Source organism: Lynx canadensis, chromosome D1, assembly GCF_007474595.2.
Source record: "Lynx canadensis isolate LIC74 chromosome D1, mLynCan4.pri.v2, whole genome shotgun sequence".
NCBI classification, from domain to species: Eukaryota; Metazoa; Chordata; class Mammalia; order Carnivora; family Felidae; genus Lynx; species Lynx canadensis.
In genome coordinates, this window is record NC_044312.2 from 104,908,918 (window position 1) to 105,035,835 (window position 126,918).

Here is a 126,918-nt window from a genome sequence, read left to right on the forward strand (position 1 = left end):
AAATAAGGCCTCTCTCTTAATATGGACCGACACCATTCCTACGGTGTTATCTCTCTAAGAGTTTTACATTACTTATTGATTGATGGATAGTAACATGGTGCACACATTTCCACAAGACAACTGAACTGATCATTTCTCTCTTCTCTGAGCAGTTTGCCATTACTGGATCCCTCTCGATCATTTCTGGGAAAAAGGCAACTATGCCCTTTGTAAGTATGAGAGCCGTCGAATCTCAGCTCGCCGGAATAAAAAGAACTTCAGAGGCAATAACTCTAGTTCAAAGTGTCCATTTGACAGCTTAGGGAAATAGGGCTCTGAGCAGGGGAGAGAGTTCTCACTGCTGGTCCGGTGACAGAACTGGGTGTAAACGCCAAATTCCCTCTTTCCTAGACCAGTACTCTTCCCCTATGCAATGTGCTCCTGGGTCATATTTCAAGGTTTACTTCAGTTGCTTGAATGGTAGACAATTTTAAATAAACCATGGAGTCTTTGCAGTTTGTTAGCTTGGCCCTGAACAGGGTAGATGACCTTCGAGAACCTAGACTTCCTTTTCCGGAAAAACCTGTCTCAGAATGAGCCAATTTCCCTAAACGGCAAGATCAGAGGCAGAGGTGTGTGGGCTTAGATGCTGTGGCTAGTTCCCCCACCCCCTCAGAAAACAAGGAATTAACAGACTGTAGCCACTTTCCTGACAAAAGTCAGGAGTGTGTGGGTGGGGTCTTTGATACTCTAGCAACCTTTCCCTCTGCCTTGCCACACACTCACAAAGATGACCTAGGGAAGGGCCACATCCTGACTCAGGAAGATCCAAGATCTAGTTAACTACGGTTGAGGGCACAGAAGATGGTGTTCTGAGGCTGGTATATGTTCCTTATACTTGAAGCTAGAATCTAAACCCCAGAACCAGGGGACAGAGTTCACCCCACTGGATGGAGTCAGAGTTCTGGACCCAGCACCAGGAAACTCTCGTCTCAGATCTGTCACTGACCCACGTGTGTGCCTGAAAAAGTTCCTTCCTTTTCCGGGCTTCAGTTTTCTCATTTATAAAATGGGGAAGAGGGACATGTGGCTGTGGCTCTCACAGGTGGCTTCCCAAGCGTCCTGAATACCCTGAAAGGGAAAACCATACTTGGGATGACCCAGCATGATGTGGGCTCCGCACGCAGGACACAAGACAGTACGTGGGCTCCAGTGCGCACGTGGCAGCTCTGGGCAAAGGCGCCGCCCATTCCATCGGCACTTCCTTTGGGAACTCAGCACTTGAAGCCACATGGCTCCCAGGCCAAGGGAGAAGGAAGGGCAGAGCAGTCATCCCCCAGACACACAGTATCTCTGAATGACGTTCAAAGAGAAATGAGCACATGCTGGGAACCTGGCACAGAGTCCGGCACCTCAGTGTCTTTGCAGAGGCATCATATTCTGCGAGAACCCTTTGCCCCAAAATATAGAATATGACCCAAATCAGAATGTGGTGAACGTGGTTCTTGGGCCTGATCCACCTATAGGTAGGTATTCTAGCTTCTCCAGTTCTCCCTTTCATGGAAATAAAAGCCATAGACTGGTGTAGGAGGGACCAAAGGTCCTATTCTAGAAGGGCTGAAAGCAATAGAACGACGCTAAGGCTGTTGGGGAAGTCAGCAAGCCATCTCTGTCTTCAGTGCTGCAGACAGCCAAGGATCCAGAACTCCTATACCGGAGGAGGAGTTACGTGTGCATTCTCTCACTCGACAAACATTTACTTATTGTATCAGGTGATAAACCAGGTAGTGAAGAGGGATACAGAGGTGAATGAAACATAGTCTGTGCCCCCTACGAGTGCACAGATTACAAGGGAAACAGACTCAGGGACGCAACGATGTAGTACAATGGACGGAGGGTTAATAGCATCACATGCTGCTCCTGTTGTGACATCCCAATGCAAATTTTCTTTCTCAGGCCATGAGCACCCTGACCGCAAGTGCAGCGAGTTCTCTAGCTGCTGGAGCAGGCCTCTTCCTCCTTGCTGACAGCCTGGTAGCCTTGGAGACGGCCTCTCGACCGTGTGACTCAGAAAGGGAATACCTATCCTCACTGCCTTATTCGGGGTACTATTATTCAACTTATGAATTCAAGGACTGTCTCCTGGCTAGTGTCAGTCTGACGGTAAGTAGTTTCAGACTGAATATCTTGCCCGTGAAATTCTTAGTTTCTCTCCTTTGCATAATCTCTGCTTTTTCAGCAGTCTGTGCCTTGTTGATCTGAATGGCTGGAAGCAGACCAAAAAAAAAAAACCCCAAACTGTGGTTGAGTCCTGTCGGCAGACTGCAAAATATAGGGGATGCATTGTGCCAAGTCAGAAAAGGAAATAAAGAAGACATGTGGGTTCTAGACATGTCTCCTCTGGCATGAGAACTAAGCAAAAATAAACTACTGGGGCTACACCAAAATAAAAAGCTTCTGCACAACAAAGGAAAACATAAACAGAAAGACAACTTATATTTGTAAATGATAAATCCTACGAGGGGTTAATGTCCAAAATATATAAAAACTTATACATCCCAACACTAATAAAACAAATAATCCAATTAAAAAATGGGCAGAGGACTTGAATAGACATTATCCCACATATGACATACAGATGGCCAACAGACACATGAAATGATGGTCAACCTCACTAAGCAGCAGGGACATGCAAACCCAAACCACAGTGAGTTATTACTTCACACCTATCAGAATGACTAGTATCAAAAAAATAAGAAATAACAAGTGTCGGAGAGGGTGTGGAGAAACGGGAAAACTTGTGCACTGTTGGGTGGGAATGTATAATGGTGCAGCCACTGTAGTAAACAGTATGGAAGTCCCTCATAAAATTAAAAATAAAAATACCATACGATCCAGCAATTCCATTACTGGGAATTGACTCAAAGAAAACAAAAATTCTAGTTTGAAAAGATATATGCACCCATGTATTTACCGCAGCATTATTTACAATAGCCAAGATACGGAAGCAACCTGAGAGTCCACGGATAGATAAGTGGATAAAGAAGATAAGGTCAGCAGTCTTTCTTGCATAGAAAACATCCCATTCTCAATAGGTTTAGCTCTCGGAGTGCCTCCTTTGTTGAAAAGGCATTTTCTCCCCCCTCGACGCAGGCAGAAATAGCCCTCTTTATTTGAATTTTATCCACATTGTTAGCTACAGAATTTGGACTTTTTAAGCCCAAACACATAATTATACTTTGGCCCAGCTGGGCTGGCAGAGTGAGAAGGGGCTGGGAGATGAGCCTCCAACGGATTCAAATCCTAGCAGAAATGCCATCATCTCTGCAACATTTTCTTGCCACTTTTCCCCCCACACTGGATGGTCACCAGTGGTTGACGATAAAAATATTGGCTTCGTCAATTCTCTATATACAGGCTCATAGTTTTAAAACCATAAACTTTGGCCTTTTAGGGAGAAAATTTTCTTCCTTTGTGACTCCTCTAGCAGGAGCCAGGGAGATAGATGAAATCTCTCCTATTCCCTTGGACGTGTCTCAGGAATCCCAGAACGTGTGTGCAACTTTCCAGACTCACAGACTTCTGTGAGTCTGCCTGTGTGACCCAGAGGTTGCCAAAAGCAACCTCCCTGATGCAGGAGCTTGAGGAAGTGGAAGGGCACAGAAATGCATCTGGTTAGAAATCAGTGCGAGGAAGCCCAGGATATGGCATCAGCCTGGTGCAGAGCAAAGCCAGGAGGGTGAGGGAGACATCTTCCCTGCTGGGGCATGAGGGTTTAACTCAATGGAAACTAAACTCAATACATCAAACTGACTCCTACTCTCAGACAACCAGAGAACTTCCTGCAGAATCGGAGAAGTTGCAGTAGGACTTGACTCCAAATGTCCGCTCTTTATTAACACAAAGATAACCTGAGCAAAGTAACACATCAAAAGAGTCAAGATATATATCTGAGGTTGGAAGAAGGAAGGAAGAGAGGGTGGGAGGCAGAAAAAGATCAAGGAAGAAAGGCATCGTTGGTTCCAGGAGCTAAGAAGGATCCTGCAGCCGGGCAACCAAGTAAGAGCTGAGACCAGAAAACCAGGGAGGCCTGGATGGGAATATAGGTGTTACAAGCTGGGATAATGGCATTTTAATGTCCATGACAAATCTGAAGCTCTTCAAGCCCGCACTGAGTGTCCTGCAAAAATGTTAGAAGCAGAGACTGAATATGTACCTTATTTATGAAAATAAGACAAGGAAAACTCTGCCCAACATCCCAAGGAGCTTAAAGAAACTCCACCATAAAAGTTTCTAGGATGAAATCATCTCACCAAGCCATGTGCAGGGATGGACAGTACCCAAATCCAAATTCCATATAAAACAAACGAACCTCAAATACAGGGATTCACTTAAAAACTGTTCCTGGGTCTGGATCTCCTGAGGTTCTATCAGAATCAAACCTAAAGTTTCCATCTAGGGAGTCATCCATAAACCCAACCAGTGGGTCTGTCCTACATATCAAAAAATCCTCCCCCATCTCTCTCTGCTCCTCCCCTGTTCATGCTCTGTCTCTCTCTGTCTCAAAAATAAATAAACGTTAAAAAAAAATTAAAAAAAAAAAACAACTTGGTCGGTTAAGCATCCAACTTTGGCTCAGGTCATGATCTCACGGTCCATGAGTCCCAAAAATATTTTGGGTCCTTTGTCCCAAAAATAAATAAAAACGTTGAAAAAAAAATAAAAAAATAAAATAAAAAAAAAAAAACTTTTGAAAAAGCTACTTTGGACCCCTTGGCCCATCTAGTCATTGAGCCATCCCCCACTTCTCCATAGTCAAATCCCTTTAAAACACGATCTTCCAAAAACCTTGGGGTCATCTTTGGCTCTTCTGTTTTTTTCACACACCGCATCCAGTCTAGCATTAAAACTTGCTAGTTTTAACTTCAAAATATATTGAGTCTGATTGCTTCTCACCATCTCATGAGCACTCTGGTTCATCATCTCCCATTGGCATTATTGCAATGAGCCAACTAGTGGGGCACCTACACCACTCAGTCTGTTCTCTGCATGGCAGAGAGCGAATTTTGTTTTTCCCATCTCAAATCAGATCATATCATTTCTCTGCTCAAACGCACTCCATTTCATTCCAAATAAAAGCCAGAGTCCTTAAATACCCTTATAGGATCTGAACTCTCATTTCTGCTCTGACCTCTAACTATTCCCCTTTGCTCTCTCTACTCCAGTCACTTGACATATTCTTTCTTTAGAAATTTTACATCAGGGGGCGCCTGGGTGGCTCAGTCGGTTAAGTGTCCGACTCTTTATTTCAGCTCAGGTCATGATCTCACGGTTTGTGAGTTTGAGCCCTTCATCAGGCTCTGTGCTGATTCTCTCTTTCTCTCTCTGCCCCTCCCTCTCTCTCTCTCTCTCAAATATAATAAACATTTTTAAAAAGTTATTAAAAATAATATTAAAAAATAAATTTTACATTGGTCGGCCCTCTGGCTGGAATACTTTTCCTACAATTATTTCCATGGCTTCCTTTCTCACTTCTTTTGGGTCTTTCTTCAAATAGCTTAGCTTCAGTAAAACTTCCTCCACCAACCTACATAAAATTACAGCTCTCTCTCCCTATCACTTGCTTATTTTTTCCTCAAATCACAATGATCTGACATACTATGTATTTTATTTGTTTGTTAATTGTATGTCAACCCCCACTAATCTAGAAGCGAGGGCACTCACTTACTAGTCTCTTCTGAGGTTTTCAACCCCTATTTGTGTGTTTTCAAACGTGTGTGTATTAGTATTTTTACATTGGGGGTGGAGGGCCTTGGAGAATCTTCCTTGTTCTGTAAGCCAAGCAACACAATAAAATATTTTTCTAATTTATTTTTAATGTTTATTTATTTCTGAGACAGAGCATGAGTGGGGGAGGGGCAGAGAGAGAGGGAGACACAGAATCTGAAGCAGGCTCCAGGCTCTGAGCCGTCAGCATAGAGTCCGACACAGGGCTCAAACTCACAAACTGTGAGATCATGACCTGAGCCGAAGTCGGTCGCTCAACCGACTGAGCCACCCAGGAGCCCCTAAAATATTTAATCCAGGATCCATTTCTTATTTGTTTGTTTCTCTGGCAACAGAAAGGTTCTTAAGAATATCTAGAGAACTATATTTAGAATTATCTGGAATAAGATTTCAGTAAGATTTCAAATAATACTATCTGGCATATATTCAGAATTATCTGGGATAATATTCCAAACTGACAGCAGGTGCAGTCAAGACATTGTGTGTTTCATTTGCAACTTCCCTCCACTCCCCCCACCTGGTCGTCTTTCATAAATGGCGTGCCCATCTGTTCAATCTCTAAAGCTAGGGATTTGGGCGTCTTTTTTTTTACTCCCTCTTTTGTCTCACTACTGTATTCACTTTGGGAACTCAATCAGGCAAGAACCACTACCAAGAAGGTCTAATAAATTCTCGGCAAGAAAAGGAGTGAACGCTTTCGACCAAGTCTAAGCAGACATTGCACATATTTAACATACATATTAGAACTCTGTGTTCTCTCCACTTTTTAGAATAAAATTGCAGGTTCCCCAAAAGGTAACTCACAATTACTGGCTGAGCCACACATACTCAAATCCATACCACGAGTTCTTTATCCTTCTTCCCATCTTAACCAGCATGGGTGAAGATACTCCCTGGTGGCCTGATGGGAGCGGTCATGTTGAGAAAGCAGGGAACTGAGGGCAGCCAACCAGCAAAACCCAGGGCCCTGAGTCATACAACCACAAGGAAATAAATTCTGTCAATAACCTGACTGTGCTTGGAAGTAGGTTTTGCCCACTTGAGACTATAGATGAAAATACGGCCTGTCTGACACCTTGATGATAGGTATCCATGTGAGACCCTGAACAAAGCCTCTCAGCTAGGCCCTGCTGATCCATGAAAATGGTAAGATAACACATTTGTGTGTTGTTTTGAGCCACTATATTTGTGGTAGTTGATAGTAATTAAAAAAAAAAAAAAACCGAATACAGGGGCATCTGGGTGGCTCAGTTAAGCGTCTGACTCTCGATTTTGGCTCAAGCCTCGCATCGGGCTCTATACCGACAGCTCGGAGCCTGCTTGAGATTCTCTCTTTCTGCCCCTCCCCTGCTCACATTTTTTCTCTCTCCCCCCTCTCTCTCCCTGCACCCCTCTCTCTCAAAATAAATAAACTTAAAAAAAAAAAAAAAAAAAAAAGAACACACACACTAGATTGTTGCATGGAAGATGTAAGGGAAAGCCAAGCTCAAATTTCGGCCTCAACCCTTACCAGCATTAACGTTGGACCTGTTTCCTCCTCTTTAAAATGGGTGTGATAGGGGCGCCTGGGTGGCGCGGTCGGTTAAGCGTCCGACTTCGGCTCAGGTCACGATCTCGCGGTCCGTGAGTTCGAGCCCCGCGTCGGGCTCTGGGCTGACGGCTCGGAGCCTGGAGCCTGCTTCCGATTCTGTGTCTCCTTCTCTCTCTGCCCCTCCCCCCTTCATGCTCTGTGTCTGTCTCAAAAATAAATAAACGAAAAAAAAAAAATAAGATAAAATAAAATGGGTGTGACAATAAAACCTACCACCCAAAGTTGTTGCGAGAGTGACATGGTAGCACGTGCACAAGGGTGACTCTAGGGAGGGAGTATCTCATGTTATTTAAAGCAGCATTGGCACATGCTAAGTGCTAAATGTTTCCTGCCAAATGCTAAGAGTGGTCTTCTGCAGGTTGAAAGCAAGAGGGAATAGAGGGAATACCATTTCCACCCAAAGAATATCATCCTGTTGGCAGCTGTCCCACAGAGATCCTCTCACCTCGCCTCTCCGTGGAATAGGCTAGTTTCTGCCTTCTGGTCTGAATTCATAGACTGAAATATTATCAAAGGACCCATCTTTAAGAAGAAGCAGGGGGAAAAGGCAGAGGCTGACAACTATAACCTGCTCAAAACTATAAAAGGAGATGTGTTTTTTTGAAAGGACCAAGGCAGATAAAATTGTAAGTGTCTCCTGTGTATCATCAGTTATTCTTTCCTAAAAATCAGGTATTCTTCATGAAGACGCTTCTTTCGCATCATTTTACAGGAAAAACCATATGCTATTAGTCAGCCCAAGCTCCCATACAATTTCCCCAAATGTTAAATAAAAGGCAATAAAATATCTATGTGTGAATGGCAAACCAACACGTCAGGTTACGAAATGCTTAATCTATTGTAATTCCTTGATCGCCAAATAATCACAATGGTTGGTAACAGGTGCTTTTCTTGCTGAGTGTGGCTGCAGTGTGAGTCAGCACTGCCCTGGGTCCACCTCCCTTTTATTGCCACGGCATGCTTTTCACGACTTCTCCACGTGATTCTGGTGATCTGTCACTTCTGGTTAGAATTTTTTTTTTTTAATTTTTTTTTTCTGGTTAGAATTTAAGTACAGACCTGTCCCACACTTTGTTTCGTTTAAAATGTTGCCTTGCCAAAAGACATGAATAGACACTTCTCCAAAGAAGACATCCAGATGGCCAACCGACACATGAAAAAATGCTCCACATCACTCATCATCAGGGAAATACAAATCAAAACCACCATGAGATACCACCTTACACCTGTCAGAATGGCTAACACGAACAACTCAGGCAACAACAGACGTTGGCGAGGATGCGGAGAGAGGATCTCTTTTGCATTGTTGGTGGGAATGCAAGCTGGTGCAGCTACTCTGGAAAACAGGATGGAGGTTCCTCAAAAAACTAAAAATAGAACTACCCTATGACCCAGCAATTGCACTACTAGGCATTTATCCAAGGGATATAGGTGTGTTGTTTTGAAGGGACACATGCACCCCCATGTTTATAGCAGCACTATCAACAATAGCCAAAGTATAGAAAGAGCCCAAATGTCCATCGATGGATGAATTGATAAAGAAGATGTGCTTATATTATATATATAATTACATATATATTATATATTATATTATATACTATATTATAATATATATTATATTATTATATTACATATAATTATATTATATAATTATATATAAATATATATTATTCTATTATTATATAATTACATTATATAATAATATATTATACATAATTATGTTATATATATATCTCATATACTCATATACTCATATAATGGAGTATTACTCAGCAATCCAAAGAATGAAATCTTGCCATTTGCAACTACATGGATGGAACTGGAGGGTATTATGCTAAGTGAAATTAGTCAGTCAGAGAAAGACAAAAATCACATGACTTCACTCATATGAGGACTTTAAGACACAGAACAGATGAACACAAGGGAAGGGAAGCAAAAAGAATATAAAAACAGGGAGGGGGACAAAACAGAAGAGACTCCTAAATATGGAGAACAAACTGAGGGTTACTGGAGGGGTTGTGGGAGGGGGAATGGGCTAAATGGGTAAGAGGCACTAAGGAATCTACTCCTGAAATCATTGTTGCACTATATGCTAACTAACTTGGATGTAAATTTGAAAAATAATAAAATAAAATAAAATAAAATAAAATAAAATAAAATAAAATAAAATAAAATGTTGCGTTGCACTTTGGGCGCCTAAATTAAAATGTATCTGAATAAATGTTGGCAGAAAAATGCTGTATTGAGAAACACATACTCTCTGGAGTCTGGATGTGAAAAGGAGTCATTTTAACAGGAAAAAAAAACAGAGAACACAGTCTGCAATTATTTCTCTACATCAGTGGTTCTCACCCTGAAATGATTTTGTTCCCCACCCCCAAAGGACATCTGGCAATGTCCGGAGACAATCTGGGTTGTCATAGCTGGGACGTGGGACCGGCATCTAATGAGCAGGGGCCACAGACGCTGCCAAGTGTCCTACAGTGCACAGGACAGGTCACCACAACCAAGAATTATCAGGCCCCAAATGCCAGCAGTGCCGAGGTTGAGAGACCCTGCTGGCCATGGTTGCCACCAACTAGGAAATACTCAAGATGACATTTGTACATACATGGTTTTTGAGTTTGTGAAACCATTCGCCTTTATGGTTTAATACTTAAAATCATAACAAATACAGGACTACAAAGAATTAAACATGAAAAGCAAAATTCCAAAAGGCACTTTATGTTCCTTTCATCATACTTGTATTGTTTAAACCAGAAAGGCCTTGAGTAGGATGAGCTTTAGGCCTTTCGGAAGAGGGTGGAAAAAACACAAATTTTAGAGACAGACAAGTGGAGTCTGGCTCCTTTCCCTACCCATTAGTATGTTACTTTGGGCAATGTAATCTTCTGTACCTCAGTTTCAGCACTATAGAACTGTTAAAAGACTAAACGTTAACAGATACCAAAACAAAACACTATCTACAGAATCTAGAACAGAATAGACATTCCGTAAGTTTTAGTTCCTTTATATCTCATGAGCATAGGTACTGGGATTTGTTTTCACGTACACCATCTATTTGTGTGTGTGTGTTTGCCACCTGTTTATACACAAACTGACAAGAAAGTAGGTCTTCTGGACAAGGGGATCCCAGGGGCTGGATGTGCTCTAGAATTCTAAGACTCTATGACTCAATGACTGTGATTCTGTGGTGGTAGGAGTGAGTAGGGCAACTGCTAAGGCTCATTGCTAAGGACTCCATGGGAGGCTAATGGAAGACCATGACTCTAGCTGTGCTTTTTAATCACTTACTCTTCTAATAGAGCTCTGCCATTGAATCATGGAGTCTTCATCTGAGGACGAAAGATCATCCCACATCATGATACAACCAAATGAAACAGTACTGACTGCCCTTCCCTATGAGCCTCAGAGCTCTCTGCTGGATTTCCTGAAGGGAGAGCCAAAAGTCTTGGGGGTAAGTGCTCTCCTGTCCACGGGTTTTCCTCAGAAGGGAGAAAAGAAGCTATTTTTCCAGGTGTGTCTGAATAGACACAGGAAGGGACTTGATTCCTTTTCAGGAAGGGACTTGATTCCCCTTCTTTTCCCTCACGTTTTGCCTACAATGTTTCCTTCTTCATTAATCATAAAAACCCCTAAGTTATTTGCTTGTACAAATAAGCAGATCTTCAGCAGAAGAGCCAATATGTAGCCAATAATACCATTTTCCTAGATTTTGATGAACAAGAGAAATAAAAATTCTGTTTAGAAATGCATGCAGAGTGCCTTAGAAATGTCTTATTTATGAACATGTCTTAGAAATGTTTCTTGGTGGGGGGGGGGCTCATTTAACCCTGCAATTAATAACTTCCCTAACCCTGAGGAAATCCTAGGGCTGTTTCATGTGGAGTTAATACTGTTCTTTGAATCCTGGCAGAGAGAAAGGCAGGAAACTGGTATAATTTCCCCAAATGTTTTATTGAGGAGGTGACCTCAGAGCGTGGTGGCATGTCCCTTGGAGCTAAAAGCCATGTGAGGAGAGGTTAAACTTCCCCTTTGTGCTGTTCCAGGCGTTGGGGGTTCTTTGAAAACTCTCTCCAAAGCTTCACCATGAGCCACAATGTAGACATACAGACAAAACATTTTTCAGTCATGCATGTACCGAGGGGAGGGCTATGTATACAGCCTCTATCTTTAGTACAAGAGTAAAAGTACCACTTTGGGTGATGCCATAGAGGTGTGGGCTGGGGGAAAAACCCAGAATGCTGGAGGAGAAGCTGTATCCTGAGAAGAGCCACCAGCCCTGCCAGACCACCAATGGTGCAGATTGCTCACAGGCCCGTGAGCCCACTGGGTTACTCTCACCTCTGGACAGGCCCTTGCCGGAAGAGCAGACGAGACATAAACCTCACCCCAGCCCCTCCACTCTAGATCAGCAAACTTCACAGATTTTAGAGAACGGGGCTGAGCCGTAATTCCAAAAGCACAGACTGGATATGGAAACATGTACTCCTATCTGTCCGGCGCAAGGTAAACTGGTAATACAGGGGGTATAATAAGCAGTGAAGGGTGAAAGTGAAAGACGTGAACCTGTAGGACCCAGGTAAGTGAGAAGAAGAAAGAGACACCGGACTTTCTGAAGCTCTGAGGGCAGTGGGCAAACGGAAGAGGAAGGCATTCGTGTCGAGGGAGGCGTGACATAAGCATAGTGGGATGTCCCAGGGGCCCGGGAGAGTCCCAAGAGGCTGGGGCACCAGTGACCTCATGTACCCATTTCTCTCCTCCCAGGCTCTCCAGATCCTGCTTGCTCTGATCATTGCGGGTGTTGGAACCATATTTGCATTCAATTACTTCCATTTCTCCCAGAGATTTCCCCTCGTTTTCCTCACGGGATATCCATTCTGGGGAGCATTTATTGTGAGTACTACCAGTTAGGAGCTTTTGCGAAATTACTATCAAGACTGGTTTGAACTGCGTCAAGTCAGGTCCCAGGGTGAAGAATCCCATGAATATGGTCCCCAAGGAGACCAGATAGTCCCTTCTGTGGCAAGAGAAGCAACTCCATTTGGTCATTGCATCTACCATCATCACAGTAATAACTGCTCTTAGGCGTACAGTGTTTAAAAGTTTCCAGAGCCCTGTGTGTAGAGTAAGTCATCTGCTCCTTACTACCAACCTGGGAGATCAGATGGGTAAATATCCTACTTTCTCTTTTGCAAATATGGAAATGGAGGTTGAGAGTAGACAATCTTTATTTGAGTATAGCCAGCAAAAAATGTTCCATTAGTTTCAGGTGTACAATATAGTGATTTGACAAGTTTATACATGATGCTGTGCTCACCCAAGTGTAGCTAGCATTTGTCAACATACAACACTATTACAGTGTCACTGACTGAATGCCTTATGCTGTGCCTTTTATTCCTGTGATTTATTCATTCCCCAACTGGAAGCCTGTATGTCCCTCTTCTCTTAACCCATTTCTCCATTCCCCCTACTGCTCCCCTCTGGCAACTGTCAGTATGTTCTCTGTATTTATGGGTCTGGATCTGTTTTTTGTGTTGCTTTTTTTTTTTTCAGATTCCACATATAGGTGAAATCATATGGTATCTGTCTTTTTCAGTGTGACTTATTTCACTAAGCATAATATCTTCTAGTTCCGTCCACACTGTCTCAAATAGCACAATCTCATCTTTTTTATAGTTGTGTAATATTCCATTGTATATATACTGCGTCTTCCTTTTCTTTTTGTCTATTGATGCACACTTAGGTTACTTTCATATCTTGGCTATTGCAAATAATGCTGCAATAAACACAGGGGTACATTTATCTTTTTGAATTAGTGTTTTTGTTTTCTTTCAGTAAATAACCAGTTGTGGAATTGCTGGATCATATGGTGTTTCTCTTTTTAATTTTTTGAAGAAACTCCATACTATTTTTCACAGTAGCTATACCAATTTACATCCCCACCAACAGTGTACAAGCATTCCTTTTTCTCCACATCCTTGTCAACACTTGTTATTTCTTGTCTTATTTTAGTCATTTTAACAGGTGTAAGGTGATATTGCATTGTGGTTTTGATTTCCCTGGTGATTAGTAACGTTGAGTATCTTTTCATGTGTCTATTGACCATGTATATGTCTTCTTTGGGAAAATGTCTATTCAAGTCCTTTGCCCATTTTTAAATCATATTGTTTGCTTTATTTGGTGTTGAGTTGTAGAAGTTCTTTATATATTTCAGTTATTAACACCTCATTGGATATATCATTTACAAATGCCTTCTCCTATCCAGAAGGTTGTCTCTTAAATTTTTGTTGATGGTTTCCTTCACTGTGCAAAAGCTTTTATTTTGATGCAATCCCACTAATTTATTTTTGCTTTTGTTTCCCTTGCCTTAGGACACATGTCCAGAAAAATGCTTCTATGGCTGATGTGAAAGAAATTACTGCCTATGCTCTCTTCTAGGATTTTTATGGTTTCAGGTCTCACATTTAGATATTTAATACATTTTAAGTTTATTTTTGTGTATGGTGTTAGAGTCCAGTTTCATTCATTCTTTTTTTTTACATATAGCTGTCCAGTTTTCCCAGCATCATTCATTGAAGAGACTGTCTTTTTCCCACTGTATATTCTTATCTCCTTTGTCACAGATTAATTGACCATATAATTATGGATTTATTTCTGGGGTCTCCATTCTGTTCTATTGAGCTATGTGTCCACTTTTGTGCCAGTGCCATACTGTTTTGATTACTATAACTTTGTAGTGTATCTTCAAATCTGAAATTGTGATACCTCCAGCTTTGTTTTTCTTAAGATGCTTTGGTTATTCAGGGTCTTTTGTGATTCCACACAAATTTAGTGCTTTAGTATTATTTGTTCTGGTTCTGTGAAAAATGCCGTTGGTATTTTGATAGGGATTGCATTGAATCTGTAGATGGCTTTGGGCACTGTTATTAGTGTATAAAAACACTGTTGATTTGGGGGTATTAATTTTGTATCCTGAAACTTTACTGAATTCATGTATTACTTCTGGTTGTTTTTGTTTTGTTTTTTTGTTTTTTGTTTTTGGTGGAGTTGGTGGAGTCTTTAGTATTTTCTACATGTAGTATCAGGTCATCTGCAAATAGTGAACATTTAACTTCTTCTTTACCAATACGGATGCTTTTCTTACCTGATTGCTTTTTCTTACCTGATTGCTCTGACTAGGACCTCCAATATTATGTTGAATAAAAGTGGAGAGAGTAGACATCCTTGTCTTGTTCCTGATTGTAGCAGAAAAGCTCTCAGTTTTTCACCACTGAGTACGATGTTAGCTATGGGTTTTTCTTACATGGCCTTGATTATGTTGAGGTATGTTCCTCTAAACCCACTTTGTTGAGTGTTTTTATTATGAATGGGTATTGAATTTTTTCAAATGCTTTTTCTGCATCTATTGAGATAATCATATAATTTTTATCCTTCATTTTGTTGATGTGGTGTATCATGTTGATTGATTTGCAAATATTGAACGATCCTTGCATCCCTGTATTAAATCTCACTTGATCACAGTGAATGATCCTTTCACTGTATTATTGAATGTGGCTTACTAATATTTTGTTGAGGATTTTTTAAATAATTTTTTAGAGTTTATTTATTTATTTATTTTGAGAGAGAGAGAGAGAGAGAGAATGGAGGAGGGGCAGAGAGAGACAGAGGGAAAGAGAGAGAATCCCAAGCAGGCTCCACACTGTCAGTGCAGAGCCCAACATGGGACTTGAACTCACAAACCATAGGAGCATGACTTGAGCTGAAGACAAGAGTTGGATGCTCAACTGACTGAGCCACCCAGGCACCTTTTTTATTGAGGATTTTTGAATCTATATTCCTCAGGGATGTTGGCCTGTAGTCTTCCTTTTTTTTTGGTGTCTTTGTCTGGCTTTGGTATCAAGGTAATTCTGTCCTCATCAAATGTATTTGGAAGCTTTCTTTCCTCTTCTATTCTTTGGAATAGTTTGAGAAAAAGAAATACTAACTCTTCTTTAAATGTTTGGTAGAATTCACCTGTAAATCCATCTGGTCCTGGACTTTCACTTTTATTTTTATTATTATTATTATTATTATTATTATTACTGACTCAATTTCATTACTGTTAATCAGCCTGTTCAGATTTTCCATTTCTTCCTGATTCTGTTTTGGAAGATTGTGTGCTTTTAGAAATTTACCCATTTCTTCTAGGTTGTCCAATTTCTTGGTGTATAGTTTTTCATGGTATTCTCTTATAATCCTTTGTATTTCTGTGGTGTTAGTTGTTACTTCTCCTCTCTCATTTCTGATTTTATTTATTTGTATCCTTCCCCTTTTTTTCTTGATGAGTCTGGCTAAAGGTTTAGCAATGTTGTTTATCTTTTCCAAGAACCAGCTCTTGGTTTCACTGATTTTTCCTATTGTGTTTTTTAGTCTCTATGTCATTTATTTCTGCTCTGATCTTTATTATTTACTTCTTCTACTCACCTTGGACTTTGTTTTCTTTTTCTAGTTCCTTTAGGTGTAAAGTTAAGTTAGATTATTTATTTGAGCTTTTCCTTGCTTCTTGACGTAGGCCTGTATCACCATATATTTCCCTCTTAGAACTGCTTTCACTGCATCCCAAAGATTTTGGACCACTGTATTTTCATTTTTATTTGTCTCCGTGGATTTTTAAAAGCTTATTCTTTGACTGCTTCATTGACCCATTAGTTGTTTAGTACCATGTTGTTTAATCTCAAGAACAGATAATAATTTAAACATATCTAGCTAGCACTCATAGAATCATATACTCTCATAGCTTAAGGAGAATTTTAAAGATGACTATTGTTCTTTAGTCCCCTTATTATTCCCAGAGACAATTTTATGAGTGTCACTCATCTAGTTATTTATAGAGCCATAATTATAATTCTTAGTGTACTGCTAGTTCCATTCAATCCCAACAGCTCTGGTTCCTAATCTTGTGCCACAATATTTAAGGGTACACTCAACACAGCTTTCCTCACTAGAACATACCCTCCCAAGATGGCAAAAGTATTATCTATTTTAGTTTCTGTTACATTCTCAGAAGCTAGAACCATGCTGCATAGTAGACATAACTCAATGAACAAAGGAATTAAATAATAATTCATTAAATAATTAAATGAGACTATTGTCTCTATTAAAAACCTGCTCTTTTGACAAACATAAATATTCCATGCTTTTTCTATAATCTCCAGGTCAAACACAACTAGTAGTACTTCCATTTTCCAAATAGAAATACTGTAATATGAACTATAATCTTCAAACTACACATGCCACACTGTAGAGAAACAAAAAGACCAACTCCCCACCTCCTTATTTCACAACAGAATTTCCCCAGTGTGACTCAGTGTGACCTGCACCGATGGATTCTAGCGAGGTTCTGGCATGCTGCTCTTTAAAACTCCACTCTTCACTGAGAAGATATTTACTGAGCACATAGTCTATCTTTGGCAGTGTTGTAGGTGCTGAGAGGCAAACAAGGCCCTCTTAGGGAGGTGGTGAATTGCTCCTCTTAGAAACAGATGGGGTTTGCCATATGATAGGGAAGCTGGAAGTGGAAAAGTAAAATTGACTCCACAGATACGTTATTTCACTTGCACTAAGTACTCTAAGAGACAAGTTCCAGATGCCTGTGAAGATTTACTGGGGCATTCACCTGGCATGGAGGTCAGCGAAGTGCTTTGCACATAGGTGTTCACTGGGTGAAGTGCAAGGAAAGCCTCCCCTGGCAAAGGCAAAGCATGAGTGAGAAGCTTGATATGGGAAAGAACAGCAGAAAGAAGACCAATGAGTCTATGGCACTGGCACAAAATGAGGCCAAAACTGTAGGATGGAACCAGGTTGTGCCAGCCCTTGTGGTCATATTAAGAATGTGGCCACTCTAGGGGCGCCTGGGTGGCGCAGTCGGTTGGGCGTCCGACTTCAGCCAGGTCACGATCTCGCGGTCCGGGAGTTCGAGCCCCGCGTCAGGCTCTGGGCTGATGGCTCAGAGCCTGGAGCCTGTTTCCGATTCTGTGTCTCCCTCTTTCTCTGCCCCTTCCCCGTTCATGCTCTGTCTCTCTCTGTCCCAAGAATAAATAAAACGTTGGAAAAGAAAAAAAAAAAAAATTAAAAAAAAAAAAAGAATGTGGCCACTCTAATATGAGAGCAAGGGGAACCCACTGATAATCTTTAAACAGGAGAGTGACATTTGAAGACTTGTTATTTTTAAAACATCATTGGGTTTTCTGAGCTGTAAACGAATTCAAGGATGGTAACAGCAAACCTGGGACAATCAGTTGAAAGGAGGCTGCAAGAATCCAGGGGATTCCCTGACCTAGATGGGCCACAGTGGAGATAGAAAGAGATGGGAAGCTTTGAGAGCGCTTTGGAGGTAGAACTGATCCAGTGGTGATCTGTTGTGGGCAGTGAAGTGGAGGGAGGAATCAAAGGTAACTTTCTGATCTCCGTGTGTCACCTTGAGGTCCCAAACACTGAGACCCAGATGTCCTCAAGGTCCAACACCAATTCCGACAGAAGTTCTCATTCCCAGAATATTCAAATGAGTAAGGGGCTCCACTTTGGGTGACAGAGTTCTCTGTTTTCCTTGGGTTGTACAAGACTCTATGTTCCAGATACAAGAAGTGGCTGAGATAACTATACTAGATTCTAGCCCTGATATCAGCCGTTAGAGAGTTCTGCCCTGAACGTCTTCCTCCATCTGCTGAGAGCAGACACAGCTCACCATTCCCTCTTCCAGGCCCAGAGTCCAGGATTACCTTTCTGTGTAGAGCCCAGCTGGGCCAAACATCTGGGTGGTATTTTGTGGACCTTAAAGAAGGGCCTGCCTCTCCCAACTGACCCTGGCAAAGGGGTGTTGTTCAGTGCTGGGCATATCCAACATAGTATTTCTTCTTACATCAGTGCCTGCCCTCCTTCCTCCCTGATGCTCAGGGGGAAAGACCATATAGTTGGGGAGATTCACAGACATAGAGATTACAATATAGTCTCTGAAGGAATTTATACTGTAAGAGAGTCAAACACACTACCTGTTAACTTTTATCTCTTTTCTTCTTAATAGTTTGTTATTACGGGATACATCACAGGAATCAATGAGAAGAAAAAATGTATGGTAAGTTACTTTCATGACTTCTATGTAGTTTAAAACCTTCTGCTTGCTTTGCATCATCTTTCTATATAAAGCCTTTAAAACAAAGGATCTCTCAAGAAAATCTTTAGACATCAAATTTGCAGTTCAGGTCATCCCTACCTGCCAACATCACCATTAGCTCTCACCCCCACCAACAGAAGTTTTTCTTGGGGACCTGCCCAGGGTCTGAAAGAAAGAGTCTGACATTGATAGCAGATCATTCTGGGATAGAATCAAGGCTATCACTCATTGCTGTGTCAACTTGAAGAGTAAAGTACCTTCTTCAAAAGGTTATTCTGAGAATTTAATAAGATATTACATAGAAAAGACACTTAAAAGTCTGTACTACCTTCCAATGACTCATGTTTTTTTTAAGGCTATGGATATGTGAGCCTTCTCTTAAAGCCATTCTAACACTGTTTTTTATGGTCCTCTGCCACTTCCCTCTAAGAATAGCTACAGACTATAGGAAAGTTCTGGGGGAACTATGGGAAAGCCCCCATCTTTCTCCACCCATAGAAATAAGTACAGACACTACAGATAATGACCCAATGCTGTTCTTTTCTCTGTATTGGTTCCCTTAAGAGCTGAGGAATAAACTAAGGACAGGCAGACCTAACCCTGACTCACTGAGAGCTACGTAGACAGAGGCAGGCAGGATGCCTTGAATATATATATTCAAGTTATAAAGGAACATATATATATGGAGTGAGTAGGAATATATATATATATATATATATATATATATATATATATATTCCCTTTACTCACTCCATACACACACACACACACACACACACACACACATATATATATATATATGTGTGTGTGTGTGTGTGTGTGTGTATATGGAGTGAGTAAAGGGAATTTGGTAGGGCAATTTGGACTTTTAATACCTTCCATGTTGGGACACTGAAATCAAGAAAGGAAATCATTAAACCCCAGTCCAAATTTGTAGCAATCTGTAAATATGTTAGTGATTTGGTTGGTTATTGTTTGAATCCTTGGGGGGAATGAATATAAGCCACAGGAAGGCAGGACCTCATCTACTGTGTTTATTTTTGTCTCCCAGGGGCCTAATTCAGTGCTGGACACATAGTTGGGGTACAGTAAACATTTATTAAAATAAATAAATAAATGGATACTGCCCTAAAATTAGGTGACATTATTCTCATTTCTCGAGGTAGAAATTGAGCTTCCCAGAGATTAGTTACCTTGTGCAAGGTCCTAGTTCACTAGGACTCAAAATTAGGTCTGATTATAAGGCCAAGATATCTTCTAACACACCATTTTGCTTGTAGATTATGAAAGATGGTGCATTAGGATAAAATGAATGTCTTCTTTAGCATTAACCATACAGCACTCCTTCTCTACCCGTTCCCTTTCGTGGCTTCCTGGCTCATTCTAAAACGTAGTTTGTCTTCCGACTTTGATGAATCAGAATTTGAGTTGTCTTGCCTTTTAAGTATACTGACCTGATGGAACAGTTCATCCTTGAGGCGTATTTGGAAAGACAAATGCACTAAGAATTTCTTACAAGGAATTTTTAAAAATTTTTTTAAGCACATGTTTTTTTAAATTATTTTGTTATTTTGTTATTTTAGAGAGAGAGAGAGAGTGCAAGCAGGGGAGGGGGCGGAGTGGGGGGGAGAGACAGAGAGAGACAGAGAGAGACAGAGAGATAATCTTTAAGCAGGTTCCATGCTCAGCACAGAGCCCAGTGAGGGGCTCAATGCCATGACCTTGGAATCATGGACCTGAGCAGAAATCAAGAGTTGGATGTTAAGCCAACTGAGCCACCCAGGCACCTCTTACAAGAAATTTTTTATTTGGTTTGGTTTTTATTTAATATTATTTTAAAACCTATTTTCTAGGGACAAGGTGTCACAGCCATGAATGTCATCAGTTCCTTGGTTGCGGTGGCTGGGATTACTCTAACCATTATCAGCTACAGGTACCAGCACAAGTACTGCCAGATGCCTTCCCTCGAAGGAATATGTGTTATAGGTAGAAACCTGTTCAATGTAAGTGGTCCTACTCCATACGGTGACTCTGTATGATCTTATCTGAGCTATGTTCACGATGCATCAAGTCATTAATTTTGATTCTACTAATGGAAGTCGAGTCAGCATTTGAACAGACTCTTGAGAAGACACTGTGATTCAGGATCTGAACCCTGCTTGTGTGACTTACACACTTGTGACCTTGGCCTAATACTGTAACTTGCCTAAGCCCCAGTTTTCTTTGTGTGGAAAATGAAGATAATAAGAATATCTCCCTCATTGGGCTGTTCTGAGGGTTACTTAAATTAGAACACTGCCTGGCACAGTGTAAACAGTCAAATAGGTTTTGGCTATTACTATTAGTACGGACGTAGATTAGATTAAATTTTACCTTTCTAGAATTAAAGAGGAACAAAATGATCTAAAGAGTTTACTCAACTAATACTAAAAACAAAATACAGTGGGAGAAGGTGTTTAAGCCACTTAATATGTATTCTAATAATTTTAGAACATAAACTATTTTACATAAATGTAGCAATGTTACTCACTACAGCAGATGAGATGTATCTTTGCCAGGAAATGCAACTGTAGGTGTAATTTTCAATATTTATCTAGTAAGTATTCAGTGACATTATTTTTATGCATGTCAGTGATTCCCAGAGGCCTCTCCCTTTACTTCCCCAAGTACATACTAGGCTTTCACTCTACTTCCGTCAGCCACATCTTAAAGGCTTTGGTCCCAGGATGTTAGTGAGACTTGACCTTTTGGATTGAAATGAAATAGAATCATGGGAAATTGTATCCCCAAATGAAGAGGAAAGAGAAAAGAACTACCAGTCACTGCATATGAGATCTTTTTAGTCCTCATAATCACCTGTAAAAGCGAACCTAAGAACAATCCCATATATTCTGAGGTCAACTCCAGAATTAGACTCAAAAAAAAAACTTACTAAGGAAAGCCAGAACACTACGTAAGGAACACAATCCTGTCCTGATTGGGCCAAGAATACAATATATTATAATTCCTTACTCTTTTTCCTAGCGGACAGGAGACCACTACTGTTCATTATGTTGGTATGAATCAGGGAGAAACCGTGTACCAAAAGGGTTAAATCTCCAGATTTATAAAACTCTGCTGTCTATTTTCAGCTCTGCACAGTTAGGGATTTTGCAGGATTAGTGCCTACATGCAGAATCATGAACAATCCGTTCCAAGACCTCATGTGTATACAACTCCACAATTCCTTAGTGTAATTCAAACATCACAATAAGCTTTAAAACACACACACACACACACACACACACACACACACACACACACAAGCCAGAACAGTGGGCTCTAGACGTCTCCTGAATGGATATCTTCTGTCTCAAAGACAAATCTACTTGTCTACACTGTGGCCGGAGTCGTCATTTAAAAATGCAGATCTGAGCACATTACTAAAGGGCTTCTTGTGAAATACAGAATTAAGACCCAAATCTTAAAAGGCTTACAAGACCCTGTAACACCTACCTTGCCTACCTTTCCAACATTATTCCGCGCCATTACCCTTCCCACTCCACACTTCTGGCACTTCCCCAAATTCCTTAATGTGTTAAATACCTACTGTCCCAGGACCATAAGACGAGCCTTCCCCTGCTTCCAATGTTCCCCAGCCCAGTGCCTACCCTCTTCCACCTACCCAATTAAAATTCCCCCTCATTCTTTAACCTCGGTTTAAATTTCACTTCATTAAGGAGGTCCATCCTGATCCCGCTTCTACCCTTCCCAGGGCTCACCTGTTCAGATCTCCCATTATAGTAGTGCATGGCTCCCAATACTTTCTCATGGCAGATAATGCAACGTAGTTAAAAATAACCGTCTAATTACTTGTCACTCTTTGCCCCCCTTATTTGATGCAAATCCCACAATGACCAGGAGCAGGTCTGTCTTGTTCAACAGCAAATTTACAGTAGGCACTTCATATATTTCAGTTTTACCAACAAATGGGGGGAAATCCAGGCTTCTGAATGGGTTATAGGGAAACCAAGAATTAGAGACACAGTCACGCGACCAAGTTAAGTTTGGCCCGACTGCACCCAGCTCTTTCAGTCTTCACAGTCTAAGCTTTTGGACACCATGCTATTTCACATGCTGCTTCTTCATCTATTACCTTGAAGCAGAGTGTGCAAAACAGCAGTCTGTGAGCGGCATCCAGCCTGCAGATAGGCTCTATTTGCTTCCCACAAGTGAAGGAAAAGCTGGAGATTTTCACATTAAAAATCTGTATATCCAGCTTCCTTAGGAAAGAAGAAAGACCTCATGGGGTCCTTGTTCCCACACGGTAACTATTGCTCAGAACTGGGAAATGGACACATCCTAGGAATATCTTTATTCTCTACTGTCTCCCCTTCCATTTCACTTATTTGGGATGGTTGCCTGGCCCCTAGAGGCATTAGGGTTTGTTATCTCTGCTTGTCAAAAAGACAGAAGATGAAAATTGTTCAGTCACTGATGGCTGTGGGGGCATCTAAAATATGGGTTTTCCCTTCCTTACTTGGTCATACAATGTAAATAGTCCTTGGCTTTTACCTTTAAAATGATACAGCTTTCATTCCAAATGCCATATATCTATCCTCACTATTTGCAGGGAATTTTGTCAGTCTTACTGGTCACCAGCATAGTAGAGCTCGGCATCTCTGTGACTATCTCCTCCTTCAGAAGCAAGTGCTGGACAACCTCCGATGAGGTGCGTTGGATATTACTGCAAGAATGGGTTCCTGTAGGGACACTGCAAGGTGACCCCCAGCCTATTAGTGGGCAGAGAAGTATTCTCAGATGTTGAACTACAACTTCTGAGGTGAGGCAGGTCAAGGAGAGACAAGCTTAACTAACAGCGATGGCTGGCTCACTCCACCCTTTGAGGCAGCCATCCTGCCCTCTTTGCTATCCAGTCATCTCTGTTCAGACATAGCTCCTTCTCTCCCTGCCAGAGTATACGAAGAGAAACAGACTTAATGGGAACCTATATTACTGTGACACGGAGAGCTTCTCCCTGGGCCACAAGGCTGTGTGAGTCAATCCCCTCACTAGAGGAGAGGCAGAGAAGAAAAATATTTAAGAGCCATGCTCCTGTTATTTATAATTGTTACAGCTTACACTTACCAAATGTTTACTCTGTCAGTCACTGTTATAATCACTTAGCACCAAATTAATCCTAACAAAACCATCAAGACTCCCTTCCTTTACATATGAAAAACTAAAACACAAAGAGTAACCTCTCCAGGTTCACAGAACATCAGGATTCTGACTCAAATAATGTGGTTCCAGGGATGCCTGGGTGGCTCAGTCGGTTGAGCCTCCGACTTCAGCTCGGGTCATGATCTCACAGTTTGTGGGTTCAAGACTTGCATTGGGCTCTGTGCTGATGGCTCAGAGCCTGAAGCCTGCTTCAGATTCTGTGTCTCCCTCTCCCTGCCCCTCCCCCTGCTCGTGCCACCTTTCTCTCTCTGTCGGTCTCTCTCTCTCTCTCTCAAAAGTAAGTGATCATTAAAAAATATTTTTTTAAATAATGTGGTTCCTGAGCCTGCTCTCTAAATCCCAAAAAACAATTCCAGGACCCGTGTTAAGTGGGGTTTTTCCCCCACTTTTCTTTTACATCAACTTTGTAGAAGTATAATTTACTAACAATAAAATGCACCCATTTTAAATGTATGTAATTCAAGGGGTTTTGACAAATTGTACACCCCTGTTTAGCTACCATTATAATCAAGATATAGTGAATTCCTATCACACCAAAGGAGTCTCTGGAACCTCTTTGCAATCAGTATCTCTATCACCTCGATTAGTTTTTATGTTTTCAAACTTCACATATGTGGATCATAAATAAGTACATTTTGTGTCTAGGCTTCTTTCACTAAGCAGCATATTCATGAGATTCATCCATGCTGTCTCACGTATCAATACTTTGTTCCTTTTACGTGAGGGCACACCACAATTTGCTCATCCGTGTACTTCCTGATGGGCATGTGGTTGCAATGAACATTTGAGTTCACATCTTTGGGTAGACATATGGTGTCATTTCTCTTTTGCATTTCTCAAATCCATGACCTCGTTGCTAGATGGGATGGAAAATGGATGCTTAACTTTGTAAGAAAATATCAAATGGTTCTCCAAAATGGCTGTATCACTTTGCATTCTTATAAGTAATATGAGAGGTATGGCTGCTCTCTATAACCAGCAACACTTGGAACTGCCAGTTGTATTGATAATTTTGTTATTCTAGTGTGTATGTAGTAGAATTTCATTGTAGTTTTAATTTGCATTTCCCTGATGGCAAATGATGATGAGATTCTATGTGTTTATTGTCCTCTTTTTTTTTTTTTTTTGAGATGTGTCTCTTTAAATTGTTAGCCAACTTTTATTGCATTACCTTATTGAATTACAAGAGCTTAAATGATTCTTAACACAAGTCCTCTTTTGAGATATATGTATTGCTACTATTCTTCCCAGCCTTGGCTTGCCTTTTCATTTTCTTAATAGTTTCTTTCACATAACAACTTGTGATTTATTTTCTTTTATGGTTAGTCCTTTTTGTGTCCCAACAAGGCTTTGCCTACAAGACTGTAAGGATTTTTTTCTCTATTTTCTTGTGGAAATTTTATAGCTTTAGTTTTTGTGTTTAGATCTTTAATAGATGTCAAGTAAACTTTTACACATTATACAGCTCTGAGGTGAGAAGTTCACGCACCCCTGCCACGGAGATATATAGCTATGCCAACGTTATTTGTCAAAAATGCAATGTCTTCCCCTATCACCTTGGCACCTTGGTTGAAAATCAATTGACCTCACATAAATATTTATATTTATATGAGGTCTCATATGACCTCATATTTATACGAGGTCTTTTTAGATGCTCTGCTGTGTCCCACTGATCTGCATGTCGATCCTTTCACATATTCCATGCTGTCTTCATTTCTGTAGCTTTCAGGTAGTAATCCTTTTTTAGTGGCAAAATATACATAATATACTATTTATCATTTTAGCTACTTACAAGTATACAATTCAATGGCATTAAATTAATTCATAATGATGTGTAACCATCAGCACTATCTATGTCCAAAACTCTTTCATCATCCCCATACAAACTGCGCCATAAAACATAACTCCCCCTTTCCTCCTCCTTCCAGCCCCTCATACCTTCTAGTTTATGTCTCTACATCTACTTTCCATTATCTACTGATGATTCACATTTCGTGAGACCACAAAACGTACGATCATAACCTGAGCTGAAATCAAGAGTCGGATGCTTAACCAACTGAGCCAGCCAGGCGCCCCCATGAAAGGGTTATTTTTTAGTGGCATGGCAATGTGAAAAGTACAAAGAGAATGCAAAGATGTTATGTAATATGCACCCTGATCCCAAGAAGAGGAAAGAGTTATTTATCAAACAACTTCTCTGTGCAAACCACCATGCCTGAAACATTATTTTATATAGTCTTCAGTAATAGCCACCCTAGAGTAAGGTGTAACTGAAGTGGTTATTATAAAGCATATATCAGAGATGAGAGGGGAGGGGAGGGGAGGGGAGGGGAGAAGAGGAGAGGAGAGGAGAGGAGAGGAGAGGAGAGGAGAGGAGAGGAGAGGAGAGAGAAAAGTGCAGGACCTAGAATTCAACTGCAGTGTATGACTCCTAGCCTCACCAGTTAATAGTTCTGTGACACTGGTCAGGTTACTTAACATCTCTGAATCTCAGCTCTCTCAGTTATAAAACAAGGAAAATAATCTCATATGAATGTCATAATAATTACTTGAGATGACTTTGGAAGTCTGTCCAGCACCTGGCAATCACTGTTACCATTAGAGAGGAGTATATTTAAAATCATACACTTAAAATCTTGAATAAAGTTAAAGAAATTCCAATTCATGCCTCCAAATCTTTCTTTTAACAAATGAAAAAAAATTACAATTCAAATGAAACAAAAGTTTTAGGGTAAGTGAGAATGCATAAATCTCCCCTAAAGTACTATTTATCCTCACACAAATATCCCTCCAATGGTGATAAAATATGGATGTGAAAACAAATTAGAAGGTGGGGAATGACAATGATCATACAAGAGAATGTGCTAGGCATTTTATTTTAGGCCTGCCATCAATCAGAGAGGTAACCATCATTAGGTCATTTAACCACTCAGAGTTCCAATCACTTCATCAAACAGAACAAGTAGTCTATTCTGACTCTATGGATGACCTTAGAAAGGACACAGGATGGGGGCGCCTGGGTGGCGCAGTCGGTTAAGCGTCCGACTTCAGCCAGGTCACGATCTCACAGTCCGTGAGTTCGAGCCCCGCGTCAGGCTCTGGGCTGATGGCTCGGAGCCTGGAGCCTGTTTCCGATTCTGTGTCTCCCTCTCTCTCTGCCCCTCCCCCGTTCATGCTCTGTCTCTCTCTGTCCCAAAATAAATAAAAGCGTTGAAAAAAAAAATTTTTTTTAAAAATAAAAAAAATAAAAAAAAAAAGAAAGGACACAGGATGGCAAAACTCAGCAGACTGAGGCTGTAATGACAGCCCCTTTCAAAAAAAAAAAAAAAAGTAAAGACTGGGAAGCACTGGCTAAAGGTTGCATCAGATGCTGTCACTTAGTTGTTTAAAAAAACTTCAATAGATCTCATTTACCTGTAAAGGAAGGTCCAAATTTCCTGGCCTAGTGTCTTGGTACCTTCAGGCTGCTATAACAAAAATATCATGGACTGGGTGGCTCGAACAAGAAAAAGTTCTCAGAGTTCTCAGAGTCTCTGGTACCTTCAGGCTGCTATAACAAAAATATCATGGACTGGGTGGCTCGAACAAGAAAAAGTTCTCAGAGTTCTGGTGGCTGGAAGTCCAAGATCAAGAGGCCAGTAGATTCAGGCCTGGTGGATGCCAGATGGTTCACAGATGCCATCTTCTCACTGTGTGCTCACCTGGTGGGAAAGACAAAGGCGCTCTCTGGGTTTCTTTTATAAAAGCACTAATCCCATTCATATAGGCTTCACCCTCATGATTTAATTGCCTCCCAAAGGCCCCAACTCCAAACACCTTCGTGCTGTGGATTAAGTTTCCACTTATAAATTTGGAAGGGGCACACTCAATCTATAGTATTCCATCCCTGCCTGTCCCCCAAATTCATGCCCTTTCACATGAAAAATATATTATTTCCACCCCAACAGCACCAGAAGTCTTTACCTTGTTTCAGCATGAACTTCAAAGGCTAAGTCCAAAGTCTCCTCTAAGTATCATCTAAATCAGATAGGAGTGAGACTCAATGTAAGATCCATCCTGAGGCAAATTCCTCTCTAGCTGTGAGCCTGTGCAACCAAATGTGTTATGACACCAACCTTCCAAAATACGGTGTTGTGACGGGCATAGGATGGGCATTCCCATTCCAGAAGGGATAAATAAGGGGGGAAAAGGTCAGGTTCCAAGTAAGTCCAAAACCTAACAGGACAAACAGACCTTAAGGCTCAAGAGTGACCCCCTTTGGCTGGATGCTCTGGCTTCCAACCACACGTGGCTCAGCAGGAAGGCCCCGCAGGAACTCTCTGCCTGAGCTCTGCCCCTGCAGCAGCTCTCTGCCTGGGCCCTTTGACTCTTCCAGGCTGGAGTCCCATGCCTGTGGCTCTGCTGGGGTGGGGCCCCAAGCCCGTGCTCCGTCACATGGCAGATTCTGAAACCTCAGTGGGGGTGGTCACACTCCCACGGCTCAGCTGGTTGCAGCCCATGCGGTGGCGCCCACCTCTGAGACGCTGGGAGGGGGCATTCTGGCTTGGCTTGAACCAGAGGGATGGTCCTAGCCTTTGAAATCATTCTTCTTCCAGGGCTCTTACACTGTCAGCCCCTGGTAGGAGTGGCAGCCCCTGAAGCTCTCAGAATCACCTTAGGTGTCATTCTTCCATTGCTTGGAGAATAGGTTCTGGCTATTGTTGAGATGGCTGATCTATACCGATTTCCTTATCAAACAAGTCACGGCCATACTCTTAGTGTTCTCATTTTCTTTGCAGAATGGATGGACTTGGTCCTGCTTTCTTTTTGCTTAACAATTCCATTTTTAAGTAATGTCTCTCTTCTCATATTTTACCATTAGCTAGCTATCTGAAGGATTCAAGCTTCACTTTCAACACCTCTTAGGAATAGCTTAGCTAGGGGTGCCTGGATGGCTCAGTTGGTTAAGCATCTGACTCTTGGTTTTGGCTCAGGTCATGATCTCATAGTTCATGGGTTCGAGCCCCATATCAGGCTCACAGAGCCTGACCGTGATTCTCTCTGCCCCTCCCCCACTTGTGTTCTCTGTGTCTTTCTCAAAAAAGAAAGAAAAACTTAAAAAAAATAGCTTCAGCTAAATTTCATTATTACATAAAATATTTATCATTCATTATTAATAATTACTACATGAAATTCCATCATTTCCTTCACTATTGCAAGTTCTACCTCCCACAAAACATTAGGACACAAACAATTCAGCCATGTTCTTTGCAACTTTATAGCCAAGATCACCTTTCTTCCGGTTTCCAACAACATATTTCTCATTTCTGTCTGACACCTCATCAGGATGACCTTTATTGTCCATATTTCCACGAACATCTCGTTCAGGATTACTTAGGTATTCTCTAAGAAGACTAAGGCTTTATCTACAGCTCTCCTTTTTTTCTTCCTGGGCTCTCACCAGAATTGCCCTTAATGGTTCACTCATAGCAATATAAGTTTTTTCTAGTATGTAGAACTCAAAACTCCTCCAGCCTCCAAACATTACCCATTTCCAAATATACGTCCACACTTTTAGACATTTGTTACAGCAGCACTCCCATTTCCTGGCATCAATTTCTATCTTAGTCCATTTGGGCTGCTATACCAAAGACAGAGTGGCTTAAACAACAAAAATTTATTATTCATAGTTTTGAAAGCTGGGAAGACCAAGATCAAGGTACTGGTAGATTCAGAGTCTGGTGAGAAGCTGTTTCCTGGTTCATAGCTGGTAGTCTCACTGTGTCCTTACACGGAGGGAAGGGCACGGGAGCTCTTTGGGGTTCCCTTTTATAAAAGCACTAATTCCATTTACGAGGGCCCCACCCCTGAACTAATACCTCTCCCAAACATTCTACCTTTAAATACCATCACACTGGAGATTAGGTTTCAACGTAGAAGTTTGAAGGGACACAAACATTCAACTTATAGCAGCTAGCATACCACCCAACAATATCTGTTTATCATCTGCCTTCACACTATGCTGCATCATAGCCTTGTTTTTCTACCCACTGCCTCTTCTACCTGCATTTTGACTCCTATCTTACTTCATCTTACCTTTTTGCCCGAGGAATTCCTGTCCACCCATCAAGACATTGATCAAACATTCCTCAATGAAGCAATTTCCTGGCCCTCAGAATTAGGTCATGACTTCTACATTCCCATAAAGCACTTAGCACCTATTTCTATAATAGCATTTGCTAAACTGTATTACTGTCTATTTATATCTTGGTATACCTATAATTGTGAGCACCTTATAGACAACGCCCACATCCAATTAGTTTTGATCTCCAGTATCTAGTTCACCTAGCAGGTGAACAGTAAATCATTATAAAACTGAATATATGAATGCTGAGAAGATTATTTTAAATTTCTTAGAAGCTTTATAATATTAAGTATGGGAAGAATATTTCAGACAATCTTAACCAAATTCCCCTTTTTGATATTTGAGGTAATAGTGATAAATAGTGATAAAACCAGTGAGTCGATGGTAAAGACAATGTTAGTACTGGTATTTGTTTTCTAACTCCTTGTGTAGATGTTGTGTCCTCCCTACTGTCTTAAGGCAGAGGCGAAAAATAATTTGGGAATACAAGAAGAAAAGAACATCCAAGGTGATTGATTATTCCATTAATGTTTTCTATACCCCTTGGTTTTATAGATTGTATTTTTCTTGCCTTCGGATGTTACTCAAGAGAGTGAACTCTCTGTCCCTGAAGAAAATACTGCAGTACAATTTGAGCTTCAAGAACAGTCCTCCACTACTGATTCAACAACAAACATACAACCTGTTTTCATTGGAGGCTATACTTTCTTCAAGTTAAGAGTCACAAGAAATCCTTTAGCCTTCAGACATTCAAGGAGGAGAAGCAGTAAAACTTACTACACATCTTCTGTGTCTATGCTAGATGAACAACAGAAAAGTATTTCTCCACCTTCACAAGTTTATGAGGAAAGACCTAAGCTGAAACCTTTGCTTCCCACATTGCTGGAAAGGTCCACAGAAAAGATCCCATGTGCCAAACAACTGAAAGATGAAGACCTAAAATCTGCTATTGCACAACGCCCAGAAAATCAAACCCAACTTCTGCAGTCCCGCGCTTTGCCACTCCAAGTTTTCCCATCCAGTTACATAAAAAAACTCCAAATGTTACCACCCCAGGCTCTGCCAGTCCTGGCATCTCAAGCCCCAACATACCAGGACACACAGTCTCAAGGCCTGACATCAGAAGACATGCCATACCAAGACATATCATCCCAAGAATCACAATACCAGAGCACGCCATCCCAAGATACACAAGCCCTAGACATGCCATATCAATATGCACCATCCCAAAACACACCATCCCAGAACACATTAGCCCAAGACATGCCATCTAAAAATATATTATCCCAAGACATGATATCCCAAAAGCCGCCATCTGAAGGCATACTTTACCAAGATCTGCATTCCCAACTACAAGCTCTGCCAGCACAATCCATGGTACTTGCAGCCCCAGCATTTCATGCAGCCCAGTCCTCTAATATACAACGCCTAGATCAGCAAGCCCTAGATCTTCAACATCGAGACCAGCAACTTGCACGTGTATCATACCAAGACATGCAATCAGAAGTCATGTTACTGACCCAAGAATGGAAATCTCAGGAGGAATTCCAGAGCAGGAAATCCACAAAGTGGCAATCCCTAGACTGGCAAAATGAAAACCTGCAATCCCGAAAGTCACATGATTTATACAGGCAAAACAAAGGCTGGCAAACTCCAAAACAGAAATCCCAGGACTTGCAAATGCAAGGCCAGCAATCCCCAAGAAAGAAATCCCTAGACCAGCACATCAAGGACTGGCTATCCCCAAAGAGGCACTCCATAGATAAGCAAACCCAAGTTAAGCAAACCAGACAGAAGTCCTCAGATCAGCGAACTAAAGACCAGCTGCTGGTCTTAGAGGAACAATCCCTAAGGCAGCGATCCCCAAGTGGACAACGTAAATATCAAGAGGACAAAGAGGAAAAATCCCCAAAGGAACAGCCCAAAGACAGACAAGATAAAGCTCAACAGACTGATATGGAGAAATCCCCCAAGAAGCAAACCCAACAGGAGCACACTAAAGATCTGCAAGTCCGAGAGGAGAAATCCCCAAAGGAACAACCCAAAGACAGAAAAGATAAAGCTCAACAGACTGATATGGAGACATCCCCCAAGAAACAACCCCAGTATGAGGAGGTTGAAAACCTGCAGGCCCAAGAGGAGAAATCCCTGAAGCAGCTACATCAAAACTGGCAATCCCAAATCCAGGAATACCAAGCTTGGCAATCTTCAAGCCAACAATTCCAAGACCGGAGAATTCAAGGCTGGAGAAACAAAGAGTGGAAAGCACAAGAATTGGCACTTGAAATGCCACATTCCCTGAGGTGGGAATCCCAAGCCTGGCAAACCCAAGATCTACTAGAGAAAGAGTCCCTAAAGCAGAAAGCTCTATACCAAGAAGCCCAAAATGTGCACGTCATAACTCGACGTCAGCAATTACAAAGCATTCCATTCAACGACAGTCAGTATCAAGATGTGGAACAAGACCTTAAATCCACAGATATCCAAAAAGAAGGTATGCAAACAGAAACCGTGCAAATAAGAGACAACAAACCAGAAAGCATGAAATACCAAAACCTACACAACCAGCAGTCAGAAGACAAAAATCCAGATTGTTGTTTCTCCTGCCAAAGCTCAGTACAAGACACAAATTTGGCCTATCTGTCTGATATAAATTCAGAACAAGATGTGCAAAAAAACATTTCAATTTGCTCAGCTTCATACCAAGATGATATGACTTTAACTTCTACCTCATGTTCCCCAAAAGACCAACAGCAATCTGAGGACTCTGACTAACATGGAAAATCTACCCAAATGCCACAGTGCTCCCAAGCATGCAACCAAAATAAGGAAAAACAATATAGTCTCCTCCAACCTATGTTCTCAAGTATGGTTGCTACCTATTCACTCGCCAGAAAACAAAGGGCCTGCAAAACACTCAAAAGGATTTGCCCTTAACTAAAATAAAATGACAACAAACATTAACACCATAGTAGAATTTTCTGGGTTTGAAGGAGTAACTCACATTTAAACTTTGTTGTCGGTGTTAGTCTTTCAACTTATGATCGCCAACTCATTTTACAGCTTAATACATTTTTACCGAAGTATAGTTGACATACAATACTGGCTGCGGGTGTACATCATAGTGATCTGACAATTCTATACATTATGAAATGCTCACCACAGCCAAATGTGGTCACCACCTATCACCATGCAAAGTTATTACAATATTATTGACTATATTCCCTCTGCTGTACTTTTCACCCCCACGTCTTATTTATTTCAAAACCAGAAGTTTGTACCTCTTAATCCCCTTCACCTATTTCTCACACCACCCACCTCAACCACGGTTTCTTCTCTATGAGTCTATTTCTGTTTTACACCTTAATACTTAATGGACCTGCTTTTCTATGGCGCTAATATTCCTCACCTCTCACTCTGTGTATTACAGGGGCTCAGTAAGTCAACCAGAAAGAAGTCTGTGTAGGCTCTCAAAAGGTGCAAAACCAAAAGAGTCTGTGGGAAATAAAAATCAATCCCACCACTCCCCTGGTTTGCCGATTCCAATCACCCACTTTACTCCCTGCTCTGCAAATCTACGTGGAGGATATATACTCTAAGTTTGCCCAGTTATTAACGAGGTATAATGTGGCAATGAGTACAGAAGTAGTGGACAGGGAGAGAACAAAACATACTTAGAGACAGGGAAGTAGGAGGCAGGGGAGGGCAGGGATGCAGAAAGTAGGACAGACTGTGATACACTGAGCAAACTTCTACTCCCCTCCATATGCTTACACTCACTTCTAACTCACTACACTCACACATCTAATTTCATCCTCAATGGTCAAAGAAAATTGACCTTTGATGGTCAAATTTTCTGGTGAAAAGCCATCAGTTACCCTGTATCCTCCAAGCTTAATAACATTTTTTCAATCCTCTTTCTCCTCAACTTCTCTGATACATTTGGACCTGTAACCCTCCTTTCTCTTCATCTCGCTTGTTGGCTTCTGCATTTTTCTTCCCATTTCAAAAAGTCTAAGATAAGTATTTCCAGGGATCTCTCTCCAACCTCCTTCTTTTTTGAAATCTCACACTCTTTTAGTTCTCTCACATCCTTGTGAGTCACCCCATACTGGGTCATATCTGTGTCTTCAGAAGAATCCCACACAAAAACTTGTTTTCAAGTCTTTTTCAAAGGCATTCAGTCATTTTTAAAAACATAAACTCTCCACTTAGAGGTGAGTGAAGTTATGTGCAGTAGAATAATGAGGCATAGAGCCAGAGACACTGGTAATCTGCTCCTTGTTGCCTCTGCCTCTGTAGTAAGGATTAGCCTCCTGAGCTTCCCAAGTTGGTTCAACCTTGGTTAGGTCCCTACATGAGTTGGCCTCCAGTTCCTAAATGGTTGCCACTTTGTATTCAACTGGCTCTGGAGAAGAATCCAACATGGCAGAGAAGTAGGGGGACCTGAACTCATCCCTCAAACACAGCCAGAGGATTTGTAATTCCAAGAGTCTGGGCTGCAGAGTGACAGAGACGTCTCCAGGGGCCCACAGGGACAACCTGGTGGGCCACAGGTGCATGATTGTGAACTGGGGGAGATAAAACGGGCAGCGTAGGCACAGAGGGGAGTGATCCCCTTCTGTGGAGAGACAAAGAGAAGAGAAAAAGAGGCTGTGGAAGGGTAGGATTGTATTCAACTGACTCTGAGTAATAAATCTCCCTTTTGCTTCAGCTAGATTAGCACATGTTTACATGGTGCTTATGTGATGTGTTTCAGTCCACAAACTTGGGTGTGGACTGAAATATTTGTAATTCTTCATCATATTCTTTAAGAATCCAACCCATGCAGTCAGTTCTGCCCATTTTCCTCCATACCCATCCAACAAACTCACACACACACATTGATGCACCATGTACCATAAGGTCTTGGGGTCTTAAAATAGTGCAAGTCCTTGGAGAGGTGATTCCTGTGGTTAGTCCACACCACTTACCACCGAGAAACTCAATGCTTTGGTTCATATTGACCCTAAGTGTCCTGTGAATTTGATGCTTCTGTACCACACTTGGGATACAGGATCTTTTTCCAAAATTGCAAAAATACAGTGTCTAGGGTCTGGACTTACAATGTAAAAATGTAAGAAAGATAAAAACCATCTTCTGAGAGGTTTTTCCGTCCCACTGAGAATGATTCTAGGGAGTAAGTCAGAGGCCCCTAAAGCCCCCTGGGGCCCACAGCAACTTTCCAATCTGCAAGAATTCCACTTTTCTCTGCTTTTCAAAGGCAATCTCTCCCTCAGCTCCCCTTTTTGAGGTACCTTGTACTGTCCCATCAATGAGTTTGAGTCTAGAGCTGACAAAATCAAATGTGTTTAGGAGCCAATAAAGGAATATAAATGTGTGAAGGAGCTGTTTATAAGACCAGGTGAAAAGGCTATAGGGAGCCAGAGCACTGATGGTTTACTTAAAGGAAATCTAATTGTTGTTTTTTTTTTTTTTAACTGTCTTACTAAACCTAAACCTTACTAAACCTAACCTAGGTTAGGTTTTCATAAAATTGGAAGAGTTGATTTTCTTTTCAATATGAAATTTATTGTCAAATTGGTTTCATACAACACCCAGCGCTCATCCCAACAGGTGCCCTCCTCAATACCCATCATCCACCCCCCCTCCCCCCCCCACCAACCCTCAGTTTATTCTCAGTTTTTAAGAGTCTCTTATGGTTTGGTTCTCTCCCTAACTTTTTTTTCCCTCTTCCCCTCCCCCATGGTTTTCTGTTAAGTTTCTCAGGATCCACGTAAGAGTGAAAACATATGGTATCTGCCTTTCTCTGTATGACTTATTTCACTTAGCATAACACTCTCCAGTTCCATCCATGTTGCTACAAAAGGCCATATTTCATTCTTTCCCATTGCCAAGTAGTATTCCATTGCCAAGTAGTATTCCATGGTGTATATAAACCACAATTTCTTTATCCATTCACCAGTTGATGGACACTTAGGCCCTTTCCATAATTTGGCTATTGTTGAAAGTGCTGCTATAAACATTGGGGTACAAGTGCCCCTATGCATCAGTACTCCTGTATCCCTTGGGTAAATTCCTAGCAGTGCTATTCCTGGGTCATAGGGTAGATCTATCCTTAATATTTTGAGGAACCTCCACACTGTTTTCCAGAATGGCTGCACCAGTTTGTATTCCCACCAATGGTGCAAGAGGGTTCCCGTTTCTCCACATCCTCGCTAGCATCTATAGTCTCCTGATTTGTTCATTTTAGCCACTCTGACTGGAGTGAGGTGATATTTGAGTGTGGTTTTGATTTGTATTTCCCTGATGAGGAGTGACGATCATCTTTTCATGTGCCTGTTGGCCATCTGGATGTCTTCTTTAGAGAAGTGTCTATTTATGTCTTCTGCCCACTTCTTCACTGGATTATTTGTTTTTCGGGTGTGGAGTTTGGTGAGTTCTTTATAGATTTTGGATACTAGCCCTTTGTCCGATTTGTCATTTGAAAATATCCTTTCCCATTCCCTTGGTTGCGTTTTAGTTTTGTTGATTGTTTCCTTTGTTGTGCAGAAGCTTTTTATCTTCATGAGGTCCCAGTAGTTCATTTTTGCTTTTAATTCCCTTGCCTTTGGGGATGTGTCAAGTAAGAAATTGCTGCGGCTGAGGTCAGAGAGGTCTTTTCCTGCTTTCTCCTCTAGGGTTTTGATGGTTCTTGTCTCACATTCAGGTCCTTCACCCATTTTGAGTTTATTTTTGTGAATGGTATAAGAAAGTGGTCTAGTTTTATTCTTCTGCATGTTGCTGTCCAGTTCTCCCAGCACCATTTGTTAAAGAAACCGTCTTTTTTCCATTGGATATTCTTTCTTGCTTTGTCAAAGATTAGTTGGCCATACTTTTGTGGGTCTAATTCTGGGGTTTCTATTCTATTCCATTGGTCTATGTGTCTGTTTTTGTGCCAATACCATGCTGTCTTGATGATTACAGCTTTGTAGTAGAGGCTAAAGTCTGGGATTGTGATGCCTCCTGCTTTGGTGTTTTTTCAAAATTACTTTGGCTATTCGGGGTCTTTTGTGGTTCCATACAGATTTTAGGACTGTTTGTTCTAGCTTTGAGAAGAATGCTGGTGCAATTTTGATTGGGATTACATTGAATGTGTAGATTGCTTTAGATAGTATTGACACTTTAACAATATTTATTCTTCCAATCCATGAGCACGGAATGTTTTTCCATTTCTTTGTATCTTTTTCAATTTTCTTCATAAGCTTTCTATAGTTTTCAACATACAGATCTTTTACATCTTTAGTTAGGTTTATTGCTAGGTATTTTATGATTCTTGGTGCAATTGTGAATGGTATCAGTTTCTTTATTTGTCTTTCTGTTGCTTCATTATTTGTGTATAAGAATGCAACTGACTTCCGTACATTAATTTTGTATCCTGCGACTTTGCTGAATTCATGTATCAGTTCTAGCAGACTTTTGGTGGAGTCTGTCGGGTTTTCCATGTAGAATATCATGTCATCTGCAAAAAGTGAAAGCTCGACTTCATCTTTGCCAATTTTGATGCCTTTGATTTCCTTATTTCCTTTTGTTGTCTGATTGCTGATGCTAGCACTTCCAACACTATGTTAAACAACAGCGGTGACAGTGGACATCCCTGTCGTGTTCCTGATCTCAGGGGGAAAGCTCTCAGTTTTTCCCCATTGAGGATGGTATTAGCTGTGGGCTCTTCATAAATGGCTTTTATGATGTTTAAGTATGTTTCTTCTATCCTGACTTTCTTGAGGGTTTTTATTAAGAAAGGATGCTGAATTTTGTCAAATGCTTTTTCTGCATCGATTGACAGGATCATAGGGCTCTTATCTTTTCTTTTATTAATTCGATGTATCACATTTATTGATTTGTGAATGAATGTTGAACCAGCCCTGCAGCCCAGGAATGAATTCCACTTGATCATGGTGAATAATTCTTTTTATATCCTGTTGAATTCGATTTGCTAGTATCTTGTTGGGAATTTTTGCATCCATATTCATCAGGGATATTGGCCTGTAGTTCTCTTTTTTTTGTTGTTGGGTCACTGTCTGGTTTGGGAATCAAAGTAATGCTGGCTTCAGAGAATGAGTCTGGAAGTTTTCCTTCCCTTTCTATTTTTTGGAAAAGCTTGAGAAGGATAGGTTTTATCTCTGCTTTAAATGTCTGGTAGAATTCCACAGGGAAGCCATCTGGTCCTGGACTCTTACTGGTTGGGAGATTTTTGATAACTGATTCAATTTCTTCGCTGGTTATGGGTCTGTTCAAGTTTTCTATTTCTTCCTGTTTGAGTTCTGGAAGTGTGTGGGTGCTTAGGAATTTGTCCATTTCTTCCAGGTTGTCCAGTTTTCTGGCATATAATTTTTCATAGTATTCTCTGATAATTGCTTGTATTTCTGAGGTATTTGTTGTAATAACTCCAATTTCATTCATGATTTTATCTATTTGGGTCATCTCCCTTTTCTTTTTGAGAAGCCTGGCTAGAGGTTTATCAATTTTGTTTATTTTTTCAAAAAACCAACTCTTGGTTTCATTGATCTGCTCTACAGTTTTTTTAGATTCTATGTTGTTTATTTCTGCTCTGATCTTTATTATTTCTCTTCTTCTGCTGGATTTGGGGTGTCTTTGCTGTTCTGCTTCTATTTCCTTTAGGTGTGCTGTTAGATTTTATATTTGGGATTTTTCTTGTTTCTGGAGATAGGCCTGGATTGCCCTGTATTTTCCTCTCAGGACTGCCTTCGCTGCGTCCCAAAGCGTTTGGATTGTTGTATTTTCATTTTCGTTTGTTTCCATATATTTTTTAATTTCTTCTCTAATTGCCTGGTTGACCCATTCATTCTTTAGTAGGGTGTTCTTTAACCTCCATGCTTTTGGAGGTTTTCCAGACTTTTTCCTGTGGTTGATTTCAAGCTTCATTGCATTGTGGTCCGAAAGTATGCATGGTATGATCTCAATTATTGTATGCTTATGAAGGGCTGTTTTGTGACCCAGTATGTGATCTATCTTGGAGAATGTTCCATGTGCACTCGAGAAGAAAGTATATTCTGTTGCTTTGGGATGCAGAGTTCTAAATATATCTGTCAAGTCCATCTGATCCAATGTCTCATTCAGGGCCCTTGTTTCTTTATTGATACTGTGTCTAGATGATCTATCTATTGTTGTAAGTGGGGTATTAAAGTCCCCTGCAATTACCACATTCTTATCAATAAGTTTGCTTATGTTTGTGATTAATTGTTTTATATATTTTGGGGCTCCCATATTCGGTGCAGAGACATTTATAATTGTTAGCTGTCATGATGGATAGACCCTGTAATTATTATATAATGCCCTTCTTCATCTCTTGTTACAGCCTTTAATTTAAAGTCTAGTTTGTCTGGTATAAGTATGGATACACCAGCTTTCTTTTGACTTCCAGTAGCATGATAGATAGTTCTCCATCCCCTCACTTTCAATCTGAAGGTGTCCTCAGTTCTAAAATGAGTCTCTTGTAGACAGCAATTAGATGGGTCTTGTTTTTTTTATCCATTCTGACACCCTATGTCTTTTGGTTGGAGCATTTAGTCCATTTAAATTCAGTGTTATTGAAAGATATGGGTTTAGTCATTGTGATGTCTGTAGGTTTCATGCTGGTAGTGATGTCTCTGCTACTTTGTGGTCCTTGCAACATTTCACTCACAGAATCCCCCTTAGGATCTCTTGTAGGGCTGGTTTAGTGGTGATGAATTCCTTCAGTTTTTGTTTGTTTGGAAAAGGTTTATCTCTCCTTCTATTCTGAATGACAGACTTGCTTGATAAAGGATTCTTGGCTGCATATTTTTTTCTGCTCATCACATTGAAGATTTCCTGCCATTCCTTTCTGGCCTGCCAAGTTTCAGTAGATAGGTCTGCCACTAGTCTTATGGATCTACATTTATAAGTTAGAGCCTGTTTATCCCTAGCTGCTTTCAGAATTTTCTCTTTATCCTTGTATTTTGCCAGTTTCACTTTGGTATGTCATGCACAAGATCAGTTCAAGTTATGTCTGAAGGGAGTTCTCTGTGCCTTTTGGATTTCAATGCCTTTTTCCTTCCCCAGATCAGGGAAGTTCTCAGCTATGATTTGTTCAAGTACACCTTTAGCTCCTTTCTCTCTCTTCTTCTTCTGGAATTCCTATGATACGGATATTGTTCTCTTTGATTGCATCACTTACTTCTCTAATTCTCCCCTCATACTCCTGGATTTTTTAATCTTTTTCTCAGCTTCCCCTTTTTCCATAATTTTATCTTCTAATTCACCTATTCTCTCCTCTGCCTCTTCAATCCGTGCTATGGCCACCTCCATTTTATTCTGCACCTCATTTACAGCATTTTTTACTTCCTCATGACTATTTCTTAGTCACTTGATCTCTGTAGCAATAGATTCTCTGCTGCCCTCTATGCTTTTTTGAAGCCCAGCAATAAATTTTATGACTATTATTCTAAATTCTTGTTTTGTTATATTGCTTAAATCGGTTCTGATCAATTCGTTAGCTGTCTCTACTTCCTGGAGTTTCTTTTGAGGAGAATTCTTCCGTTTCGTCATTTTGGGTAGTCCCTGTGGTAGCTCCAAACTGCAGGGTACTTCCCCTGTGCTGTCCAGAGTAACTTATGTTGGTGGGCGAGGCCGCAGTCAGACTGGTGTGTACCTTATCTTCCCCTCTCCCAGGGCAGGACTCACTGTGGTGTGGTGTGGCCCCTGTCTGGGCTACTTGCACAATGCCAGGCTTGTGGTGCTGCTTCCATGGGATCTGGCCAAGGGCGTATTAGCCGGGGTGGACCCGCAAGGTGCACAGGGGCAGGAGGGGCAGGCTTAGCTCGCTTTGCCATCAGAGGTCCCCTGTGGTAGGGGCCCTGCAGCACTGGGAGGGAGGCAGGCCCGTAGGAGGGACGGATCCACAGAAGCACAGTGTTGGGTGTTTGCATGGTGCAAGCAAGTTTGGTGACGGGCACTGGTTCCCTTTGGAATTTCGGCTGGGGGATGGGAGAGGGAGATGGCACTTGACAGGGGAAGAGTTGATTTTCAAATACTACCTTATACCTACAGTTCCCAAGACCCTGGAGGAAAAATGAGCTGACTGTTCACAAGTACACTTTCATTTGCTAGATTAAATTTCCCACTTACAGATGACGGCAGGTGAGAGGGATCTGAGTGGGTGAGAAGGTAACCACCAGTGGAATGTCGGTGAGGCAATGCTCACCACTCCTAGGCTTGGCTCCTCAAATCCCCTGTATTTTTCTCATAATCTCTTTTCCCTCCTGTACTGGCCAGATGCAGAGAATCCAGGACCCAGAAGATGCTAAGATGTATGGAGAACTGACCCAGTTCATAAATAACTGCATACATTAAATCCATTGCTGAACATTCAGTTGGCTTGTGACCTAAAACAGAAAACTTTTATGGTACTAGGCCAAGAAAAGCATGGAATTATTTGTCAGAGAGGTTAGCCTCCTCAGAGTAATAGAACTGCTAAGACAAAAAACCTTGTTCAAAATGGTTAACAGCCTTACCTTTTCCCCCTTGTATTAGCTATTGATGTGTGACACATTAACAGACATGCAGCTTCTTAAAACAGCACAAGTTTATTATCTCTGTTTCTGTGTGTCAGAAGTCCTAAACAGCCTGGTTAGATTATTTGCTCAGAGCGTCACTTGGCTAAAATTTGAGTACTGGCCAGGTTTGTGGTCCTCTTCCAAGTTGGAAGACTTCTTATTGGAAGAACACAGCTCCTCACATCTGAGGTCAGAGGACCCTGCTTCCTGGCTGAATGCCACCTGGGGGCTTCTCTCTGCTCCTAGAAGCCACTTCCATTTCTTCTCATGTGGCCCTCTCCATCTTCAACACAACCATGACTTGTCAAATCCTTCTCAAACTTCTCCTGCTTCTAGTTCTAAGGGGTCCCAGGATTACATGGGACCCACTCAGATAATCTAGGATGATCTCCTATTTAAAAGTAAACACAGTAAAATTCCTTTTGCCATTCAAGGTAACCTATTTTTGGGTGTGATATCCTGTCACATTCACAGTCCTGGGAATTAGGGCATGGAATTTTCTTGGGTGCCATAATTCTTCTGATCACATCCCTGATGCACAATAAAGAAAGAAGAAAGATGATTCAATATATCTTGATGCATTATTTTTCCTTTTGCTACATGAACTTGACTTGTCACACATGCAACCAAAGCAGTCATTTTCTAGGGTTCCAATAACCACAGTTCTATATTCACATGATTTTAAAGATAACTAGTCATACGACATTATCTTGAGTAACAAGTAGCTCCACGTGGAACTCTAAACACCTCTAATTCAGCCACACACCAGACAAATATCATTTTATATGAATGCCTTTATGTGAAGAAAGTGAAGAAGCACGGATCTCCTCATTGTTGGAGATCAGAATTTAACTCCCTTTCCTCTTTCCAGCCCCCAACATGATGACACAAATAAATGTTCCTCATCCTCCATTCTCTCTATAAACTCATAGTTTAGACAGAGAGACATGTGTTTTCTAATCTCTTTATATATGCCACCAGAACTGAGCCACTTAATAAACTATTCTTTCTCTTGCAGTGTTTTTTCCTCTGGAATGGTGTTTTTCTTTACCCGCTTGCTTGCTTTTTCTTTTTTCTTTCCTTTTCAACTTCGAACTCTCCAGCTTTCTAAATTTCTTAACACATTGATTCATATCACAAATCATATCCATTTTTTCATTTTGAAGGAGTTTCTCCTGGAGAAACTTCTCCTGGAGAAGCCTACCCACCTTCTATTGCTGGTACACAGCTGTCATCCCCAAATCTCTTTTCCATTATCCCTGGATTTTTTTCACAGCCTTTTTTAAAATTTCACTGATTTCTCGCTTATCCTCCCTTGTTATGAAAAATAAAACAAAATGCAAACAAAAGAAAGTACAGTAGACTTTTGCATCCTTTTGCCACATATGGGTATAACACATTTACTGATTTAAAATTTTTTTATTTGAGTATAGTTGATACACCATGTTACATTACTTTCAGGCATACAACATAGTGATTCAACTTCTCTGTATGTTACACTGTGCTCCCCACAAGTACAGCTAACATCTGTCACCACACAACACCATTACAGCATCACTGACTATGTTCCTTATGCTGTGCCTTCTATTCCCGTGACTTACTCATGCCATCTGGAAGCCTGTATCTCTCACTCCCTTTCACTCATTTCCCATCCCCCTCTCCCTCTTCCTTTTGGCAACCATCAGTTTGTTCTCTGTATTTATGGGTCTGATTCTGCTTTGTATTTGTTCATACATTTCTTTTGTATTTTAGATTCCATATATGAGTGAAATCGTATGGTATTTGTCTTTCTCACTCTTGTTTCACTTGGCATAATTAGACCTTCTAGGTCCATCCATGTTGTTGCAAATGGAAAGATCTCATCTCACTTTTTATGGCTTTATAATGTGTGTGTGTGTGTGTGTGTGTGTGTGTACACATACACCATATCTTCTTTACCCATTTATCTATGGATCCTTAGGTCACTTCCATATCTAGGCTCAATGTAATCCCTATCAAAATACCAACAGCACCTTTCGTAGAAGTAGAACAAATAATACTAAAATTTGTATGGAACTGTAAGAGACCGTGAGTAGACAAAGCAATCATGAGAAAGAAGAACAAAGCTTGGAGGTATCACAATCCTAAATTTCAAGATACACTATAAAGCTGTAGCAATCAGACAGTATGGTACTGGCACAAAAACAGACACATAAGAGACTCTTAAAAACTGAGAACAAACTGAGGGTTGACGGGGGGTGGGTGATGGGCATTGAGGAGGGCACCTGTTGGGATGAGCACTGGGTGTTGTATGGAAACCAATTTGACAATAAATTTCATATAAAAAAAACAGACACATAGATCAATAGAACAGAATACAGAACCCAGAAATAAACCCACACTTACATGGCCAATTAATCTTTGACAAAAGAGGTGAGAATATACAAAGGGGGAAAGACAGTCTCTTCAACAAATGATGTTGGGAAAACTGGACACTATACAAAAGAATGAAGTCAGTTTCTGACACCATACACAAAAATAAACCCAAAACAGACTAAATGCCTAAGTTGAGACCTAAAACCATAAAAATCCTGGAAGAGAACACAGGTAGTAATTTCACTGACATTGGTCACAGAAACATTTTTCTAGATACATCACCTAAGGCAAGGGAAATGGAAACAAAACAAAATAAAGTAAAAACTACTGGGACTACCTCAAAGTGAAAAGCTTTTGCACAGCAAAGGAAACCATCAACAGAATAGAAAGGCAACTGGCTGAAGGGGAGAAGATATTTGCAAATGATATATCTGACACAGGGTTAATATCTGAAATATGTAAAGAATTTATAGAAGTCAACACCAAAAAGCCCCAAACAACCTGATTTTTAAAAATGGGCAGAAGACCTGAAGAGACATTTTCCCAAAGAAAACATACAGATGACCAACAGACGGAGGAGAAGATGCTCAACATCTCTAATCACCAGGGAAATGCAAATCAAATACACAGTGAGGTATCATCTTACACATGTCCGAATGGCTAAAATAAAAAAGACAAGAAATAACAAGTGTTGGCAAGGATGTGGAGAAAAAGGAATCCTTGTGTCCTGCAGGTGGGAATGTAAACTGGTACGGCCACTGTGGAAGAGTATGGAGGTCCCTCAAAAAAATAAAAATGGAAATACCATATGCTCTAGTAATCCCACTACTGGTTATTTAGCCAAAGAAAACAAGAACACTAATTTGAAAATATATATGCACTCACACGCATATCGCAGCATTATTTACAATAGCCAAGATATGGAAGCACATTGATTTTAATGTTCCTAAGAACTGTTTTCTGGATCATTTTCTAACATAAAAATAAAAATTAATACCCACATATACTTTATTTTGGTACATACCTCAATAATATATATTTTTTTACTTTTCAAAGTCTGTGAAGTTTTTTTAACTTTACATTTTGAAATATTTTTAGGCTCATTCAAAATTCTTTGAAACTGCAAAGATAAGTATCTGATGTATCCCTTCACCTACCTTCCCCCATTGGTTATATCTTATATATCTGTAACACGATATCAAAACCAGGAAATTGACACTGGTACATTTACATTTAATTAAAATTATTCAGTTTCTGACATCTTTTGTCATCCATTTGTGTGTACGTGCATGTGTTTAGCTGTGTTTAGCTCCATACGATTTTATCTTATGTATATATTTCCATAACCATCACAACAGTCAAGATACAGAACTGTTTCATACCCACAAAACAACTCCTTTTTGATTCCTCCTTGTATTATCACCTCACCACCAACCCTACCTCTGTCTCCTGGCAACCACTATTTTTCCTTCCAATTACTTTGCTATTTCAAGAATGTTACCTAAATAAAATTATACAACATTCAAGCTCTTGAGAGCTTTTTTTTTCACTAAGCATAATTCTCTTGAGGCCCATTCATGTTGCTGTGTGTATCAGTAGTCTATGCTTTTTATAGCATTCCATTCATTGTATGCTCCCACCAGATTTTAAGCATTCATCGACTAAAGGACATTTGGTTGCTTCCTGTACTTTTCCATTATGAAGAAAGTTGTTAGAATCATTCCCGTACAGGTTTTTGTGTTAACGTGAAGTTTCATTTCTCTGGGATAAATGTCCAAGAGTGCAATTCCTGAGTTACAAAACCTGCCAAACTATTTTCCAAAGTGACTTTACAATTTTTACATTTCCATCAGCAACATATGAGAGATCCAATTTCTCTGCATCCACACTAGCATTTGGTATTATCACTTTTCTATTTTAACTGTTCTAATGAGTTTGTAGTGATATATTATTGTGGCTTTAATTTACATTTTCCTTAATGGCTGATGAGTTTGAATACCCTTCCATGTCTCCAGTGGCCCTGTGAAGAAAAGCACATGGAAAGTAACATTTGGAAAATGTGTATGTCTGAAAATGTTTTAATCTAGATATCTTCAAAAGTTTGATGGGTTGTCTTGGCTATAAATTATAGATTAGAACAGCTTTTTCTTCTGAATGTTTAAGGCTTCACTGCCTCCTCAATTCTACTATTGCTGTTTGAAAAGTCCAAAGCCATTCTGGTTTCTAGTCCTTTAGGTGTGACTCAATTTTTTCCCCTCTTGGAATCTTAAAGGATGTTTTTGTTTGTACCAATTATACTGAAATTTATTCATGTGGGTCTATTTTCATCAATTCTTCTGAGAATTGAATTGCAAAATTTTAAATGATTTTCTCCTCTGTTTTTTCTCTTTTCTCTTTCTGTAACTGCTATTGAATGTCCTGAATTAGCCAGTTTATTGTTATTATTACTATTGTATTTTCTCTCTTTTATATTACCTTGCTCTTTTTTTCCCTACATTCTGGTTAATTTTCTCTACTACATTCCAATACTTTTACTGATATTTTCTTCTTGGCTATCAATTTTGTTTTCTTTCTTTTTTTTCTTTTTTAAGGTTTATTATTATTATTATTTTTTTTTTTTTTGAGAGAGAGAGAGAGAGAGAGAAAGAGAGCGCATGAGAAAGCACATGCTAGCAGAGGAGGAGCAGAGAGAAAGAGGGTGAGAGAGAATCCCAAGAAGGCTCCACATTGTCAGTGCAGAGCCCAACATGGGGCTCAATCCCATGAACCCGTAAGGTCATGACCTGAGCCAAAACCGAGAATCGGTCGCTTAACCGACTAAGCCACCCAGGCGTCCTTCATTTTCATTTTCAAGAGATCTATTTGTTCTCTATTTCCATTGTGTAGTGTCTCTTCCCATTTCATGGATGCAATATTTCTTCCTACATTTCTGAGTATATTAATGGATTTTTTTGTCAAGTTTTCTTGTCTTACACAGTCTCTGACCTTTTTTTCTTTCAGTTTCTGTATTTCACATTTCCTCATATCTCTAGTAATTTTTTGTTGTCTGCTCACATGATAGAGGGAAATATGAGAAAAGTTTATCTTTGAAAGGTTGGAACACACAGACAGTATTCGCCATCTGTAAGCTTCTCTGTTAGATATACTTACTGTATCACTGGCTTCAGAAACCCTACATTTCAGGGGCACCTGGGTGGCTCAGTTGTTGAGCGTCTGACTCTTGTTTTAGGCTCAGGTCATGATCCCAGGGTCTTGGGATGGAGCCCCGCATCTGGCTCCATGCTGAGCGTGAAGCCTGCTTGGGACACTCTCACACTCTCTCTCATGCTCTCTCTCTCTCTCCCCCTTCCTCCCTCCCTCCCTCTGCCACTCTTTCCTGCTTGCACTCTCTCTCTAAAATAAATAAAAAATAAAATAAAGTAAAAGGAAAGAAACCCTACATTTCAGTATCCTTCTTACTTTCTGATTAAAGGCTTTATTTTTAGTTTCTGATATATTGTATGTTTTTACTTATATGATGTTCTGGGAAATGATTTTGTTTGCCCCTTAGTCCCTGGCTAAAATAATCCCCTTCCCTCATATCCAATTACCCCTTCCGAGATATACCTGGGAGGGGCACTGGGTTTCATCAATCATTCATGGGATAAGATCTCTGTAATTGAAAGAGCAAGAGAAAACCAGAGGATCTGCAAACACCTAAGCAGGTGACAGCTGGTCTCAATAGTTAGCTGCTACTGCCTAGAGTATGAATATGCATCTTTAAAAAGGGGAAGATTTTGCACCAGAGAGAAAGACAAGAAATTTAAAGGCAAAGTTGAGCTTCAGCTACAGGAAGAGAGGGATAAGAGAAAGCACAGAGGGCCTTTCATGCAACTTTCTAGCATGGGAATTAGGGAAGCTGAGGGAAGAAGAGACTTGACCCCAGTAACTGTGAATCAGAGAAGGTCGGTCGCTTGGATCATTGCAACTTTCCTGGAAAAGCCAGCAGTAAGAGGCTTCAAATGAAGCTTGATTTGGGAACACTGAGGAATACAGGGGTATTATACATTATTCCATAAGCCACTTTATTTTTTTTTTTTTAATTTTTTTTTCAACGTTTATTTATTTTTGGGACAGAGAGAGACAGAGCATGAACGGGGGAGGGGCAGAGAGAGAGGGAGACACAGAATCGGAAACAGGCTCCAGGCTCTGAGCCATCAGCCCAGAGCCTGACGCGGGGCTCGAACTCACAGACCGCGAGACCGTGACCTGGCTGAAGTCGGACGCTTAACCGACTGCGCCACCCAGGCGCCCCCATAAGCCACTTTAGAACGAGAGCATTTTTCATGGAAATTGTAGGTTTTAGCATATTGGAAAATGAAAAGAAATGGAAAGATATAGGAAGAAAGAAAAGCAGTGCACAAATTTATCTCATTCATGTATTGAAGGGCCTAGATGCTTTATTATCAGGAGGGCTACAGCATTCCATGGTCACCCTGAAATGTAGAAATGAGGTAAAATAACTTCTGACATTTCTAAAGCTCCTATAGCTAAGGTCACAAAAATCTGTTGAACACTTATCTGATAAAGAGCCAGCCAAAATAAACTTTGGAAATACTGCAACACCAAGTAAAACAAAGCATTTAGCCACCATGATTAAAACAGCAATAATAATAAAAATAATGCTAACTGCTGCTATTTTTATAATTATAATTTGTTTAGCATCCACTACCTGCCAGATATTTTATAATTCACTCACAAAAGCCCTACAAGGTAACAATTTTTATTCTCATTTTTAGATAAAAGATGCAATATTTTAATAAATAGGTAACTTAATATGAATATGTAAGTTAATATATCACTTAGCCAAGACCTCATACCTAGTTAATAAAAGGCCTGGGAATTAATTCTAGGTTTTTATGTTCCAAGGATTGAGACTTCCAGAACTGCATCTCCAGAATTCGTTTGCATGAATTAAAGCATAATCAAAACTTCAGGTTATCTTTCTACCATTTTATGACTATTACAACATTGTGCCAGTCATTATGCTGAGAGAGAGAGAGAGAGAAAGAGAGACTGAAAAAGGTTTATAGGAAAGCTACAACATGAGTAATGGGGATGAAATGGTATATTACAAAGTATACTGGAATAGAGTTTGCTTAACTGAGAGAACACTAACCCAATATCAAAGGATTGTCATAAAGGAAGATCACCATTAGGATTCCATGTTCTGAAAAACTGAATGCAAGAAAGTAAATTCAGAAAAAACTACAAGGGGATTGGTACTTTAGTATGTTCTAACTGGAAAGTGGCTAGAGGCTGTCACATCAGGATTTTCAATTTAGGGAGACCTGATCTTATTAGGAAACACCAGGGGCACCTGGGTGGCTCAGTCAGTTAAGCATCTGACTCTTGATTTCAGCTCAGGTCATGATCTCACAGTCTGTGAGTTAGAGAGCCCTGCATCAGGCTGTGCACTGACAGTGCAGAGCCTGCTTAGGATTCTCTCTCTCTCTCCCTCTCTCTCCCTCTCTCTCTCTCTCTGCCCCTCCCCTGTTCATGTTCTCCCCCCCTCAAAATAAATAAATAAACTGTAAAGAAAGAAAGAAAGAAAGAAAGAAAGAAAGAAAGAGGAAAAAAGGAAACACCAGAGCATGACAAAGGAAAGTATATAAATGAATACAAATTTTTCTCCTCCCTTCATGCAGGTCCTTGCATTATGACAGTACAGATCTTCCCATGAAGAGATGGAGTCTGTTTTCTTATCCTTAAATATAGGCCATCTCTGCAGTTTGCTTAGGTTAATGAGAGATTAGCACACATGATTCTGCAAAAGTTTAGAAAACATTGTGAGTTAGAGAAGAACCAAGAGTCTGTCAACTGCCAGCTATGTGACTGAGGTCACACTAAATCATCTAGCTTTGGCCACCCCACCAACTGACCACAGATGCAGAGAAAACCTGGCTGGTAAGAGCTGAGCTTGACCAGACCAGTAGGAACACCCACATGACCCATGGAATTGTAAGCAAAATCAAATGGTGATTATTCCACACCATTCAGTGTTGAAGGGGTTTGTTCACAGATAAAGCTAATAAAATCCGGTGGCAAAAACAAAGTGACAACCTAAACAGCCACTATATACTTCAAGAGGTGGATTATTGATTAATTCTGAGGGCCTGACAGCTCTTGTCCCCTACCTCCTGAAGACAGAGAACTAGAATGAATGTTCCTAATACTCATTTATTTAGGAAGGAAAATGTCCTCATAGATCATCTAGCCCAGCCTGATCAATGTGAATATATGGAATCTGAAACTAAGAGAGAGCACATGACTTGTCCAAGGTCGTGGTGAGGTTCTGACTGCACTAGAACTACTGGGCAGGTCCTCTGACCCCCAGTCCTGGAAATTTTACTCACTAACCTCAAGATCTCGGCCAGTCCTGATATTCTATGACTCTATGACACTGTGGTTCTATAATTCCAAGACAAAGCACAACAATGCCAGCACTCCAGACAGCCTTGGAACAGGGGAAGAACATGGTCTAGACTGAAGTAACAAGAACATTTTTTCATTTTAAAATATCAACTACACCATCATGGATTCAAACTCTGCACACAATCCTGTGTTTCTTGTATTTCCTCCGGAGATCACTGTTTCCAAGTTTCAGTCACCAGAGTTTATAGCCACAACCTATGAATCCAGCGGCCCTTTTCCAAAATCACTTACCACAAAAATGAAAACCTTAGGGGTAAGTAAGATCTGCCCTAATGTATACTCTACTGAGGGTGTGTTAGGGACTGAATGTTTGTGTTTCCCAAAATTCATAGTTGAAACCGTAATTCCAATGTAATGGTGTTTGGAGGTGGGATCTTTTCGGGGTAATTAGTTCATGAGGGTAAACTCTCATGAGTGGGATTAATGCCTTTATAAAAAGAGGTCAGGGAGGTAAGTAGCTCTCTTTCCACCATGTGAAGTTACAAAAGAGAAGTTTCCAGCCTGTAACCCAGAGGGGGTCTACGTCAGAACCCAACCTTGTGGCACCCTGCTATCAAACTTTCAGCCTCCAGAATCATGAGAAATAGATTTCTGTTGTTTATAAGCCATCCAGTCTATGAACCATGGGCTTAATCAGCCACCTCATCAGGGTATTATAGATTCTATTACTTTGTTCAGAAGCCTAAACTAAGATGGGGGTTCGGGGGGGGGAGAAGAAAGAGAAAAAAATATTTGGTGGTGCAATGTTTCAAGGTAGGAGCTAATTCCAACTTTTATTTCCACTCAAATCAGGAAGTGTCACATTTCTAAACCAACTATGTACAAATTTCTATGGAGAGGAAAATAATCCTCTGGGCTCTTGAAGGTCACAATTAAAGTAAAAATCTCCAAAATGACCAACTAGGAGTTTTTTCCTAGTCAAGTTCAGAGAAAAGGAAGAGAAAATCAAGTAGAAGTCAATAGATCAGGTTCTATATCCTGGGTTACTGAGTTGTATGGTTTTATATTTTCCCAATCAGAACTCAGAATTCATTTTGATAACACGATATGGTATTTTTATATGTGGGGCTTTTGCAGAAAATCCCCTTAATACTGTAAATGCTCATCTCTCTACCCACCTATCCATTTCTTGAATATTAATTATTTTTTATTTACCAATCCTCCTTTCAGACAATGTGATTCAGTATGTTTGAGGCTGTGACAGGGCCTATATCTCATAACATATTTGTCTTTTCAATCCCAAGCCTTCAAGGATGGAAAATAGGAAAAATTTTTGATTTTTTTTTTCAGAAAAAAAAACAAAGTAGAGAAAGAGGGCCCACTGACATGCAGGAAAGGGCCAACAGTCTAAACTGCTTTCACATCTATTTAAATATAATGGTACTCAAACTTCCAGTAAACAGTTCATATTACTTTAACAAATATGGATTGAACTATGTGCAAAAAATTATGTTAGACACTATAGGGGGTTACAGAAATAAACACAACACACTTTCTCTCATTGAGAAGAATAAATACATAATTTAGAAATAATAAAGTGACAATATTGAAAACCACATTTCAATGTAGCATCTAATAGGAGCCATATATGGTGGGGGGGGAGGGGGTTGGAACCCAGAGAAGGAACAGTTACTTCTACTTAAAAGCAATGAGACTGGGGCTCCTGGGTGCCTCAGTTGGTTAGGCGTCTGACTTTGGCTCGGGTCATGATCTCGTGGTTTGTGGATTCGAGCCCTGCGTTGGGTTCTGTGCTGACAGCTTGGAGCCTGCTTCGGATTCTGTGTCTTCCTCTCTCTCTGCCCCTCACCCGCTTGTGCTCTGTCTCTCTCTGTCTCTCAAAAATGAATAAATGTAAAAAAAAAAAAAAAAAAGGTTAAAAGCAATGAGACAACATCATAGCAAATTTGGCATTTAATCTGAACCCTGAAGGAGTGATGGAATTTTCTTAAAGTTTTTTTTTAATGTTTATTTATCTGAGAGAGACAGAGCATGAGTGGGAGAGGGGCAGAGAGAGAGGGAGACACAGAATCCAAAGCAGGTTCCAGTCCCTGGCCCGTCAACACAGAGCCCCACGCAGGGCTCGAACCACGAACTCTGAGATCATGACCTGAGCCAGAATCGGATGTTTAACCAACCGAGCCACCGAGGTGCCCCAGAAGTGATGGAATTTTAATAAGTAGAAATGAAGGGAAAGGAAGAAGGCAGAATTTTCTAGATAGAGAAAGCTCTGTGAACAAAGAGCTCATGGTAGCGTAGTTTGGGAATGGCAAAGAAGAGCTGGGAGAGAGCAAACTAGACTTGAAAGATTTGAGGGGATTGACTAAAAGACAAACAAACAAAAAAGAAATAAGAAAAATCAGGATGGATAAATAAACTGCGGTACATCCACACAAGGGAATGTGACTTGATGGTCAAAATAAATAAGCCATCAAGCCACGAAGAGACACATGGAGAACCTAAAATATGCATTGCTAAGTGAAAGAAGCCAGCCTGCAAAGACAACAAACTATATGATTCCAACTATGTGACATTCCGGAAAAGCCAAAGTATGGAGACAAAAAGATCAGTGGTTGCCAGGGGATGAAGGGAAGAGGCAGGGTTGACTATGTGGAGGGCAGGATGTTTAGGGCAGGAAAACTATTCTGCACAATACTATAATGGTGGATACACACCATTGCACATTTGTCAAAAGCCGCAGAACGTACAACACCTAGAGTGAAGCCTAATGTAAACTATGGACTTTGATTGACAGCGATGTGTCAGTGTTGGTTCATCAATGACAACAAATGTACCAGTATGGGATGTTGGTAGTGGGGGAAGGCAACAGGAAGTACATGAGAACTCTGTACTTTTCATGCAATTTTGCTGTGAACCTAAAACCGCTTTTAAAAGTAAAGCCTCTTAATTTAAATAAAATGGTAAGTATGGTAAATTTTGTTATGTATATTTTACCAAAACTATTTGAAATGTGAAAAATCACCTTTAGGAACTAACTGGGAGAGAAAAGGAAACAACCAGGAAGGTAATTTGTGGAGACCTAATTGCCAAGAATCTTATATCCCACCCCTACTTTGATTTTACAATATAGATAAGTAGCTTCCAATCTATGAAACCAACAAATTACCTAAGGAGCTTTATAAAATATATACATCAGGTCCCTGGGCCTTGTTCCGGAACCACTGAACAGCAATTTTGAGGGTGGTGGTGGTGGTGGTGGTGGTGGTTGAAATCTGTAATTTTTAAACACTTCTCTGAACTGGATGACCGCCAGATTGGGCAGCTTTGTTTCAAACAATGTTGGGCAGCTTTGTTTCAAACGGACTGGTTCTGTCTTGCTATCCTACTTCAGCACTGACACAACACTGGAATACAGAAAAAGGGAGCTGGTGCGGAAAAGCCAGGCAGGAAACAATTTTAATAGTTTAGAGGACTGGGCGGTGGCTATTGCGTTGAACTTACTCAAAGGAACCTGGACTTGAGCAAAAGGATCTCATTCACAACTCACCTACTTAAAGGTCATAGTTACCACGGGAGTGAATGAGATTACTCAGATCGAGAAGACAGACGGAGAATAAGAGGGCAGAGAAAACAGACTCACACACGGTACCCCTTCCATTCTTTATGTCACGCTCACCAATCTTCCCTAGCAGTTGTTAAACCCTGGCTTTATTTGTATTCATTATTTGCTTTATTTTTAATTTTTGGAGGAATCTCCACACTTTTTTCCATGGTAATACATCCCCACCAACAGGGCAGCACATCCTCACCAGCATTTGCTCTCTTGTCTTTTTGATGATAGCCATTTTAACAGATGTGAAGTCCTATCTCCTTGCGGTTTGGATGTGCATTTCCCTGATGCTTGGAGTTTGACATGGACTTCTCAGCCTCACCTGGAGATTCTACTCACTAAGTATAGGATATAGGATACAGGGCCTGAGAGTTTTCATCTCTAATTCCCAGCAGATCCTAATGTTGCCAGTCCATGGACTACATTTTCCAGAACACTGATTTAGATCACTTTACCTATTACAAAGTATCAGATAAAGGGATCAAGAAAACACCTGGGAGTATCATAAAAGGGCTTCTGCTATCCTTCCCTTATTTATAAGGAAGGTAATTGCCAAATCCTTTTAACCAAAAGAGGATCATGCACATTTTTGAAAAGGGAACCTACCGTCTTGCTTTCTCCTTATCATGACTTTTCCTCTATTTACAGGCTATCCAGATCCTGTTTGGACTGCTGAACTTTTTCTTTGGAGTTGTTTTCCTTTTTACCCTTGAAAACCCATACCCAAGGTTCCCCTTTATATTTATTTCAGGATATCCATTCTGGAGCTCTGTTTTGGTGAGTATAGGCAATTGAGTTAAATTTGAGGCCACGCCAACAGGAATACTAGGGAATTCTTAATTACAAAATGAGCTGCATTCAGTTGCATGATATGCTTTGAAAAGTTAAAATAAAAATCAACTTTGTTGAAATTTTTTCCCCATTAATTCATCAGAATTGCTGATGTTCCATCACTGGGCCTTGAAGTTCCTTTGGGAACATTTCCTTGGATCTTGACATTATTTGTCCATTAATTCATTCAAAATAAGTTGCCATCTTTATAAGCCGGACACATAGAGGAAGGCAATGAGGATCCAGAGGTTAATAATACATGGACCCTCACTATGAAAGACGGTATGAAGTTTCCTCAAAAAATAAAAAATAGAACTACTATATGATCCAGAAATTCCACTTCTGGAAATATATCCAAAGGAAATGAAAACCCTATGTTAAAGATATATCTGCACCTCCATGTCCGTAGCAGCATTATTCAAAACAGCCAAGATAGGGAAACAACTTAAGTGTCAATCAACAGATGAATGGATAAAGAAGTGTATATACATACTTGTGTGTGTGTGTGTGTGTGTGTGTGTGTGTGTATTACTCAGCCATAAATAACCAAGAAAATCCTGACACTTGAAATAACATGGTTAGACTTTGAGGGCATCATGTTAACGTGAAATAAGTTAGACAGGGAAAGACAAAAACTGTACAATCTCACTTATATTTAGAATTTAAAAAACCTCATAGAACTAGAGCTCAGATTTAAGGTTTCCAGGGGCAGAGAGTGAGGAGAGAAGGGATGGAGGGAGGTGTTCAAAAGGCACAAACTTCAGTTATGAGATAAATAAGCATAACTTCAGTTATAAGACAAATGTATGACAGGATGACTACAGTTAACACTGCTGTATGATACATACAGAATTTTTTAAGAGAGTCAATTCTAAGAGTTCTCATCACAAAGAAAAATATTATTTTTCCTCTTTTTCTTTCATTTTTTTGGGGGGGTTGTATCTATATGAGATAACTGATGTCAAGTAAACTCATTATAATCATTTCACACTATGTTTAAGTCATAATTATGCTGTACGTCCTAAACAGCACTGGATGCCAACTATATCTCAATTAATCTGGGGGGGTGGGTAATAAACAAACAAAAAGAGTAATACATGGGCACTTCCTTCAAAGGGCTCTCAATTTACCAAGAAAGCAAACATGTAAACAGGTCATTTCAAGGTACTGGGATTAATGATACCACAGAGGGTGTAGAAAGTGCTTACAGAAGTCGAGATGAAAGTAAAGTAGGGAATTCTTAATTAGAATTTTTTAGAAAAGTCAAGAAACTTTTTAGAAAAAAGTTTTAGAACTTTTTAGAAAAGTAAAGAAACAGAGGTATCTTTGAGCTGCACAGAGACATTTAATCACATTTCATAACATTCAATAAACATTATTTTGGGACCTAGTATAGTGCCAGAGAATAGTGTGTGGGAATTCATAGAAAAAGCAGTTCTCGGTCTCGAGGTCTCTCAAGTGGAGAGTAGGATAATTACCATATGGTGTGATGAGTGAGAACAGACATGCAAGATGCCTCTAGAGGAAGGGCACCCACAAAAAGGAGGGGAGACTTCCCAGGGATACTTCCAGTCTCATGGGAGTTTTAAAGGGCCAGTGGTTAAGCAGGAGGAGGGCACACACAGAGAAAGGGAGTGGGGAATGGCTGGGGGTAAGGGGTAGGGATATCTTGCTGCCAAGGGAGAAGGGACACTTTCTATTCTGAGAACTGTAAGAGTTCAGCACAGAGAGTGAGGGTAAGAGGGGAGGCTGAAGAAATACCAGGCAGTGGGACCAGAAACTTAAAAATGGGTGTGCTGTAATCCCATCTTGAGTTTCTGCCAGGTAATGATGCTATGTATGACTCACCTCCATGAAAATCCTGGGGATTTTTTTCAGAATGCCCAGCCTATTAGCTGGGAGAACACACTGGATCGCAAATGGGCATGAAGGATGTTTCTTTTTATTTTTTTAATATGAAATTTATTGTCAAATTGGTTTCCATACAACACCCAGTGCTCATCCCAACAGGTGCCCTCCTCAAGGAGGACGTTTCTTAAAAGAATCACAGAACCTGATCCTATTGGCTGTGAACTGATTTGACACCAATGTGTCATGATATCAAAGCTGAGTCCACAATAGGTGTAAAAGGAAGATGGATGAGAAAACTAAAGCCCAGTGTTCAAATAGATAGTTAAGACTAAAGCTACTTTCTAGTTCAGTATTTTGCCCACTACTCATTTGTAGATAGTCACCTGAGGCATCTCGCTCACTGCTTTGAGGATCATAGGAATTAGGAAGGCATGTACAAGAAACACGGAGAGGTCTGTTCTCTGAGACCTCTTTAGCCTCAGCTAAACAAGCCCATCACTAAGATATTTATTCTTTTTAATAGTTCATTAATTCTGGAGCCTTCCTAGTTGCACTGGAAAGAAAACCCACAGGAAGCCTGGTGAGTTAGATTTCTCCTTTCCTAAAAAATGTGTAACATTGAAATAATTAAGTCTAGCCTTGAAAATGAATTTGGAAAAACTTTAAACCACTACAATTCCACAAACTGTCAAGTACTGATACCAACTGATGGCATTTTGGGTTTTTTTGTCCATAGAATCATAAAACACTAATGCCAGAAGAGTTTTCTTTTCTTTTTTTAAAAAAATTTTTAGTGTTTATTTTTGGGAGAGAGAGAGACAGAGTGCAAGTGGGGGAAGGACAGAGAGAGAAGGGAGACACAGAATCCGAAACAGGCTTCAGGCTCTGAGCTGTCAGCACAGAGCCGACGTGGGGCTCGAACCCACGAACTGTGAGATCATGACCTGAGCCTAAGTTGGACGCTTAACTGACCGAGACGCCCAAGCGCCCCTAGTGCCAGGAGAGTTTTCTAGGTAATCCAGTTTCTTATTTATGAAAACACTGAAACATAGAATAAATCCCCAAGTTCCTAAGCCAAAAGGTAAAATGGGTCTCAGCATTTCAGTGACACACTCAGTCATTCTTTTTGTTAAGTATTTGTGGTCCTATCTCCTGCCAGACATTTCAATAGGCACGAGTTTATTAGCTCACATGACAGGCATACCGTGAAGACAATCTAATTAAACCTTATAAGCAAAAGTTCAAATAAATAATATAGTGTTAATGAGTGTGAGATTTTAACTTACAGATAAATTATAAGTAGAATATTTTTACTTTTCTCAAAGAATCAAAAATGTGAGATATTAATTAACAAGCCAAGAAAGTAATTCCAGCCCAGGGTGTCCCCTGCAGGTTTGAAGTTTGGGGAAGAACTAAAAATTGCAAAGAAATACAGTGTTTAGTTAGAGTCATGAAACAAAAATGTAAGTAGGTCATGACTTTTACCAGGGCATCAAAATGCAATGCAAGGTGACAACGCCTAAGTCCCTTTTTGTCCAGTGTGCACTCCTTCCCCCGAGTAAATGGGAGTTAACTCGGGTACAGATCATGGAGGACAGAAGGATTTTTCAGAGCTCCCTGGATCCCATTATTCTGTGGCTGAGAGCCCGAAGCCCAAAGGGATGAAGTGTCTCACAGATGATCACACAGCTGCCTAGTGGCATTGCAATGCTGTGACTAAAACCCTCTCCCGGTCTTCCCACTGCTGCTCTCTCTGCCTATAGCCTGCGTGTTATGTTCATCTCTTTCAGGTGAAGACAACCCAAGCAATGAATTCTCTTAGTGCCTTGGCAGCAACAGCTGGAATTATTCTCATCGCACTTGGTCTCGTTCTAGATCAAAACTACTTTTGTGGCCATGAAGACACAAATAGCCGGTGCCCGGCCATTAATACCCTATTCATTGTAAGTATGCCACATTTTTACAGTAAGGGATAATGGGGGTAATTGGAAAGATTTATTAGCACCCGATCAGCAAAATCTAAATAACATTGTAGACACATGCATTGTCTTTTATTTACGAACATTTACAGAAATAATAGGATCTTCTAGGTTATACCAGGCATTGTGGAATAGAAAAATAAACGCATTACGACCCCCACCTTTAGGATTTCACAGATGAGTAGAGAAGGTAAAACATGTACCAATGAGTGTAATATAAAAGACTGAGTGTTACAAGAGGAAAACTACAGGTAGAGCAGGTCGGTGGTAATTCATAGCCCTAGAGGTACATTAGAATCACGAGGGGAATGTTTCTATGGTTTTGGTTTTGGCGTTAATATTTAGTCTGGACTTCTGACAAAACATGGTATACATTGAAAACAGGGATTTATTTCTAGTCTTTCCAAAACACCACTAATACTAGTTTAAGGTAATGTAAAAGATGTAAATCTACAGAAAAAACAGTCAACGAGACCCATCAAAATTTGCAGAGAAAGCTGGAAAGTAATCACCTGAGGAAAAGGGAGTCCTTACAGAAGTAAAATATGGTGGGGCACTTGGGTGGCTCACTAGGTTAAGTGTCTGACTTCGGCTCAGGTCATGATCTCACAGCTCATGAGCTCAAGCCCCACGTTGGGCTCTGTGCTGACAGCTTAGAGCCTGGAGCCTGTTTCAGATTTGGGTCCCTCTCTCTCTGCCCCTCCCCTGCTCATACTCTGCTTCTCTCTCTCTGAAAAATAAAATTAAACAATTTTTTTTTAAAGTAAAATATTGCGGTGCCTGGGTGGCTCAGTTGGTTGAGCATCCGACTTTGGCTCAGGTCATGATTTCCCGGTTTATGGGTTCAAGCCCTGCGTCGGGCTCTGTGCTGACAGCTCAGAGCCTGGAGCCTGCTTCAGATTCCGTGTCTCCCTCTTTCTCTGCCCCTCCCACACTCATGCTCTGTCTCTCTCTCTCTCTCAAAATAATATAATAAATAAATGTTAAAAAATTTTTTGTCTAAAAAAGTAAAATATGGACATTGCAAGAGCAGACATCCTTCCTCATCTTTTCCCTGTGCTTAGAATGAAAGCATGCATGGGGCACCTGGGTGGCTCAGTCGGTTAAGCATTCGACTTTGGCTCAGGTCATGATCTCACAGTCTGTGAGTTCAAACCCCGCATCGGGCTTTGTGCCAACATCTTGGAGCCCGGAGACTGCTTCAGATTCTGTGTCTCCCTCTCTCTCTGCCCCTCCCCTGTTCATGCCGTCTCTCTCTGTCTCAAAAATAAATAAACATTAAAAAAATTAAAAAAATGAAAGCATCCAGTTTTTCATCATTAGGTATGCTGTCGGCTGAGGGTTTTTTATATGGACTTGATCAGATTGAATAAGTTTTTTCTCTTCCCAGTTTGTTAAATGTATGTGTTGAATTTAGTGTTGAATTTAGTGAAATTCTTTTTCTAGATCTACTGAGATCCATGTGTGTTGAATTTAGTGAAATTCTTTTTCTAGATCTACTGAGACAATCATGAGGTCTTTGTCCTTTATTCTATTATTATGCTGCATTGCACTGATTGCCTTTTTTGTCTTAAATAAACCTTACATTCTTAGGATAAATCCCACTCAGTCATGGTATATAATCCTTTACAAATGTTATCAGATTCAGCTTTCTAGTACTTTGTTAAAGATTTGTGCATCTATATTTATAAGGGATACTGGCCTATAGTCATCTTTTCTTGTGACGTCTTTGTTTTTTGTGTCTGGTTAATACTGGCATTATAGAATGAGTTGGAAAATATTCCTTCCTCTTATACTTTTTGTTAAATTTTGTGAAAATTGGTATCAAATTTTCTGTAAACGTTAGGAAGACTCACTGGTGAAGTCTCCTGGGTCTGGGTTTTTCTTTGTGGGATGTTTTTACAATCACTGTCATCCGTGTATTTAGGTTTTCTATTTCCTCTTGGATCAGTTTCAGGAGCTTGTCCCTTATTGTCCGCCTGAGTGAATGAAGAAACATGACAATACTGATTTTCAAGGAAGGTTGCCATGGTAATACTGTGTATGTAGGGTTGTCTACCAATAACCTAGCACCTTGAACTAGCACAGAGGAGATAAAATAGCCAAGATGATAAGCCCATCGTCATCAATGGCATCTGTCATTTTGAAGGGGGAATAATTTTGTTCTGATCATCTTGAGCAGAGGAAGCAGCCTAGTTCCTAATTGTGAGGAGCACAGGGCCACCTGTGCATTAGCTGTCCTAATCTTTTAGACCATTTGCTTCCGTGAGGTTTCTAGATTATAGCTTGATGTCTATAATAAGTGTGGTAGTGGTGGTGGTGGTGGAGGTTTCCATAAGATCTTATGAAAAAAGACTCAAGTGTACTCTTTCCCTGATGGTATTTCCAAAATAACCAATCCCCTGCCTGAGGTCACACAAAAACGATTAGCTGGCTGGCAAGGGAAAGTAGTCCACATCTGTTTGGGGGGGGGGGGGCAAGACAAATTTTATAATCAGTTGTCAGAAAAGAAGTTATATAATTCACCGAGATATAACACAGAATCAATTTCTGAGGATTTAGTCAATGATTACCAGGAAGTAAGAAGATATCAGGGACAGCAAAAGCCTTAGAAAATCTACCCCTGCCTGCAGATACAAGGAATCAGCAGCCTCCAACAGGTGGAATATATGAAGAGTTTCCTACAGCCAATTTCCTACACATAGACAAGACTGGAAAAGGTTTCTTACAAGTTTTTACTAAGCGATCCAAGATAATTGGTCCTAGAGAGGATACTGGTCAAAAAGACATTTTACTCATTAGTCCTGGTGGCTGAATAAGAAGACAGAATTTTAAATCTATAATTATTCCTTCCCTAAGATTTATTCTTTTTTTAGTGTTTATTTTTGAGAGAGAGACACACAAGAGTGAGAATGAGGAGGGGCAGAGAGAGGGAGACACAGAATCTGCAGCGGGCTCCAGGCTCTTACCTGTCAGCACAGAGCCTGACGCAGGGCTTGAACTCACGAGCCGTGAGATCATGACCTGAGCTGAAGTTGGACGCTTAACCAACTGAGCCATCCAGGCGCTCCCCCACCCCATGATTTATTCTTATAGATACACAAAAACATAGATAAAAGGCAGACTGGAAAACAGGATGGTTAGTGGCAAAGCTTTGGCAGACTGTCTTTTTCCTCCCCCACCAAGTAAAAAGTAAACAGGAACAAATGTGAAGGGCTAATGAAAAAGTCCTGAGAGACCTGATTTCTAGGACAAATAAACACTATTCAATAAAAAGTGCTAGACTCCCCTCATCAACACGATGTGCAAACCCTGCACAGGGATGCTCAAACAGATTCAGTGGAATAGTCACTAAATGAGTCAAAGGACCAGGACCAAAATGGTGAGGGGTCTGGCTAGACCTCTCTGGGGGTCTCTGTGACTGTCTGGCACCTTCAAAGACCACCAGGAAAATCAAAGGCAGTTAAAAGCTGAATGTACTAAATCTGCTAATCAAAGGAGAGCATAGGGTCTCAGATGCAATAAGGGGAAACAGAAAAGAGCATTTATAGGTTTTCATCAGCTGGAGTAGTCACAAGGTAATTTTAGGGGAGAGGAACAGTAGTCTGGAAAGGATCTGGTCAGAGTTGCCAACTAGAATAGTTGCAAGGATAGTCAGTGGTCTAATTTTTCGAAAACATTAATTCACATGGAATTACCATTAAGACATTTCTCTGTGGTCCTACCTTGAACATAAGGCTCTGAGAAGCCTTATGTTAAAACCTTGAACTTAGGGGCGCCTGGGTGGCGCAGTCGGTTAAGCGTCCGACTTCAGCCAGGTCACGATCTCGCGGTCCGTGAGTTCGAGCCCCGCGTCAGGCTCTGGGCTGATGGCTCGGAGCCTGGAGCCTGTTTCTGATTCTGTGTCTCCCTCTCTCTCTGCCCCTCCCCCGTTCATGCTCTGTCTCTCTCTGTCCCAAAAATAAATAAACGTTGAAAAAAAAAATTTTTAATAAAAAAAAAAAAAAAACCAACCTTGAACTTAGATATTTGGTCTTGCATCCATATCATGCTTTGGTGCACTTCAATTTGCTGAGTCAAAGTACAGTTACTTTTCAAATCATGGTTTCTTTCCGTGATCAATTCTTAATAATCTTAACTAAAACTAAAGACTATGAAAATTACCAAAAGGAAAAAGTAGAAGCCACTGGACTAACAGTTAACTTCTCAAAAGCAACAATAAAAGCCAGAGACTGAATGATATCTTCAGTGTTTTGAAACAAACAAAAAAATACCAACCAAGAGCCTATCATTCATGGCCCATTAAAACATCTTACAAGAATGAAGTGAAATGAAGTCTCTTCAGGGACACAAAATTCAAGCTTGTCTCCTGCAGAGCAGCATTAAAGGAATAATAATGAACTCCAAGTACAAAGAAAATGATAGCACAATGAGACACAAGAAGGAAGGAAGAACAAAGAATGTGATAAACACATGGACAAATACGAGTGAAGGCTGCTTGTGTAATACAGCAATAATAAGATACACTGAGATTAAAAATAAAGTATTTAAAATACCAGTCAGGGGGCGCCTGGGTGGCTCAGTGGGTTAAGCGGCTGACTTCAGTTCAGGTCATGATCTCGTGGTCCATGAGTTCGAGCCCCACGTCGGGCTCTGTGCTGACACCTCAGAGCCTGGAGCCTGTTTCGAATTCTGTGTCTCCCTCTCTCTCCGACCCTCCCCCGTTCATGCTCTGTCTCTCTCTGTCTTAAATATAAATAAACGTTAAAAAAATTAAACAAAATTAAAAATAGAATAATAATAAAATACCAGTCAGAATTAACATGTAAATAGAGAAGGGAGCAAATCGTGTTTTTGCTATTTGAGTTTGCTAAGGGCCTGAGTTTTCCCTGAGAAGAGGGTGAAGGTTTGAAGAACTTTAGACTTTGATATGTTTTAAAACTTAATGGTATCATCAAAAGTAAAAAACTAGCTCACAGATATATTTTGTCTACTATTCCAACAACAACAGAATACACATTTTTGTAACACACACAAAAAAAATGATTATATATTGGTAAATATGACAATTTCAGATTAATACCAAAGGTTGAAGTCATAATGTATGTCCTATGCAATAAAACCATAAACAATGATTTAAAATAATTTCAAAAGCCCCTACGTGGTTGGATATGAAGAAGTGTGCTTCAAAGGAATTATCGGATCAGAGAAAAAATTAAAATATAAATCCAAACATGTTCTGAAATGAAAGCTCAAAACCTTGAGGGCAGAAGGTAGAACAATACTTTAAGGCAAATCATAGCTTAGAAATGTAGATATTATAAATTATGAAACTTTGAAAAACAATGGTCCAAACATTAATCTCAGGGATTAAAGGAGAGAAAAGTTAGCCCAAAGAAAGAAGAATAAATTAATATATAATGACAAGAATGGAAATTAGTAAAAAAGAAATCATGCACACATTAGAAAGGAGTAAAACAGCCAATGACTGGTTTACAGAAAACACTCATAAAATATACAAATCCTTGGGGCACCTGGGTGGCTCAGTCAGTTAAGCGTCCGATTTCAGCTCAGGTCCTGATCTCACGGTTTGTGGGTTTGAGCCCCGCATCAGGCTCTGTGCTGACAGCTCAGAGCCTGCTTCGGATTCTTTGTCTCCCTCTCTCTCTGTCCCTCCCCTACTCATGCTCTGTCTCTGTCTCTCAAAAATAAACATTAAAAAGAATTTTTAAATATACAAATCTTTTTTTATGGTTATGACAGAGTAATTTATATCAGAGCATCCCTCTAGTGAAAACCACTTTAATTAAAAGCTTATTAGAATTTCAAAACATTTCCAGCTGTTTGAATATACATGAAAGATACCACAGCCGCCAGGATTTGAAGTGCAAGGATCGTGTAAGAATTGTACACATTGAAGTAAACCCAAAATGCTCCATCGCATTCCTCCACAAGTTATTTGCTGACTCCTAACGTGTAGGATGCAAAGCTCAGAAGCCAAGCTGATAGGAAGCTAAGAGGCTAAAAGGCCAAGAATAGATTTCAGCAGTCATGCAGTGCTGGGGACAGACACACAAACTGTTCAGAGTCCACCAACAGCAGTGGTGGAGTCCAGGAAACACCCCGAAATTTCACTTCTGAAGAAAGACTACACCCTAGAACCAAGGACAAAAGAAACAGATCAGCCATCCCACAAAACTGAAATCCATCCTTGGAATTATTCTGATCAAGGTAACCTTCCCCTAATCTGTCTGATGGAAGAAAATTACATCATCTCCAGAGGAAGACAACATAATTTAGAATTTCTACCATTTTTTGCATATTACGTTTAAGTGTAAACAAACAAACAAAAACCAGAGAGAACCACTCATGCCAGAAGATAGGACATCCCATTCAAAGGAATAAAGGTAAACTTCCAACTGACTTTTCACTTGGAGGCCTGATAGAGGCCGCAGGACAGCGGAATGACATTTTTAAAGTGCCGAAATAAAATAACGCGTGGAATTCTATGTCCAGTGAAAATGTTCTTTAAAAGTAAAGTTGAAATAGAGATATCAAACCAACACAAACTGAAGACAATTGGCATTGGCAAATTAGCCCTGAAGAGTATTGAATCAGTAATCAAAAACCTCCCAAAAGAGAAAAATCCAGGACCAGATGGCTTTGCTGGCAAATTCTACCAAACATTTAAAGAAGAATTAATACCAATTCTTCTTAAACTCTTCTAAAAGGTGGAAGCATCCAAATTCAATTTATAAGCCCAGGAATACCCACACCAAAACCAGACAAGTACACCACAAGAAAATTGCAAGCCAATATCCCTGATGAATATAGATGTAAAAATCCTCGACACATTATTAGCAAACTGGATTCAATAGTATATTAAAAGTCTCATACACTATTATCAAGTGGTGTTTATTCCAGGGATGCCAGGTTCAACATACACAAATCAGTCAATGTGATATACCACAATAACATAATGAACAATGAAAATCATATGACCATCTCAATAGATGAAGAAAAAGAATTTGACAAACTTAACATGCAAAATTTAAACATAATTTAAATTCTCAACACACTGAGATAAAGAAACCTATCTCAACATAATAAAGGCCATATATGACAAGCCCACAGGAACAAGACAAGGATGCCTACTCTTAACACTTCTATTCAACAAAGTACAAGAAATCCTAGCCAGAGCAATTGGGGTAAGAAAGGGAAAAAAAATGAAAAAAAAAAGAAGAGGGGAGGGGAGGGGAGAGGAGGGAAGGGAAGGGAAGGGAAGGGAAGGGAAGGGAAGGGAAGGGAAGAGAAGAGAAGAGAAGAGAAGAGAAGAGAAGAGAAGAGAAGAGAAGAGAAAGCACCCAAATCAGAAAGGAAGAAGTAAAAATGTCTCTGTTTGCAGATGACATATTATACACAGAAAACCCTAAAGACTCCACCAAAAAAACTATCAGAACTAATAAAATGAATTCAATAAGATTGCAGGATCCAAATACCAATATATAAAAATAAGTTGCATTTCTACATACTAATAAAGATCTATGAGAAAGAAATTAAGAAATCACATCTGCAATTGCATCAAAAAAGGTAAAGTACCTAGGAATAAATTTAATCAAGGAGGTGAAGGAACTTGAAGACATTGATGAAAGAAACAGAAGGCACAAATAAATGGGAAGATATCCCCTGTTCATAGATTGGAAGGGTTAATATTGTTAAAATGCATATACTACCCAGAACAATCTGCAGATTCAATGCAATCCCCATCAAACTACCGATGGCATTTTTCTCAGAAATAAAAAATAATCCTAAAATTTGCATGGAACCACGAAAGACCCAAAGAGCAGAGCAGCAATCTTGAGAAAGAAAAACAAAGCTGAAGGCATCACATTTCTTGATTTCAAATGTACTATAAAGCTATAGTTCTCAAAAACAGTAAGGTATACAAACAGACGCACAGGTCAATGGAATGAATACAGAGTCATAAATAAATGTATGCATGTATGATCAATTAATTTACAACAAAGGAAAGGCGCCTGGGTGGCTCAGTCAGTTAAGCGTTCGACTTTGGCTCAGGTCACGATCTCACAGTTTGTTGGTTCAAGTCCTGCGTCAGGCTCTGTGCTGACAGCTCAAGGCCTGGAGCCTGCTTCAGATTCTGTCTCTCTCTCTCTCTCTCTCTCTCTCTCTCTAGCCCTCCCCCACTCATTCTCTCTCCCTCTCTCTCTCTCTCTCTCAAGAATGAACAAATGTTAAAAAAAATTTTAAAAAATTCACAACAAAGGAGCCAAGAATATATGATGGGGAAAGGACAGTCTCTCCAATAAATGGTTATCAGGAAAATTAAAAGGCCACACACAAAGAAATGTAACTAGACCACTATCTTACACCATACATAAAAATCAATTCAAAATAGATAAAATCTATCTATTTTGAATGAATAGAAAGATCATTCAAAATAAAGACCTGAATGTAAGACCTAAAATCATAAAACTCCTAGAAGAAAACATAGGTAGTAAACTCTCTGATGTCAGTCTCGGCAATGATGGTTTGGATTTGATACCTGAGGCAAAAGCAGCAAAAGCAAAATAAACAAGAGGGGCTACATCAAACTAAAAAGCTTCTGCAAAGCAAAGGAAACCATCAATAAAATGCAACCTATGGAATAGGAGAAAATAGTTACAAGTCACATATCTAATAAGGGGCTGATATATAAAATATATGAAGAGCTTGTACAACAGCAAAAAAAATTAAAAAGTGGGCAGGGGATCTGAATAGACATTTTTCTAAAGAAGACATACAGATGGCTAACGAGTACATGAAAAGACACACTATATCATGAGTCATCAGGGAAATGCAAATCAAAACCACAATGAAATATCACCTCACATCTGTTAGAAGGCTATTATCAAAAAGACAAGAAATAACAAGAGTCAGTGAGGCTGTGGAGAAAAGGGATCCCTTGTGCACTGGCGGTGGGAATGGACATCAGTGCAGCCACCATGGAAAACAATACGGAGGGTCCTCAAAAAAAATTCAAAATAAAACTACTATATAATCCAGCAACTACACTTCTGAGTATGTATAAGAAGGAAAAGAAAACACTAACTCAAAAAGATATGAGCCACCTTCATATTCTTTGCAGCATTATTTACAATAGCCAAAACATGGAAACAAGCTAGACGTCCATGAACAGATGCATATGTGGTTCACTTACAATGGGATATTATTCAGTGATGAGAAAGAAGGAAAGCCACCTGTCTGTAACAACACGAATGGACTCTAAAGACATTATGCTAAGTGAAATCTCCATCCGACTAGATGGAGGGAAACAAGTACTGTATGATATCTCTTACATGTGGAATCTTACAAAGCCAATTTCATGAGAACAGAGTGGAATGGTGGTTACCAGGGGCTGCGGGGTGGAGAATTCGGACAGATGCTTGTCAAAGAGTACAAACTTCCAGCTAGAAGATGAATAAGCTCCGGAGGTCTAATGCACAGCAATGTCAATATTACTAACAATACTATATTATATACTTTAGTGTTGCAAAGAGATTAGATCTTAAATATTCTCACCACCAAAAAAACCCAAATTGATAATTAGGTGACATGATGGAAGTAATTAGCTAACCAATGTGGTGGTGACCATGCTGCAATATACAAGTGTATCAAATCAACATATTGTATACCTTAAACTTACACAGGCTTATATACCAATTATAACTTAATTTAAAAAAAAAGTAAGTGAAAAGACAAGGCACAGAATGGGAGTTAATCTCCTCAATACATCTATCTGACTGAAGACCCATATCCAGAAAGTATTAAGCACTCCTGAAAATCAATAATAAAAAGACAAAAAAAAAAAAAAAAAAAAAGAGTAGCACTTGAACAAGCTCTTCACAAAGAAAGACATGCCAATGGCCAGTAAGCACGTAAAAATTTGTTCAACATTATCAGTTATGAGAAGAACGCAAATTCAAATCACAACATTTGTATGCACACCAGAATGACTTTAATTACAAGGACTGGCAAAACCAAATGTTGGCAGGAATGTGAAGCAAATGGAATTCTTGTACATTTTTGGTGGGAATGTAAAATGGCTCAACCACATTGGAAAACTATCTGGCAGTTTTTATGAAAATTAATCAGGCCTATTTTTTGTCTCCACAATATATATAAGAATATTCATGGGGCGCCTGGGTGGCTCAGTCGGTTAAGCGTCCGACTTCGGCTCAGGTCACGATCTCGCGGTCCGTGAGTTCGAGCCCCGCGTCGGGCTCTGGGCTGATGGCTCAGAGCCTGGAGCCTGTTTCCGATTCTGTGTCTCCCTCTCTCTCTGCCCCTCCCCCATTCATGCTCTGTCTCTCTCTGTCCCAAAAATAAATAAACGTTAAAAAAAAAAAAAAAGAATATTCACAGAAAATCTATTCTAATAGTAAAAACTAGAAACAATTCAAATGTCTATCAACAACAGAGTGGCTAAAGAAACGGACTATTCAAACAGCAGGATATTACTAAGAAACAAAACAGAGGGGCGCCTGGGTGGCTCAGTCAGTTAAGCCACTGAGTACAGCTCAGGTCATGATCTCCTGGCTCGTGAATTCGAGCCCCGCGTCGGGCTCTGTGCTGACAGCTCGGAGCCTGGAGCCTGCTTCGGATTCTGTGTCTCCCTCTCTCTCTGCTCCTGCCCCGTTCATGCACAGACACACTCTCTCTCTAATATAAATAAACATTAATAAATAAAATAAAATAAAAACCATGTGACTCTAAAATAAACAGTTTCTCAACCTATACTCACACCACGTAGACACGGTTGCAGAACAGAATGTGAACCCTATGATCTTCACAAACTTTCACTGGCAAAACACTGCGTGTCCAGCCTCTGGGCTCCCAACAAAGTGTATATGCTGTTCGTGCTCTTTGGTGCCAAGATACAAAGCATTTTAAGGGTCTCTGGCAGTTATAAAAAGAACGGAAGATGGTACTATTAGCCTATGCTTCGATCTGTATGTCTTTTTCGACATGTTCCTCTTTTTTCTGGGCCCTGTAGGGTTTTCCCCTCTCTTCTTTCTTTCCTTTTCTATTTTTGCTTCTATTTTTTTTCCTATTAATCTTTCTCCTTCAACAGGCTACTTTTTTGATATCATTTTTTATATTGGTATATATTTATAAAATGGAGGCTTTCCTGCCTATAATACAGAAAATGTATTGTTTTATATGACTTTCTCTAAGAAAATAATACGCCGTCCTGCACTGTGTTAAAATGGCTGTATATCCTTACGATCTTGCACTAATTTACTTCGTAGGCACGGGATGCACTTGAGACATGTGGGAGAGCTTTTCCCAGCTGGGCATTTCTACCTCACTGTCATCAGAAAAATCGTTATTGTGCTAATACCATGATTCTCCTTTTTTTCCTTCTTCTTCTTTTTCTTCCGTTCCAGGGAATTTTGATTATGTTGATGGCCTTCAGCGTTATTGAATTATTCATCTCTCTGTCTTTCTCAATTCTGAAGAGATGCTTTTATTGTTGCAACTGTGACTAACGGTGCTGAAGCATACTGTGGGAATAAAGATGTGTTACAATCTTTAGGTGAGTTCCTCCTCACCTCCTAAAGAGGTGAGTTCCGTGTGGGAGAAAAAGCCAGCAGGAACATAGAACCTTAAGGCTGGCAACTGTCTGAAGCAAAAGGGGAGTGACTTCAGAGGGTGGGCTCTGGGAACATTCTGGCTAATAAAACACATCCTTGCCAGGTCCTCCTCTCCCTCAATCACATGGTCACCTTGCTGTCGCCTCCTGTTATTCATGCATCCACTGAGCAACACAGCATCGCCACCGTACAAATTGAGAAATGAGCCAAAGCCCACGGTGTGGGGTGAGCAGGTCTGTGACGTCTCCCGCCGATCTGTCCAAGAGACTCTACCTAACGGCTCCTTCTCCATGGTTGTATGGAAAAATGAGGTGGTCTGGAAGAATGGCTCGACCCACACATTTTACAATGATACTGCAAGATCATTAATGTTAGCCACTCATAATAACCAGAACAGTTAACAATGAAGGTATATATCGGTAAAAGCCACTAGAGCGGTCCGGGCACTGTGCTAACTGTTTTAGGTGTGTTACTCATTGAACCTCACAAAAAGTCTAAGAGGTGAATGTTACTGTTATATTCATTTCATGGGCCAGGGAGCTGAAGTCAAGAGAGGGTAAGTAAAGTGCCCCCGGTGACAAAGCCCACAATGTCAGAGCCATGACAGCAACAGGCGGCCTGGCTCCAGAGTCCAGGGTTTTGATCCCTACACCCACGTACCAACGTCCCTTAAACTCTTGGTCTCAGAACCCCTTTACACTCAAAACAATTATTCAAGACCCATCACACATAATACAAGTAACATTTTATTAACACAACATTTTATTAACATGACATTTTTTCCAAAAGGAAAAAGAAAATTAGTGTGGAGAGTGGTGCTGTTACATAGTTTTACAAATCCTTTTTTTTTAGGTTACTTAACGTTATTTTTATTTTTTAAAGGTATAGTTTATATACCAAAAAAATGCACACGTTTCATGTATACGTATTCCCTGATGCCATCCCCATACCCAAGGTACTCAGCATATCCATCACCTCTAAAAATGTTCCTGTGCTTTTTTGAGGGTTTTTTGTTTGGTTTTTGGCAAGAACACTTAATGTGAGGTCTATTCTCTTCACATATTTTAAAGTGTACAATTCTGTATTAGTAACTAAGTACTCTGTTGCACAGATCTCTAGAACTTACTCATCTTGAATAACAAAAACTTTATACCCATTGAGAATCAAATGCCCATTTAACTTTACTGCACATTCAAATCACCCCAGCAACTTTTATAAACGCCCCCCCCCCAATGCACCACCCCACCCCATGGCAATCAAATAAGAATGTGGTGAGAGCTGGGCATCAATAATTTGTAAAGATTTCCAGGTGGTTCCAGTGCAGAGCTTCTCTCTAGCTTAATGGAAGGCAACTGGATTCTGGTAACTGCTTTCGCAGTCCGTCTGATGTGATGGCTCATGTTCTGTGGCCTGTGGAGAGACCGCTCTAAACTCGTGGAAAGGGGAACTAAGGTCTCAGTATTATTATGAAAGCGATCTTGAGGTCACAGACCCCCTGAAAGAGCCTCAAGGACGCCGGGAGATTCCCAGGCTGCATGCAGAGACGGCCGCCTTACACTGCATTTCCTTCCGCTGACACGATCCGCCAAGTACTGGGGATCTTCCCTCTGTCTTTCCACCTGTCAGGACAGCCCTCTGAGGGAGCTATGTGGAGCCTGCCCCTTAGGCATGCGAACCGAAGCTCAAAGCGGTTGAGTTTTCTGAGACTACAAAAGGGAGTAGGATTTGAATCAAGACGCCAAACTCCAAATCTCATCATCCTATGCTGCTTTTGGCGCAGAAAACGTTTAGCATGTGCAAAGAAATACACTATCAGGTTTTCGTTTCTGCCATAAGCTGGAAGGAGAAAGGCCTATGCATACATGTGTGACGGTAGGAGACGGGGGAGCAAGATTCTGATGAAAAATAGTCATTTTATTTACTTAAAATATCTATTTCCAGTGGAGTCACGTTCTGATGAAAACTACATGGCAGCCGAGTAAGGCTGAGATGTGTGGATATATGAGATCTATTTAAGGGTGGGAACACCATCGCCTAATGGTAAGGGCTTTTAAGTCAGATCCAGGTCTCAGTGTTAGTTTTGCCATTTAAAGCTTAAGGACTTGAACAACTTACTTAACCTTTGAGAGCTTGAATTCCTAGACTAAAATGCAACAGTAATACCTACCTAATGGGGTTGCCGTGAGCTTTAAATGAAATGTGAACTAATTTAACCAGAGCCTAGAACTTAAAAATCGCGTCGTAAACGGCAGGATTTCTTTCAAATTTGTAATTGAGGGTTTCTTGCTTTCTCAACGTCACATTTCATCACTTATGTGACTCGGGGCCAGTTTCCCTCATTTCCTGAATGTTCGTCTCCACAATCCTAAAACGGAATCAATACCACAGGTGTTATACAGACAGTGCTTGGCATATAAGTAGGTGCTCAACTAGTAGTATTTTTGCCTGTTAAAAATATAAAGTAGTTTCTCGGATCAGAAGGAAGACCTCACAAACTCCAAAGCTCTTACGCACTTGAATTTACGTTTTCCTTTGGTATCAGTGATTTACAAACACAACAGTGACATTTTCCAAGTCATAACCAAGATCTATTTGCAGTAAGATCTTTAGTTTCGCCTCTCAGGAACCCTGCTTCTCCCTTACCAATTCTCTGAAACCGAAACCCTCCAACACCAGATAATTCGGGGTCCCCGATGCCTTGCTGAGCAGCACCTTGTCTTGGGGAACACACCATAATATTACCTCCTGATACTGGAGAGAGCGTTGTGATAATCATCTGGAGGGGGAGAAAGAACCAAAACAGAACCACAATCTCTCAACAATCAGAAAAACTGGCCCTGCTTTCAAGGGACGTGTAGTAAGGCTGACTGAGTGAGGCAAGGACAGATATCATTGTGCTGTAGAATGTAGTTTTCATAGGAGAGGCAAAATGTCCCAAGGATTAAAAAAAAAAAAAAAAAAAAAAGTAGGAGTGTTAGGAGGTGGGGGGATAAAAGGAAGGCAAACTGAACTAAATTGAAGTTTAGTTAATAAACTTGTGTGTAGACTTTAAGAGAGAGACCATCATCAGGAAGCAAGAAAGCCACTAGGTAATGACAGGAGGTTGAATTCAGAGGAGGAGAGATTTTAAATGGGTGGCAGACCCAATATCCTCAAACATTACAGAGAGAAAAAAAATTATAGAGCAAGTGCTACCGACAAATCCAAACTGTGGTGGGGATGTCGACACACTCAAGCACTGAAAGGTCAATCAATCCAAACCAGCAAAGGTAAAGTGAAAGTTTGTTTGTTTATGCAGAATCAAATTCAAGTTTATTCAAATTCAAATGTATTCAAACTTCAAATTCAAGTTTATTTATCATAGAGCCGCCTAACTGATCTCACTGGCCACCAAGAACGGGGTAGCAAACACTCTAAGCCAGACGCGGGCAGAACAGGGCCGACACGAGAAAAGGATGTGGAATTCAGGTTGTGCAAACCCAGTCCGAGCCTCACCGACACCATACGTGAGCAAGCCCGTACCCTGTTTCCATGCTCACTGAAATGAAGGTACGCTCCAGTGACCACCCACCATCCTGGACTCCAGCCTCACGCCTCCCCATCATCCACAACTCCGATGTCACGTTAATGATCATCCCCGGCACCGACCGTTCAAGCAGTTCAGCGGATCCTCAGACCCACAACCAGAATCTAAGATGGATGGTGGAGCTTATGGTCCCACTTCCCTTCTACGAAATTTATGGGAGGTGACTGCGTGCCTTTCACGTGTGGACACTGATGACAGCAAGTCCTCTATTCAAATGGTAGCCCGTTCCACTGACGACCTGCTTCAGTGGTGGGGAGGTGTTGCACCCAGACCAGCCACTCCAGAACGATTACCGCCCATTGCTTATGACCCTCCAGTCCGAACCATCTTAAAGAATAGAGAGTGAGAAGGAGAAATAGAGAAGAGAGGAGGGAGGGAGGAGGAGAGGGAGGAGAACAAAGAGAGGGACAGAGGGAGGGAGAGATGGAGGGAAGATAGGAATTAACTCAGATTTGGCAGGAGTGCTGCCTTCTTTCAGCACTAGACGAAGGCAAACAATTGCTTAGTTACAGCCCTGACTCCCTAATAAGATAAAGCGATGCACAAGGAAACTAAAAAGCAATAATAAAAAAAAATCCAACAACATGAACATAGGGGTTGTATAGGTGGAGGCAAGGGGTACGAAACCTTTGGGCAAAAATTCCTTTCCCAAATGTTCACACTTTCCTGGCCACCAGCTTCTTCCATCCCTCACTTGATCTACCCCTAGCACAGCTCCAGGCCAGACTGAAGAGAGAGGCGACGCAAGAGAACCAGAAAGATGGTGGGAAAAGTGAGTCTGTAGGTAAAAGTGCTACTTGAGTTTGTATCCCCAAACACGCAACTCTTGCCTCAAGCTTCTGGGTCTGTGCTCTACAATACCAAAGTATATTTTTTAGGCCATTTCTAGTAAATCCCACACGAGACATACGTGGTCCCACGAGGACCCTAAGTGCGGGCAAACGTGGACAACAGTTGCAGAGGGATACCTGCAATACTCCCGAGCAACCGGGCTTACTGATTCCTGAATCTCTCTGCTTGGATGACTTCTTCCCACCCACTCACTCCTAAAAGTGAAGTAAAAAGGTAAAAGTCCTAGCAGCCCATCTGTAGAGAGTTTCTAGAGCCCTTCTTGCCCTTGGGGACCCACCGTCCACACCTGCTTACAGGGTGGGGGCTGCAAAGTTCTTCTAATTAGGGGAGCGTAAAGTACGCCAGGCAGTCCCCTGGGATCCTTTTCGAGAAGTGAAACCTCGTGGTAAGGCAGAAACTTTTTTGTATATCCTTTGGCTCTGGCATGTGTGCATTAAACCAAAGTGATTGGGGCAAAGGCCAAGGTAGCAGAAGCCACTGATTTCCTGTCACCTGGTATCTATCAGAGGCCCCAGGCCTGCCCTATGTCACTCACCTCCTGTGTACGTGGGACACCAGCAGTGGAAGTGAACTCGGCAGCCAGCATCCGAGTCAGCCTTGCGACCTAAGGCCTCAGACACTCAGGTAAGCAACCAGTTTGCTTTGTTTAAGCGACTAAAAAGGGGGCGTCCGGGGGGCTCCGTCGGTTAAACGTCTAACTCTTGATTTCGGCTTCGGTCATGAGCTCACGGTTTGTGGGCTCCAGCCCCGCGTTGGACTCTGCGCTGGCGGTGCGGAGCCTGCTCGGGATTCTCTCTCTCTCTGCCCCTCCTGCACACTCTCTTTGTCTCAAAATAAATAAAAACTTAAAAAAAAAAAAAAAAAAGACTAAAAGGGAGTGACGCGTAAAGCATAGGATGGTTTTGGAGACTCGAGTTTCTCGTTCCCCGGTTGGGTTTTCTGACAGTGTCACAAGTTGAGGAGGGGTACCAGGCTTTGCTGCCCACCCGCTTTCTGAACCACTCCCTCCCTCAAGAAAGACGCTGGCCAGTGAACTGGGTGTCCCGAACAAAAGCAGCAGACTGTAGCATGTAGACGAGAGCGTGGTTACCAATCTGCTGGGCTCCAACCGGAGCTCCACCGCCTATAAGGTATCTACAGTGGTTCACTTCCACTGCTGGTGTCCCACATACACAGGAGGTGAGTGACACAGGGCAGGCCTGGGGCCTCTGATAGATACAGGCAAGTCACCAAACCTCTACATCCCTGGTTTTACTCACCCACAAGATCGGGGTGACGGTTAACACTCGCTGCTTTACATAAGATTAAATGAGCTAAAATCCTAAGGCTCTTAGAACCACCTGGCACTGAAGAAGAAAATAATCAGCCGTGGTTATAATGAAAATATTTCCATTTCTCTTGCTTTGAATGATTTGATCTCCAAAGATATGCTGCTAAATGTGAATACCCCAAATGTTGTTAAACCTCGCAGGCTAACATGTTCTGGAGGGGACTGGAGGACGGTGGGGGGGGGGGGACATGAAACGGAGCGTCAGATCCTGCCTCAAATCCATCACAGAAGACTGCAGTGAGAGTGGGCACTGCAGATGAGGAAGATCTAATGAAAGGCAACAAAGATGAGCTTTAGCCATGTCATAATTGTTTCCTGAACCAGTATATAATGTGACCGCCTTTCCCTGTTTTCCACAAAATGGCCTGATGTCACTGATCATCAGGTGAGGTGAAATGACCACCTTTTGGTCCAACATCCTGCATGCTCACGTGGGAATCTTCGCTGAGGAAGTCGTTCGGTTTAACATCTATCGAGCTCGTAGTACACGGAAAGCAGGTTCTCCACGTAACCCTAGCAGGACAGCCCGTGGGGAACATACCCCCAGTTAGAGGAGAAAACAACTGAGGACAAGTAAGGGATACAGAGAGCTGGGGCCTTTGAAGGAGTTCGTGCCGGGAACAGTCCCAAGGATGTGAATGTCTAATGGGGAGACCGCGAAGGGGGCAGGAGGGGAGCATTTCAAAGCGGAGAGGGAAGAGAGAGGAAGATACCTCCAGACCGGCGGTCCAGCAGGGAGCAGTGCGGTGTGGCTTCCAAATGGGACGCCGAGATGCTCCGTGAAGGCCATTGGGTGGGGGGGCCAGGCGCAGGTTTTCCCAGGAGGCCAAGACAGACTAGACAAAGAGCTGAAGCTCAGGTCGAGCAGGACTTAAAGCAGTGATTCGGGCCTGCTCTAGCCGCCCCTGTGGAGGATGGATTAGACGAGAGCAAGACTGAAGGCAGAAGAGTACAATTTTTGTGCTCAACCAGCGGAGGAAATGAGAAACTCAGGGGGTGACACTGGAGGTAGAAAATGGTCCGCATGCAAGAGAAGACACCTTACAGAGGAAGAAGCAGCAGGACCTGGGCCCTGACTGGGCGTGGAGGTGAAGGGGCTGGAGAGAACCGCGGCTCCAGCTCTTGGAACCTGGGTGCCAGGGGGACAGAAATAAAGCCATCTGAGTGCTCACGCCTGAGGAAAGGCCGCTGACTCTGCAGGGCAGTCCTTGCACAAAGCGGCCTCAGCCCAGCGGCTCTGCCCACCTGCTTCGAGGCCCCCAGAGGGGATGGGTGGGGAAGAAGTGGAGGGACAGAGTGGAAGGGCTCTGAAGACCCGGGGATGACAGAGGGGGGCCTGGGCAGTGGCTGCTGGATGAAAGGAAGGGGCTTTGGGAATGGGGACGCTGCGGTACATCTCAGTCCTACAAAAGACACAGTTATCCTCTGAGAGTTTACTATATTATAAATTGCAAATTCTCCCACGTTCTCAGACAGTACTTTGAGTAGCGAGGTCACAGACGTGGCAGGCCCCAGAGCTGGGACTAGCACTTTCTGTGGCACGCGAGTGCACACGGACTGAAGACACAAGACCCGCTTGCCCTGAGGGGCTGCCATCCTGGAGGAAGGAGGGGGGCTGGAGAGGGGGTGAGGAGCCCAGGCAGAGGGAATGGAAGCAAGAACATTCCTCCTCAGAGCTCAGCGCACAGGACCAGAAAGGGCAGAAACACAGAACTATTTTGAGTGGCAGGGGAGGAAGTGGAGGTAACGAAAGCTAGGCAGCTTTGAACTTCTCATTAAGTGATGTAATTACTGGACCTAAACAGTCATTATTCAAACCCAAACCCATACAGGCTGTGAGACTGTCCTGCAGTGGATGCACCCAGAAACAGTGGTGCCTTTGAAAAACCAGAAGAGATTTGCAGAAGTCGCTGTAATAGAGTGAGGCAGTGTCAGACAAACCGAGCCCTGAGGGTGATATAGTTTAGTGAGCACAAAATCCTGCTGTTACCACATTTTGGCCAATGTGCTCAGTCACCCCTGCGGATGTACGAACCGGGCTTTGAGCAGAGCTGTGTGCCGGGCACCGTTTTAAATCACCGTGAACAATTAAGAAACAACCACAGGGCAAAGCTGCAGGAATCTACAATATCCTTGGGAGTATGTGGTCTAATTTTACGTATTCCCATACAATGAAAATTTTCAGTTCCTGGTCGACAATGCCCTGGCATTGAAATATGTACATATTTTAGAAAGCTTATTTCCATACAAAATGATGGGTATGTTTGTGTTTATAAACTATTTTACAGTAATATGTGTTGAAGCCTTCAGAGGAGTACAGTTGCCATAATGAGACATCATTTTTTTAAGTTTATTTATTTATTTTGGGAGAGACAGAGAGTACAAATGGGAGAAGGGCAGAGAGCAAAGGGGGGAAAGACAGAGGTTCCGCAGCAGGCTCCACACTGACGGCAGAGAACCCGATGAGGGGCTTGAACTCACGAACTGTGAGATGATGACCTGAGTTGAAGTCAGACGCTTAACCGACTGAGCCACCCAGGCACATTTTTACCAGTGAAATAAAATATTTCCCCCCAGTGGTCATTACTGCCATTAGCCATTACAGATACAGCCGCAGCAGAACTTGCTTACGTTAAGAGGTTTATCTCACCAGTAACAGTGACACAGCCTCAGGCAGCTGAAAAATAAGGAGAAATTCAAACCACACTAGTTCCATCATTTCCTTCTGTCCAGATAATTGATGACCTTTGCTCTTTAAGTTGTCCTCACTAAAATGAGCCCCCTGGAGAGGAATGTGGTGACTCCCAGCCCATTCCCTTCCTACAAATGGGGAAACGAACCAACCCCTCTGAACCTGCATTTCCACACCTGCAAAAAAAGACAAGATGCCTTCTGGGTAAGACAGGTGTTGGGCGACCTGGAACTAGATGTGCGGTAACCCCAGTACATAGAGGATGCTCCATAAACAACTACACGACATGGTCTGGCTGTGGGGCCGCAGAGAGAGCACCGGCCTCAGAGCCTCGGTGACTGCCTTCTGGTCGGCTCTGTCACCAGGTGCAAGGTCTGTGATGAGGCACGGCCCATCCCTGGGCCACAGTTTCCTCATTTATCAAATGGCCACAATGGTTTCTGAGCTTCTGACCAGCTCCCAAAGTTCTGCCTGCTGGCCAGAATCAATCTGGAGGCTCCTTAGAGGCCTACCTTGGTACACTCCTTTTTGTCAGTCATCTTGTTGGGTGTGGTTTGTGGTGCAAAGCACCGAGACCTCCAAGACCACATGACATCTGGTAATCGGCAGGTGGGGTGAAATCAAGTGCAGAGCACCCAGCCGAAGTCTCCTCTGTCCTCCTGACAGGGAGTCTGTTTTCAATTGCTTTATAGTAGTCATCCGAATGGCACATCCACCTGAAGTAGGGAGAGGTTCATAAGTGAAAGGCTGAACCCTTGGCCTGCACGGGGGACAAAGCAGCCATAGATGCCTCGTTGGAGAGGTCCAAGCCCTCACTTTCGATCTCCAGTAGTCATGTAACTGGGAACAAGGGACTAACTATTCTGTGCCCTTGCCACCTTTTCTACAAAATGAAAGCAACAGTTCATCCCTTGTCTACTCTGTGAGGCTTCAATGAACTGAGGATGCGAAATCTCTTTGTAACCACACACTGGGTGCAAACGTAAGGCCTGGGTGACTCCCAAGGACCTGTCCTATACCACAGTGCCGGGCTTGGTGTGACTTCAGTACGATAAGCAAGCTCGACAGACAGTCTTTGTCTCCAAGGCTCCTTACGTGACTGACAGCCAACAAGGACGAGACCAAAGGTGCATCTCTAAGGAGAGTTCCAGGGCCCAGGAAAGACCCGATAGAATTCACGTAAGTAGCTGACGCAAACATAAATTCCAAGACGAAGCACAAGATGAAGAAACTGGGCAGTCTTAAAACATGAGAGCTGGAAAGGGTCTCAGTAATAATCACCATCTAACTTCAGAAATGAATAAAGCATGAATTCTAAGAACAAATAGCACTTGCTCCTTTCTCCCCATGTAGGAGGCATTTTCACGTCTGAACTTCTTTCTCACAACATGTCTGTGACAAGGACGTTGTTCTCATTTTTCCAATGGGGAAAAATATAGAAACTAATGCCTACTGAGGTAATGATAGTAAAAACAAGAATAGCGACAAAAACAGGCAATAATTATTCAGACATGGGTGCTTTACATACATTTATTTCCTCAGTAATGTTAAGAAACTATTCAATCCAGGTACCATTTAGATACTGAACAAGACAGATAAAGTCTCTGCTTTGAAGGAATTTATATTCTAGTGGGAAGAGACTGACCGTAAACAAGCAAGCAGATAATCAAGGTAATTCCCTGCAGTGATATGGGCCACGTACACAAATAAAACGGGTGCTGTGAAAAAGACTGCGCTGTGGACCGAGGATTTGGGGAAGGCTTTTCTGAGAGGCTGACATTTGAGATATACCTAAATGAAGACACCAGCCACACACAGCTCATCAGTCCATTTGAGTCTTACAGAAACCCTATACCATAAGACAAGAATTATTATTCCCATCTTACAGCTGAAAAGCATAAGGCCCAGAGTTTAAAGAATTTTCCTGTAGTTTCACCGCAAATAGAATTTGATTTAAACCTAGGCAACCCGTGTCAGGAGGCCAGTCTTACATACAACCTCTGAGAACCTCCTTAAAGTGATTACTCAAGGTTGCAGAGTTGGTGGTAAAGGAAGACTAGAATCGGCCTCTGCTGACTAAGGACGGTCCTCATCTGACTCTCCCTCTCTCTCTAACATTTTTAATGTTAAAGAGACATTATGTTAAATTTAATGTTTTAAAATGTTTTAAACTTAATGTTATGTTAAATTTAATGTTAAAGAGAGAGAGACAGAGACAGAGCACGAGTGGGGGAGGGGCAGAGAGGGGCTCGAACTCATGAACCGCGAGATCATGACCTGAGCCAAAGTCAGACACTTCTCTCTCATGATGCCTCTGGCCCATCACAATGGACAAAGGCAGAGAAGCAAAAGGACAAGGAAAAGTCAATACAAAATACACTGTCCAATATGAGAGCGTAAGAAAAGCATTCAGGGATGAGAAACAGGACATGTGGACACATGAGCATGGTGTTCTCTTCCATGATAAAGTATGCCTCAAACATTGTTGTCAAGAATACCGGCAGGATTTCCAGGGGCCCTATGTCCTTGCCTGAGATGCTAGAACATAGTAGTAGGCTTTGCCTCAGACCCAAAGCCACTGGGAAAAGTCCATGTCTATCCTCAATGACACTCACGGAGAGAATAAAGGGAAAAGTATGCCAGTGCATGAGACAAAAGACCGCTGAAAATCCTATTCTCTCTCTCCCCCGTTTTATTACTTATTTTTAGGAGTTCTGAGGGTGAAATGGCGACACCCAGAAATTCAATGAGTGGAACTCTCCCAGCAGATGCTATGAAAGGTCCGACTGCCATGAATCCTGTTCAAAAAATAATTCCCAAAAAGATGCCTTCGGTGGTGGGCCCTACACAAAACTTCTTCATGAAGGAATCTAAGCCACTGGGGGTAAGTCAACTGTGCTCCATTCTATATCGGCGAGACTCTCTGGCCTAGACAAGCAGAGGCTATAGGCCAGGTACAGGATGGAATCCAACGTGAGGTATCCTTTATGTCAGACACAGCGTGCCAAATCAGGGATGTACAGAGAAGTTGTCACGGTGATCTTATGTCTCCTTTTGATTTTGCGGTCTGTGTATTTAGGGGTCTCCCATCCCAGTTTGTCACCAGCATCCCAGACATATCTGCCTTGGAAATGCCCCAGGTGGTGAGGAAAGCGGATCGCAACAAGACAAAGATCTTGGCACCTTCCCCACTTCCTTTAGGCGTTTTACACAGCCCCGGGTCCGGAATCAGGGCTTCCAGCCTTTGCTTTCTAACTTGATGATGACTTGAGTTCCTCATCAGACCCCTAATTCTCTCTCCAGGCTGTCCAGATTATGAACGGGCTCTTCCACATGGCCCTAGGTGGCCTCCTGATGATCCACATGGAGGTCTATGCACCCATCTGTATGACTGTGTGGTACCCTCTCTGGGGAGGTATTATGGTGAGTAACAACTAACAGCCCTTTGGGCAGTGATGCAGACAAAAAGGTTTAAAAGCTCCACAATAGCATGCTAGATTATTTCTGTGATGAGGCAAGTATGTGGCTGGGAAATAGGTTATGAGGTGACAGTAATTTAGTGGAAGGAGAGGTTGATGGAACCGAGTATGAATCTCCCTGAGTCAGTGGTCACACTTCACGTACATTCAGAAAGAGGTGCCCTGCATGGATCTACACAGGGAAGGAAGACCGCTCAAAGCAGGACTCTCCAAAGTCAATGTGGAGAGGGGTGAGAAGGGCACTAAACATTTGGACTGCGCGGCAGGGTGTTTCCAGAAGCAGGAAGGAGCAGGCGCATCCCATTTCCTCCCACCTATTCCTTCTTCCTACAATTCTCTTTAGCTACTATCTCAGGTGGTGAAATCAGTCCCATCGCAAATGAATCTCCTCTGGCTGACCAGCAGAGCAGCAATCTGTCATGAGCAATCCTCATGACTGTTTCGTGTACATGTTTTCTAGCCGTGTCTGGGTGTGGTACAGAGGAGTCATGTTTATATCCCCATTAGACTTTCACAGTTACTACCAGAAAGATACGCCCAGGACTGAGATTTTCAAAACAAAGAGAGATGGATGAAAGCAAGCGTCCCCTCCATTTCATAGCTTGAACAAGGAAGATGGGAAATGATCACCATCAATTCCTGTAGCAGCAAACGTTTTAATGGCGTGTGCACGTGGCACTCAGGCCACCTTGATTCATTCTTCCCTGGCATCACAATCAGTGAAATCACTGTGAACTCCAAAGAGAAATTCCACAAACTTAGAAAAGAGAGAAACTAAAAATAAAGCTTTTAAATTCACAGTGTTAGTATTCGTTGGCACAAAAACTTGTGTTCTGCCTCTGGTCTTACTATATTCCTGGTCGCAGCTCCCCAGTTAGTTGCATAAAAGGCATCAGCTGAATATAGCTGAGCATGCAAAAAGGAGAACTATGACTGCTGAAAAATGAATGAATACTGCAAAAATGGCTGGACAGTTTGGTGAAAGTGGTTGGAAATGTGGATAGCTTTTTAACAACCAGTTCTCCGTGTTAAAAGCCATCTCCCTCTCTGCCTCCCTCCCTGTCTGCCTCCTCTCCCATCTATCCCATACCTTCCCCACCCACCACCTCTCTTTTCACAGTATATCATTTCTGGATCACTCCTGGTAGCAGCGGAGAAAAACCCCAGGAAAAGTTTGGCAAGTAATCGTATGTCCTTCTTCCCCACGCATCCGAGAAATGCCTACTTTCTCAGTTGAAAACAAAAACCCTCACACACCTTTGGAATCACAGTAGCACTGAGTTCTCTCTCAACCCCAAAAGGCAAAAGATTCTCTAGAAAGCTGTTGTGATTTTATTCATGAAAAACTTGGAAATGAGGCCTACCTGAATTACGTCCGCGGAAACAGAATTAAAGGCAGACCAAAGAACAGCCACACGCTTATGGTCTTACGAATGTTAAATGTGTGAGACTAACGGGTCTCTTTGAAAGCCGTGTACTTTCTCTCAGACCACCGTTTAGGAAAACTCTAATCAATACCGTGATTAACTCAATCCTCGTTAACTTTGAGCAAGTCAGTTTGCCCCTCCGTACCTCTATAAAATGGTGCTACCATATGGTCATGAGTATGTAATGGAGTAACATACACGCAAGAGGCTATATAAGGAGCTACAGAGGGTCTTGTCCTATAACCCTCCCAACACACTTACACCCAGGTCATGAGCTTACCAGCAAGTTTCCTCCCCCAAGTTTTTTATACTTACTAATAAGCTATTACTGACTTGTGGCACTTCCAAAGCCAGTGACGGATGGAGTGGATTGAAATGGCTCCTCTCAAGAGGTGGTCTGCTAAACTCAGTTTTTGAAGAAAAAAAAAAATATTTAGGAAGATCAAGTTGTTTTTATTCTCCAGATACAGCAAGTCCTACTGACTTGCAATCTGTAGGTCCTACAGCCAGGGATGAACTATTTAGGTCTTAAAATAACCATCAATAATCCCATACTATTATGGTACCTGTCACTTATATTTTCCTGGTTTGACCTTCTATCATCCCTGCAGGCAGAACTCATTCCGACACCCTTCACCGGTGCTACCCCGAGGCATCGGCCCTAATTATGTTTTGGAAGGTGGTAGACTGAGGCTGATTGCAACCCATGTCAATAGGGAGTAGGTGGTGGTGTTCTTGCTACTGTTAGTTTCCACTTGATGGTAGAGACCCAGAGGGCTTTATCTGCGCTTTCCCTCCCTACACCCACTTCATGGTGATGCAAGAACCTCCTTCCCTTTCTTCCCTCTACCTTCTAATGCAGACATATATAAGCTGAAGACTATTTATCTTCACTTAGCCAGTATTTACCAAATGCCACCAGCGTGGTGGAAGGGGCAGTGAAAGGAACTGCAAGGATGCAAAATAGAAGAATTTAGGAGTATTCCTAAAATTTTCTCTTGATAAACTGATTGGATGTGACAGGGTAAAATGAGATGAGGAAGACTGAGGAAGGAACAGGAATGAGAGATGAAGGTTTTCATTTTACGGTGACAAGGACATTAAAAACCACTGAGAGAAGTGTGGCTTAGGATGATTTGGGTGCAGTGCCTTTATGAATGGGAGGAATGGGATCTGGAATTCCTTCCTACCTTGTATTCTCCAAATGAAATCAAACCCCATTAACATGTCTTTATGTCTCCATTTCAGGTCAAAGGGAAAATGATAATGAACTCACTGAGCCTCTTTGCTGCTATTTCTGGAATGATTCTTTTGATCATGGACATATTTAATATTGCAATTTCCCATTTTTTTAAAATGGAGAATCTGAATCTTCTTAAAAGTCCCAAGCCATATATTGACATCCACACCTGTCAACCAGAGAGTAAGCCCTCTGAGAAAAACTCTCTGTCTATAAAATATTGTGACAGCATACGATCTGTTTTCTTGGTAAGTGTGAGACTGGATTTCTTCTCAGGAAAGAAGTCTGGCATTTTTATTACGAGTGCCAACTCTGGATCCAGACTGGCTACATCTGCTACTTACTGCCTGTCTGGCTTTGGGGCAAGAATTTTAACCACATTCTGCCTCAGTTTCTTCAACTGTAAAATGGGGAAAGTACCAGTACTTACCTCACAGGGCTGTTTTGAGCAGTAAGTTAACATATACAAAAACATTTAGAACTGGTACACAGAAGGTGCTACGTGTTTGTTTAACATTTTTATATTAGTATCGGTTAACGTTTATTAGCACGATTAAGGTGAACATTGAAGAAGCACCTAAGTTTTATGAACACCTTTTGCCTCAGTGAGTTTTTAGTGGAGACTCTGAAGGGGAAAAATGCATCTCCCGAGTATAGACAGGTTTCCTTGGTTGTGATACCATAACACCTAAAGCTGGATACAACTTAATTTGGGAGTCACTGATTAATTTTTCCTACATAGAATTGATTCTTCAACTAATTGCTGCTACCTTATTTCCTATCAGCAACATGCATTAACCGTCTGTGAAGGCAGCTGTGCTAAGGGTCGGGGTTATGAAGATAACTAGTAGTGTTTACAGTTGGTCATTACTCACCTATGGAATTCATCTTCTAAAGAACCCATCTTCTACAGAACTAATCTTTTAATCATTTAATTGTAGCCAAGAGTCATTTACTGAGTACCAACCATATTCTTTAAGCTGTTACCACATTCTTGCCTTCACTTTTTCTGTCGTTCCTCAGAGCATTTTTGCCGTGATGGTGGTCTTTACCTTATTCCAGAAACTTGTGACAGCTGGCATTGTTGAGAATGAATGGAAAAAACTGTGCTCCAAACCTAAAGCTGTGAGTAGTAGCCATCCTGTCCACTAAGCCCCTCTAGGAAATCACGTCTACAAAAACTCATTTCTGGAGAATGTAATCTGACGTAACTTTGAGACTAGGAGCTCCATGAAAAATGGTCTTGGCAGATTTCTGGAAAGCAGAGAATACCAATAATGAGGAAAAAGTGTCTTGAAATTTGAAGCCAGTCTAAAGGTTAGACAGAGGATACAGCCCTGCAGTACGTGTGCTCACGAGCCTTCAGCTCTGCCCCGCTCCAGGCGTCCATCTTGATTCCGTGATCCCACATGTAACGTGCGGAAGCCAGACAGGCTGATGAAAGCACTGGTTCGTCCACTTCATTTCCCAGCATTCCCCTCCCCACCCCGCCCCACCGCCACCCTTTCATCAGATCCCACTTCCAAAACTATGGGTCAAAGAGGCTCCACAATTGGGAGATACGAATATCCCCGTGACAGAGCTGCATCAACTGCTTCAGAACCACAGAATGTTAGATTCACGATACAACCGAGAGACTGTCACAAGTCCTTCATTTGGCAGATGAGAAAAACAGGACTAGAGAGAAAATTACCTTCCCAAGGTTATAGGCAATAAAAGGCAAGTCAAAACTCGAATCTAAATTCGCCCATTACTGCAGCGTTCTTTCCCAAAATACTGTGTGATCATTCCAGGCAAAGTGGCAAATATCTGCTGATCCTGCAGATGAGCTTTGATGGGTGATTTGGTGAGGATCTGGGCACGTGGGAAATCAGTCCTGGTATCTGGAGGCATATAGGAGAAAGCATAAACGGCACAGAAAGCAGGAGGTCTTTGATAGACATTCACAGACGCTGCTGACAAATGCACCAAAAGTAAAGGTCTAGAAACGCTTGTTTAATTTTGTATTCCAGGATGTAGTTGTCCTGCTAGCTGCCGAAGAAAAAAAAGAACAGCTAGTTGAAATAACAGAAGAAGCGGTCGAGCTGACTGAAGTATCTTCCCAACCAAAGAATGAAGAAGACATTGAAATCATTCCAGTCCAAGAAGAGGAGGAGGAAACGGAAATGAACTTTCCGGAACCTCCTCAAGACCAGGAACCTTCACCGATAGAAAACGATAGCATCCCTTAAACTATTCTTTTTCTGTCTTCTGTTTCCTTTTCTTAGGCATTAGCGTTCACAGCTTCCAAGAGACGTATTCACCCTCATTTCCTGAGGCCCTCTGCAGGCACCCTCCACATGTCTCTCTGGCCTTCGCACGGAGTGACCACAGCTCACTGGCACTCGCTCGCGCTCGCTCGCTCTCTCACGCAGAGAATCCAGCCATGGCAGGCGACTATGTCGGCACGTTTCCTGTCTGGGGCAGCTTACTGAAATTCAAACAAGGCAGAGCAAGGGCTGCACCTCGGCAGTGCTCACCGGCCTCCTTCCCGGGCGAGGCTTTGCAGTAGCGGTCGGAGTAGAGGTTCCACCTCGTCCCTCTGCAACAGAGAGACTCTGCCCCTGATGAAAAAGATAAACCACTGTGCAGGCCATCCCTACACTTCCTTCAATTCGTTCCACATCTACGTATGTTGTGGAGTCCCTTGTGCACCACTGTCCTAAAGAGAGTGAAAGGTAATGGTAGGGAGGTGAGATAAGGAACTAGTCCAGCTATCTCTCTACGGGGCTGACGCTGTGGTACACTCTTAGAGTGCCTACACCCCACCAGGGAACTTCTTAGTGGCCAACACCCAGCTCTTTCTTCGTACAAACAGCGCAGCTTATAAATGGGCATGTCTGTATCTGTCTTAACTTTCCCTAACTCCTGCTCTAGGCTCTTGGTTGCACTGTCTACCTACTTTCAGCCTTTAGGCAAGAGAAGAAAGAATCAAAGAAGATGCCATAATGAGAACCCACATCTTAAATGATAATCAACGGTTGTATTTGTAATTTCCATTTCACAGAGCAGTTTATCAAATAATTACATTTGATCTTCCATCATCAAGAAAAAAAAATCCCTATCCATATTTTTACAAATGATTCAAAGAGGCTAAGTAACTTAAAAATAAGTAAAGGCAATTTGCTAATGGTCACAGCTAGTAATTTTGAGAGCCTTCTTTTGTACCCATATCTTCCTACTCTAATCCTAAAATGTTTTAAATAACCAAACAGCCTGTATAAACTACCTGAGCAAAGTCAACAGGTTTTAATAAGCACCTACTCTCTGATTAGCATAAAATAGGTGTTCGGAGAGACACAGAAGAGTCAGAAATCAAGTTTTGCTTCTCAGGGATAAAAAACACAGACATTCACAACATTTGGAAAACTACTCACATCATTAATATATACTTGGTTGTTAGGTTACATAATGCAGACACTAAGTACCATGGACATTCTCAAAAAAGATCATGTTTGAAAATAATGTAATTAGTTACAATGCCAAATCTCAGGCAATAGCTACCCTACTTCTCAATTCCTGTTCATATTCAGAGATACTAGTACCCTACATAGGAAGAATGTTTATAATCTATCAATTACATTTGGGCATTTTCTATATGATAAACCCTGCCAGATTCCGGCAGGTCAACAGTCAAAGCAATTTCCATGCCTTGTGATATTTCTACTTTGTTAGGGACCACCGAGAGAAGATATTTCCTGTGCTTAGAAAAAAAAAAAAAAAGAGAGAGATGAAACATCTCTATATGTAAAGTCCTGAAAATTAGCCTTAAATAAATAAAACTATATTTGTGTTCTTGTCTGAAACAGATGATTCCAACACAGTGTTTTCCCAGTCTTCTCTATTCTTGTAACATCAGACCACAAGGGAGGCTCCTATAGCCTTAAGTTTATATTCACATCATCCCAATACGGGTTTGAACTGTGGGATGTCACGACATCAGCTATGTATATCAGTGTATTCTTTTTTTTTTAATATTTATTTTTATTTTTGAGAGAGAAAGAGAATGTGGGTGGTGGAGGGACAGACAGAGAGAGGGGGACAGAGGATCCGAAGCAGGCTCTGTGCTGACAGCAGCAAGCCCAATGTGGGGCTCAAACTCATGAACTGTGAGATCATGACCCGAGCCAAAGTCCAACGCTCAATGGACTGAGCCACCCAGGTGCCCTCGGGTGTCAGTGTATTCTTACACACATGCATTCCCAAGGAAAATTTTCACAGAAGATTTAATAATCGAATAACTGATTTCTCACACTGAGCACTCCGGAATGTGCCTGAACTAGTGGAAAGGGAAGAGAGCAATGGCAGACCAAGGAAAAAAACTAATGAGAAAATCTTCAAAGAAGATAAGCTCTGTCTTCTATCTTATTTTCTCCATTTCTGAAATATATGTGAGGATCCCTCTCCAAAACCACTGTGTCTTTAAAATTTTTATTTTATTTTCTTGGGGCGCCTGGGTGGCTCAGTCACTTAAGTGTCCAACTCTTGGTTTTGTGAGTTTGAGACCCTCATCGGGCTCTGCGCAAGCAGCATGGAGCCTGCTTGGGATTCTCTCTTTCCCTCTCTCTCTGCCCCTCTCCACTCATGCTGTCTCTGTCTCTCAAATAAATATATAAAGAAAAAAGTTTAAAAAAATAAATTTTATTATATATATGTATTTTTGTTCAAGTATAATTAACGTAATGTTATATTAGTTATTTTATTCATTTTTATGATCTCAAATCATAATCAGTTTGTACTAACCTCACATAACTCCTTTTGAGACACCATTAATGTCTATTGTTAAAGAAGAATGAAAATCATTGCTATGACTTTTCTCTCCAATTATCCCTTTGGCAGTTTGTTCCTAAGAGGGTGACTGACCATCTCAGTCTGTCTGGGACTGAGGGATTTCCTGAGATGCAGAACTTTCAGTGCTAAAACCTAAATAGTCAGAGGCAAACCAGGATGGTTGATCACTCCAGTTCATAGTAATACATAATTGTACCTGGATGCAATCACTACATAATATAATGTTTTTTTATAATTAACATTATATCATAAATATTGTTCCTTATTGATATATAATTCTCATAAGCTAGTTAGTTGCAACTTAGTACTTCATTAATCAATATAACATAATTCAATATTCCTCTATAATTGAGTACTAAGGGCCTTTTTTTTTTTTTTTTTTTTTTTGCAAATCACTTTTGGAGCTGCAGAATGTGATTTTACACTTCAAACATTGACAAAGTCTGTAATGACATATGTTAAAAGCCAGGAAATTAATTTTACACTTTGGCAGGTAAACAGCCAAAGATCCAATACATATAAATGGTAGCTTCAGACTGAGTTAGCACGAGTTCATTTATGGATTTGATATGTTTTAAAAACCTAAAACACTGATGGGGAAGGTTCAAATCAGAAATTTTCCTACATTAAGTCTGCAGTGCTTTTTAACTTTTATTTATTTAAGTAATCTCTACACACAATGCAGGGCTCAAACTCACAACCCGGAGATCAAGAGTCGTGTGCTCTTCTGACTGAGCAAGCCAGGTGCCCAAGTCTAAAATTCTTAAACGGGTTTCCTTTAATTTAAAAGCTGGTTGTATGTTCAGAGCTAATGAGGACCAAGTAATATAAAATGAATATGGTAGGATCATATGGTGGCAAAAACAAAGCTAATTTCAGATTATTCTCTGGAGTTATGTCTGCTCTTCACTCATCACTTCCCTTCCTGACTTACTAGAAGAAACTTATTCGTGCCTCCTATGCATTCTTCTGCAAGAGAGAACAAAAATCCTAAAGTAATTCATTCATCCAAAAATATTTGTTGATCTCAGGCTTCTGATGAGCAAAAATAAGCAGAGATCCCTCCTCTTAGAGCCTCACTATCTGATTGGAGAAACAGACAGTAGCAAAATATCCACCAGGCACCTACTATGGGTAAGGAATACTGTAAAGTATAGAGGGGTATACTTAAAGATAAGAGAAGCTCCAAGTCCTCAAAACTTGTAGTGCTTAATTAGAGATGATTTAAAAGTGTACCTATTATAAGCAAACTCTCAACAAAGTTGGTATAGAAAATATGTACCTCCACATAGGGGAGCCTGGGTGGCTCAGTCGGTTAAGCATCCGACTTCAGCTCAGGTCACGATCTCGCGGTCCGTGAGTTTGAGCCCTGCATCAGTCTCTGAGCTGATGGCTCAGAGCCTGGAGCCTGCTTCCGATTCTGTGTCTCCCTCTCTCTCTGCCCCTCCCCCACTCATGCTCTGTCTCTCTCTCTGTCTCAAAAATAAATAAACGTTAAAAAAAAATTTAAAAAAAAATATGTACCTCCACATAATAGAGCATTTATGACAAACCCACAGCCAAAATCATACTCAACAATGAAAAAAATGAAAGCTTTTCCTCTAAGATCAGGAATAAGTATGCCCAGTCTAATTACTTTTATTCAACAATGTATTAGAAGTCCTGGACATAGCAATTAGGCAAGAAAAAGAAATAAAGACATCTGTATTGGAAAGAAAGAAGTAAAACTGTCACTATTTGCAAACGACATGATACTACATATAGAAAACCTTAAAAATTCCACCAAAAACTCTTAAGCTAACAAATAATATGTAAAGTCAGAGGACACAAACTTACCATACAGAAATCGGTTGCATTTCTATACACTAATAATGAGCTACCAGAAAGAGAAATTAAGAAAATCCCATCTACAACTGCATCAAACAGAATAAAAGACCTAGGAATAAATTTAAATAAGGAATTAAAAGACCCGTACCCGAAAACTGTAAGACATTGATGAAAGAAATTTAAGATGACACAAATAAATGAAAAGATACACTGTGCTCATGATCTGGAAAAATTAATGTTGTTAAAAATGTCCATACTACCCAAAGTAAACTATAGATTCAATGCAATCCCCATCAAAATACCAATGGCATTTTTCACAGAACTAGAACAGAGAATCCTAAAATTAGTATGGAACCAAAAAAGACCCAAAATAGCCAAAGCAATCTTGAAAAAGAAAAACAAAGCTGGAGGCTATCACAGTCTTTGATTTCAAAGCTATAGTACAAAGCTATAGTAATCAAAGCTATAGTAATCAAAACAGTATGGTATTGGCACAAAACAGATATACATCAATGGAATCAGACAGATATACATCAATGGAATAGAATAGAAACCCCAGAAATAGATCTACATTTCTATGGTCTATATTCTTGTCCCATATCAAAAAAAAAATTTAATGGGCAGAGGACTTAAATAGACATTTTTCCAAAGAAGACATACAGGTGGACAACTGTCACATGGAAATATGCTCAACATCACTAATTATCAGAGAAATGCAAACGCAAACCACATCAGATATCATCTCACACAGATCAGATTGGCTATTACCAAAACAGACAAAAAATAACAAGTGCCGGTGAGGATGTGGAGAAAAGGAAATCCTCATTCACTGCTGGTGGGAATGTAGACTGGTGCAGCCACTATGGAAAACAGTAAGGAGGTTTAATTTCCTCAAAAATTAAAAATAGAACTATAATACAACCCAGCAATTCCACTTCTGAGTATCCAAAGAAATAAAAAAATTTATTCAAATTTTCAAAGAGATATAGGCAAGTCCATATTCATTGAAACATTATTTATAACAGCCAAGATATAGAAGCAACCTAAGTGTCCACTGATAGATGGAGAAAGGTGTGTGTGTGTGTGTGTCTGTGTGTGTAATGGAATATTACTCAGCCATAAAAAATAATGAAATCTTGGGTCATGGGGTGCCTGGGTGGCTCAAGCAGTTTAGCGTCTGACTCTTGATTTTGGCTCAGGTCATGATCCCAGGGTCATGGTATTGAGTCCTGAGTAGAGCTCTGCACCAAACATGAAGCCTGCTTAAGATTCTGTCTTTCTCTCTGCCCCTCTCCCTCTCTCTCTTTCTCTAAAAAACAAAAAGAAAGAAACAAAGAAATAAAGAAAGACAAATACCACATGGTTTCACTTATATGTGATATCTAAAAGACAAAATGAATGAATAAACAAAACAGAAACAGACTCATAGCTACAGGAAACAAACTGGTGGTTGCCAGAGAGGAGGGATGGGGGGGGGAGGGGGAGGCAAAATAGGTGAAGGGTATTAAGATATACAAACTTCCAGTTATAAAATAAATAAGCCATGGGGATGTAATTTGCATCACTGGGAATGGAATATAGTTAATAACACTGTAATAACTTTGTATCGTGACAGATGGTAACTAGACTAATTTGGGATCATTTCAGAATGTATAAAAATACTGAATCACTATATGTATACCTGAAACTAATAGGATATTATATGCCAATTTTACTTCAATAAAAAATAAAATGAAGTAAAATAAAAGTAAAATAAAATAAAATAAAATAAAATAAAATAAAAACTATTTTGTTGGGGTAAAAAAGATAACCAGCACAGGTTCAGGAAAATTCAATGGAAAAAGAATAATCTTTTCAATAAATTGTGGTGGAAAGACGGGTCAGCCACATGAAAATGAAATTGGACACTTACACCATGCACAAAATTAGGTCAACATGGATCAGAGTCCTAAACAAAAGAGCCCAAACTAGAAAACTCTTAGAAGAAAACCTAGGTGGAAACTTCATGATATTAGATTAGGCAATGATGAAAAAATAAATTGGACATGACTGAAATTAAAAACTTATGTGCTTAAAATAAAACTTTTGTGCCACAAACATCACCATAAAGAAAGTAAAAATAGAATCCATCGAAGGGGAGAAAACATTTGTAAATCTTATGTCTGATAAGAGTCTAGTATCCAAAAGTATCAAGAAAGCTTACAACTCAACAATTAAAAAGACAAATACCCAACTTAAAAAGTGGCAAAGGATCTGAATACATATTTCTCCAAGTGAAACATACAAATTGTCAATAGGCACATGAAAAGATGCCCAGCATCATTAGTCACTAGGGAAATGCAAATCGAAACCACAATGAGGACGACATCACACCCACGGGGGTGGCTATAAACAAAACGGAAGTAAGAAGTGTTGGTGAGTATTTGAAGAAACTGGAAACCTCATATAGTGCTAGTGGTAATAGAAAATGGTGTAACTTCTTTAAAAATGTCTTTGGCAGTTCTTCACAAAGCTAAACGTAAAGTTACTATAAGACCCAGTGGGCCACCCATAGTCTCAGGAGAACTGAAAACATACGATTACACAGAAACGTCTACACAAACGTTCTCAGGAGCATCATTCGTAACAGGCAAAAACCAGAAACAACGCAAATGTCTACCAACCGATGAACAAAGAAAATGTGGTGTATCCATATAATAAAACATTATTCAGCCATCAAAAGGAACAATGTACTGGTACATGCCACAACATGGACGACCCTTAGAGACTTCACATTAAGTACAGGAAGCCAGGTACAGAAGCCACAGATTTCTTACTCGATTTATACAAAATGCCCATGATAAGCAAATCTATGGAAACAGAGAGTAGATCAGCGGTTGCCAGAGGCTGGGAGGAGGGGGAAATGTAGAGTAACTCTCAGGTTTCCTTTGGAGGTGATGAAAATACTCTGGAATTGATAGCGGTGATGGTCATAAAACTTTGGAAATGCCATTTAAAAACACTTAAAACAGGTGAGTTTTACCATGTGTGAATTGTATTCCAATAAAAATAATTTTAAAAGAGATAGAAGACAGCCAGGAAGGACTAAATAACAGTCAAATGCCCTAGTTCATAGCACAAAACAATTGCTCAATACTGTTACGGGATAGGACTGAGCTCTATGAAGGCTTAGCGCATCACAAGAAAATCTCATGGAATGGGAGGGATTTGAGTTGAATTGAGAATAGGTAGAAATTCTATAGTAGGAGAGTAAGGAACAAATACTCCAGGTAAGTGGGGCAATACCTACACAGGATGAAAACAGAAACATCCTAGTTGTGTTCAGAGGCAATAACAGAATCACCTAGATGGATTGTGGTTAAATTAGTGGGTAATTAGACTCAAGGCAGTAGAGAAAGGCCGGGGCCACACTGTGCGGAATCTTAAATCCCCACAGCATCCAGACTTGAATTCATAAGCATCAGGGAATCGCTGCAGATGTTTGAGTAGGAAAGCAAGAAACTATAATTAATAGTGTAGAAAATAAGAGAAACAACAGGAGTAAATAAGAAACTAGTCCTGCATTAAGTAGAGAGAAGGGCGAGTGTTTAGAGATATTTAAAGTGTATTTAAAGATATTTGGGGGTAGACAGGACTTAATGGATGTGAAGGACTTTATTAGCTATAAAAGGGAAGTAATAATCAAAGATCTCTCTCAGCTTTGAGTTTGGATGATAGGGGTAGGAAGGGCATGAAATGGGGACAGGGCTAGTGGAGAGAGATGGGACGCCGAGAAACCGGAAGCTTGGGAATTGGATCACGAGCTCAGACTGGGCTGGTTCTACAATTTCACACTGCAGACTGAAGGGTCATTCTGATATGCAAATACCTGCAAATACAAGTTTGAAAATCAGATGGGAGAACAGGATTGAAGATGGAACTGCACAAAAGATTCACTTACAAATTGACAGAGTTAATGAATGGAAGCTCCCAGGAGAAGGTGACAGACACTTTGTAAGGAAGGCCCAGGTTTAGCTGTTGTCGGAGAAAGTGAAATCAGTGAAGATGAAATTGAGGACGTCCAGGAAAGCAGGAGGGGGACTTAAGAGAGTGTCCTGTTTCGGAAGCTGAGGAAGGACAAGTGTCTCAAAGGGGAAGGAGGCAGCAGAGCAGTGTTGCCGGGAAGAATCCTAAGGAATGAGGACGAGTAGAGGCCACCGGGGTCAGGAATTGGGAGGTCACTGGCAGCGTTAGGAGGGACAATTGTAGAAGACAGTCAGGAAAGACGACAGACTGCCATTCACTGAAAAATGGATGTGGCAGGAAAACACTGAACCTGTGAGAGGAGACTCTGCTTTGGGAAGTTTAGTCATGAAAGGAAGGAGAGAGATGATTCAGTGGTTTGAGTGACGAGCAGGGAAGGAAATCACCCTGAACGGAAGACGGCCTAAAACCTGCAGGCACAGGTAAGCATGAGGCTTCGTTCATTTAACAAGTCCAAATATCTGCTGAGCACCTACCATGTGTCCTGTTCTACGTGATGAGGCCGTAGGCAGTGAGCAGCACAGACAGACATCCCTGCCTTTGTGGGGTCTACTGCGTTCAGATGCATTGACCTGCTGTCCCTCGTGAGTGGTGAAGAGGACGCGGCAAAGCGGGGACGCTTGTGTTTACTCAAGAGCTGGGGTTCAGTTGTAGCACTCCCGGCTTACTCACAGAGGCTTTTACAATATCCTTGATCTTCACCAGTATGTTCTCGGCTTGGTTAGGAATGACCAACAGGGAAAGCAGTCAGACCAGATTTGTGGACCAGGTGAGAGGATGGTGGAGAGATGTCGCTGGCCCTAAAACGTCTAGAAGCTCTCCTGGTATATATAACTGTGGCAGCATTTCTCAGCAGCTCCTGTGGTGAACGAGCTGCCGAGAGATCCGTCCACAGCTCTGTGCCTTCATCTTCGTAGGAAATGAAACTTGGCTGAAGTTACCCTTTTGCGTTCGCAGGAAACAGCTGCAGTGAATCTAAGTTCATGACAGGAACAATCCAAGTCACAAGACGGTAGAAAACTCTGTTAAAGCTTATTGAATGAAGCAGACACATGAGTATTTTTCTTTTAATTAAACTGGAGCATTTTTCAACTCTCATGTGATTCTAATGTGCTTTGGTTTCAGGACCATTGGTCTAAATTCCTTCCATGGAATCCAAATCATTAAGATCAAAGAATTTAGGTAACTTCTTATCACTTTAAACAGCTTCTAAAATGCACTTTTGAATTGGAAAGGCATTATTTCAAGAATTTTGAAGGAATGATGGAGAAGAAAACAACATAAAACTTAGTTTTCTGACCACCCGATTTCACCTCGTTCTCTACACACTTCATCGTAACTCTCCACTTAGCACTTGTTTGCCATAATCTGACATGTCTGTTTGTTTCTCCTTCCTAGAACACAAATTCCTGAGAGCTGGGACTTGTGTACGGTGTTTATCACTGAACTTGCAGCACTTAAGAGTATGTGGTACAGAGAAGGTCCTCAAACAATATTTATTAAATAATGATGCTTGAAAATCAGTTCTGCTAATGGTTATTTGTATTCCTGTTAATTAAGAGACATACTCTTTTCTCCGCATAACATTTCTAATGTGTTCCGTGTATGTGTTTTCATCTTTCTATAGTTTCATGTTATTTTTTAAAAATTTTTCTTAATGTTTATTTATTTTTGAGAGACAGAGACAGAGAGAGAGAGAGAGACAGAGAGACAGAGCATGAGCAGGGGAGGCACAGAGAGAGGGAATCTTCAGAATCTGAAGCAGCTCCAGGCTCTGAGCTGTCAGCACAGAGCACGACACAGGGCTCGAACTAATGAACTGTTGAGATCATGACCTGAGTTGAAGTTGGACACTTAACTGACTGAACCTCCCAGGCGCCCCTCTCTATTCTCATTTTAATGGCTGCACTAGAAACGCCAAAATTATTTTACCCAACTGTCCTGTTGGTGAACACTACAGCTGAATCTGGCTGTATGCTCTACCTAGATATCTATTCATCTGTGTATCTGTTTTCTCATTTCATGCTAAAATACGCTCAGTTGTATTCTCCTTTTATCCCTTTATTAAATAAATTTACCTTAGAAGTCAGGGTAATACTGAATCAAAGGGATTTCAATACTTTTTCTCACATGTGACAATTTGTTCCATATCGTTTGTAGAAAAGATATACAGTCACCCTAAAAGATAGGTGTACCCTGCTCACTAAATTTAGAATAGTTTTAATAAATTGCCACTCTCTCTCATATTCTCTTCCTTATTAATTCATTAAGCAGAAAATTGTATGTCAGCTTAATAATTTATTGCTAGTGAAATGGAAAAGCATTCTAATAGCATTTCCCTTTTGTGTGTGTGTGTTATTTGTGCACCAAAATGTGTTTTACCTTTGTTTATGCTTTTATTAAATTAATAATATCAAATATTTGAAACACAGTGGAAATACAAGACATAACAAAGCACAAAATCCATATAGTGTGGAATAAAGCTATGTTCCTTTCCCTCTTTCTCTTTCCTTCTTTCTTCTTTGTTTTTCTTGTTTTTGTTTTTGGGTTTTTTTTTTTTTTTTTGGAGAGGGTGCCTTTAAAAAGGTGGATGCTATAATTTCTGAATAAATGAAATAAAAGAAATAATGAAGAGGTAATTTATTTTTTAAAAATTTTTTTTTTCAACGTTTATTTATTTTTCGGACAGAGAGAGACAGAGCATGAACGGGGGAGGGGCAGAGAGAGAGGGAGACACAGAATCGGAAACAGGCTCCAGGCTCTGAGCCATCAGCCCAGAGCCTGACGCGGGGCTCGAACTCACGGACCGCGAGATCATGACCTGGCTGAAGTCGGACGCTTAACCGACTGCGCCACCCAGGCGCCCCTGAAGAGGTAATTTAATAGCGAGAGTAGAGTTGGTGACAGAAAAGATACAATGAGCTAAAGAAGATATGATTAGAATGTCAGCAGAGAGAAAAGAGAAAATGAAAAGCCAATATTTAACCACATTCTGTAGCATTACCTAAGAGGAAGACACTGAATGTAGGGGATAACCTTGCTGAGCCAAGCCGCTGTCCATAATAGAAGAAATGAGAGTTGCTCTTTTCAGATATTCAGCAAGCAGAGAATGAGGTGGCCCACGGGAGATCTTAGAGGCAATCAGAGATTACGATAGAAGCAGACAGTCTTAACAAGAGGAGGCAAAATCAAGGACTAGATGAGACATCCAGAGGCAAACGGCTGAGCCCATCCCGCTTCCGTCTAGGTTCAAAGCAGTCCAGGTAATGAATCTGTCGGGTAATGGCCACTGAAGTCTCCATTTCAACCAGCAGGGCAGGAATGAGAACAAAGAGCAAAGGGACAGCAGTGGCAGGAAAGAGCAATGGTCTGCTCTAAGACTGCCCTTCATAAGGCATCTCCGTTTAGAACCATGCCTGCACATCAGAGGACCAAAACGAGGAAATGCACTTAATACAAGAAATATAAATATAATAGTTTAAATAAGGGGAAGAGAAACTACATTTTGTTAAACATACACCATGTAATGGGCATTAGGAGAGAAGCATTATACCCAGTAAATTATTTACTCCTCACCTTGGCCCAGCTGAGTGGTTGTGATTCCATCTTACAGACAAAGAAATGGAGTTTAAAGAAATGTCACTTCCCAAGGTCACCCATCTGGTAAGAGGGGAGCTGGGATTCACACTTCAGTCTAATCAAAAACGCCTCATCTTTTCTCCTACTGTCTCTCTTAAGGCTAAAAAGGAAAATCTGTCTTCCTTCTAAAGATGTGCCATCTTATATCAATTCTATAATTTAATGATGTGACAGAGTCAATGAAATATGATATAGGACTGCCTCTTGATAGAAGTTCTGGCAGAGATATTTCTAAAAATAACAAAGCAGGGTGCCTGGGTGGTTCGGTTGGTTAAGTGTTCAACTTGATTTTGGCTCAAGATCAATCTCGCAGTTCGTGACTTCAAGCCCTGCATCAGGCTCTGCACTGACAACGTGGAGCCTGCTTGGAATTCTCTCTCTCCCTCTCCCTCTGCCTCTCTCTCTGTCAAAATAAAAAAATAAACATTTTTTAAGTAAAAAAAAATAAAAATAAAATAACAAAGCAGTTTACATTTGAATATTCACTCTTGGATGGATGGCAGGGGTCTGGAACTGAAAATTTCTCAGAGATGGCTTCTTTGTTTGGCTATGTTCTTTACACTTAAATGATAACTCTTCTCTCTGAAATATTCTACCTTCCAATAACTGGCAAAAACCATTTTCTACAGAAGCTCTTTTGCTTTGCTCGTCTGAAAAAAATGAACATTTTTTTCAGACAAAAAGACTCTGTTATTAATAATGCAAAAACTAAGGTGTGCTTGGTGGCAGGGGGGGAGGTATCTTGTAAAATCAAACAAGGATCATGGAGGAAAAAACTCAGGGCCCCCAAGAGACTAGGCCCACACCGTACCTCCCTCACCTCCTACCCCAGAAAGCAGTAACTCACGGGGGAGGGACAGGAAAGGAAGTGAACATGATGTTCACCCTGGGGGTGGAGATAGGGGCTGACCAGTCTTGTGTTCCCCCCATCTCTACCTCTGTTTCCTAACACAGGGAGAGGGTGGGCTCCCTTTCTCCCACTCAAAAACCCAGGGGAGATTATGAAAAGTGATCACCAAACATGACCGCTCATCCTTCTTCATTGATTCTTTTGGGGAAGAGTCAACGAGTGAGAGAGCAGAGGCCACTAATGGTTCCCAGTATTAGACAAAGTTATATTCTCATGCTGCTGCTTTTAAACAAAGATTGCTTCTTAGCTCCAGGGATCCCACGGACCCTCTTACCTTGGAGGAAGTCCTGCTCAAAGGCAAGTGCTTTCCCCACCAAGCACCATGAATTCTTATCTGATGAACTAGTTGGGATTTCAGAGTAACTGCATATTTCATTGACTTTCACTCACTTACCCTCCCATTAGGATACAGCTGTCTGAAGGTAAAAGCCATTTTTCATTCACCCTAGCATCCCATCTCCTGCTCAACCAATCCTTTTTGAATAATTATGTTAGACTTTATTCTTTAAGAACCTAGTGGAATCACCTCCGAGAATCACCTCCGAGACAGCTTCCATCAGCAACACTAACTTCTCAGGGCGCTCAGATTAGAACAAAAGTAAACGTATCTTTGTCTTCTACACAACCTTCCTCTTTTCCAAGTATCCCCGACATCAGTTCCAAGTACTTGAGCTTTTATTCTCCTGGCTCAAACTTCCGGAGAGGTAGTTCAAATCGCTACCTGTAGCTAATCCTGTTATCTGTACCTTCCGAGCCAACAAGTGCACCCCACCCATGTATTCTCCTAGTCTTCCAGGTTGTTCTCCTCCCCAACCCGGCACCCCTCCCCATTCCCTGCAGGGTGTTTCTGTCGATCCTCTGGGCTCCTGCACTTGCCCTTGTTCCCCCAGCCACTCTAACCCACATCTCCACGGTTCTTTCCCCACCTCTCTGAGTCTTTCCCTATGTATCAAACACTGTAAGAGTGTTTTGTAAGCATAATCCCTTCACTGTCACCATAAGCCTTTGGCATGGATACTATTTCCCCTTTCCCATGATGAGTTGACTAAAGGACAGAGAGGCTAACCAACTTGCCCAAGGTTACAACTAGCAAGGGGGAAAATAGGAATCTGAACCCAGAGTATCTGCATTAGATTCCACCATGGGCTCGGCCTTCCTTTTCTCTTTTCAAACGCCATCTTTAACGTTCACATTTATAGCCTCACATCCACCTCGGTTTGCTTTGTCTTTTGTTTTTACTTTTTATCTTGAAATTATTTTAGATTCAGGAACAGACCGCTAACATGGCACAAAAGCTCCCTGGCACCCATCTCTCACCTTCTCTCATGTTCTCATTTTATATAATCTTAGCACAATTACCAAAACCAGGAAACTGACATTTGTATGATACTATTAAATAATAAGCCTCAGAACTTATTTCACCAGTTTTTCATACGGTATTTTTTATGTTTATATAGTTTATCGCGTGCATAGATTCATGCAATGACCAGCACGGTCAAACCATCCCCAAAACACTCCCTTGAGAATATAGAACTCTTCCATAACCACAAAGAAACTCCCTCATGCTCTCCCTTCCTAGTTACACCCTCACCGCTAACCCTGGCAACCGTATGTAGTCATTTTAAGACTGTACACGCTGTAGATAAAATCATATGGTATGTAACCTTCTGAGATTGGCTTTTTTCGCTCAACATAATACTCCTGAGATCCATCAGTTGCTGTAGACACCAACAGTTTATTACTTTTTATTACTGACTAGTATTCCGCTGAATGGGTACACAGCTTATCTGCCACTATAGCTTTTTCCAGCCCCCTATGCTTCTGCTATAATAATCCAGTGATTCTCAAAATATGGTGGCCTCCCTTCAACTGGGAGTGATTATTAAAAACTCTGAACCCCATTTCAGACCCATTCAATCTGACTATCTGTGGGTTAAGACCTGGGGTTATGATATCTATGTTCAAATACTTCAATTCACACTGTAAAAATCGTTACTTTTTAGCTGTATTAAGCTAGACACCAAGTAGCTACTGTTGACATTAGAAATGGCGATGGTTAACTGGCATTCGGATGATGAAACACATTCTCCGGAGGCAATTAGTTACAGTGATTGACATTAGACCTTCTGCTAATTAGAGCAATAAATGTCATAATTTTTTTGAAAACGGGTGGCTTATTCCACAGCATTGGCATGTTAGAAATGGGTTCCCACTGGTGAAATGAAAGGTATTAATACTTCAGAAACTCCCCCACCCAACCTGACCCGAACAGAATACAAGTATCTGAAAATGTCTGTAGCCTTTACCCTTACTTATGCCATCAACTTGGAGGGCTCTGATGATAGGATCCTATCTTAAGAAGAAACTTGGTCTGCTCGGCTGAAGCTTTAATGCAGAACAGTAGGAAGAGAAGCACCTAAAAGACACAGAACCACAGAGTGTGAAAGTACTTTCTGTCATGTTCACTCATCAGAACGCAAGGCAGTGTCGGGCCCTGAATCGGCCCTCATGAATGAATATCTAGTGAATTTTTAAATGTGCTCTGTTCTTCTGCACTTTAATAGTGTTAGCTAGAGTCACAAAACCAATTTAACCCTTACCTACTAGAATTCAAGGTCTTTCACAGACAAATGCTTTCTTTAGGTTCAAGATATGCGAACCAAATAGACATACTGTACAAGCATTATTATAAGATTCCCAACTGTTGATTATTTTCTAGGATTGTACAATGTCAGGGGAGAAGCAGAAGGACATGTGTTCTTGTCTCTGAAGGTTCCACAATAATGTCCTGATATTCCAGAAAAAGAATTAAAACTGTAATGCAAAAAAAAAAAAAAAAAAAAAAAAAAAAAAAAAAAAAAAAAAACACCACTAAACTTGAAGGCCATCTGGTGATGAAATCTGTCACTTTTATGTCACAGTTACTTCTCCATACTGCACTTGTCACTTGAGGCTACAACTCAGGCTCAGAAACCACACACACACAGTTTCCAAGCCTTGTAAAAAGCCACACCATGGAAGCCACATGCGTTCATTCATGAGTGCATCCGGCCTCTGGCTAACTCCCCTCCTCTTGGTTGGCTCATATTTGACCTACAGTCTCAGAGACCCAGTTCCCTGGAGGGGAATAATCTGAATATTTCTAAGCCAGGAGGACTGCAAAATGTTTTACAATGAAAAGATGAAAGGGCAAAAGCAAATGCCAGTGAGTTAGGAAAACAGAGTGTTTACAGACAGTGATGGCAGGTAATCTAACTTAAGGGCAACCAGAAAGGAAATGGTGGATGGTTTTGACATTAACGTATCTGCAAAGAGCCATGACAAATCACCTTACGAATTTTATATCCCATCAAAAGTAGCTCCATAAATCAACAGTTAATCTTTCCAGAGTCCATTTTTTCAGCCAAAAGAAGAAAAATAGTTACTCTGTAACCGCACTGGATAAACTGTTGGAACTGACTACTGATGGCTTGAAGACGTGTACTGAGAATATGGCATCAATTGCCTTATTATAAATGTTAAAATAACTATTGTGTATTTGCTGAAAATATTCTAAATCTCTCCTTTTCCTATAAACATACTGCTGTGTGATTGATTTCTCTACTCTGAGTATTATTAAAACAAAACAGAAACAGCTTAAAAATACATTATCCTCTGCAAGTAGCATTGCCCTCAGTACAATTTATATTAAGCAAACTAATAAGTATGAAACAAGCTCATTTAAATGTGGAACTTTAGAAGCGCCTGGGTGGCTCAGTCAGTTAAGCATCTGACTTCGGCTCAGGTCATGGTCTCAAGGTTCAAGGTGAGTTCAAGCCCTGCGTCAGGCTCAAGAGTCTGAAGCCTGCTTTAGATTCTGTGTCTCCCTCTCTCTCAGCCCCTCACACTTTGTCACTCTCTCTCTCTCAAAAATAAATAAATATTAAAAAAATATCTTTTAATGTGGAATCGAATTTTTAGTGACACACACAATGTGTGTTCCAAGCATGAGTATAGATTTTTAAAGTGGAAACTCTTGATTTACTCTGTAACTTTTCATTCAGCTACGAGTTTGAAGACCAAAAGTTATGTGCAATATAATTATATTAATTGTTTATGAATCAGTGCCTTCAAATTTGTGACTTTTCTATTTTCCTATGTTATGACTGCTTTATTTTTATTATAACAATTTTGCGCCTACTGATTCTAACAAAAGAATTGGGCTTGACTTGTTGTCTTTTTTATTTTTCCTAGCGAATAATTTCTTTCATATTCCCCAAAAGTGTTAGTTCCCAATGGATGGAAAACACTTTTTTTTTAATGGCCTTTCTTCGCAGGTAGTTTGTGAAGCGCTGACCTGGAGGGCCGTTCTGGGCCAGTGCTCTGGTTCCTCCACTCCAACCACAGAACCAGGGTGCAGCCTCACACCTGCCCAAAATCAAGCCTGTCTGAAATTCGGACCGTTGGTTCATTTCTTAGGAATCCGGCTCCACGATTTCCCCAGACTTGAAACTTTTAAAATGATCACTTACTTCCTAGAAAAGCTAACTAGAGAAGCGTTTTTGTTGTCCTTAAGTTGTAATGACAGGGCCCTGGTTATACAATAGAGTTCTAATAAGTATACGCAAGTGAAAATTTCACCGCCTAAGAGAACAAATCACTTGATTCCATAATATCCTTGCCATGTGAGTTCACTCAGTTACTTATACGCAAAGCTTAGAAGATTAGGAGGTATGCAGTTTCATAAACTGGCCAGCAATTTAACTGTTACTGTGTGACAAGGTGTCTTTTTTTTTTCAGTTTTCTTTATTTTTGAGAGAGGGAACACAAGTGGGGGAGGGATGGCTGTGGAGGTGGGGGGGGGGGTGCAGAGCAGGGAGGCGAGGACAGAAGATCTGAAGTGGGCTATGTGCCGAGAGCAGCAAGCCTGATGCAGGGCTCGAACTCATGAACTACAAGATCATGACCTAAGCCGAAGTCCCGACACTCGTCCACTCATCCAACTGAGCCACCGAGGTGCCCCAACAAGGTGTCTTTATACAGGAACAAACAGGAGAAACCAGTAAACAGCTAACCACTTTGCAGTATAAAGAAGCCACCTGAACCACTAGCCTGCACTGCTCAGAGGCTACCTAAGACAGACACTACTTTGTGAATATGCACGGTACTCTCACAAGGACCATACTACTCCTCCGGTCGTTTCCAGGTTTTGAGAAATCAGGTAAGCACAGATTAATGTACTTCTAAAATGATAATCTAATGACAGCATAAAGTCAGTGAAATGCGCTATTAATTTGCAATAGAGATTTGGCAGGAAGAATTCAATGCAATACTGTTCCCTTTTTAGAGAAATGGAGTAGGGGTGTACTTTTAGTTGACCAAGAAATTAATATAGTTGATATGAATTACATGTGAATATTTGAAATCATGCTGAAAATCCAGAGAAAAACAGCAAGGGTATTACCCTGTTGACAAAAGAGAAGTAACTCTTTAAGAAAGGCGTGTTAGCCTTTGGTTGGAGAATGAATGTTAACAAAATATAACTCATGTATCAACATCTTAATTTCCTTCTGTGAAACAAAGGGATGTGATCAAAAAAGAGCAGATGAGAGAAATTTCCATTTGTGACCTGGTTACCCTAGGGAGTACCCCTAAGATAGGGAGCCTAGTGAGAGAATTGCACTCAAATGTGTCGAGAGGAAAATATTTGCATATTGAAGGGTCCAGGCTCAGTTTCCAAGCGATGTTACTACAGACAGAGAGCAGTCCACTATGAAAGGCAGGTGTTACAACCTATGTACAAGTGGTATTTGTGGAGACTTAGTATTTAGCATTTACTAGTTTTAACACCCTGGGCAAGTTACTTAACCTCCCTCTGACTCAGCTATAGAAAGTCTCTCTGACTCAGCTTTAGTAATTGTTAGCTACATTATTATCATAATAATAGCAACTACTATCACATATCCCTTGTTTAGTTGGAAGTTCATTATCTAATGATGTTAATTCCCACACTTTCTCTGGAGATCCTTTCAGTCACAGGTCATATAATTGCAATCCCATGGGATACCACCATGGGCACAACCTTCTCTTAGCTAGTGGAGAAGATCACCGAAGGTAGAAAACACATGTTGTGGGGTGCCTGAGTGGCTCAGTCGGTTAAGCGTCCGACTTCGGCTCAGGTCATGATCTCATGGTTTATGAGTTCGAACCCTGCATCGGGCTCTGCTCTGACAGCATGGAGCCTGGACCCTGCTTCAGTTTCTGTGTCTCCTTCTCTCTCTGCCCTCCCCCCACCCCCCGCCCCGACTCATGCTGTCTCTCTCTCTCTCTCTCTCTCTCAAAAATAAACATTAAAAATTTTTTAAAAAAGGAATTACAATACTTATGAGCTTACTGACATGAAAAGATGTTTATAAAACATGAAGCTAAAAAATCCGGTTATGAAATGTATATGATTATGATCCTAATTTAGGATCCTAATAGGATCCTAATTTCATCCTAATTTATGGTCCAAAATCATAAATGTCTCTATGTAAAATATGTATTTACAAACAAAATATTAAAAATCTAAATGAAAATATTATCATTGATTACATGTGGCTGGTGGGAGTATGGATGCTTTTCTTTGTTTCTTATCTGCATTTTCCAATTTTGTTCATCTACCTTAAAAGGCGCTGAAATGCAGTAGGATGTTGCACTAATGAGTATCAGAGAGCGCCAAAGGGCTGGAAAGAAACGAGCACTTACATGTTTGGGTGTGTCAGAAAGGGCTTCCAGGACAAAGGGGAGGAAAGCGTCAAAGCGCAGCCTATTTCCAAGTTTACAGTTGGGCCTACGTACCCACTTGGGGTGGAAGAGAGTCAAGGACAGAAGGACTTTGGAATTAAATAAAAAGAGGAGACAGCTTGATTTGAAGTAAGGAAGTGAAAAGTGCCTCTAATAACCAGATAAACATCACAGACTGGCACAGAACTTGGAAGAAAACGAGGAAGCAGATGGGTGCCAAAGGAACGGAGTAAGTCCACCGACACATCTCTGTCTCTTCCCCCAAATCAATGGGCAGAAAAAGCAGCGCCGGTCTGTTCCCAGGTGGGCTCTCTACAGCATCCCGTTCTCTAGGCTGGAGGGATGAAGCTAACTCTGGACTCCAAGTCAGGCCAAGCAGATAAGTGAGGGAAAAGAGACCACGAGAGGGAACAAGTGAAATAAGGGGAAAATGCAAAACAAGACAGAAATGAAAAAGAATGTCAGTTGCTCTAACACAGGGTAAAGATACTTCAAGGGGAAAAAAAATCAAAAGTTAATGCTAAGAGAGATGACAGAGGAGGTTCAAATGTGTGCCATTCCACGAACATTAATCAACAAGGGGAAAGCGATGTCCCATTTGTGAGCAATCTGATGATAATGCGGCTACCACAGGACTACAGAGCACAGCAGAAATACTGTAGCGCTGCTTCTGCGATACTTTTTGATCGAGGCGCTTTGTTACGGGGAGAAAAAAACGTGGTGGGGAAGATCACTCATTTTCACTAGGTCAGTATTCCTGTTTATGTGTGCACGGGGGGCGGAGGGGGACGCCGTAGAAATGATTTAGAAGTATGATCCACTGTGTGCTACAACCTCTTCTCAAAGATGGCGGTCATCCTCACCCTGTAACGATAAGTGACATTCATGTGGAAGAAAGGAAGAAAGAAACTAGAAAAAAAAAAAATGTTTCCAATTTTTATCTGCAACAGTCCTGTGCTTTTGATCTCACTGGACCTATTTTTTTTAATGTTTATTATCTTGAGAGAGAGAGAGAGATGCAAGCAGGGGAAGAGCAGAGAGACAGGGAGACACAGAACCCGAAGCAGGCTCCAGGCTCTGAGCTGTCAGTACAGAGCCCAACGCAGGGCATGAACTCACGAGCCACGAGATCATGACCTGAGCCAAAGTCGGACGCTTAACTGACTGAGCCACCCAGGCACCCCTCATTGGACTTATTTTTGATGTGTTCTTTGGGCTTACAAATAATTACAGTTGCCCTAATTTTTAGAAGAAAGGACAACTGATAGTAAATATTTTACCAATGGTCAAGAAAAAATATCACACAAAAGGCGCTACTGACGAAAACAGTCATTTCATTGATTTCCCTTTTCCTCCATCATTTTCAGGATTATCTTCATTTCAACTGAATTATTACTTAGTTATTCCCCTGAGCATTTTCCCTTCCCTTTGTACCAACTAGGTAACCAGTAGAGCTGTTTGTACATTAAGTCATTTTAGTATAAAGTCAAAGGATCGAGACTGGCTCAGCTCTTTAAACCTTTTTCTATAACCAGTACTTGCCCCCATAAGAATGCATCTAAGACTAGCATACTCTTTATAAACTATTAATAGTCTGGATTCTATATGGAACACACAGGCGTTAGTCCAAGAAGTAAACAGCAGATGTGAAATCAAAAAATGTCGATAAATAAATGAAAAACCTTGAAATTTCTTATTAAATTTCCCAATGAAACAAACAAAAATGACAATGATCGACAGGAAAGGAAGGAGGTAACGAGAGCACCTCCATGCACAGATCATTTAATTGCTAATACTTAAAGAAAAAAAGTCTTAAGAAAAATTTTGTTCTGGTTAATTACCCAACCATGAGCTCCCATCTCCTAGCTCCTTGGTCTTGGCACTGACCTTTTGAGTTCAATCTCCATCATACACTTTTCATATGCCCACATCCCCTTCTTCAACATAGACTTTGGGTTCTGAGAATAGAATGATAGTTGCCTTTTATCAAGCTCCAGATGGGCACCGTTCCAACAGCTTCACAGGAATTGAGATTACCTGATCTTCATACCTGCCACTCCGAATGACATCGTTAGTCTCATTTCATAGCTGAGACACAGGGACTGATAACATGGATTTGGTTAAGAAAGCTGCTCCAGGCCCCAGAGTTAGTGAAGGAGCAGATGGGGAGTTAGGGAAATAGCACATTGATAGGGCCTGAGCACTAAATAGTCACAGAAGTCACATCCATGGGTTATAAAATCTCATTTTCTCAAATGTTATTTGAGAGCTATAGGGAGTCACTCCAAGAATCACAGCTATGGAACTGTTTGTTTGTTTAAAATAAACCTTTTGTGGGGCACCTGGATGGCTCAGACAGTTAAGTGTCCGACTTCAGCTCAGGTCACCATCTGGCTGTTCATGAGTTAGAGCCCGACGTTGGGCTCTGTGCTGACAGCTTGGAGCCTGGAGCCTGCTTTGGATTCTGTGTTTCCCTCTCTCTCTGCCCCTCCTCTGGTCATACTCTGTCTCTCTCTCTCTCTCTCTCTCAAAAATAAATAAGTTTTTAAAAAAATTAAAATAAATAACCTTTTGTGAATTAAAATGTGTTTCTGCTCTGAAAAAGTAATCCCTTTGTACTTAGAGGTTTCCAAAATGTGTTTTCTACCTTTCCCCTTAATTTTCCACCTTTTTCAGTTGTATCTAGCACCTAAGCAGCTCAAAGCTAAGGGTCACAAGTGTAGGTTCTGATGCAATTCTCTCACTGTACGATGAGGATGATATTAGTACCTACCTCATCGGGGGCAGCAGGGGTGGTTAAAGACTAAGAGAGATAATGTATTTCATCAGCTTGGCAGTTGGCATCATGGAGCCAACCCATGAAGTTCTAATAGGTACAACTCTAAGAACTTTACACGGAATAACTCCTTAATACTCCAAGTAACCCTATAAGGAAGGTACTCCTATGATCCTCATTTTACAGATAAGAAACTAAAGCAAAGAGGGGTTAGCAAGCTTCCCAAAGACACAGAGCTGATGTCAGAGCCAGGATTCTAACCCCAAGTTCTTGCTCCTGACCATGACACCCTACTGTGCCTATAATAAGTGTTTCATAAAATGCTAGCTCTCTAGACAGCTCACTTGAGGCTGAGGCCTTACCAAGTTAATCACTGAACCATTAAGAAGCCAGTCTGGCTTGTAAAGTCTTCTCCATGCATCAAAAGACCGTAATTCTGGGGCACCTGGGTGGCTCAGTCGGTTAAACGTCCAACTTCAGCTCAGGTCATGATCTCACAGTTTGGGGTTCGAGTCCTGCATCAGGCTCTGTGCTGTGTCACAGCTCAGAGCCTGGAGCTGCTTTGGAGTCTTTGTCTCTCTCCCTCCCTCCATCCCTCCCCCATTCATGCTCTCTCACTCTCTCTCTCTCTGTCTCAAAAATAAACAGGCCAGCTCTGCCAGCATCCAGAGTGAGCAGTGTGGTTGGAATGGGGAGCTCCACACCAACAACCAAGAGCTCAACCTTCTAGTCCTGGTTCTGTCACACATTTTCTACGTAACCTCAATCACGGCATTTAACCTGTATTGTTCCAAATTCTCTTCTGTAAACCCAAGGTAAAAGACAAAACAATTGGCAAGACTCTGAAATTTCAGGATTCTAGGACATAGTCTGAATAAGCGTCACTGATTAAACACCAGGGGAGGAATGCGCCAAGCAGACTACTCATACTTCATACAATGATGCAGGCATTCAGCACTCCTACTTTTTTAGTATTTATAATGTACAAGAAAATGGTTTGGGAAAGAGGTCTTAAAAAAAGGAATCTAAGGACACCGAAGACAAACTTTTTTAAGTATTATATATTTTTTTTTCAAGGGTAAATAATGATTAGGGTCCATATATAGTTGTGCTGGTTGGTTTCCAACAAAATTCCCCTTGGCCACAAAGGACCTGAGATACTCTGTGCTTCAGAGGACAAAAATGAATAGGGAACCTCAAGAGTATTTTTCCTATAGAACAAGATGATTTAATTGGCCATATGTGAATTATCTATTTGGAAAAGCAGTGACAGATTATTTTAAATCTTGGACTGCTTTTTTACCATCCAATTATATCCTTGGCCCCTGTATTAGTTTTCTATTTATTGCCATAATAAATTACCATAAACTTAGTGGCTTAAAACAATACAAATTCTCTGACAGTTCTGTAGCCCACCAGTTCCACTGAGCTAAGATCAAGGTGTGGGCAGAGCTGCATTCTCTCCTGGAGGCCCTAGGAAGGAATGTTTCCCTTGCTTTTTCCGGCTTCTAGTGGCCACCCTAGTCCTTGGCTCCCAGCTCCTTCCTCCACTCCAGGCCAGCAGCACAGCCTCTCTCCAACCCTGCTTCCATCTCCACACCTCCTTCTCTCTCTTCTACCTCCCTCTTCCACTTTTAAGGACCCTTGTGATTACACTCGGCCCACCCAAATAACCCAGGAAATCTCCGTTTAAGGTCAGCTGATTGTCAACCTTAATTCCATTTGCAACTTTAAACCCCATTTGCAACTTTAAACCCCCTTTGCCGTGTAATGCACCATATTCACGGCTTCCTCAGTTAGAATGTGGACATCTCTGGGGGAGAGAAGGTGCGTAATTCTGCCCACCATCCCTTCCCTCCCTCTGTTGTTCTTCAGAAGCAATGAACTCAGGGAAGGTTAGTATGTATAAATACTTCACAAAATTGAACAATCATTGGAAAATAAAACCATCCCTGTCTTCCCCCTCCTTCGCTTCCTTTGAACTATAGGAGGTATACCTTCCAAAGTCAAACGAGGATCGTGTTTACATTGGTTGTCATCACCCACTATTTGCTCACTTGCTCTACAGTGTTCACACAGAAAACTGACACTTGACAAGATTGTCTTTAATTTCTTTCGTGGGTAAATTTACAAGTTTGTTATGTTTTGTAGTACTTAGGACATAGTGATGTCATCCCAGCCAACAAACCAACCTCAAACATATGAAACCACACTCAGTCCTTACCCACCAAGCAACACCATGGCTCCTGGGTCTCCACCACCTCTGGGTTTCATGCACCCCACAAAACAAGCTCAGAGTGCCCAGCCTCCCTTCTTTGGGTCTCCAGGAATCATCACCAAGAGTCAGCAGGGCCAAGGAAACATACAAATGGTAAACCCAGCTACAGGAGCAGCAACCACAAACTTTAGAGAAGAAGCAAAGATACTAGGGGTTAAGTCTACTTACTATGAGAATTTTAATTTTGCATTTGCAAGGTTTGATTGTCCTTATAAGTTATATAGGTGGAGAGAAGTTTGTGATCTCATGACCTACATGTCCAATCATTAAGAATTTCTGAACATTCTTCTAGAAACTGTATAGTGGGGGATGACAACCAATGTAAATAAATAAAGAAGCATAAAAAGTATAAGAAGTACCAGGCAGTGAAGGGCAGGGGTAGCAATTTCAAGTTGATCAGAGCAGGCTTTCCTTAGAAGATGACATCTGAGCAAAGACAGGAAGGGAGGAGCACACCATGCAGACATCAGGGCAAGAGCTTCCAGGTAAAGTTGGAAAGGCCTTTAGAGGAGAACATGTGCTGTGTCTGGAAAACAGGAAGGAGGCCGGTTAAGTAGAACAGTATGATGGAGAGAGGTGGTCGTCTCAAGGAGGGCAGAGGAGGGGTGGGGGCCAGACCCTGTGAGGCCTGGAGGACAGAGGCTCTGGCTTGTACTCTGAGTGGAAATGGGGAGCCACTGGGGCATTCTAACTGGTCACAGAGAGGTGTTCAGGGGAAGGACTTTAAAGTGATGGCTGCCGTTTTGTTTGTAAAAGTTCCAGTTGACAGAAGCTATTTATTTTCCCTGAAGACTGTACATCTATACTATTAGTAGCCCCCAAGCATCACAACAGTACAGGAGCCGCAGGTGGTAGGACTTGGGGCATCTGCCCCAGCAGACTCAGAACGTAAAGTAGCTGTGGCCAAACATCAAGAGTGAGTTAAATGACCAAATTACCAAATCTGGCCTGTAGGCAAGTTTGGTCAGTATATGGTACAGCCAGGGTGATACCAGGAGAAGAGTAGACCAGCATTAAGCCAACATCTAACTGCCATCAAGATGATGGCAAGGGTGAGGATAAGAAACCTGAGGTCAATTGACTGAACTTCTGCTCTAAAGAAGAGTCTGTAAAAGCCAAATATAATGCCTAATCGCTTCAACTGAGACCCGTGGTTGGCTAAAAGAGGCCCATGACACCTCTGAAGTTCTATACAAAAGTGTGATGTGTGTATGGATGGATGTTTAAGAATGGTTTTTCAGGGAGAAGGCTCATAGCTTTCATTAGTCTGAATTTCAAGGAAATTCATTTTTCAAAGAAAATAGGAATCTCTTAGCCCTATTTAGGAAGCTGTGATTTTTTTTCCAACTCTGATTCAACTTAATAACTGTACTCAACAGAAAGTTACTGAAGAAATAAACACAGCAATCTTTGTATCTGCAGTCTTCTTGGGCAGATTAAGGCATACATTTGGGAAGAAACAAACGGTAAATCTCCAGTTAACTTCTGGCCCAATCTAACAGTACTTATTTCTCACAAATGTGCTCATCCAGGATGAAGGAAGGTGCTCTAAGAGGTACAAAGATGTATTCCCTGTCTTTGAGGATATGTCTTGGCCAACAAGAAAATGTTTGTGCACCTAAGATTTTTTTTAAAAAAGAACAATATAAATAAGCATAAGACCAAGTAATAAGGTGTATAATCTACACCATAAGATAAAACAGGAATTTAGAAAGAAAGAAGAGCTTACGCTGACCAGTCTAATCAAGATGACTTTGTGGAGAGGTGGAGCTGAACCTTCAGGGAGGCTGGATTCAATACTTAAGACACAAGTTCTGGAATCAATTTCCTATATTAAATTTCCAGATCTGCTCTTCAGGAATTATATGACCTTGGACACTGCTGTGTTCTGAATGTCTTCCCAAAATTCCTATGTTGAAATCCTAACTTTAAAGATAGTATTAGGAGGTGGGCCTTTGGGAAATACTTACTGGATCATGAAGGAGGAACTCTCATGAATGGGATTAGTGACTTACAAGAGAGGCTCCTGAGGGATCCCTAGCCTTTTCCGGTATGTGAAAACACAGTGACAAGTCCCCCGCTATGAACCAAGGAGAGAGCCCTCACCAGAAGGCAACCACCTAGAACGTGGGACTTCCCAGCCTCTAGAACTGTGGGCATAAATTTCCGTTGTTTATAAGCTACCCAGAAGGTAGCACAGTATTTTGTTACAGCAGCCTGAGAAAACTAAGACAGACAGCTCTGTGTCTCCATCCAATCAGTTGGAAGATTACATGAAACAATAAATGTGAAGGGTTTAGAATATTATCAAACATGTACTTAATGCCCCATAAATTCACTGATACTTCCTTCATTGATATTTTCCCCATAATAGGGATTTCCCAAGCAGAAAACAGGTCCATTTGGAACGGCCATCAAAGTTGCAGCATTTTTTGGGGGGCGCCTGGGTGGCTCAGTCGGTTAAGTGTCCGACTTCGGCTCAGGTCATGATCTCACGGTCCGTGGGTTCGAGCCCCACATCAGGCTCTGTGCTGACAGCTCAGAGCCTGGAGCCTGCTTCCGATTCTGTGTTTCCCTCTCTCTCTGACCCTCCCCCATTCATGCTCTGTCTCTCTGTCTCAAAAATAAATAAACATTAAAAAAAATTTTTTTTAAAAAGTTACAGCATTTTTTCCCAGGGGCACCTGGGTGGCTCAGTTGGTTAAGCACCTGACACTTGATTTTGGCTCAGGTCATGATTTCACGAGTTTGTGGGCTCAAACCCCACGCTGGGCTCTGCGCTGACAGTTGGAGCCTGCTTGGGATTCTCTCTGTGTCCCTCCCTCATTCATGTGTGCTCTTTCTGCCTCTCTCAAAATAAATAAACTTTTTTTAAAGCATTTTTTCCTAAGAGTCTTTTAGAGGCTCTCAGGGGACACCATTGCATGCTTAACCATGCACCTGAAGAACTCTCCTTGGGCCATCCTTACAAGCCTCCCCAAATACCTCAAACAAGGCCTCTGCTGAGGGCCTGGCTCCAGCGTCTGCCAAAATCTCTGTGGCCCACCTCCTGCGGTACAGATATATATGCACAAAGGACAGCCATGCATCTTGACGGAGCTGACAACAAAAAAGCAGCAGCAGCAATGACAGTGATGCCTCATTCATACCTGAAAATGAAGAAGCAACCTTAAAATGCCCGTTTTCTTTTTTCAGGCAATCCAGATCCTGATTGGATTGATGCACATTGGTTTCAGAATTATTTTAGGTTTAATGGACGCCATTTATAGACTAGTTTTTGCATTTCTTTCCTTTGCTTTTATTAGCGGATATGCGATCCAGGGTGGCATCTCTGTGAGTAGACTGCTAGAACACCTCTCGTTCTCAGTCTATCAGATACCGCTGTCCCGAGCCTATGCATAGCCCATTTTTTTATAAAAGCCCCACATCTGATCCACTGTAAAAGTGAGATATAGCAGCTCTGGTTGAGTATTTAAAAAAGAAGAGCTTTTCTTCTCCATTTTAACCTGCAGTTTAAACTCATACCCTCAAGTTTACACTGATCAAGTAACCAACAAGCCAAAGTTTTAGTTCCTGATTATGTTTTAGATGGAAATGTATGTACTGGGTGGAGAGAGGCAAAAGGAGGTGGTTGGGAACATGATTAAAACACGCAAACGATAATGACAAGAGACGGAGCTGTGAGCTCAGAAGTCATCACACATGGTAAGCTCACAAGAGAATGAGTTCTTTACATGCGAGAAACTAAGGAGAGAAAAAAAGGGAGAAGCCCAAAGGAAACAATCTCAGAAAGTTACTCCAGAAAATGGAGAAGTATGAGAGGAACTTTCGACAGGGAAACTAGATGAACATAAAGAGACCAATCTTTCCTACTAAAAGAGAAGCTCCCACGACCAAAGAACCCATGTTTCACAAATAAATGTGTCTGTTTCTACAGTTCATTGCTACCAGTGCTCTCTATATACTGGCATCCAAGCAGTTTTCCCCTAGTCTGGTAAGTCAGAATGTTTCTACTTTTTAAACTCTTTGAAAGATTCATTTAATTGATCTGGAGAGGAAAATTGAGACAGTGCATTCAGAAAATGCAAAGGGGAGCACTCTTTCCCCCAAAAATATTTCTACCGGTTGCCTCCATGGTATGTGTGCCCCAGCACGGTCCACACAATTTGCCACTCAGAAATGGCAGAGCCCCATGTCCTGACTGTCCAACTCCCAAGAGCGGAAACTGGTATAGGTAAGGTTTTTAGCTTTATCCTAGGGCTCCCTGGTTCCACCGGGTCACACTGCATTAGGGGAACTCCAAAGCAGAATATAGGAGCCAGGAAATACCCACCCGCCACTTTGGTATCAAAGACTCTCTTATTCATTTGCCACTTCTCAGTTCTGCCTTGCCTTGTATTTTTATTTTTTATTTGCACACAGCCTATTTTTACTCAGATGTGACTTTTGTTTTACAGTTTGTTAAGTCATCACTGAAAGCACCAATTGGGTACAAAAAAAGTTTATGAAACCAATCACTGAGACAGGTCTTTCAACTCTCTTGGCCACAGCTCCCCACCTTTGGCAATTTCCTGGTCTACTTTTGAAACAGGAGCAGGAACGTGATTTGCCGAGACATGGTGACAACCAGAGCAGAGGTGGTTTCAGGATTGTATTTAATCCGGCACAGGAGCAAAGAGTGGAAAAATGGGAACACAGAGTCCTGCTGCTCAAGTTCTCCTAGACCAGACACTAAACTAGACACTAAACGCTAGACTAGAGACTGGACTAGGGACTAGGCTAGACTAAACGAAACTAAAATCAGTCTAACCTCGATTAACCACTCCTGTCGTCATCTAAAAAACAAAATAAAGCACCCTTTCTCTGCATCATTTATGGATCCTTCCCTCTAACTGAGGTTGTCCAGGCACAGAATCTGTCCATTTGGAGAAGACAGCTACTAAAATGGTACCTGAAGCAATTTTTCCAGCAGCATTTTAGAGGCCCGTGGGGAGACCCTGAGGCATGCCAAAGCTCTTGTGAATTCTCAAGAACTAACTCAGCCACTGCTAGCAAGTTGGCTGAAGACTTGGCTTCCCAATTATCCTGCTGCGTGTCGAAATCTTCTTGTAGAAACTGAAGAAAATTGTGTACTCTACCCATACATCTCTACCCACAAAAGCCTAATGACTTCCTCATTCTAAACCTGGGTTTTTTTTTATCGAGTCCCTAGAACGACTTCAGGGTTTTCGTCAATTTCTAAATTTATCAGCAAACATGTCTTTGCAGACACGCTTTTCCATCTATGTAACACTGGATGCTTTGTTGTACTACCTTGTATGGTGGTTTTAGGAGTTCCATGAGACGATGTACGTAAATAATTTCACACAATGCGTGCCACAGAAAAATGCTCATTGAAGCTTTATTTGTCGTTTTAGTATTTTAAACCGGGAACACACTTGTTATTGTGTGTGAGGCTTTTAGACAAACGCGATGGATGAGCTTCTGCTCTGTATTATGTACCTTTTTCTACAGATACTAGAAGTACGCTACCTTCACTCTGCATACAGCACAGTTTTCAAGAAAACTCAGAGAGGCAGGAAAAACAAAAGTCATTTCGACTTCAAAATTTGTTTGAAGATTTCAAGGATTGAGAGCCATTATATTTAACTGATTCTTATTTCATTTTGCTTCGTTTTTCTCCTACGTATGGTTTCTTTTTCCTGTCACCTCCATTAGATTAGAGGCAGCCTAGGCATGAACACGGTCAGTGCGATCTTTGTCTCCACTGGAGTGACTCTGCTGCTGCTGGATGCGGGTATGAATGGGATCCTCAGCCAAGACTGCTGGGCAATCGTAAGTATCCCATCATCCACCACACGTCTCCTCTCTGGCCACTCTCACACGTATCTCTCATGACTGTATAGCAGCCCCACTACTACGTCACAGGATCGCTAGGACTGTAGAATAAAGTGGAAGAGCCACTTCTGCAGATGGATTGGGGCAGAAAGCACACCCTCTATTGCTCTCACTGTTGATCACATGAACGATGGGGAAGACAGCTAAAGAGACTTAAAGACGCCCAGACAGTATTTTCTAGAGGTTTGAAATTCTGCGTAACAAAGACAGTCACGTTATGGAGTAGTTTCATTTTAGACTGAGAACGGGATGAAGGGAAACTGGCCACATCAAGGATGTTCAACTTGTATTAGAGAAATGTGAAAAATGAAGCAACTTGAAAATGAAGCACGTGCCTCTCAATGTTCTCCAAACAGAATCATCCATTCATTACCACAGTCAGGCAAAGCATGGACTCTGACCATTTCCCCAAGAGCCAAGTGCACAGAAGTGCTTATAAGAAGGCAAGAATATGAGGGGACTTCTTGGTAAGTACCACGGAGTGAAGCAAGAACACAATATATATCCTCTATAATACCAAACCAAAGAACACAAATTACTCAAAAATCGCCATTTAAATAGGCATCCAAGTGAAAAACCAAATGATTCTGCTGTGTCTCAAGGTGGCAGAGCACAGCTCCTAACCTGGCTTCTTACTCCCCAGAAACAAAACTAGGAAAAGCAGGAAATGACAATATACAGAGAAGTCTCACTAATGCTCTCCGATCGAGGGCTAAGGAGACTTAGGTGGAGAGCAGTCAATTCTAAGAAGGTATACAGCAAATCCTGAATGCTAAAAGCCCATGGTATCCCAGGACCTCAAGAGAAGTAGGAAAGGTCACCAGAGTTAACTTCTTCCAGAGCACCTTGAAAACATGGAGGAGTGAGCAGAAATCCACAGGAACAGGATATACCTCTGACCTTGGAGCAAGTGTTACTATAGGCATTTCTCAAAAGAGAGAGAGAGAGCAGAGCCCACATTCACCAGCAAGAACTGTGCTCAGTGCCAGCTAAGCTATTTTTCTCACTGCTGCAGCTGCATAGTTAGCATTGAGCAAAATGTACACAAAACTGTATCTAGCCCTTAAGTTGAAGCTGGAAACAAGGAAGACAAAGTGGACAAAGTTAAGGAGACATATAATCGGGGAAAACTCACCTGTACTATATCTGAACAAACATAAGGCCTATACACAGTTGTTCACTTGAAGAATGAGAAAACTGAAAAAAGTGGTAGGAAACTAAATACATCAGAGTGATTAAAGGAAGAAATGGAAGGAAAAAAAGGAAGAGAGGAGGAAAGAAAACTTAAGATTCCCGCGGGTTAATGGGTCACCAGAAACACTCAGATGCCTATTATTAACTTTGAATAAAAGATACACAACTCAACTGATTAGAACAAAAGACATATCAGATGATAAAACGGATGCAAACACACGTGTCTTCCCTCTTCCTCACAAGATGTGCCCTGGTTTGATGGAGATGTGAGTCACACCAATGAGGAATCCACTGAGTGTCCTCGTTCTCGTGGTTAGATTCCTTACTAGTCTGTGCAACCACTTCCTTAAATTTTAGCTCAAATTCCTGTTCTCTGACAGAATGACTCTACTCTGGGATTAACACATGAACCAGCTCTTTGGTTTCAGGTATTGGTATTCAATCCCAGGTATAGGTTTTTCCATTTAACACAGAGACAACAAAAGAAATTTCCAATAGCATGTCAAGCCATGTTATACCATGTCGCAGCAGTGGCACACATAACAAAACAAAACAATACCACCAACAAAAAACAATATGGGAGAAAACATTACCCAATTATCAATAGAAGATTTCTCATGAACATTTTTATACTACTGAAAATCATTAATTAATAAGAAAATAAAATGGGGGGGGGGGGCTTGGGTGACTCAGTTGGTGGAGCATCCGATCTTGATTTCGCCTCAGGACGTGATCCCAGGGTCATGGGATCAAGCCCTGCATCGGGCTCTGCTTTGAATGCGAAGCCTGCTTAAGATTCTTTCTCTCTCCCTCTGCCCCTCTTCCCACTTGTGCACGTTTTCTTTCTCTCTCTTCTCTCTCTCTCTCTAAAAGAGAGAGAAAATGACAGGATGAAATAAAAAGAACTGTGGCACTAGAGAAACCGAGTAGCCCAGACCATTACAGATCTAATAAAGAAATCACACACAGCAAGAAACACAAGGGACTCAAAAAATATGGTAGAGAGAAAACGTGCTATCACAGTCTTCACAGAAGACAATGAGAAATACATTAAATAGAAAGAAGATGATAAACATGGCAGACAGGCAAGTTTCATCCAACATAGTAATACTTGGTTTCCCTGAGTAGAGAATCCAACAAATGGTACAGAAAAAAAGTAACCAGGGATACTGAGTAAAAAATCCTGAACGAAGAGAATCACTGAATTTTTACGTTGAAAGAGAATAACCTATCTGGGAGAAAGACACGTACACTCATTGAGAAAGATGCATAGATATAGACCCTTGTTAAGGTATAAAGTATAACAACAGATCTGTTAAGGTTTTAGGCAGAGAAATCCAATCGCCTATAAGCTGGAAGAAAAGTCAGCGTGGCTCAGTGTCCACCACAGCAACATGCAGGGAGGAAAGACAATGGAGCAATGTCATCAAGTTTTTGGTGACAAGAAACTGTGAGTCAAGAATAACACATCCAATAAAATTCTTGAACAAGGCTTATTCAACCACACATGATGTAAATTAAATCAAGAACTCAGAAAGGCAGGGAGAAGTTGTGTAAAAAGATTAGCAAGGAGTACTAAACCAATGAAATGATCATCTGGGACTGGAAGACTGAACAGCAAGGGAAATGACAGCTACAGGAGTGAATATAAAGCTTTTCATGTTCACCCACTCCCCCCCACCAAAATAAGTGAAAAGTGACATAATCACCAAAATCTGAAAGGTGAAGAGAGGTGAGACGACACAGATGTCAAATAAGAGTGCCCAATCGCCTTATTCTTCGTAAGCAATCATTTCACACTAAAATTGAAACAGGTAGGTTTAAAATTACTTCAACTTCTTCATGGATTTCATACACTTTTAGTTGTAACTTTAGCAGACTTAATTTACTTATTTCTATTCTTTTAAAATCAAATGGTATTTACAAACTTCAAAACAGTAAGTACAAAACAATTCCATTCTTGAAGAGTTCTTGCTGTCTCACGACGCATCCATTTTTCTATCTGCCTTTTGGCCTCTACATAGAGTTCTAGAAAAATAGGCAGAAAATATTAATTTTGCTTATTTCTGGGCAGTGACATTAGGGATGATTGATTGTTTTCTATATGGCTTAATTTTTTTTTTAATAAGCAGGTAACATTTTTATAAAAACAAGAAATCCATTGCAAAGAAAAACAGTGCACTTCTTTTCCAATGTTTCTAAATAGTCTGCTGGAGAAAAGGAAAGTCTTGTTGCATTTTAAAGAAAATTCAAAATTAATTCACATTTCCCTGAAATAAGCATTTGGTGATAACAGAGAAACAATCATGGAGTAAGCTGAGCATGAACAGTGGCACCTTCGATGAGCCAATAACTTTTTGAAGCCTGCGGGGAGCCCTCCTGATGAGTCAAAATTTCAGCGTGTTTTTTTCTTGATCTCAGCTTGCTGGGAAAGGAATCTCAGCCCTGCTGATCATGTTCTCGGTCTTGGAGTTCTGCACAAATTGTACTGTAGCCCATTCTGCCGACGAAGCAATCACCAAGACCAGCAGGGTGAGCTGGGCCTCTTCTCTGTAAAATAATTGAGTATGTGCTGGAGGAAGAAGAGCAGCGGTCAAGTCCCACGGCAGGTTCACGAGAGCTCACCTTGAGTCAGGGGAGGGAGAAAGGGCTGGGGAACAGGACTGAGTAGGACTGTAGTAACGATAGTGCTTCTTTTATTCTTTCTTTCCAGCCTGTCCTGGTTATTCCAAATGTGTATGCAACCAGTACCTTGGCACCAGAGTCTTCCTCAGCTCCTCCCAGAGACGATGGCCACCTCACTTATGCCATTTAAAACAAAAAAGAGCACCAGAACATCTCATGGGGTTAAACTGCTCTGCAGGAACTTCTTAAGAAACTGTCCTCCACAGTCCACGATGATCGCTAATCTTTGAAGACTGTGTTTGAGATTCTTCTTACTTTGTCACTAACGATAACCGCATGTATTTCCCTGACACAGTTTCTTCCCACATACCACTACCACACTGGCAAAGGCGAAGGACCGGAAGACTGAATATGGCTCACGGTATTTTGTACATTCATATCATCAAACCCTGCCTCCTGGATAACTACAAAGCTTTGCTATTTACAGAGTATTTTCACGTACATCGAACTCATTTGCAGTGGGGTAACAGCAGGCCAAGGATGAAACACTGAGGGAGTTTTACTGGGGTTATGGCTATTTTGTCTCTGAAATGGGAAAACCCTGGGCATGTTTAAAGGCCAAGGGGAACAATCCGGCTAAGATAGAGAGCTGTTTAATATATTAGAGAAAAGGGATGACTGTGGTATAAGCATCAAGAAATCAAAGTGTATATGGAAGGCATGGCCCAAGTGATGCAGAAGGGTGGTTTAGTCACATAACACAAAGAAAAGAAGATGTCACTGTTGCAGACATCAACAGGTTTGCAGGAATAGTACCCAGGATGTAGGAAACCCCATTACGATGCCTTGTGTCATCCCTGTCAAAGCAGAAGTGAGGGGGAGCTTGCGTGGCTCAGTTGGTTAAGCTTCCCAGATCTTGACTTCGGCTCAGGTCATGATCTCGCAGTTCACGGGTTCAAGCCCTGCATCAGGCTCTGTGCTGACAGCTCAGAGCCTCGAGCCTGCTTTGGATTCTGTGTCTCCCTCTCTCTCTCTCTCTCTGCCCCTCCCCTGCTCGTGGTCTTTCTCTCTTTCTCTCCCTCAAAAGTAAATTTAAAAAAATTTTTAAAAACCAAGCTGAAGTGAGGTGACACCCAAGGTCGGGGCCATGTGTAGAATCAGAATATTGAACAGAAAGGGTAATGTTGGAAAAGTCATGGAAATAGAGAATAAACTGATCAGAGAAACAGAAGAGGACTGCCAGGCTACAGTGAAGGCACGTTTGAAGCGATGCTCACAAATTTATAACACAAACTGACTGCTTCAGCACGGCTCGGGCTGCTCAGATGCAAATCTAGATAAAGTGCCTATTTGGTTTCATCCAAGATTAGGGTTTTGCAAGACAGGATGACAAAATACCAAAGGGACAGAAAAGCATGAGACACTGCCAAAAGTATTACTGAAATGATGGATTATGAAATCTAAACTAGGTTAAGAGGGGAAGGAAAAAAAAGGACAGATAGATTGATCAAAAATTGTTATCTGCCTTTCTCCAGTAGAGATGTTGTAAAGATCAAATAAGATAACATTATGTGAAAGCAGTTTGGAAACAGCAAAGTATTACCCATTTTTGAAGTTTCTGAATTATTTTTAAAAGCCAAGTGGGACAGGGGCACCTGGGTGGCCCAGTCAGTCAGCCGACTTGATTTCGGCTCAGGTCATGATCCCAGCATTGTGGGATCGAGCCCCAAGTCAGGTTCCATGCTCAGCATGGAGCCTGGCTGAGATTCTTTCTCCCTCACACCGCCCCTCTCTCCTGCTTGTGCTCTCTCTCTCTCTCTCTCTCTCTAAAAATAAATAAAATGAAAAAGAGAAAAAATTAAAAGCCAAATGGGACGAAATATATAGGGAAAGAGTAGGCAGAGAAATTGAAATCAAGGAAGAGGCAGATGAGAAGAATGGAATTTTTGCATCTGGGAAAGCAGATGTATTATGTCAGGTGACTATTACACAGTTCCCAATTTCCTGGTCTGCCTGGATCCCCATTATTTAGCATTTTGGGTATCAGGAATGCTGTGCCCTTCACCATGAAGCTCAGCAGCTAAATGAAAATAAAGACACGCACCCCATGGTCGGAGGGCACTAAATAGCACCCAAAATGCCTGGAGGGGTAGCATACTGTAAATCTAGATAAACAACTTAAAAAGTAAGACTTGCTTTAGGGAAGAGAAGCATGTCTAGCAAAGCTGATTTTTGAAATAAATTTTCATCAAATAAATTTCCATATTTTTTTTCTCACTTTACTTTAGTAGCAGTAATAAGGATAATAACAAATATTTAGCCCACTCTATGTGCCAGGCACATCCCAAACACTTAGGAAAAATTAATACATTTAATGATCACAACACCCCTGTGAAATAGGTACTATAATCAGCATCATTTTCTGGGGGGGCCTGGGTGGCTCAGTCAGTTAAGCATCCGACTTTGGTTCAGGTCATGATCACATGGCTCATGAGTTCGAGCCCCACATCAGGCTCTGTGATGACAGCTCAGAGCCTGGAGCCTGCTTTGGATTCTATGTCTCCCTCTCTCTCTGTCCCTCCCCCGCTCACACTCTGTCTCTCTCTCTCTCTCTCTCTCTCTCTCTAAAAAAGAAATAAATATTAAAAAAAAAAATTTTTTTAAATAAGTATCATTTTCAGATGAGAAAACCACAGCAGAGAGATTAAAAACTTGCCATTAAGACATGCAGTTGGCAAGACGGGAGCATGAACCTGAACCCAGGCAGTCTGGCTCCCAAGTCCACACAGTGTTCCTAACCCCTATTCCCACTCTTCTTATGGTCTGGGGTAGAATGGGAGATTTGTAGCTCCAAAACAAACAAACAAACAAACAAACAAACAAACAAACAAACAAACAATGTTTCTCTATAGTAAACTTCTAGTCCATGTTGAAGGAACCACCTGACTCCGATGGGAGAGAAGGAGTTTAGTAATATAGTAAGTACGGTCATCACTTGCTTCCTGAAAGTTGCCCTGGTACCTTTTAATCACACCTAAGAGTCTCTTAACTCAATATCTAGCGTGTCAATTGATTTGCCCCCTCTGATTCTTCTTTTGGCTGGATACTCAAAAGATGCTAACAGATACGGGTTTCAACCATCTAAAATTTGTATTTTAAGTTGAGGCCTTGGATAGTGAAAATAAAAAAAAAAGACTGCCTACTTCTGCAATTTTAACAATGCTGTAAGCATAACATTCTTATGTACTAGATTCCTTTTAAACAAAGCAAACATGTTTTTATGCAATTGGGGAAAGCATTCGAGCATTCATTCACTCATCATATAGCTAGTGAGTGCCTACTCTGTAGAGGGTGCTGCTCTGTGCGCTTGAGAAAAACAAAGCTTCTGTTCTTGGATTCCTATACCCTCTAAGTGTTAGACTTCCTATGGAAAATCAAATCAGTAAGTTTAAGTTTTAAATTGACTCAGCTTTCTAAAAATGTAACTGTGATCTGAGACCTGAGAAAGTGACTGGAGTAGAAATATTATACCCTAGCATAGAAGTCATATGCCTATTACTAATACTAAATCACTATTGGAAGGCCTTATGGATCATGCTGGATGGATCCAGGATGATCTATGGGTCATCATGTTCGTTCTGGATCATCTAAAAACATATTAATTTCTTCATTCATTTGCTCAAAAAAACACATTACTACTTTGTGACCAAACACTGTTCTAGGCGATTACACAAAGTTAAGGTTTTACATACCTTGTATTTGGGGTAATATAAAATGGGGTAGGGCAGGCCTTATCTAAATGCCAGTATATACAGGCTTTTTTCATGTGCAAGGAAAAAATGCTGGGTTTGAGTACAAGACTTCACTCAAGAAACGTAAGTGAAGCTACACGAGGAGAACCCACATGTACCATATATTTATTGTCTTCCCGCCTCAGAACAACACAGGTTGTGATTGGATCTCTAGGGCTCCAGGGTGTCTACCAATTCTAAATTCTAAGACTTCAAGAAGGTCAAGATCTCAGCATGAGATACATGGGTTCAGAGTCCTCCTTCCAGAATCCACACGTACATCACGGATACGTACGTATCATTGATTCATTCAAGGCCTACACAACAATTCCAAAAGCTCTTTTCTCCACAGTGTGTTTTGCATTTGTTACATCCCTCTCAAATTCAACCGGTCACAACTGTCCCCTACTCCCATGGAGCAGATGAAGCTATCCTAAACCTGGATGACCAGGAGGGAGATGCCCAGGATCCCCAGCCATCTATTTGGAGAAGCGGTTCGAACCGGGGGAAAGATCCTACAGGAAGTTTTGAGCTCAAGTATCTGAAGCTGGAGCTCGAAGAGCAGGAAGCAGAGTCCAGCTGCCAGCCTGGCCTCCATGACCATGACCATGACCGGGATTGAGCTCCATGGGGAAAGCTGTGTTCTCATCTGCACATGGACTATACCCAGGCTCCTGCTCTGTGAGGAGGACTGAAGACAATGCAAGGCTGCTGGCCCCCCCGGGCTCTACAGCTTGAGAAGCAGTGGGGGACAGCACCTGGGGCAGAGCCACCTCCTCACAAAAGGCCCCTGCAATGGGGCACCTGGGTGGCTCAGTCAGTTGAGCATCCGACTTCAGCTCAGGTCATGACCTCGTGGTCTGTGGGTTTGAGCCCTGTGTTGGGCTCCGTGCTGACAGCGCAGAGCCTGGAGCCTGCTTCAGATTCTGTGGCTCCCTCTCTCTCTGCCCCTCCCCTACTCATGCTCTCTCTCTCTCTCTCTCTCTGTCAAAAATAAATAAACATTAAATTTTTTTTTTTTTTTTTTTTTAAAAACAGACAAACAAAAGGCACCTGCAAGCCCTGAAGGATAGTGGCTTCTGTGCTCACAACAGGGTGCAAACTCTGGGGACTCCCAAAAGTACTGTGGAAGTGGGGATCTGCAGAGAACTGAGGTGTGCTTGAGCGGATAGGGGGACAAGGCGGGCGGATGTGGCCACCCCACCAGTGTGTCCTAATTCCCACAGTCTGGAGAGGACTCGGACATTAGCATTTTCCTAAAACTGGCTCATTTCTGCCTTTCTCCCTTCATTTTGCAATTAAAACAAACAGAGCCTTCCTCTCCCCCAGACTATTCTCTACAAGGCAATTTATATTTTTGAAGTATTCCCTCTTCTCCCCAAGCCCACCTCTTCTCTGCTCTCCAGTTCCCATCAAAAATAAATAAAAACACCAAAAAATAATAATAATAAAAATAAAAAATAAAAACAGACAGCCCTTTACTCAATTCTAGCAGCTCCCCAGTACTCAGCAAGCTGCATCAGTCTCCTTCTCTACCCCGGTATCTACCCAGCTTACACCTCACTCACGATGTGGCTGTGTTTTCCCATCTCCCGCCATGCCCCCAAGTATT

The 126,918-nt window shown here is 41.2% G+C and overlaps 4 protein-coding genes across 4 annotated transcripts; all 4 read left to right on the forward strand.

Moving 5' to 3' along the window:
- Window positions 1–10,679: 10,679 nt before the first annotated feature.
- On the forward strand, window positions 10,680–32,631 carry MS4A14 (membrane spanning 4-domains A14). Its single transcript, XM_030333832.1, has 8 exons — window positions 10,680–10,814; window positions 12,125–12,253; window positions 18,420–18,470; window positions 20,363–20,512; window positions 23,122–23,220; window positions 30,412–31,686; window positions 31,747–31,880; window positions 31,941–32,631. The coding sequence occupies exons 1-8, from the start codon at window positions 10,680–10,682 to the stop codon at window positions 32,629–32,631; spliced, it is 2,664 nt and encodes an 887-aa protein (XP_030189692.1).
- A 17,730-nt stretch (window positions 32,632–50,361) lies between these two features.
- MS4A5 (membrane spanning 4-domains A5) lies at window positions 50,362–70,039 on the forward strand. The gene is made up of 5 exons (XM_030333449.1): window positions 50,362–50,514; window positions 54,478–54,606; window positions 57,035–57,091; window positions 58,302–58,454; window positions 69,938–70,039. Exons 1-5 carry the CDS (start codon window positions 50,362–50,364, stop codon window positions 70,037–70,039), a joined length of 594 nt encoding a protein of 197 aa, XP_030189309.1.
- Window positions 70,040–75,082: 5,043 nt separating this feature from the next.
- MS4A1 (membrane spanning 4-domains A1) lies at window positions 75,083–88,595 on the forward strand. The gene is made up of 7 exons (XM_030332270.1): window positions 75,083–75,206; window positions 81,314–81,488; window positions 81,908–82,027; window positions 83,204–83,260; window positions 84,759–84,998; window positions 85,774–85,875; window positions 86,763–88,595. Exons 2-7 carry the CDS (start codon window positions 81,330–81,332, stop codon window positions 86,979–86,981), a joined length of 897 nt encoding a protein of 298 aa, XP_030188130.1. The 5' UTR covers window positions 75,083–75,206; window positions 81,314–81,329; the 3' UTR covers window positions 86,982–88,595.
- Window positions 88,596–111,687: 23,092 nt separating this feature from the next.
- Window positions 111,688–121,705, forward strand: MS4A12 (membrane spanning 4-domains A12). Its single transcript, XM_030333833.1, has 5 exons — window positions 111,688–111,951; window positions 114,994–115,131; window positions 117,517–117,633; window positions 121,312–121,422; window positions 121,604–121,705. Exons 1-5 carry the CDS (start codon window positions 111,688–111,690, stop codon window positions 121,703–121,705), a joined length of 732 nt encoding a protein of 243 aa, XP_030189693.1.
- The last annotated feature ends 5,213 nt before the right edge of the window (window positions 121,706–126,918 follow it).

Coding starts and splice junctions, on each gene's coding strand:
- MS4A12 (XM_030333833.1), top strand. CDS start 111,688: ATGTCATCCCAGCCAACAAACCAACCTCAAACATATGAAACCACACTC. Junction 111,952..114,993: donor AAGAAGCAAAGATACTAGGG/GTTAAGTCTACT, acceptor TTCTTTTTTCAG/GCAATCCAGATCCTGATTGG. Junction 121,423..121,603: donor CAATCACCAAGACCAGCAGG/GTGAGCTGGGCC, acceptor CTTTCTTTCCAG/CCTGTCCTGGTTATTCCAAA.
- MS4A5 (XM_030333449.1), top strand. CDS start 50,362: ATGGATTCAAACTCTGCACACAATCCTGTGTTTCTTGTATTTCCTCCG. Junction 50,515..54,477: donor CAAAAATGAAAACCTTAGGG/GTAAGTAAGATC, acceptor CTCTATTTACAG/GCTATCCAGATCCTGTTTGG. Junction 58,455..69,937: donor CCATTAATACCCTATTCATT/GTAAGTATGCCA, acceptor CTTCCGTTCCAG/GGAATTTTGATTATGTTGAT.
- MS4A1 (XM_030332270.1), top strand. CDS start 81,330: ATGGCGACACCCAGAAATTCAATGAGTGGAACTCTCCCAGCAGATGCT. Junction 81,489..81,907: donor AGGAATCTAAGCCACTGGGG/GTAAGTCAACTG, acceptor TTCTCTCTCCAG/GCTGTCCAGATTATGAACGG. Junction 85,876..86,762: donor TGTGCTCCAAACCTAAAGCT/GTGAGTAGTAGC, acceptor TTTGTATTCCAG/GATGTAGTTGTCCTGCTAGC.
- MS4A14 (XM_030333832.1), top strand. CDS start 10,680: ATGGAGTCTTCATCTGAGGACGAAAGATCATCCCACATCATGATACAA. Junction 20,513..23,121: donor TAGGTAGAAACCTGTTCAAT/GTAAGTGGTCCT, acceptor CACTATTTGCAG/GGAATTTTGTCAGTCTTACT. Junction 31,687..31,746: donor GAACTAAAGACCAGCTGCTG/GTCTTAGAGGAA, acceptor AAATATCAAGAG/GACAAAGAGGAAAAATCCCC.